The sequence below is a fragment of the Microplitis mediator genome, chromosome 8 (assembly GCF_029852145.1).
Source record: "Microplitis mediator isolate UGA2020A chromosome 8, iyMicMedi2.1, whole genome shotgun sequence".
Taxonomy (NCBI): Eukaryota; Metazoa; Arthropoda; class Insecta; order Hymenoptera; family Braconidae; genus Microplitis; species Microplitis mediator.
The window spans coordinates 23,579,191-23,719,711 of record NC_079976.1 but is presented as its reverse complement, the minus strand read 5'-3'; the positions used below and the strand labels follow the sequence as shown (position 1 = coordinate 23,719,711).

Genomic DNA, 140,521 nt, shown 5'->3' with positions numbered 1-140,521 from the left:
CGATAGAACAACTGAAGTCACCGGAAGGGGAGTCGCCTGCTTCATTCGTAAAGACATCTACTACAGTAAAATCAGGAACATGACAACACACAGCAACCTGGAACACATAATAATTAAAATTGAAACCAGGGAAGAGGAATACCATCTAGTCAACTGCTGTAGACCACGGGGAGCTGCATCATCGCTCAGCAGACACCAGTGGAAAAAGTTGATAGAGGATTTACAACAACTCCGAAATATTATCGTATGTCGGGATTTCAATGCACAAAGTCCAGACTGGGGAAGCTCAGTTGTAAATTATCAAGGTAAGCTACTGGAGGAGGCCCTGGAGGAATCTAACTTAATTATTTTAAACGATGGGAGTCCAACACGCATCACCAACACAATGAAAAGAATCAGTGTACCTGACTTAACGTGTATTGATGGACAATTAGTGGACAAGGTCAGCTGGCAGGTATTCCAGGACAATATCGGAAGTGACCATCTCCCGATACTGATTAAGGTCAGCAAGGTCAAGTTCCACAGAGAACAAAGAGTCTGCAGACTTAATTTGAATGGAATGGATGAGGTCATCTTTGGAAAGTACGTAGCGGAAAAAATATTGGATATTACGGAATTAAACGCAGCCAATTATGACAAATTTGTTGAAATAATTAAAGATGGAGTAAAAGTAGCAAAGGAAAAAACCAGAGGAGGTAGAGAGAACCCTGGAGATACACCAAACCAGACAAATAACAAGAATCAACAAACGACCAGCAGGAATGCACCACCTCCAGCTAGATGGTGGAACGACGAGTGCAGCAATAAGATTCTAAACAGAAGGAGTGCTGTACGCCGCTTTTTTCAGCACCCAAGGCAGGAAACATACAAGGAAGCAATAAATGCGTTAGCAATAAATGCGTAAATGTTCGTTAGACAGAGGTTGATTGCAAGTTACCATCAAAGATGATTATTTATATTATACGATTATTACGGTAAGTTTAAAATATTTCAACAAACAAAAGTCAATTTATAATTTATATATTAATAAAACTTATTTATTTTTCTCATTTGAATATGAGTAGAGGAGGGTGGGGCAGAGCGGCCCCCCTAAGCCAATTATTATTTTTTGTGGCTTTCAACCATAAGATCACTTTACTTTTGTCCTATTTCGAACAAATTTATCGACATTTTGCCAAAATTCTGAAAAAAAATTTTTTTTTTTTTTGGGGCAGAGCGGCCCTCCTTCAAAAAGTGATAAAAAAAATTTTTTTTTTCGTTTTTTTTTTTTTTTTTAATTGTTTTCATCATTAAGAATGTATTTCTTTCTCTTGACAACTATTGTTGGTTTTATATTACTCGAAAAAAATTTTTTAAAGCGTAAAAAATCGTTCACCCTCGATTACCTTAATTACTAATTGTTATTTAATAAAAAAAAAAATCAATTCTATAATTTTACTTTATTTCAAAAATTTATCAACTAAAAAAAAATATTTAATTTTTATAAATTTTTAGTGACCAAATTTGCCTCTTACATAAAGAAACGGCCGAAAAATATGAAAAAATAATTTTTTCGGAAGTTTCGGCTGGTCCATTTTGCCCCAGGTGTTATGCGTAGGGCTAGAAATGTGGAATTATAATAATTTTTTCTTAATTTGACGATAAAAATATGAAAAAATCACTTTTTCAAAATTTTGGGATTGTCCATTTTGCCCCAAATGTCATGCGTAGGGGTAAAAATGCGCAAACATATCGGATTTATAGTAATTAGTCGAAAAAAAAAAAATTTTTTTTTTGGTCAAAATTTCAGGGGGGCCGCTCTGCCCCACCCTCCCCTATAATAATTCTGAAATGTATTAGTGTATGTAGTTGATTTACATCTCAGGTAATGCATAATCTGAAATTGTCTTATTAAATATTTTATGTTTATAAATAAATAAATATTGTTATTATTTTCAGATAAATATTTAGAACTATTTTTCATCAAAAATTACTATAATTTAACAGACAATTACTTGATAATATTGAAGTGGAAGACTTATTAAATAAATTTGACTTTCAAAACCCATAGGATGGATTGAAGAATTCAAATTAACAAATCAATGTATCTACAGAATGCAGTGAATACGTAGAGCCTGAAAAAATACCATTTGATTACACAATGGAGAACGTATTTGATCGAAAAACTTGTACAAATATGGATTCTATTTTAGTCAGCGGCTTAAGATACACTTATCCAAAAAATTAAAGGAACAAAGTTTTATAAATTTTTTAGTGATTTTTGGAAGGCTGTATTTTCGTGAAAAATAATCGTATCGAAAAAACAAAAAAAGTAAACTGAAGCTTGAAGTCTCTAGTTTGAAGATCTTCCAGCAAAATATTTTTTCGAGCCACGGTTTTTGCGGAATCATCAGAAAAAGGTCGAGACAAAATTTTTCTAAATTTTTTGGTTTTGTTTTTAAGGTCTACGAGGCCGGGAAAAATTTTTTCAAAAAGACAAATTCATGGCTCGCTTAGGAAATTTATTCTGCTACAATTTGCTTTTTTTTGTTTCTCTGTACGTCAATTTTCTGCTGAGATATCAGCCTTTAAATGAAAAAGGATCCTTTTGTCTTTGATTATTGATATCTCAGTAAATAATGGCCGCACAGTAATTTAAAGGGCAGTTTAAGAAACTTGAATAAATTTCCTACAAGCTCCATTTTCGATTTTTTCAAAAAAAATTTTTTTCATCCGTAATATCCATTTGAAAAACCCTTAAAAAATGGCCATTTTCTGATTTTTTAGTCAACTCATCGCTACTATGCAAATATTGATAAAAATAATAATGTTGCCAGGTAATTTTACAGCTTAATGTACCCTCAAGAACTTTGGAAATTTTCAGATTGATCCATTGAACCGTTTGTCTGGTCCGATTGCTCAAAGTTTTGCAAAACAATTAAAGGAACAAGTTTTGTTCTTTAAATTGTCTAATCGTTCTCAAAATGAAAAAATCAATTTTTTTCGGATTTTCTTTCATTTTTGTGTTAGTTATTCAGTAAATGTAAAGTAAAGAGAAAAAAAAATTTTTTTTCCAAAAAACGAGATAAAACAAGAATTTTTTTACTTTTTTTTTACGTTTTATTCAGTTTTTTTTTTTTTTTTTTTTTTTTTTTTTTCGTTTTTCGGAAAATTTTTTTTTTTTATTCTTTTACTTTACATCGTTCGAGGAACAATATTTTTTTCTCCGTGTGCTTATGGGATAATAAATAAGATAATTAGGATGTTTTATTTTATTTTTATTTTTTTTTTTTTTTTTAAATTAATAGTTTAACAGATAATAAGTATTTATTTTAGTTCAATTAGCACGCATACAATTATTGTGACATTTTTTGAAACATCATTACAGATTTAAAAAAAAATCAGATATGGAATTCAGGTGATCAGATATTTTCGAAATTGAATATATATAAGTTAACTAAGTACACTGAAGGAGCAAAAATTTGAAATTTTTTCAAGTATTATCATTTGAGTAACCGAGAAAAAAAACACACTTATGCCACCGTCAAAAATATCGCCCTAACGGACCCAAATTACGGTAAATTACGGTAAACCCACCGTAAATTACGGTAATCCACCGTAAATTACGGTAATTCGGTAATCCACCCGAATTTTTTACGGTAGATTTATCGTATTCGACGGGAAATTTACGGTAATCCACCGTAAAGTACCGATTTACCGTAAATTACGGTGGATTTACCGTAATTTACGGTGGGTTTACCGTAATCTCCGGTAAATCTACTCGAATTTTACGGTATTCTACGGTAGATTTACGGTAAAATTACCGTAAATTTACGGTAAATCAGGTCTGCTAGGTCGTTAGTGAAAATTTAGGTTGTCAAGTTAATAATTTTGTTTATTATTTACAGTGGCCTTACTTTTAAAGTTTCCATGTCCTGTTGCAATAGCTGTGCCATTTTGAACCTGAATATTTTGGTCAGGACCGTTGTACACTGAATTATCTTGATTAGCTTTCGCTACGGCCAAGCGTTCTCGAGGATCGTTGTCTGTTCCTTCTGCCTCTGCAACGGCCCTCTGATAGAGAGGAGTATTAGGAGTGTTGATATAAGATTTATATTTGTTTCTTAATGAATTATCCTGGTTAGCAGTAGATAAGGCCGTATTGTCTCCGTTTGCTACCCTTGCGATGGATTCTTGATATGCAGGAGAATTTGGCACGTCCATACCAGAGGGATTTTCCGGCCGATTTTTGTTGACGATCGAGTTGTCTTGGTTGCCAGTTGCTGAGGCCAAATTGTCATGGTTGTTCTTGCCGCGTCCTGCATCGGCCTCGACACGCTGAGGTACAACGGAATCCCCATAGTATAATCCGGAAGGGCCTCTATTTCCTGGACCATCTTCATTAATAACTTTATTAATTTGGGTATCTTCTGCTATGGCCCTATTATGAGCGTTGTTATCTCCCTCCCCTGACAAAACACGAACATTTTGAATTGATGGAGAATTTGAAAAGTAGAGACCATAGTCCTGAGGTCTTTTGGAATGACCACTAGGATATCTAGCTGACACAGAGACAGCTGTAGCAGCCATCAGACAAACTATTGCGAAACGCATCTTGCTTTTTTTATTTAACAAGTTGAAAAAATAAATTAATTATAAGTTAAATCATATATTACATACCTAGGGAGGAAAGTAGCGCATTCCGATCCACGTATTTGATTGCAAACACGCGGATTGGGACGTTATATCTTCCTCCATGCTGTGAATGCGATTTTTCACCAGATCTCCCATATGAAAATAACATATATGGTCAAAATATATGTAAAAATATATGATAAATATCAAAAAATATATGTGGCGAATTTAACTATATTTTCTGATATATTTTTTTTATATTAGAAAATATAATACTCATCATATACGAGTCCGTATATGTTTAGCATGTATAAAAATATATATGTCAATCATATACAAAAAATATATTTTTATCATATATGAAAATATTTATTCTTTTCATATACGAAAACTATATTTTTGTCATACATAAAAATATATATGTCTATCATACACGAAAAATATATTTTGATCATATATAAAAACATATATTTATAATGTGTATGGAAAAAAAAAAAAAATTTCTTATTCGTATGACTAACTCCAATTAAATTAGATATAAATTTTAATATACTCTTTAAATTGCAGTTTAAATTTTCAAAATTAGTTAATTTGATGCGAATATATAATATCCCGATATACATATACATACACCGAATAAAATATATGCTCAAATATAACAAAGAAAATATATGGTGCCATATATAATATAAATTATATGCTACCATATATTTCATTTCATATAAAAATTTTATATTTTTTAAATATAAAAAAAAATATATCAATACAATATATTATAATGTAAATGTAAATTTATATATAGCTTAAAATATAAAAAGCATATAAGTTTCATATATGGAATACATATATTTACTACTGTATATAATTTTATATTAAATCGGCGAAAATCTCTATATGATTTTTTATAATATACAATATATCATGTATTGTTTTGTTGCAAACATATATGATTTTATATATTTTAACCATACACGGAAAGAAAATTATGGCAGCGGTTCCCATAATTTTGTGAAATTTTTTCTTATACCATCATAGGAATTACGACCATAAATTATGGGAGCGGTCCCTATAATTATAGGAATGTTTCCCATAATTATAGGAATAGTTCCTATCATTATGGGAATGATACCCATAACACTATAGGAATGGTTCCTATAATTATAGGAATGGTTCCTATAATTTATAGGAATACTTTCTATAATATTATAGGAACCATTTCCATAATATTATGGGAATGGTTCCTATAATAGTATGGGAACTATTCCCATAATATTATGGGAATGATTCCCATAATGCGATTGGAATGGTTCGTATACCATTATGGGAATCATTTCCATAATATTATGGGAATAGTTCCCATACTATTATAGGAACCATTCCCATACTATTATGGGAATGGTTCCCATAATGATATGGGAATGATTCTCATACCATTATGGGAATGGTTTCCATAATATTATAGGAATAGTTCCTATACCAATATGGGAACCATTCCCATAATAGTATGGGAACGATTCCCATACCATTATGGGAATGGTTCCCATAATGATATGGGAATAGTTTCCATAATATTATGGGAACCATTCCCATAATGGTATGAGAATCATTCCAATCGCATTATGGGAACCATTCCCATAATAGTATGGGAACTATTCCCATAATATTATGGGAATGATTCCCATAATGCGATTGGAATGGTTCGTATACCATTATGGGAATCATTTCCATAATATTATGGGAATAGTTCCCATACTATTATAGGAACCATTCCCATACTATTATGGGAATGGTTCCCATAATGATATGGGAATGATTCTCATACCATTATGGGAATGGTTCCCATAATGATATGGGAATAGTTTCCATAATATTATGGGAACCATTCCCATAATGGTATGAGAATCATTCCCATATCATTATGGGAACCATTCCCATAATAGTATGGGAACTATTCTCATACTATTATGGGGATAGTTACCATAATATATGGGAACCATTCCTATAGTAGTATAGGAACTATTCCCATACCATAATGGGAACCATTCCCATAATGCATAGGAAAACTTCCCATAATTTTCTTTCCGTGTATATTGTTTTTTCATACGGGCTGCAACTGAAAGTATTAATTTTTGCCTCTGTTTTTGAGAAGAATTGTGCGTGCGCTGATTTTTATAATTTGTTCTTTCAAAAAAAAAAAAAAATCAAAAGAGCGACTTTCTTCCCTGTAAACAGGACAGGAATTGAAACTTTCGGTGCAGGTATGGTGAAAAATAATTTGTTTCTTAAGAAAGCATTTACTTACAGTGACAGAAATAAGTATGAGAGAGATCTATCAATTATCAGAGTCTGGATTATCAAGACTCGGATCTATATATATTTATATATATATATCCAAAAATGTATATATTAACCGTTATCTCCTTAGATAAACTTACGGTGCTTACTTTTTTACGAAAGATAAATGATTACAATGTTTTTCAACAAACTATGGATTTGTACAGTTTCAATTGTGTCAATATTTTTTTTGCATTACTTGATTTAATGAATAAATTTCTTTTGTTAACTGCTTGCTTACTAAATTCTTGCTAATAAAATAATGGTCAAATAAATAATATACGCTTATCCAAAAAATTAAAGGAACAAAATTTTATAAATTTTTTAGTTATTTTTGGAAAGCTGTATTTTCGTGAAAAATGGTCGTATCGAAAAAATAAAAAAAGCAAATTGAAGCTTGAAATCTCTAGTTTGAAGATCTTCAGCATAATAATTTTTTGAGCCACCGTTTTTGCGGAATCATAAGAAATAGCTCGAGACAAAATTTTCCTAAATTTTTTAGTTTTATTTTTCGGGTCTACGGAGCCGTGAAATTTTTTTTGAAAAAACCAATTCATGGCTCGTTAAGGAAATTTATTCAGCTATAATTTTTTTTTTTTGTTTTTTTGTTCGACAATTTTCTGCTGAGACATCAGCCTTCAAATGGAAAAAAATAAAATTGCGAATGAACGTAAAAACGAAAAAATTAAAAAATTTCTTGTTTTTTTTTCATTTTTCAGAAATTTTATTTTTTTTCTCTCTACCTAACATTTACTGAGTAACTCTTCAAAAATGGAAGAAAACCCGAAAAAAATCTGACTCTGAGTTGACTCTGCGGGCCAGCCCCAAAACTTCCCGCTGTTTTCGAGCTCCTTGAGCTCGAAAACATTATTGTGAGCACGTTTTCGAGCTCGAAAATACTTTTGTATGCCATTGTTTTCGAAAAAAACCGTTTCTTAGCATTTTAGCATTTTCTAGCATTTATTTCTCCCACGATATCTCGCAAACGAATCAATCGATTCTGATGGTTGAGGCAGAATTTGACGCATTGTATTGTTTTCTAGAACTGATCAGATTTTGGAATTGTTTGGTTGAGTTGTTAACGCGTATATAAGGCAATATGTTAGGTTAGAAGGTACAACGCCACCACACTCATTAATACTATATACGAATCTCACATGACAATAGTTGATAAAAGTTTATTAAATATTAACAAGAAACTTCTGCTAAGTATTGATCAGTGACCTATTAAATATTAATATCGATTTATTAATGTTTAGTCGATGGAAAGATCGATATTTGATATAGAGGAGCCTGGGGTACGAAGGCCCCCCTCAAAAATTAGGTAAAAAATTATTTTTTTATTTTCTGTCAAGTTATGACCTCTATAATGTTTTTATTATATTTTTTAGGTCAATATGTGATATGTAAGGCAAAATTCACCTCTCGAAAAAAAAATTGTAACGAAAAATTTATTTTTTTTTTAATTTTCCGTCAAGTTAATTTTTTCGTTACAATTTTTTTTTTAGTGGTCCATTTTACTCTACATATCACATATTGGCCTAAAATATGATGAAAACATCATAGAGGTCATAACTTGGCGGAAAATAAAAACATAATTTTTTTAATAATTTTTTGGGGAGGGGGCCTTCGTGCCCCAGAAAATAAATTTTTTTTTTGATTTTTTGCAAAATTTCGACTGATTCTTTCGAAATAAACGGAATATAAGCGAATTTGATGGTCAAAAGCCACAAGAAGAAAAAACCGACTTAAGGGGGCCTTCGTGCCCTGGTCTCCCCTATATAATTTATCGAATGTTAGTAAATTTTTCTATCAGTGTATAGGTCTGGTGAAAAATCATATGCACACCACGGAGGAAGGTAGGACGTCCATATCCGCATTTTTACTAAAGCATTTTAACCCACGGGTTGGAATGTCCTACTTCTCTTTCTTGATGTGTAATATACTATTTTAATTCAAATATATCTCATCACAATGATAACATATTTTAACGTACTCTCGATACCCGATGAAAAAAGATTTTGTCTAATCATATATTATCATGCATAATTGTCTATATATGATCAGATCCAAAAATTGGCCACGTCTGATCATACATAACTTGATCTGTTTATATATGAACAGATATGATTATATATAATCATGCATGAACGAATATAGTCATTTTTAGAATCTCATTTAGAATATCTGTAAATTATCAGTTAAGTAAGTTAAGTAGGATTTATCGTCTTCATCAATATAAATGTCGGTTAAAATTAAATAATAAAAAAAAAAATTCTTATCCGTTGACTACTATTTTACTACGAGGTCACCCGTCCAATTAATGACCCACGCCGATGCTGCTCAACTTTGGTTATTAATGGATTGTAGTCTGATCCTCTAGTCTATTCTACACTTATAGTTAATAAAAGTTTATGGCATTACTTAACTCAAATAATCAAATTGATACTTTATACTTTTAAATTGCTGCCGAAACCTTTGAACATTTTTTTAGTATTGGGGATTTAAGTTTGATTGATAGTTGACAAAATAAAAATTTGATAACTTTGATATTAAAAAATTGACATATTATTTAATATATATATATATACATATATATATATATTTAAATATTTATAGGTGTCATATCAATGAAATCTTATCAGATTTAATCATACATACACATATAACTACATATAGGTTTATATCAGTCACGTCTGATCAGATCTAATTATATATAGGCCTATATCTAATTATATATGAGTTTGTATCAATCATGTCTGATCAGATCTAATCATGTATAGACTTATATGATCATATATGGGGTTATAACAGCTAGGTATGATTATATCTAATTATATATAGACTCATAGATGATCAGATCTGATCATATATAGACTCATATATGGTTATACATGGAGTAATAACAGCTAGGTATGATTATATCTAATTATATATAGACTCATATATAATCAGATCTGATCAGATCAAATTATATACAGACTTATATATAATCAGATCTGATTATATATAGACTTATATATGGGCTTATAACAGCCAGGTATGACCAGATCTAATGATGTATGGGGTCATATATAATTGTATATAATTATATATGATCCCATATATAATCATGCATGATTACATATAACTTCATATATGATTATATATAATCATATATGATCATATATATGAACATATATAATCATATATGATTAGACAAAATCTTTTTTCATCGGGTAATAACAATAAATTACTTGGTAATATTCATTGCCTAACATTAAAAATATTTGATTTTATAATTTGGGTATTTTTATTCTCTTTTAGGAATGAAGTAATTTTATGTAAACATTGATTAAATTATTTAAAAATTTTTTTTGAATGTCAAAAATATTTGTTTTATAAAACTATATTTAAATCTGATGATACAGTTGAAATGACAATAACGGATGATGTACCAAAATATATTTATAATTAGTTTTTTTTCATACAAAAGTAAACAACATATATTTTGACAATAAGATAACGACCAATATATATACCCGACAATTTTGAGAGCAAATCATAACGATCCTGTTCCAGAAAGCTGTAGTTCCATTAGCTGAATATAACCGTAAGTTCACAATAAAAAAAGATTTCTTGAAGCAAAAAATTTTTACTTGCCCCGAAAAATTTTTTTCATTATAAACTGGAAAGAAAAATTTTCTTGGTGCGAGAAAAAATTTCTCAGGGCTAAAAAAAATTTCATGCCCTCAGAAATTTTTACTAGCCTTAAAAAAATTTAGTCTAATTCATAATGTGAAATATTTATTCGGCAAAAAATTTTTTTTTTCTGTGTAATAATTATTATTTGGAAATAACTTGTTTTTTACTTATAATTAATTTGTTTTTTTAATTAACAATTAAAGGAAATAAAATCAAGATGCGTTCCGCAATTGTTTGCCTGGTGATTGCTACTGCTGTCTCTGTGTCAGCTTCATATCCTAATAGTGGACGTCCTGGTATCGACTTTCGTAATATTCCTGCAACTCAAAACAACAGAGCGTATGTAGGAGATGGCGCTTACAACGCAAGAAACAGACTTTCTTCGTACGCTAACCAAGATAACGATATCTTCAATTACGGACGCGGTGGCATCGATTTCGTAGGTAATCCGCTGACACAAGTGACTGACACCAGCTCAGGATCTGGACATGGAAACGTAGGCAATGATCTCGTGGGACATCAAGTGCACAGTAACAAAGTTATCAGCGAGGGACCCGGCAGCAATATCCGCTACTTTAATTCACCTGCATTACAAGATACCACCCACAGATCAGGAGTTGGAAGTTTTAACTCCGGAAATTCAAACAGACAATATAACGTCCAAGATAATACTGTCGTAAACAGAGATACCGGCTATTAATATTAAGATTTTTCATAGCAACGTGAGCATATATGTTTAATTGTTCAAATAATGATATTTTGAAACTTTTTGTATTTTAAGAGTTTCTGAAATTATAGTTTATTAGACTATACATTTTTAATCACTGCGAAAAATTAACTCATTACCTAAAATCCTATTTTTTTTGGAAAATCGGTAACTAAGATACAGAACATTTTAAAATATTTGTAGATGCTCAATAAAAAATATAAAATAAATAATTATATTCCACATAATTTTTTTTTAATGACTCAAATTGACATGAAATATCACCAATTACCTAAAAATACTTTATATTATTACAGTTTCCTCGATAATGAATAAATACTCCGTTACAAAAAGTAATAATGAGAATAGTAATAAAAAAAATTTGGGCATCGGCAAGCCCCAAAACCTCCCACTCAAGGAGCTCGAAAACATTAGTGTAATTATATTTTCGAGCTCGAGAATACTTTTGTATACGATTGTTTTTCATGAGCTTTTCAAGTTATAACAAGTTACGTTTTATGTTAGAGTTTGAAAATTTATGAATCAGAAATCCCATACAGGAGCTGCCAGAGTTGAACAACGGGCCCCTACTTGGCCCAGCACTGGGGAGCCTAGCTTTGGCACACCTATATTGGCTCAGGCTTGGGCCAGGACTGGGTAACTTAGCCTTGGCCATCCAATGGCAAGCCAGACTTGGGCCAAGACTGGGTAACCTAGCCTTGGCCGTTACAATGATTACCCGGGCTTGGGCCAAGACTGGGTAACTTAGCCTTGGCCGTCCAATGGCAAGCCAGACTTGGGCCAAGACTGGGTAACTAGCCTTGGCTATCCAATGGCAAGCCAGGTTTGGGCCAGGACTGAGTAACCTAGCCTTGGCCGTCTAATGGCAACCCAGACTTGGGCCAAGGTAGGATTACCTAAGTTTGGATATACCTATGGTTTATATAAGGAGATCATATAAATGTACCAGTTCAACGTTAGTAGGTTCGTCCAGTAGCTACTGTTCGGACCCAGTAATCAGAAGGACGGCAGTTCGCGCCCAGAGTCCAGCAGAATTTCCACCGAGTTTTTTTCACATCATTTACCTCCCTTGGATAATTAAAACGTTAATGATCATGAATTCTACGAGGTTAATACTAATTAATTTTTTTTAATTAAATTTATTCGTTTCCTGAAAGCCTGGGCCACGTCTGGCAACCAAACATGGGCCAGGTCTGGCAACCAGACTTGGCCCGAGATTATCATTCCAGGCTTCTACTAAGACTGGGCCAAGACTGGCTTACAAGCCTGGCCAAGGTTCTACAAAGTTGGGCCCGTGGTACTTTCTTATCTGGGTATCATCAAGAAAAACGCGTCATTTTAGTTTTTATTATTCCATTATATTCAATAAAATAAATAGATTCCGTCAGAAATCAATGTAAGTGACAAAATAGATTGAAATGAGTTTTGACTCAGATCAAATCGTTAATATGTAAAATATCTGAAAAAAATATTAAAAACGGTGTTTTGTCAATTTTTTTTGTGAGAACTAAAGAACAAGTTACATTACTGTAAGTAGTGATGAAAAGAGACCATAACCACAAAGTGTTAGCATGATTTAGAATACATTATATGATGATTTATCAGGGAAAAATAACATTTTATGCTATTTTTCAAAATTTTTGACGCCGATATCTTTTGAACTAATTAACCGATTGTGACGTTCAATGTGAAAACACGCAGAGAATTTTAGAGTAGAAATTACCCATAAATTTCGTACTGTAAAGACATCTCTGTAAAGACATCTAGCCAGTAGTTAAATTTTTACTATGTTGTTAGTAGAAATTGCACTTCATTTACATGCTATCGAGTAGTATATTTTACAATCTGCATGGGAGAAATTTAAATATTTACCACATGTCCTCACAGTATCAAATTTTTTGGGTAATTTTTACTAAAAATTCGAAAGAAAATAGATCTCATCATTTGCCCGTCAAAGGACTCGGCTAAAAAATTGCGGAGAAGGTGACAGATTTTTAGAAAAGTTTCTCAAAAAAATCGATCGCTACATGTTTATTATAAATCAAAATTTGAAAATTTCATAGAAATACGGTTTTGAAAATTTTTTATTCCAAAAGTATTGTGAAAAAGAAAAATTTTAAAGAAATAAAAAAACGTTCTAATCGGCTCGTTTTTTGCCAAGTTAAGTACAGGCATTTGAAAAGAAAAGAACGATTTTTTTCAAAAATCAATATCTCGAAAACGACTGGACAAAAAAAATTTTTTAAAAATCGGAGATGCAAAAGCAGAATGGTGTCCAGTTTGATGTCGAATACCTCATATGTAGTATACGGTTTCCATGCAGTTACAAATATAAGAAAATACACAGAAAAAAAGGATATCTTGAAACAAGAAATAAAATGTCTTCGAAATTTAGTTTTTTGAACGAAGCGAAATTTCTTACTTTATTGAAGTAAAAAAATTATTTGGATCAAAAAATTATTTCCTTCGCGGAAGACATAATTTCCTTAGTCTGAAACATAAATTCTTTAAACCAAGAAAAAACTTTCTTGGTCCCAAAAATTTTTTTTTTGGTTCGAGAAGATTTTTTTTCCAATTCAACAAATTTTTTTTTTGGCTGAAAATTATCACGTTTTTAAGTCAAAAAAAAATAACTTGAGCTGAAACGAAAAAGTTTTTGAATCATGAAAAACAATGTTTTAAACCAAGAACAAACTTTCTTGGCTCAAGAATTTTTTTATTTGCCACAAACAAAAAAAAAATTTCAGCCAAGAAATTAATTTCTTTAATTAAGCAAAAAAATCTATCGAGCTAAAAAATTTTATTTTTTTTTTGTTTCATTTTTTTAATGAACAATTTTTTTTTTTGCACGCATCGAAAGCGAAGCGGCGAGGTTGTGCTTTATAACGGACCTGTCAAGGTCACTTGACTTTTCCTCGTTAAACTGTATATACTATTTTTATTTCACACTCACACGTTATAAAAAGCACATTAACCTAAAGAAGAAACACTAATTAATAAGACTGATACTTTTATTAAGTTGTTCGACACGTATTATAATAAAAAAAAGTTCAATAAAAAATATGTATCGTGGACGTCAGTTAGTCTGTAGTCCAAAAAAAGTCTGTGGCACGGATATTTCGTGAACGGCTTGACAAAATGACTTTATTTTTTTTCACTGTCTTCAGAATTATGCAAAGAAGGTTCTTTTCGAAAATCACTACTGTAGACCCTCTCGTGTTTTTTAAATAAATCATTTCTGTTAAAACCGGCACTATTTCATGTAAACAAACACACACTGCAGCCAATTTTTTATTTTATCGGGAATTTTATTTTTTTATCATCGAACTTTGCTGATATCATAAGGTTCTACTTTACCATCAAATAATTTTTTTTTATTACCAACTGTCATAGAATCAACTAAATTAAAAAAAAAAAACGAGGAATTTCTTACTAGATATTTATTAAAAAATTTTGTAATTAAAAATAAAAATTAATAATTTATATATTTCATTGTAACATGAGCGTTCGAGGTGTGCACTTTTGGATTTTCCAAACTTTTTTTTTTTTTACCATCCTGATATTATTATCTCTATATTAAAACAAATTATAACACTAACTATATCTTTACATTTAAAAACTTTTGAATCATTCTAGATGATTGAAATTAAAAATTTAGGATAATAAACACAATTACTTAATTTTCTGAGTGCACCTAATAATATTTTTACAATTAGTTATACGTAATTAAGTATAAATTTACATACCGTATCAACGAGGGTCATTTATTGTAGGCTGCTTTTCGAAAATCCGTTCAAATAATATTAATAATAATTATAAATTAAATATCTTATTATCTACTTACTCATAATACTTAAAAAAAATATTGGAAAAATTGACCATGTTATTAATTACTTAGAGACCAAATTCTTCATGCAGTATCAGTTAGAAAAAATATTGCTTATAATTAATCTACATCTAAACTTATAATTTTTCGAAAAATTAATTAATCTTATTAAAAAAATAAAAAGTTGTTATTAAGATTGAAAAATTTTTTATTTAGAATAAACAATTAAAATAATTTATTTACAAATATTTACAATGAATATTAGTTATCATAATTTAATTATTGAGATAGTAATCTCAGGTCATCATTTGATAAGTAATCAAAAATATTTCTTAAAAATACATGTGGCAAATCGTAATGAAATAAATCATATAAAAAATCTTGAGATTTCACTAACAATTTTTTTCTCTCCTCTCCTTTTTCAAGTTTATAAAGTATTAATTTTTTATATAATGCAAATGATTTTAATTCATTCTTATTAATTGAATGAACATGAGTTAAACCTATCGCTAACTTATGGACACTTATAAATAATACACTGTGATAACTTAAATTACTCTCGCCAATCTTAGTGTCTTTCATATTCTTTACATCACTTAAACAATCGTCGTAATAACAGTCAAATTCTTCACTGCTGATCGCTTGTAGATTTTTTTTTATTAGATACATATTAGCCGCACACAATTCAACAATATGTTCCAAAATGGTTTCTATTATTTCTAAATTACGGCTATTGTCGCCGTGTTGGTTCTCAGAGAATTTTACAAGAGCCAAGTCAAGTGCTGTCTGATTATGTTTGTTAACGACGTTGATATCAGCACCGTTTTTCAACAGGAAACCCAAAATGTCTTGGCTACTTTCTCTGACAGCCAAATGAATCAGCGAATTATCATCTCCGTCAGTAGTCGTCACAAGATTTTCATTGTCATTGAGAAATAGCTTGAATATTTCCAAATTATCTGTTTCGAAAGTCAGCGAAAGGCATGATCCGAAAGATCCGCGATTCAAAAACTTGACTTTTGCCCCACGATCGAGAAAAAGTTTGACGATAGGAATTTTGTTGACTCGTATTGCCAAATAGACAGGGGAGTGGCAAAAATCGAGATTTCTGTAGAAGTTCACGTATTTCAGCAATAACTCAACGAAGTCAATCTTGTTCAAAAATATGGCCAAATCCAGTGGTGTCCATTTATAAAAACCGCCAATGTCAATTCGTGCAGCGAGATCAGCTTCCGACTTTATTAAAAATTCGGCGATTTGATATTGATTTGATTTCACTGCGGCATGCAATGCCGTAAACTTATCACCACTACATGACTTGATATTAATGTCCGCACCATGATTAACAAGTTTTTTCACTAATCCAAGATCACCTCGACTGACAGCTTGATGGACTGCAGTCCCGTACGATTCCGTGTTGAGATTAACATCCACTTGGTTCAGCAAAAGATCGTCAATGAATTCGTCGTCACCATAATCAATTGCCAGTTGCAAGACACTAATATCTCCGTTGTTTTTCCACAGTAATCGCGTGTTAATATCGACGACACCAGGTTTCACTAATTGACGAAGACTTTTCACTTCAAAATTGCTGATATCCATATTAATAAAATATCAATAAACGTTAATAAAATGAAAATTGAAACTCGTTTGACAAAGTTTTCACAAGTTAAGGTAATAGAAAATACGTCTTGATAGTAGAGTAACTATTTCAAGAATACCTTGAAATCTTCATAACGACCAAGACCCTCATTATTTCTCCCTCCACGATGGAAATGAAGATAGGGCCAACCCCCACTCACGATTTGTAAAGCATGTGATAGGATCATTTTTAAAAGTAATGTCTTCCTTTCCCTCTCCATAATCACGACAACCGTAGGACTCAAGTTGGGCCTTCCCCCCACTCTTTTACTGCTAAAACGTACGTTTAATAAAGCTTGTCTGGACTCTAACCCATTTATTGAGATACCAAAAAATAATTCATAAAGAAAATTACGTTTTACATACATTCATTCAATAAATTAAAGGAACAAAAAAATGTCATAAAATTTTTAGCGATTTTTGAGAGGCCGTTTTTTCGTGGAAGTCGTATCGAAAATACAAAATAAGCAATTTGAAGCGTAAATTCTCTGGTTCAAACAACTTTTAGCAAAAAAATCTTTTGAGCAACGGTTATTGCGTCATCATAAGAAATAGCTCGAGATAAATATTGTCTAAATTTTTTGGTTTTGTTATTTGAGTCTACGGGGCCGGAAAAATTTATTATGCCACAATTTGATTTTTAATCGTTTCTTTGTTTGACAATTTTCTGCTGAGATATCAGCAATCAAATGAAAAAAATTCTTTTTTTTTATTAATGATATCTCGACAACAAACAGTCGTACAGTAATTTTGAAGGCAGATCTAGATACTTGAATAAATTTCCAACAAGCTCCATTTTTTTTTCCCATTCTTAATATCGTTTTAAAAACCCTAAAAACCATTGACTTTTTATAGTTTTGCAGTCAATCAACCCTTACTTTACAAATATTGATGAAAAGGTTAATGCTGCCAAGTGATTTTACAGCTTAAAAAAGTAACCCCAAAAGCTCTGTAAATTTTTCATTTGATCCATCAAACAGTTTCTCGGGAAAGATTGGTCAAAGTTGTATAAAAGAATTAAATAAGGAACAAGTTTTTTTCCTTTAAGAGGGGGAAGGGGTAGGGTTTTAAAATAATTTTTTTAAAATTTTTTTTCTGAATGAACAATATGTCGAGAATATTGTGTACAAATTTAAAATTAATCCGAGTAATACTAACGGAGTTACAGCGTTTCAAATGACCGGCCGTTATACCTGATTTTTATACCTGCCCGACCTGCCCCTACATACCCCGAGTAGAAATCAGCTGCAATTTTCTTTGTTCTTCCGAATCCCTTTCTCCGGCTGTGTGTCTTTCAAAGGATGTAAACTGATTACTCAATATAAGTATAAAAATTCATATTCTTTTATTGATAGTTTATTTCAAATTTTCACGAATAAAAAACTTTAATGGATTTTCCCGAAATCGTTATTTTTAAAGTCCGTGAACATCATAACTCAAAATGTACTGAGACGATCCTTTTGAAAATTTGAACATTACTTCTTCACATAAATCAACAGGTAACTACGAAGAGTTTTTTTTTTTGTTTTTCATTTATTTCTATTTTTTAATAACAAATTAACCGCGATTTTTTGAGCTAAAATCGCGTTTTTCACTTCCAAGTGCTGCAAAAAATCGAAAAAAAAAAAAAAAAAAAAAAACTCTTCGTGGTTACCTCGAGAAATACATCAACTTTAAAATGCATATCAATTTTTTTTCTTTCCGATGATCCGGTAACGAGTTATGATGTTCACCGCAAAACGACTTTTTTTCGAGGCGCCTCCGGAGATTCAACGTCACCAGCTTATTAATCAATATGTTACGTTGAAAATTTCTTCTGATATTCTTTAAAAGTTGTACAATAATATGTGATTAAGTTTAATGAAATTATATTACTCCATCTCGCCGAGATGAAATCACAAAAATATGCTTTTTTTCGCCTTTAAAACTCTACCCCCCCCCCCCCCCAATCGTATAATCATCATCGAGATGAAAAAATTAATTTTTTTCCGAGTTTTCTTCCAGTTTGCGTGAGTTACTTAGACATATATATAGGGGCACGACATTTTGCCCCCCCCCCCCCTGTACTCATTTGAAAGTTAAATACCATGAAAAAGATTTCATAAAATTTCACAAATTTTTACATAATATTATGAATGTTACGTCGGTGACAATAATAAGATCATGGTAACAATAAAATTTTGTAAAAGTTTATACAATGTGAGTTCACTATAACAAACAATGTTTTTATAAAATTTCCTTGAATTTTATAAAATTTATAAAATTATTGTTTTTCTTTTACGGCATAAACTTTTGTAATAATGTTTAGCCGGTACAAAAGATTATCATTTTTTGACATTTTATAATATTTTTATTTCGTAAAGAGTTCCTTAAATATTTTTATCCGTACGAAATATATAAATACGGACAACAAGATATATGCTTTCCGCTGGCACGTCTAGCCCAGGCTTTTAAATTACAATACGCCTATTACAGCATTAAAGAAATTTCTGAGTTGTTATATACATTTATTCTAAAATCCTCTGTACAAAATGCAATCTTTCACAAAGACGACAATAACAATTGCAGTAAATACTAATGTTCGAAATCTTCTCGGATTAACTCATTGTTTCTGTTATGGACCCGAATTTCCAGGCGCCTGGCGCGTCATTATTGTCGTACCTCCCCAAAATTGTTATTCATTAAAGGGCACTCTGATTATTTTTTATCTTAATCCGAATACAATACGCGCCTAGACTAACATTAATTTTAAACAACAAATTTCAGTCCTTTATGACTAAGAATTTTTGAAAGTAAGTTAATCATGTTGTAAAGAAGGTTATCAGACTCAAATCATACAATATTCCTCTTTAAAAAGTATTAGGACTGTTTACTGATAGTCTCATAAGAAGTTGTATAAAAAATTCTTAAAGTCTCATATCAATTTTTGAAACTCATAGAATCTGATGTAGGGGAGGAAGGGGCAAAGTGGGCCTCTAGGGGCAAAGTAGGCCCCTTAAAACTTTCAAAACTTCAAAAAATATGGGGGCAAAGTGGGCCCCTCAAAATTTTCTATACGCTAATAAATTCGGACGGATAATAAGCTTACCGAAATTTCTTATATAATGAGGGCTAAAATAGAGCACCAAAACTGTTCATTAAATATAATTTATTAAGAAAGTTAAAGATACACTGATAGAAGGATTTGTTTAGGAGTAATAAATTGATTTATTAAATTTTTCTCAATTGACTTTTTTGGATTTAACAAATATTTAGTAATTATTAACAATATTTATTATAATGAAATAAGTAACTTCTTTGTTATTAAGAAATATTTTTTATGCTAACAAAGCCTTATTAACATAAAAGAAATATTTGTTAGCACCAAACAAGATTTGTTAATATTTAATAAATATTTCTGAGGAGAATTTGTCGGTAGAGGGCTACACACGAGCCTGTAGTGGTGTACACGTATTAACTTAACCATTAAAAACACATGTACTATCAAACGGATTTTATGTTATTTCTCAGCGTAGTTTAATATAAAAAATATTAATTTGTTTATTCTAGTTATAGTGTTAATTACTATGAAATTGTATTTTGAAATTGAAAGAATAGAAAATTTTATACGATGGTTGTTTTAGTTATTTTTGTTTATAAATATAAATATTAATGAATGTGTGTAGCTGCATGCAAAAACATATATACATATATATATATATTCTTGAACTGTGTGATTTTATGAATTAAATTTTAATAAATAAGTTAATAGATAATTTCTTAAATATAAAAAAAAATTTGTTCAAATAATAAAAAATATATTAAATATAAAATATTCATTTATTAATCATTAAAAAGTGATTCATTAAATGTTAAAAAGTGATTTATTAAATATTAATAAATCATTTTTTAAATGGAAAGAAATCGTTTATTAAATATTAACAAATCGTTTATTAGATGCTAAGAAATATTTATTAAATACAAAAAAATGATGTTTAAGAAATGATTTGTTAAATATATTAATAAATATTTCTTAAATAAGGCTCCGTTAAGAAATCATTTGTTAAATATTAACAAATCTTGTTTAATACTAAGAAATCCTTCTATCAGTGTAATAAAATTACGTTTTAAAGTTATATTGCAGCAGACTATTAAAATGATTTTTTATATTATTAAAATCGAATAAAAAAAACCGTCCATAAAGCACACCTGCGCTTTCGCGCTTGAGGTGTGCAATACAATTATTTTATAGTTATTTGCAAATATCACACGTGTAGCTTCGCACAACTTTGTTGTGAACACCGGCACATGAAACACGGGCCCAATTTTGACATTAGCCACATTGAATCCATGGCTCTAAAGATTCTGAGTATAATTTGCCACAAAAAATACAAGCCGTATCATCGACCTATTGATTTTATTTGCATTTTTCTTTACCCTTTCCTTCATAATTAATTGTTAAAATAAAATAAAGAATAAAAAATATCAAATCCGAAATTTTTCGGAGGGCCCACTTTGCCCCTAATTTTCGATTGTTCAATTTTAATGGACGCAGCATAATGAAGTGGAAATAAGTATCAAGGGTCTAAAAAGAAGTAAACGCGTAAAAAAATGAATGATATTATAATTATTTTCATTAAGGGGCCCACTCTGCCCCCCTATCCCCTCAATTTTTCAATATTTTATCAGAAGTTATGAGACCTTTTCCGCAGGGGTACGAGTAATTTTAAAAATACGTAAATATTTTAAAAATTGCTTATAGCAACTAAAAATACCTAGTTGAGCGTAATTTCTTTAATAAATTTCAACATTATGTTGGCTGTTGAGTAACTTTTTATTTTGACAGATGTAATCATCAGGTCTGTATAATTTTTTAGGTGCACGCGACGGTGCTTGAATATAGTCCGAAAGCTGGTGAAAAATTTTGCTGGCATGAAAATACCATATATGATAAATATACATATAAATATGTATATGGAAAAGTATATAATAAATATGGGACCAAATAAGTTGCCAAAAATGATAGCCGATGAAAAAAGATTTTATACAATTGTATAAAATTATATACAAAAAATGGCCCGATCCAATTGTATATAACTGTATAGAAATTGTATACGATTCTACACAAATTGTATACAAGTCTATATAATTATATACAATTTTATACAAATTATATACAATTCTATATAATCATATACATTTCTATATAATTGCAATATATAGAATTGTATAGAATTGTATATAATTGTATAGAATTGTATATAATTATATAGAATTGTATACAATCTGTATAGAATTGTATACAATTTTCTATACAAATTGTATACAATTGGATCGGGCGATTTTTTCTATCCAATTATACATAGTCTATATATAATTATATATAGTCCATATATAATTGATATATAATTCTATACAATTGTATAAAATCTTTTTTCATCGGGTATATACACAGAAAAAAAAAATCTTGACTCAAAAAAATTTTTCTTCAACCAAGAAATTTTTCAGCAAGTGGAATGAAAACGGGAAATTTCTTGAACGAAGTGAAATAATTTCTCGAATTTTAAATCTTCAATTAAGAAAAAAAATTTTTAAGCCAATACATATTTCATACTTGGGTCAACAATAGAATTACTTGTTTTAAAAACTTGCAGTTTTTAGTTTAATAATAATTTTTCTTAACCTGAGTATGTTTCTTACTTTGAATTATTGTTATACATAACATATAACATACATATACTAATAAACTACTGTATTAATGTCGTTTGTTTAACCACTAGGGGAGGGTGGGGCAGAGCAGCCCCCCTGAAATTTTGACCAAAAAAAAAATTTTTTTTTTTTCGACTAATTACTATAAATCCGATATGTTTGCGCATTTTTACCCCTACGCATGACATTTGGGGCAAAATGGACAAGCCCAAAATTTTAAAAAAAGTGATTTTTTCATATTTTTATCGTCAAATTAAAAAAAAATGATTATAATTCCACATTTCTAGCCCTACGCATAACACCTGGGGCAAAATGGACCAGCCGAAACTTCCGAAAAAATTATTTTTTCATATTTTTCGGCCGTTTCTCTGTAAGAGGCAAATTTGGTCACTAAAAATTTATAAAAATTAATTTTTTTTTTTTAGTTGATAAATTTTTGAAATAAAGTAAAATTATAGAATTGATTTTTTTTTTATTAGATAACAATTAGTAATTAAGGTAATCGAGAGTGAACGATTTTTTACGCTTTAAAAAATTTTTTTCGAGTAATATAAAACCAAAAATAGTTGTCAAGAGAAAGAAATACATTCTTAATGATGAAGACAATTTAAAAAAAAAAAAAACGAAAAAAAAAATTTCTTTTATCACTTTTTGAAGGGGGGCCGCTCTGCCCCACAAAAAAAAAAAAAATTTTCCAGAATTTTGGCAAAATGTCCATAAATTTGTTCGAAATAGGACAGAAGTAAAGTGATCTTATGGTTGAAAGCCACAAAAAATAATAATTGGCTTAGGGGGGCCGCTCTGCCCCACCCTCCCCTATATATACTATTATGTAAAATTATGCATTTTGGATGGCCACAAGAAGTTACGACTCTATGGCCGATTGAATAAATAAATAATAATAATAATTTATTGCAGCTAATCTCTCTAGTGAAACGCAGAGAAAATCTAAGTTTGGCACATTCACTCTAAAACCAAGTGTGTAGTCAAAATTAACACACTTAAAAAATAACATTGAAACGCCATAAGCAATCTATAGATTTTTAACACATCGTGAAACGTGTTTTAAGTGACTACAAAAAACTATAGTTTTGTTTATGGCCATTAAACATAGAACACATTTAATGTGTGTTATAATAATACACTTGTAAGACACTTAGTTTTAGAGTGTTATCAAATTCCAACATCTGACGAATATAATAATAATATGCGTGCAGAGAGGGTTAAAACATTTTCTGGTGATGATTTTGCTATATTTGAATTTAATTATCCCATACTTATCTTTCTCACCTCCAACGTTATATTGCAGGAGTCAAGTTAGTTTTTATTTCATTCTAAAATTTTAATAAACGAAATAATAAATTCTGTAATTATTTGCAAGGTCATACACGGAAAACAAACAATATAGCAGTGGCAACTCTCTGGATTAGTACTGAGTACTTTCTGTAAAAAAAAAAAATTTCAGACATATGCTATCTAGACTGTATCCACTATACTCTCTGGATAGTACTAAGTACTGAGTACTATCCCGAGCAATAATGGATACAGTCTAGATATAGTGGATACAGTCTTAAAGGACTGAAATTTGATGTTTAATGTTAGTCTAGGTGCGTATTGTATTCGGATTAAGATTAGAAATAATCACCCGGGTCAAAAAATTAGATCTGTTTTAAAATAAATGATAAATTCAGATACTTTCCTTTAATTTAAGTTTATAAATCGTCTTTATTTTATATGAGAATTTAATCTGTTTTTGCCCGTACTATTCCTTATCCAAACTAATATCAGGCTTATTTTCGTATGATATTTAGTCTGTTTTAAATCGCGTTTAGACTAAAAACAGACTTTTTTATTATAATTATTGGTCTGTGTTCAATTGTTTTTAAGGACAAATACAGGACTTTTTATAAATATAAATAATAATAATAATAATAATAATAATAATAATAATAATAATAATCTAGATTTATCAATTTATTTTAATTTTCTTGGTATTTAAAACATGCTAATGCACTTCCATAATAAGATGTCACACAGAGAAAATGTCGGCTCGAAACCTACCAATTTTTACAATGCTGTCGACTAAACTTGAAACAGGGAGTAAAGCATCCAAAAAATTATCGTTCTCTCACAAAAAAAGATTATACTGTATCACATTACTTATTACGCGCGAGAAACTTATCGATGAGCTTCAATATCAATTACTTCCATACATTATAATAATTTTGATGCAGCATAATAATTTTTTATAAGAGCATAGTAATTTTTTGGATACTTTACTTCCTGTTTCAAGTTTGGTCGACAGCATAATAAAAATTGGTAGATTTCGAGCCAACATTTTTCTCCGTAGCACAAGAATTTTGATGTTTTCTTATGCCAAAATATTTTCAATTTTATCCAGTAAATAAGAGAAAATTCTTGACATTTTAAGAGTTGCTTTATCACTTTTATTCAATGATATAAATATTCAATGAAGACAACTAAAAAATTAAGCTGTCAAATTTTCATTAACTGCCGACATTTTTAAACAAAAGATAGTAAATAAATAGTTAATAAAATATAATCAATTCTGCAACTTAATATTTTTTCATAAATATTGGCCATAAATAAAAATTTTTTTCGTGATGATTTAATCTAGTTTTGTCCTTGTAAATTTTCAGAACTAAAATTTTTTAAAGTTCACGAATTAATCTAATTTAGTCTGCTCGTAACGCGTTTGTTTTTTAAAGTAGCAGGTCAAAAACAGTTTAAAATTTTCATAAAAGATCAAAATCAGATCAAATAGTCCAATCAGACTAAAATCAGGTCAAATTTTTCAGTCCGGGTAGATCAAAAACAGATTAAAATTTTTATCGAAGTTCAATAACAGACCAAGTAGTCCAAATACAGTCCAGTTAGACTAAAATCAGATCAAATTTCTTGACCCGGGCAGAGTGCCCTTTAATGAATAACAATTTTGGGGAGGTACGACAATAATGACGCGCCAGGCGTCTGGAAATTCGGGTACATAACAGAAACAATGAGTTAATCCGAGAAGATTTCGAATATTAGTATTTACTGCAATTGTTATTGTCGTCTTTGTGAAAGATTTCATTTTGTACAGAGGATTAGAATAAATGTATATAACAACTCAGAAATTTCTTTAATGCTGTAATAGGCGTATTGTAATTTAAAAGCCTGGGCTAGACGTGCCAGCGGAAAACATATATCTTGTTGTCCGTATTTATATATTTCGTACGGATAAAAATATTTAAGGAACTCTTTACGAAATAAAAATATTATAAAATGTCAAAAAATGATAATCTTTTGTACCGGCTAAACATTAGTACGAAAGTTTATGCCGTAAAAGAAAAACAATAATTTTATAAATTTTATAAAATTCAAGGAAATTTTATAAAAACATTGTTTGTTATAGTGAACTCACATTGCATAAACTTTTACAAAATTTTATTGTTACCATGATCTTATTATTGTCACCGACGTAACATTCGTAATATTATGTAAAAATTTGTGAAATTTTATGAAATCTTTTTCATGGTATTTAACTTTCAAATGAGTACAGGGGGGGGGGGGGGGGCAAAATGTCGTGCCCCCAAGATTTTATAAAAAAAAGTTTCGTTTCAAATGTTTGTTAAACATATATGACTAAGTAACTCACGCAAACTGGAAGAAAACTCGGAAAAAAATTAATTTTTTCATCTCGATGATGATTATACGATTAGGGGGGGGGGGGGGGGTAGAGTTTTAAAGGCGAAAAAAAAGCATATTTTTGTGATTTTTTCCCGGCGAAATGGACTAATATAATTCCATTAAACTTAATCACATATTTTTGCACAACTTTTAAAGAATATCAGAAACAATTTTCAACGAAAAATATTGATTAATAAGCTGGTGACGTTGAATCTCCGGAGGCGCCTCGAAAAAAAGTCGTTTTGCGGTGAACATCATAACTCGTTACCGGATCATCGGAAAGAAAAAAATTGATATGCATTTTGAAGTTGATGTATTTCTCGAGGTAACCACGATGAGTTTTTTTTTTTTTATTTTTTGCAGCACTTGGAAGTGAAAAACGCGATTTTAGCTCAAAAAATCGCGGTTGATTTGTTATTAAAAAATAGAAAAAAATGAAAAACAAAAAAAAACTCTTCGTAGTTACCTGTTGATTTATGTGAAGAAGTAATGTTCAAATTTTCAAAAGGATCGGTTCAGTACATTTTGATTTATGATGTTCACGGACTTTAAAAATAACGTTTTCGGGAAAATCCATTTAAAGTTTTTTATTCGTGAAAATTTGAAATAAACTATCAATCAAAGAATATGAATTTTTATAGTTATATTGAGTCGTCAGTTTACATCCTTTGAAAGAAACACAGCCGGAGAAAGAGAAAAAAAAATGTAGTTTGTTGGAAATTTATTCAAGTATCTAGAGCTGCCTTCAAAATTACTGTACGGCCGTTTGTTGTCGAGATATCGTTAATAAAAAAAAAAAAAAGGATTTTTTTTCATTTTATTGCTGGTATCTCAGCAGCAAATTGTCGAACAAGAAAACGATTAAATATAAAATTGTTGCATAATAAATTTCCTAAACGAGCCATAAATTCGTTTTCTTGGAAAAAATTTTTCCGGCCCCGTAGACTCAAATAACAAAACCAAAAAATTTAGACAATATTTATCTCGAGCTATTTCTTATGATTACGCGATAACCGTGGCTCGAAAGATTTTTTTGCTAAATGATCTTTGAACTAGAGAATTTACGCTTCAAATTGCTTATTTTATATTTTCGATACGACTTCCACGAAAATACGACCTCCCAAAAATCACTAAAAAATTTATGAAATTTTTTTGTTCCTTTAATTTTTTGGATGAGTGTAGGCAAAACGTAATTTTTCTTTATGTATATTCCTTACAAAAAAATTTGTTTAATATCCAGATTGTTTTTTTTTCTTTACCTTTTTTAGGGAATACTGAAAATTTTTTTCTATTTACTTTGAATATCATAAAAAAAAAAGATTTAGCGTATTTGAGTCCTCAAAAACTCAGCAATCCCTTAACTATTCCATTTTGCTCTCTTACTCGTCTATAAATATAGTGTATTAGACAAAAAACTTAAATGATAGAGTCAATCATGCCATTACGAGTTAATTTTCTCTATGAATTATTTTTTGGTATCTCAATAAATGGGTTAGAGTCAAGATAAATTTTATTAGACGTAGGTTTTAGCAGTAAAAGAGTGGGGGGAAGGCCCAACTTGAGTCCTACGGCTGTCGTGATTATGGAGAGGGAAAGGAAGACATTACTTTTAAAAATGATCCTATCACATGCTTTAAAAATCGTGAGTGGGGGTGGGCCCTACTTCATTTCCATCGTGGAGGGAGAAATAATGAGGGTCTTGGTCGTTATGAAGATTTTAAGGTATTCTTGAAATAGTGACTCTACTATCAAGCCGTATTTTCTATTACCTTAACTTGTGAAAACTATTCGTCAAACGAGTTTCAATTTTCATTTTATTTACATTTATTGATATTTTATTAATATGGATATCAGCAATTTTGAAGTGAAAAGTCTTCGTCAATTAGTGAAACCTGGTGTCGTCGATATTAACACGCGATTACTGTGGAAAAACAACGGAGATATTAGTGTCTTGCAACTGGCAATTGATTATGGTGACGACGAATTCATTGACGATCTTTTGCTGAACCAAGTGGATGTTAATCTCAACACGGAATCGTACGGAACTGCAGTCCATCAAGCTGTCAGTCGAGGTGATCTTGGATTAGTGAAAAAACTTGTTAATCATGGTGCGGACATTAATATCAAGTCATGTAGTGGTGATAAGTTTACGGCATTGCATGCCGCAGTGAAATCAAATCAATATCAAATCGCCGAATTTTTAATAAAGTCGGAAGCTGATCTCGCTGCAAGAATTGACATCGGCGGTTTTTATAAATGGACACCACTGGATTTGGCCATATTTTTGAACAAGATTGACTTCGTTGAGTTATTGCTGAAATACGTGAACTTCTACAGAAATCTCGATTTTTGCCACTCCCCTGTCTATTTGGCAATACGAGTCAACAAGATTCCTATTGTCAAACTTTTTCTCGATCGTGGGGCAAAAGTTACGTTTTTGAATCGTGGAACTTTCGGATCATGCCTTTCGCTGACTTTCGAAACAGATAATTTGGAAATATTCAAGCTATTCCTCAATGACAATGAAAATCTTGTGACGACTACTGACGGAGATGATAATTCGCTGATTCATTTGGCTGTCAGAGAAAGTAGCCGTGACATTTTGGGTTTTCTGTTGAAGAACGGTGCTGATATCAACGTCGTCAACAAACATAATCAGACAGCACTTGACTTGGCTCTTGTAAAATTCTCTGAGAACCAACACGGCGACAATAGCCGTAATTTAGAAATAATAGAAACTATTTTGGAACATATTGTTGAATTGTGTGCGGCTAATATGTATCTAATAAAAAAAAATCTACAAGCGATCAGCAGTGAAGAATTTGACTGTTATTATGACGATTGTTCAAGTGATGTAAAGAATATGAAAGACACTAAGATTGGCGAGAGTAATTTAAGTTATCACAGTGTATTATTTATAAGTACCCATAAGTTAGCTATAGGTTTAACTCATGTTCATTCAATTAATAAGAATGAATTAAAATCATTTTCATTATATGAAAAATTAATACTTTATAAACTTGAAAAAGGAGAGGAGAGAAAAAAATTGTTAGTAAAATCTCAAGATTTTTTATATGATTTATTTCATTACGATTTGCCACATGTATTTTTAAGAAATATTTTTGATTACTTATCCAATGACGACCTGAGATTACTATCTCAATAATTAAATTATGATATCTAATATTCATTGTAAATATTTGTAAATAAATTATTTTAATTGTTTATTCTAAATAAAAAATTTTTCAATCTTAATAACAACTTTTTATTTTTTTAATAAGATTAATTAATTTTTCGAAAAATTATAAGTTAGATGTAGATTAATTATAAGCAATATTTTTTCTAACTGATACACGGAAAAAAAATTCGACGAAAAATTCCAATATTACTATCGTAATCCTGGACTATACTTTTATTATCTGTAACATTCAAATATATGATACGAAAATTTACAGTTTTTAAAAGATTTTTTACTATTCACTATCGTAATTTCATTAAGAGTTTATTGTAATCAATTCAATAAGAAATATTACAATGTTACTATCGTAAATAGTAAAAGAATAAAAAATAAGATTTAATTATACTATTTATTCTTTTATTCTTCCTCTTAATTTACAGTGCTGCCTCTATGTTTTTACAATACAAGCTACAAAAATTACGATAGTTGGATTGTAAATTTTCTGAAATGGTATAGTATATGCCATCTGAAGCGTTTACGTATGAAAGACAAGTGTTGTCACAAACCATGATGTGATGCTTGTATGAGTGTATATATATATATAAATACAAATGATGACATCTACTTTGTCTGTATTATTTGTGGTTCAACTATATATATTTATAAATCAGTTCATCTTTATCCACAGTGTAGTGCAGAAATAGAGGTTATTATTCATGACGTTTTTCGGACAATTGTAAATAAGAAATTTAAAATAAAAACTGTACTTTCGTCATTACAAACCTACATAGATTGTGGAATATAATAATTTGGTGGTGTAAGTATAATTATTATTATTCAATTTTTATTAAACTTAATATTCTGTGGGTATATCGTATGATCCTGAAGTTGGCAGATAATTAGTAATTTTCGGATTTTTTTTTTCACCAAAGAAATTACAAAAAAAAAAAAACTAAAAAAATACACATGTAGAAAATTTAAAAAACTATGGGTGCAATTTTTTTAAATATTTTTTTTTTAATTATTTATCGTCTAAAAAAAAATCCAAAAATTATTAGATATCTGCTAACTTCAGTATCATGTATATCGTTCGTTTTAAAATCATTTATCTGGACAAGAAGTTTATTTTTATAAACAATTTAGTAGTATTTTGTGGTCATAGGATAAATGATTCTAAATGAATGAAAATTTATTTTTTCTAATAAATTCAATTCTCCTAATTTTGTTACAGGATAATCTTCATTTGTCGACAATGAATAATTTTACCCGGCTTTGCGAGAGGTAAAACATTTCAATAACCTCAAATTATGGACATTCAACATTTCTTTATGATACTGAAGTTAGCAGACGCCTAATAATTTTTGGATTTTTTTAAAAATGATAAATTATAGAAAAAAAGTATTCGAAAAAATTGCACCTATGGTTTTTTTAATTTTCTACATGTGCGTATTTTGAATACAAATAAATGAGTTATTTATTCATAAATTTTATATATACCAAAAAAATATGTTTGAAAAAATATTAAATAAATGTTTTATTATTACTACTTCAACATGTTTTATTTTTATTTCGAGATTGTATTTTCCTTCTCAATTTAACTGTTAAAAAAAAAAAAAAAATTCCAAATGATAAATTTTTCTTTTTTATTAATTATAAGTTCTACTTTTTTAAGAAAATATATTTTACTCCATTGACTTCTAATTATTATTTTATATTTAAAGAAATTCTACATTACCGACTCATTCATTTTACGATAGTTGTATTAGAATTTATGTTAACACAACTTGTATAATTTACTCTATAGTATCTGATTTTTTCTTTCTGGTAGTAGTATAAATTATAAAATAAAAATTACGATAGTCTATTGTAAAAATTATTATTGAAAACTTATAGTCCAGCGTTACAATACTATATAATGAAAATTACGATAGTTAAATCGTAAAAAATCCGTGAATTTTTTTTCCGTGTACTGCATGAAGAATTTGGTCTCTAGGTAATTAATAACATGGTCAATTTTTCCAATATTTTTTTAAATTATTATGAGTAAGTAGATAATAAGATATTTAATTTATAATTATTATTAATATTATTTGAACGAATTTTCGAAAAGCAGCCTACAATAAATGACCCTCGTTGATACGGTATGTAAATTTATACTTAATTACGTATAACTAATTGTAAAAATATTATTAGGTGCACTCAGAAAATTAAGTAATTGTGTTTATTATCCTAAATTTTCAATTCCAATCATCTAGAATGATTCAAAAGTTTTTAAATGTAAAAATATAGTTAGTGTTATAATTTGTTTTAATAGAGATAAAATAATATCAGGATGGCAACGGTTATTATCAGGATGGTAAAAAAAAAAAGTTTGGAAAATCCGTAAGTGCACACCTCGAACGCTCATGTTACAATGAAATATATAAATTATTAATTTTTATTTTTAATTACAAATTTTTTTAATAAATATCTAGAAAGAAATTCGTCGTTTTTTTTTTTTTTTAATTTAGTTAATTCTATGACAGTTGGTAATAAAAAAAAAATATTTGATGGCAAAGTAGAATCTTATGATATCAGCAAAGTTCGATGATAAAAAAATAAAATTCCTGATAAAATAAAAAAATGGCTGCAGTGTGTGTTTGTTTACATGGAATAGTGCCGGTTTTGACAGAAATGATTTATTAAAAAAAAAACGAGAGGGTCTACAGTAGTGATTTTCGAAAAGAACCTTCTTTGCATAATTCTGAAGACAGTGAAAAAAAAATAAAGTCATTTTGTCAAGCCGTTCACGAAATATCCGTGCCACAGACTTTTTTTGGACTACAGACTAACTGACGTCTACGATACATATTTTTTATTGAACTTTTTTTTATTATAATACGTATCGAACAACTTAATAAAAGTATCAGTCTTATTAATTAGTGTTTCCTCTTTAGGTTAGTGTGCTTTTTATAACGTGTGAGTGTGACATAAAAATAATATATACAGTTTAATGAGGAAAAGTCAAGTGACCTTGACAGCCCTGGTTAAAAAAGAGAATTAAAAAGGATTAAAAAGAACTAATTTTTCAATATTTTTAATCCTTTTTAATACTGCCAATCCTCTCTTAAACGGCCACGTTACATAGCTCAATCCTTTTAAATTCTCTTTTTTAACCAGGGAGGTCCGTTATAAAGCACAACCTCGCCGCTCCGCTTTCGAGGCGTGCAATTGTAATTATTAATTTGATTTATTTATTTATATTAATTATATGAATATTGAATATATTAAAAATAAATTACTTTGTATTTTTAATTTTGTGTAATTGTCACAATTTATTTTAATATTTAATTATTTATAATTTTAATCACTATTATTTATTTATTTATTTAATTCGAATTTTCGCAACGGTTTTTTAAAATTTTTTTTTCGCTCTCTAAGTATTTTAAAATAAAATAAGTAAAGTAAAAGTAGAATCATTAAATAGAAAAAAAGAATAATTTAATTTTCATTTCAAACATTACTCTCAAATAAATATTCAAAACTTTCATTAGTAAAATTTTAAATAGAAATTGCAACGGATGTAGTATAAGTTAATAAATAATAATTAGCGATAGAAAGTAATCATAAGTTTAAAGTTTCATTTATAATAATGACTTATAAATTAAAGTCTCCATTGACCATTTTTTTTTTTAAATAACAATTATGAACGAGCTTGCTGATTACAAAGAAGATTCTAAAACAGGTAAGTGCGAAGTCATATTAACAATCAAGTATTCAGCTACATTCGCTTTCATTACCTGCATTGGAACTTGAAGGTTCAGTCGCGGGATTTTACCATCCCTTTGAATTTGATGTTCTTCATTTTAATATCAAGTTCATTATTGGCGGCACTCATTAGGGCTCAGGTAGAAATTTACTATTGAAATTGTTTTTAGAATACGTTCATGTTTTGAATATGGATTATCGTAATGACAGTTATATACAATTGTACCATAGTGCAATATTTATATTGAATGACCCGCATTTTCATAGTAGTCATTAGTAAATAATTTTGTTTATGCTTTTCTATAACAAAGAATCGTCAATTATGGGTCATAAGTTATTTAAATTTTAAGAGTAGACAGATCATTAGATAGCTATAGAAAGTTACTGAGAGATAGACTGGATAATTATAATAGTCGAGACTATGGCGATTATATAGTCTCCATAGTCGAGATAATAATACAATTGGGAATCCCGTATTGTTAAGTGGACAATTAATTTTAGTAGAGTGAAAACAATTTTAAGGGTAACTCAAGAACTTCTAATGTCTACTATAGGCTTACTTTTTAATAATTTTATCTTTATTATAGGATAATCTTTCCAAAATTACTTTTGTAATTGCAATTGCGCATTATTTTGAATTTTTTTCGTTAAATTTTTTAGAAAATCCAGAGTTTCAGTCGAAAAATGTTAATGACTTTGGTTTTATAACGAAAACCACTAAATACTTTTTTCTTTTAAATCTAATAATTATGTGATATATAATTTTTCTTTATGTACATTACTTTTAAAAAAATCGGTCTGTCAGTTGACCCTGCGGGCCAGCCCCAAAACTTCCCGCTGTTTTCGAACTCAAGAACCTCGAAAACATTATTGTGAATACATTTTCGACCCGGGTCAAAAAATTAGATCTGTTTTAAAATAAATGATAAATTCAAATATTTTTCCTTTAATTCAAGTTTATGAATCGTATTTATTTTATATAAGAATTTAATCTGTTTTTGCCCGTACTATTTCTTATCCAGGCTAATATCAGACTTATTTTCGTATGATATTTAGTCTGTTTTAAATCGCGTTTAGACTAAAAACAGACTTTTTTATTATAATTATTGGTCTGTGTTCAATTGTTTTTAAGGACAAATACAGGACTTTTTATAATTATAATAATAATAATGAGCTTCAATATCAATTATTTCCATACATTATAATTATTTTGATGCAGCATAATAATTTTTTATAAGAGTATAGTAATTTTTTGGATACTTTACTTTCTGTTTCAAGTTTGGTCGACAGCATAATAAAAATTGGTAGATTTCGGGCCAACATTTTTCTCCGTAGCACAAGAATTTTGATGTTTTCTTATGCCAAAATATTTTCAATTTCATCCAGTGAATAGGAGAAAATTCTTGACATTTTAAGAGTTGTTTTATCACTTTTATTCAATGATATAAATATTCAATGAAGACAACTAAAAAATTAAGCTGTCAAATTTTCATTAACTGCCGACATTTTTAAACAAAAGATAGTAAATAAAACATAACCAATTCTGCAACTTAATATTTTTTCATAAATATTGCCCATAAATAAAAATTTTATAAGTCTATGATTTTAATCTAGTTTTGTCCTTGTAAATTTTCAGAACTAAAATTTTTTAAAGTTCACGAATTAATCTAATTTAGTCTGCTCGTAACGCGTTTGTTTTTTAAAGTAGCAGGTGAAAAACAGCTTAAATTTTTCATAAAAGATCAAAATCAGATCAAATAGTCCAATCAGACTAAAATCAGGTCAAATTTTTCAGTCCGGGTAGATCAAAAACAGATTAAAATTTTTATCGAAGTTCAATAACAGACCAAGTAGTCCAAATACAGTCCAGTTAGACTAAAATCAGATCAAATTTTTCGACCCGGGCGAGCTCTTCGAGCTCGAAAATACGTTTGTATGCTGTTCTTTTCGAAAAAAAAACGTTTTTCACCATTTTTTCTCCAACGATATCTCTCAAACGAATAAACCGATTGAGACGGTTGAGGTGGCAATCGACGCGTTTTATCCAGTTCTAAAGCTGATCAAATTTTGAATTCGATTTATCGAGTCGTTTTTGAGATATTTCAGAAAACATAAAAAAAAAATTTTTTTTTAATTCTTTCGACAACGGTTTCTCTTGAACGAATGAACCGATTTTGATAGTTGAGGTGGCATTCGACGCGGCTTATAAAGCTCTAGAGCCCAGTCCATTTTGGAATCAATCCATCGAGCACATTAAAAGCTATCCAAAAAAAACATTTTTGAAAAAATTTTATTTTTGGAATATCTCTGAACGAGCCCTACCGATCGAGCTCAATTTTCTTACAGCTTCAAGATATTGACAAGCTGCGTCGAATGACACCTTAAAGTTCAAAATCGGTTCATCCGTTCAAAAGATACAGGTATTTACATACGTACGTACATACATACATACATACACTCGGACATCATTGTGAAACTAATCAGAATAGCTTCCTATATTAATATTTTCTTATCTTAAAGAATAAGATTCTAAATGTGTTATAAAAATTAAAAATCATGTGGAATCATGGAATTTTATAACTAAATCTTAGTTTAATAAAGAATTACTTTTAAAGTCGATAAATGTCAATTGATGATATAATTACACCGGCACACAAAAAAAAATAAGTTCTCTGTACTTTTGACGGGACCGATTTATTCCCATGTATTTTGACCCGCTGAATCCGAATCCGAGGTCCGTTTAACCCGTACACCCTCAAATTTTTGGAAAACTTTAAAAAACCTCAAAAATACACAAAAATCGACCGTTTTTTAAATTTATAAATTTTTTTAACCCTAACTAAGCATGATTTTTATGTATTTCGGTCCTCCACATACTAACCTGGAGTTTATTTAAAACATTAGCCATTTAAAGTCTGAGTAAATTCCAAAAAACCCCAAAAAATTGCAAAAAAGCAAAGAAATTCTTAGTGTTGTGATGAAAAAAATTTTTTGAAGCATGTTAAAATTTTTTTATGTTTTAGGCCAAAATATTTTTTATATATATATATCACAGATCGAACAATATGATTTCTTTTATTTATTTCGATTTAAAAAATGATTTTTGTTATACCAAATTTTATTTTTTTCGATTTTTTGGGAATTTTTGCCATTTATTTAAAATTTTAGAGATGTCTGAGCCATGGATGTTCGAGAATTATATGTGACAGATAAACATACATGAAAATAATTATTTATTTAGCCCTATAAAATTTTTTTCATCACAATACTAAGAATTTTTTTGCTTTTTTGCAATTTTTTGGGATTTTTTGGAATTTACTCAGACTTTAAATGGCTAATGTTTTAAATAAACTTCAGGTTAGTATGTGGAGGACCGAAATACATAAAAATCATGCTTAGTTAGGGTTAAAAAAATTTATAAATTTAAAAAACGGTCGATTTTTGTGTATTTTTGAGGTTTTTTAAAGTTTTCTAAAAATCTGAGGGTGTACGGGTTAAACGGACTTCGGATTCGGATTCAGCGGGTCAAAATACATGGGAATAAATCGGTCCCGTCAAAAGTACAGAGAACTTATTTTTTTTTGTGTGCCGGTGTTATTATCTACAGTATTAAAGTCTATTTTCGAGTACAAAATTATTTCATATGAGAAAAACAAAATTATAAAATTTTTAGTTATTGTTAAGTATCTAATATATATATATATATATATATTAGACTGGGCCAAAAAAATCGACTATTGTTTTTTTTTCGATACTGTGATTGATGTTAAGAGGTGTATCGTTACGATTATTAGTTTTTTGGAAGAAATTTCATTTTTTACCCAAAACTCGTAAATCATCTATCTGAAAAATTTGAGCAATATATTCTTAAAGGAATTAAATTCCCTCCAAAAAATTTCTCTTATAATATTTAGGTTTTATCTCTCTTATAATAATTAGGTTTCACTATATTTAAAACAATTTTTTTAAATATAGTGAAACTTAAACTTTCAATTAACCTTCTCAATAAGAATTTATAAATAAATTGAGAAAAATATAGGTAGCCCGAACTGGGAATCGAACGGCAATCAATAGCCTACGGTACCGTACCCCATTTTGCCCCCCCCCCCCCCCCTTTTCCCCTTATGTACGTACTCTCTTAATTTGAATCAGTGAGAAATCCACTGGTTCATTCAGTGAGTAAAAAGGTCACTGGTGAGTCAGTGAGATTCAAAGTTGCTCACTGATGGTAAAGGAGAACCAGTATGGGTTCACTGATTCTCGAGTGTCCGTTGTCAACAGCGACTTAACCTGTGCGAATTTAGCGCCTCATCTAATGATTTGCAATATCCAAATGACCTTAATCGATAGGTCTACGTTAGGTCTGTATAGGTCCACCAAAATTTTCGTTAGGTCCCCTATAGTTTTTTTATAAATAATTTTTTAAATTTTGCAATAAAAAAAATTTTATTTTAGCACCTCATTCAGAACGAAACCAATAAACTTGATCATTTTTGCATTTCTTATCGTTAGGTCCGGATTGGTCTCTAGTTTTTGCATTGATATTATTCATTATATTTGTTTTATTAACAATTATAAATAATTTATTATCCGCGCATGCGCTCAACACTATTCATAGCTTGGCGCGAAATTTCTAGTTTACCTGTCTTGTTTACATTGTATTAATAAAAAAACAATAAATATACATCAACTATTCTCATAAAGCTTAATTAATTATAATCTACAATTACTCCCAATGAGAATCTTACTTGTTGCTCACATGTATATGAGTAAACATATGTCAGTATATATAAGCCACACAAAAAACTATGAAGACCATTATTAAGTTGGCGCGGATATTTAATATTTTTCAATAATCGATATACTAAAATATTGCTCTTTAAATGCTCTTTCAGAATCCACAATGGCTCGAGTCATAAATTTAATATTTAATTAATCATCATCAATTAAAAATACAAAAATAATTTTTGTGAAGCTCAATAAATACATTTTATTTTTAATATTTATGGCTGTCTTTAAATTTCTCTCTTTTTTCTATTAAGAGCAACGATTTATTTAACGAAATATTTAGATTTAATGCTAATAAATTGAAATTATAATTACTATGCATCATTTAATATTTAATTAAACTGTGACGTCGCAGATTGGTAGTGGGTGCAGCGACAGGGGGTGGGAGAAGTCGTGTACATGAGCACGAATATGTCGCTGGAAATTTTGACATGTGCGTGGAATTTAAACAAGTAGTCTAGTAAAATACACATATAAATAAATATATACAAATATTTAAATAAATAAAGATATTTATGTGTTAATACATATAAATTTTTATGTATTATTAAATAAAATTAGTATCAATTAATAATTATTGATATCAATTACAATAATACTGATAAGGTTACATTAGTATTATAAAATGGATATTTGGAATATCGCTATTTTAAGAAGTTAGTTTTAATTGTTGATATTATTTTCTAATTGAACGTATTAAGAGTATTTACGGTTATTACAAAAAAAAATATATATATGCAAACGTAGGGGCATTCTCAGGCAGTGTCCTAACTTTTTAAAAATATTCAATGACTTTGAACTGTCAACAGTATTGAAATTTCATTAGTTTAACAAGATTGGAGTATTATTCTAAAAAAAGACAACGCAGTTACAATTTTGTGGGATGTGAATTGTTAAAAAAATTATTTACAGTTCATATCAATTAGGAGTTATATAAGCGAAATTTGGTAAATAAACTTTAGCCTAAAAAATTTGACATTCCAAATTATAATGTTGACATGAAGATTTCACTGACATTTATTTAACAAATTTCGTTCAACTTCTAACTGATATCAACTATGAATAATTTTTTTTTAAAACTATGTCTCGGCGAAATTGTTACTGCGTTGACCTTCTTTGAATTAATTTTTAGACTTTTTATTAATTAATTATCAAAATTTTAATACGGTCATTACAATTGAAGATGATAGAATGTTTTAAGAAGTGGGGGAGGGGGGCACTGTCTGAAAATGCCTATAATTAAAAATTAATTTGCAGGACGAATGCCATTCCGGAGGGAATACTAAAGGGCTTAATCTAACGACTGGCCAATTAAAACATTAAAAAGAATAAAATGTCACGTTAAAATAAGTTTTCGCTACCATTCAGGTAATATTTTACTTAATGTAATTAATGTTTCATTTTTTTTTTTACTATTGAGAATAATTGTTTTTTTTTAGATGCAATAATATTTTTCGCTAGTAATGAAGTTTAATTTAAGTATAGAAGAATATAATGCTTCGTTTCGGTAACTGTATGATCTATAAATTGAGATTTTTTTTAACGAGTAAGAAAACACTTTTTATTCAAGAAATAAAAAACAAGTTAAAAGTTATAATTTCAAGGAAGGTTTGAAAATTGGTGCTATAAATAAATTACAAAATATATTGTGATCAAGAATATTATCATTAAATAAACCTAAACTCAAGTATGAAAGTATAGTCTTTACTTCTTTTCAGTTTTGCTTGAATAGCAAACAAAAGTATCGATATACGGAGATAGCTAATGTATTAAGTTATTAAACCAAAAAGAACTCTAATTCATGATTGATCTTAAAAAGCTAATAGTCATGAGTTTTTACACTTATTTACTTATTGAAAAATAGATTTTGTGTTATTAATAACGTTTATCATGATAACTAACTAACAGGGATTAGAATTTGAGATTAATTTGAGGGTTCAAATGGGATAGGGTAAAGCTATTTCATAAAAATTTTACTTAAATCTATAAAATTTAGTAATCAAAAAATAAACAATTTGTTATGTTTATACATAAAAAATTGTCAGTTTGTCTACAAAATTTTTAAAAGTAAAAAATTTCATATGATAATTTATTTTTTTTTAAATTCATAATAACTATTACGTGTGAAGCTTGTGCTGCGTTTTCTATTCTGATGATCCGTTGATGTTTAATGAATAAATATTGATTATTAATTATATGTTTCAATTATTAATTAAAAACAGAAGTCATGCCTATTAAAGTCTACTAACATCTGTCTAAATTTTTGCAATAGTAAAGTTTTCTAACTTTAAATCCGACGGTTTTAACATATTTAAATACAAATAAACAAAAAAATGTTAATCAAAGTTTTAATATTTAATCATTGACAATAAATAAACAAGTAAATAAACAAAAAATATCATTTTGACTCTATACATTGGGAAAAAAAAAAAATTGTTCAAAAGCACATATTGGTAAAGAAAAATTTACACTTTGGATCTAAATTTTTTGTACACTTTTTGATTAACATTTGCCTATAAAAATTTAATCACCAATGTATGATTGATACTTTCAGATCCCTGTCTGCATATTGTCTACTACAAATAATGTAATATAAAAATGTAATTATAATAAATAAATAATCATAATGTAATATAAAAATGGAATAGTTAATTATTAAAATATTTAATTATTGATTGCAGATAGTAAGTGGAGTTTGAACGTTACAAGAAAATACATTATCTATTTCAACACTCAATTGTTCAAGAGGATTTAAGTTCATCATTTCTTCAACTTTCTTAGAATTGTTGGAATGCTGATTTTGGATGCTGATAAAGGATTAGTTGTTCATTATAAATTTATACATTACCACTAATCATTGATGATAATGATAAATCATTGTTTGCTGTTTCACATTGACAACAGTTTTTTCGAAATGAATTTTAAATTAATTAAAGTTGATTTAATTAATCGACTAAGCAAATATTTTCTTACTATAGGAGGGAAAATGATTTAAAAAAAATTAATAACAAAATAGAGTTACAAAAACTGCATTTTGATTTCAATACAGTTTTTTTTCCACTGTGCAATTAATTGAATTAGTTTAATAACAATTTTGTTTTTCTTTTTTAATCGATATATAACTGAACCAATTCTAATTATTTGTCTTTTTACAAATATATAATATAAGTAATTTACATTAAATTTTTCTCAATTAATAAACAAACAAAGAATTTTATACTATCCGTTTTTTCAAATCTTAAAAATGATCGACTTACAGTTCGAATTTTTTTCAAATTTTGATGTTGACAACTCGAAATATTTTTGAAACAAACTTTTTTGGATAGGATTCTATCTTTTAAACTAAAAATTGTTGTCTTGGTACTTCAAAACTTTTTAAAAATTTTTTCTTCACCTCTAATTATAATAAAATAAATTGTACTAGTCATATTTTGAACAATTAATAAAGATAAAGTTATGAAATGAGTAATTTATTAAAATTTTCATTAATTTGTGGATGTTTATCCAAGAAAATACTTATTGCCTATAATTAATTTACATTGGACTGAAAGTAAAAAATTAAGAAGAAAGATTATCTAGTAAATAAAAATCAACGCAATTTAAATAGTAACATTAAATCTGATTTAAAAATCCTGGCTATACGAAGTGACTAATGATGTAATTGCAAGTTGAACGATTTTGTATTTTTTTATTTATTGAACTAATTTTTCATGTAACAGCAAATAAATAAATATACTAATTTTGATAAAAGATTAATATATTTTGACATTCGTGGAAATTCAGTTAATTAGAAAGTATATCACTTTATTTGAAAATTACTCGTTATAAATATTCAATAGTTTACTTTAAAAGTTATGAATTTTATAATAATAATGTTTTGCAAATTTTTTGAAAAATTTCAAATTTTAATAAATTTAATTTTTCATTGTTTATTTCATAGAAATTTAATAAAATTTATGAACGATCTTTTGTTTATAATCATTTGACTTATTAATTCTTCATCAATAAAAAATATATTCCTCTTTAATTTGAGGAATTGATAATCTTTAATAAAAAATCAATAATTTTTTGGTTGTACTCAATTATTATTATCTCTTTTTTGTTTTTAATGAGTGATCAATCGTATCGATAGTAATCGACGTAAAATAAATTTATTTTTTAAGAATGTACTAAATATTTTCTGATCAAGCAGAAAAATAATAATTTCAACTTTTATGACGAGAAACAAATTTTTCATTTACTCGACATAGACTACATTTTTTACTAATCACCATATTCATTAGAATATTCACGAAATTCGTGTTAGTAATTGTTACTGGTTTTTATTTAATATTTTTTTTTTTTTTGAGAAAAAAAAATTCAACTATCCCGATAAAAAATGATTTTATCTGATTATATATGAGTATATATGATTATATATGAGATCATATATAATTATATATAATCATAAATGGAATTATATATGATTATACATGGTTATACATGGAATTATATATAATTATATATGAACCTATATATAATTAGATCTGATCAGACCTGGATGATGAAGGCTAGGTATAATCATATATAAGTCTATATATGATCAGGTCTAATTTGATATGAGTCTATATATAATTAGATCTGATCAGACACGACTGATATAAACTTATCTGTAGTTATATATATGTCTATGTTTGATTAGATCTGATCAGACTTCAATGATATGAAACCTATAAATATTTAATTATGTATATAGGTCCAATATATACATATACATATATATATATATATATATATATATATATATATATATATATATATATATATATATATATATATATATATATATATATATATATATATATATATATATATAACATAATGTTACAATTTTAATATTAATGTTATTAAATTTTTATTTTCTCAGCTATCAATCAAACTTAAATCCCCATTACTTAAAAAAAAACCGTTCATAAAGCACCCTCAGCGCTTTCGCGCTTGAGGTGTGCAATATTCAAAGGTTTCGGCAGCATTTTAAAAGTATAAATAGATATCGATTTATATATGGATATTTATAAGTTTATAGATAAAAAGATTTGATTATATTTATCTAATGAATTCTATTGTAATTTATGTACAAAACCAAATTCATCATTAGGTGCATTATTCACGTAGGATGTATCAATTTCATTATTTGGGTTAAGTAATGCCATGAATTCGCTTTAATTATAAGTGTTTAGCAGACTAGAGGACCAGACTACCATCAAGCGACTGCCAGAGTTAATCAGCATCGACGTGGGTCATTAATTGGACGGGTGACCCCTTATTATAATAATAGTTTACCGATAGTAATTTTTTTTTTTTTAATTTGAATTTAACCAAAATTTATATTAATGAAGACAATAAATCCTAATTAAATCACTTAATTAATAATTTACGGATATTTTCAATGACATTTTAAAAATGACTATATTCGTTCATGCATGATTATATCTGGACATAAATATAATTATACAAAATCATTTTTTATCGGGTATTGTAAATATAATTAATATTTACTTAATATACCCTCGCAGATTTGAATCACGGTGGGAACACGGTGGGTTTGTTCCATTTTACCACTGTGATTACGCGGTGTATCCACCGTGATTACACGGTGGCTTGACCACCGTGTATACACGGTGTTTCCACTGTGATTACGCGGTGGATACACCGTGGAAACACGGTGGTGAAATAGCACAAAGCCACCGTGGAATCACGGTGGATTCACCGCGTAATCACAGTGGGAACACCGTGTATACACAGTGGTCAAGCCACCGCGTAATTACGGTGGATACACCGCGTAATCACAGTGGATACACTGTGTATATCCGGTGGTGAAATGGAACAAACCCACCGTGTAACCACAGTGGATCCACGATGTTTACACTTTCACGGTGTTCCCACCGTGATTCAAATCTGCGAGGGTATGTATTTTCTTTTCGTGTAGATGTATCGTGTTCACAGTGGTGGAGTGTCTCCCATGTAAGATTTTTATTACAAGTTTTGCCACGAGATCAAGAACTTGCTCAAGTTTTCGATCAAGTTGGAGTCCATATATGGCCGATGGTCACAATTATAATCCTAACAGTATTTGTGAAGTTACTAAAAATGCGATAAAATGATGACAAAAACTTGTTAAATTGTGTTGAAGAACGACATAGACCTGTAACTGCCAGCATTAATTTCTATAAGACACCTTAACAAGTAAGATCTGTGCTGGACAGTTTGGACCATAAATATTGTCACGATGAAGATTGGTGTTTTGGTGGAGAAAAACGTAATCAAGTACTAATGTCTATTGGTAAACATCAACAACAAAAAGAAGTTTTTTTTTAAAGCTTGCACTCTAGTACGGCGAATCGCAGAAAAATTTTTAAAGTATACAAATAGAAACTTACAATTTTATAGCTATGAAATCATCAGTAGTGGATCTGAAAATAAGATTAAGAATATCTTTGAAGAATTATTAATTAAAGAAAACAAAGCATTAGAACATTGGACGCAACGTAGAAAACGGCTTAATCATTATCACCAATACGTTATCTTTGAGCGTAGTGCTAAACGGTGCGAATCATATGAAATATTTTAAGCCAAAAAAATTACTCAAAATAAGGAAGTATTTAGTATAATTGAGAGTTGGCTTCTTCGTAAGAAAATGTTAAATATTTTTTTGTCGTTGTCAGGGTTTATATCTCATAGCCATGTACTTTATAAAGAATTGGGTGCAGTCGATGATAATTTTAAAATATCGTCATCGATGTTTTTGCAGGTCCTTTAATAAGGCTAGAGATAATAATACAATTCCAGGTAATGCTTCAGGCCTTTCAATACTTGTTGTGAACATATTATTTGTAGCAATAATATACTAGACTACTTAACTATATAAGTTTTACAGCGATTATTTTTTGCAGGTGGCTTACCAAATGGCTTCCTTAATTCGGTCATCATCTTAATAATATCGAAATTATGAAAACTTATGAGGTTTTTAGATGCCAATGGTATTATTGTTACATTTTGACCAAGTATATGATTAATTGATTTTCTCGACAGCTTGTGTAAAGTTCATAATAATAACAACAACTGTCTAATAATAACATTCATTTGATGTAAATTTATGGTTTAAAATAGAAATAAATTAATTACAAGACAAAACATTTTATTTTAAAACATAGATATAATAAAATAATAGACTTTAACAATTCTAAAGTATAGTCAAAAATCGATAACAATGTTTGATAAAACTTTTATTGTTACAACGATGTTTTATGTAATAAAAAATTTGTTGTTATATTAAATTTTATCTTATATGGGTTAATAAAATTGCACTTAAATACTTATAACATTAGTTACTACTCAATGACGTACAAAAATAATTAATTATTTAATCAACCCTAGTGTAAATAGCAGCGTTTGGTACTATCTCTTTCCAATGTGGAACAGGTTGTATTTTTGAAGCAGTATCATTGTGTAATTTCCAATTATCGTTATAGCTTCTACAGTATGCTACAAAATGCCCATTATTAATTTCAATAATCCCTCGCAATCTATAAATAAAAAACAAGTTATAGCTTTTATATACAATCATGTAAACTGCAACGTTGACATAAATGAATAGTTGATACTTACGCATAATTTTTATTATTTAATTGCATAACTGATGGAAAAGTTATTAATTTGCATTGTAGAGGTTTACTTTGGTACATTCTGACATCTAATTCAATACATATGCATTTATTAAATAAAACAGAACGATCAATCATATTTAATTTACACTTTGTGCATCGTATTGTACAGTCAAATGAGCAAATTGATTCTTTTAGTTGGCTGAATCCGTTTTCCCAAATTATTTTGTAGTTCACTTGAATTATTGGAATAGATGTTCGATATTCCCCACATAATTTACAAGTGCACCTGAAACACGCACTTGAAGGAAAACATTTTTGCCAAATTTCAGTGATGCTAGACCACATGTTCAATTGTCTGTCATATAAAGGTGATGTTTTACTTTTGTCTTCAATTTTGTCATCAAACAGTGTAGCTAATAAAGTGGTTCTTTTTTTATATATTGCATCAATCGCTCCAACTTTAGAAAACTGACTAATAAATTTCATTGTTGGATTTGCACTCTTATCCATAAACAATAATAATTTTGGATCATCAATTACAGCCGTTGTAAGTATTTGTATTAGTGAGTCGAAAGCGCAAGTATTACTCAGTAAAATAGGAATTTTATTTACTGCAAAAGACTTATAGCCATTTTTAAGGAGTTGGTTTTTTTTTGTCTGAGTTTTAGTTGACATAGTCGGGCTTGCATTCTGATATTTTATATCTGGTTTAGGTTGAAAGTGGAATCCTTTTTTGTAAGTTTTTAAAGCATCATCTTTCGTATTTTTAATACTTATTTGATTTTGATTTTCTATTCCATTGACAGTTTGTAATGGCGGGACAAACGAAGGATTTTTCATTTGATTTTCATATGAATTAAATTCTTTTGATTGGGATGGTTTCAAATTTTTTGGTAAAACTTGCTCTTTTTTTTTTAATAAAGGCGTAAATGGTAGCTCAACATTCTCTTGATCATTTAAAGACGTATTATAATCATGGTCAGAAATTCTACCTTTATTTCTCCAATTATCGTATGAAAAAGTATCAGAATCGTTAAACAAATTATGTGTGTTTTTAGTAACTTTAACACGATCTGATTCTTTAATCAAATTTTCTTCTTTATTGTCTTTATACGTCATATGAGGGGAAAGCTGTTTATGGGCTTTATCTTCGCTAACAAAAGTGTCTGAAAGTATCCCTTCACTGAAATCTTCCTCCACGTCATCTTTTTCATTACCAGTAGCAGAATTACACTCATCATTAAAATTATTATTATCATCAACGCTAAAGTCATCATCTGAACCTTGAATTAATGTTTCTTTAATTTCGGCTTCTTTATAACTAGCTGCAGTATTATATATTTCATTAGATTTATAGTTGTCATCAAAGTTACATTCATCATTTAAATTTTGATCAGACACGTTATTTACATTGTCATTTTCATCTTTAGCAGCAGACTTATTTTTTTTTGAATCGTTGTCAAATTTTAAAATATTATCCAAATCATTTTGTTCTTTGGCTTTAATCAAATTTGAATGTAACTCCGCCGAACTACCATTGTACTCCTGATATTCTGCTTTTAAAAAAACATCAGCGCGCAAAAGGTTATTCCAGTCTTTTAAGCTTCTTTCTTTCTTGTCGCCAAAAAACTGCTCAATGTAACTGGTCGTGGCATGATCAGCTTCATGAGGTATACAGGATGCTGTCCAAATAGGAAACTCATACGCTCTAGCTAAAAACTCGTCAATAAATTCTTTAAAATAGTAAGCGCCAGCAATCGATCCTAATATTTTGAAGGAAAGTGCTGACTTATATATCTCGTTAATAAATATTTTTACTGGACTAAGTTGAGTTACGTCATCACTGTGATCACCATTTTCTTCTGGATCATTTTTTTCAGGTATTGTATCATCAGCTTTTTCTGATCCTAAATCTTTGACAAGTTCAGTAAGATCTCGTGATGCGATGATTGACTGTAATTCAAGTCTGGCATGTTTAACACTTTCACCAGTAACCGTAATAATCGAGTCCTCGCGCTCATTCAATGCAACTATACAAATCAGACGAAATATCATCTCAAATTGTTTGACAGTTTGACAATCAATCATGAGAGCGATACAATGCATGTAAAATGACCTTACGAGAGAATTTTTTTGATTTTTGAAACATTTCCACCTACTTATCATATGGATGAAATGGGCAACGTCCAGACGGATATAAGTAGAAATCGCTGGTCTTGTGGAGTGAGAAGAGTCACCGATCGCTTGTAAGAACATGGTATCTATATAAACCTTAATAGATTGATCATTTAAGGTAAATGAAAGAGCATTAATTAAAGCTCTAGAGCTGTCACAGTTGGCCTCTTTTGGTTTTGGTGCCCCCATCGAAAACCACTGTTTTAGCCACCATATTAACATTTGCGTATTTTGACTTTCCGTGAGTAATTGATGGACTGAGTGTGATTTCTTGTTGTAATTTATGACAATAGCATACAAAAATATATGACCAGATTTACGTCCGTTTGAATGAATTATTGGCTTTATAATACTGCCAGTACCATCAATTGCTATTTTAGAAGACGCGTTAGTAAGCTTACAGTAACGTTTGTATGCAACTAATTGATTAGGAGTGCTGTAGATTACATAAAATTTATCTTTTTTCACATCCTGAATGAATCCTGGATAAAGAGGATTATATCTCATGTTTTCTATAGTGCTAACAACATCACTTCCGTCTCCTAGTTTCACTCCTAATTTTTCATGGAGATATTCATTTTTACATTGCCGTATAATGTTTTGTTTTGGCAATATTGGAGGAAGACGTTTATTATTCTGACTGTACATTTGCGCTTGACGTTTGGTGTAATTTCCAACTCCTTCACTCAACGCTTTCGCACCAATTGTCATTCGTAGAAACTTTCGTGCAGGTCTGTGTACATTCTCGTGAGGTTGTCCAAAAGTATCCTTTGTCCTTATTCGTAGATGACATGGAAAATCACAAGGTTTTTCGTCCAAAAATACAAAAATTATATTTCCACATAACTTACTTGAACATCGTCCTCGTATAGATAGGTAATGAATACTACCTTCATCAGTATAAATTTTAGCATTCTTAAAAACGAATGCACAAGGTAAGTAAGTAAGGGCATATAATCTTTCTGCTAGCATGCTAGTCCATTTAAAACGTTCTAAAATTTTATGTTTCCTTTTGTTATAAATGATTGGTTCTTTCTCATGTAATGCCTCGAAGAGTTCTTTTTCAATGGCAAGAAACATCGTTTCAGTTCCTGAAGCTTCCCATTCACTGCCACTTGACTTTGAATCATTTTCACTGTCTGTTTCAGATGTAGACGTATCTTCCTGGGTCATATTTAACGAACTTGTACCAGCAACACCAACTTCTTCCCGAGCTTTTGACAGTATTTTTCTTCTATCTTCTCTTACTTCTCTATATACATCTCTTGCCGCCCATTTACCGTTTAACCGCTGACTCATTTTTATCCATACCTCGGAACTTTTTATTGGAAAATTATGGTCTTTAAATTCACCCGATAATATAAACTCTTTCAATAATTCTACTGCTTGATTCACAGACACTTTTGGTTTTCTTGGCATTTTGTGTAGTCTAAAAAAAAAACAAAAATATTTTTATTAACAATAATTCTACAATAGTTTGTTTTGATTAAATAGATTACCGTAAAAATTTTAATTATTAGGATGAAACCTTAATATAATAGTGCCGGAGAACTTTCGGTAAATTACTTATAAATTATTTATATAGTTACTGTAAACAATTAAGTGTGCTTAATTTATATATTATATCAAATTTTGTATTTTTTATTTAAAACTTTAAAACAATCACTTAAAAGAATTTGAAACACAACAAATAACGAGGTTTTTTTAACTAACATGTATATACATTTATTCATATACTGCGTAACACGATCTCTATAGACAAAGTACCTCGGAGCCGATCGTCGTTTGTTATTAAATCTCAGTAACGTCTCATTTTAAAAATATTCAAAAATATTTTTATTTTAAGGGCATTCACAGTCAGCGCCCCCTTTCCACCCACTTTTTAAAAATATTCAATAACTTTTAATTGTAACAACCGAATTAAAATTTTATTAATTAATTTCAAAAAAATTAAAGCATTAATTGAAAAAAGGACAACGCAGTTACAATTTCGCCAAGATGTAGATTTAAAAAAAAATTACTTACAGTTGCTATTAATTAGGAGTTAAACGGAATTTGTTAAATAAATTGTAGCCTAATAATGTTGACATAAAGATTTTACTGAAATTTATTTACCGAATTTCGTTCAACTCCTAATTCATAACAACTGTAAATAATTTTTTTAAAAATCTATTTTTCAGCGAAATTGTAACTGCGTTGCCCTTTTTTAAATTAATGCTTTAACTATTTTTGAATTAATTATCAAAATTTAAATTCGGTCATTACAATTAAAAATGATTGAATATTATTAAAAAGTGAGGGGGAGAGCACTGTCTGAGAGCAGCCTTAAATAAAAATCAGAAATTTGTTTTAAATATTAGTAAAATATTAATAATAATAATAATTTTTTTAAAAATTAAATAGACTAAACTACCATTAGTTTTTCTCGATTTCTTTCTGTTACACCATTTAATTCACTCACAAAGGTAATAAAAATAATAATAAATTAATTAATGTTGTTAATTTTTGCTATTTTTTAAATATTAAATATTCAATTTAATTTTTTTAATTTTAATATTTTTCAAGTATGAATTCATAATTAATCGAATGATCAATAATGAAGATCACAGATTACTTGTACAACTTATATTTAAAATAACAAAATCTAGATTTCCGTTATACTTTACATTCTATTGATAGATTTTTTTATTTGGTTCGAAATTTTAAAAATAAAAAAAAATTTCGATTAAGTTGTTTTATTTATTGTAAGGAGAACTTTATTTATTTTAGAATAAATTAAAAATGATAAAAATTGAAATGCTATTTCATTTATAATATAATTGATTTATGATCATTCTTATGATATCCTTCTAAATATTTCTTAAAATCTACTTATTATATTTTCATATACTAAGTATATTACAAATATTGTTATTTTTTATTATAAACGCGTTCAAGTATTGATTTTAATAATATTACTATTGATAGATTATTGATTGGTGTTTTTTTCTATTTCTATTTAAGATAGAAATTAAAAGATGGTAATCAATATTTTTGAAACAATTTACAAAAAATTTAATCTTTTTAAATACGACTATCCACTGTATATTGTTAATTTTAATACATATATGAATTTTTTATATATAAAATTTTAGTTAATACTTTAATTTGTGGCAAAAAATATACAAAATTTTTGATTTCAAAAATTTCAAAATTGCTTAAAAAAATAATTTTTATAAAGCGTTTGAATTAAAAAATTTTTGTTTGAATCAATCTATGCATAAATATAAACCTGTGTTAATATAGTGGAGTAGAATTATGCCCTTTTTTAAATTATAACGAATTCATGTATCTTTAAGTATATTTTTGAATATAATTAAAAGAAACTTATCAAATTAATTCTCTTTAGAGAAAAATTCAACTATTACCTGCAATATATAGAACCATTAACATTGTTCTCTAAGGGACTAGAGGAAACACTTAGCAAATCTTTAAGCAGTAATCTATACTTAGTAATTCGCTGTACAGGTTTAATAAGATATACAGCTATTAGATGTTTAACACGATGTTTTCTTTGTAAATCTTTAAACCCAATTTCTTCATGAGCCACTAACAATTGATTGCGTTCTGGTTTAATATTACAATAAGCAACGTACGTACCAACTTTAGCTGCCCAAGTGACAAAGAAATGACCAACATCTTCTGGCATTGTTTCATATTTTTCCTGTTTGTGTACATATATATATTGCTATGAAAGTGATGATTTTCTTCCATATTACAAAATATAATTGATTCACAATAATTCTGATGGGGCATTGCGACATTCATTTCACGTTTCTTTTAAGAAACACCGAATATGCGTCTCTAAACTTTTGACATAAGTTTATTCACTTTGTAATAATTCAGCCATAATGAATCTAAAATAGAATAATATCCACAATATTAGTATTCAAGTGAATAATATTTTTTCACTATTTCATACAAATAAATTATAAAAACATACCAGTTTTTTTTTTTTTTCTAGTGATGGGTCTGAATTGCGATCTATTGATAAATCTCTTAGACCATCATCAAATTTAATTCTTAGGTCATCTTTATCTTGTGTTTTGAAACAACCCATGCGCATACTGAAATGTTTATAACACTGATAAATCAGCAACAGATTGTTTTATGGCTGTTGCGTGAGCGTGTCCTTTTTTTTATTAAATTGTCGGCCAGTTGTACCAATAATTTTACTCTTCCTCTTCTTTCCTATAAACACGTAAATATGAATATTAAATATTATTCTACATTCATGTATCAAGTATCAATAATATAAACATAAAATACTGATAAATACTTCAATGGATTTTTATTATTATTATTTTCTTAATAGTTACTGAATAAACTATACTTAAATAGTTATATTATTAATGATAGTAAAAAAAAAAACTACAAAATCTAAAATAAAAACATTTACCTTTACTCTACCTTTGAATTGGTTATGTTGTTGAAGAAGCTTTTCATTTTCAAGATGAATTTTTCCAACATTAGTATAAATAGCAAAGTGCAATTCACCAGTTCCACGTATCCATTCTAAAGCTTGTTTAGCACTATGTTTAGAGATAACGTATTGGTGATAATCATTAAACCGTTTTTTACGGTGCGTCCAATGTTCTAATGCTTTATTTTCTTTACATAATAATTCTTCAAAAATATTTTTAATCTTATTTTCAGATCCACTACTGATGGTTTCATAGCTATAAACTTGTAAGCTTCTATTTGTATACTTTAAAAATTTTTCTGTGATTCGCCGTACCAGAGTCCAAGCTTTAAAAAAAAACTTCATTTTGTAGTTGATGTTTATCAATAGACATTGGTACTTGATTACGTTTTTCTCCAGCAAAACACCATTCTTCATCATGACAATACTCATGCTCCAAACTGTCCAGCACAGATCTTACTTGTTAAAGTGTCTTATACAAATAAATGCTGGCAGATACAGGTTTATGTCGTTCTTCAGCACAGTGAACAAGTTGTTGTCATCATTTTATCACAGTTTTAGCAACTTCACGAATACTGTTAGGATTATGATGTTGACCATCGGCCACATATGAACTCCGGCTGGGTCTAAAACTTGAGCAAGTTTTTAATCCTGTGGCAAAACTTGAAATAATCTTGCATGTGAGACACTCCACCATTGTGAGCACAATACATCTACATAAGTCAGGTATATTTTCAATAATTATAGGTTATGTATTACCTATTTTAGAAATATTCCTGTACTTACTTGATATTAGACAATATTTAAACAAAGAGTTGAGTAAATTAATAAAAAATAGCGTACACACAAACTTTCTTACACCATAAACGCATATAGGTTATATTATAGAGTCAAGGAATGTACAGATGTTTATACACTCCAAAGTCTATGCACTTCATTGTTGTGTGGCTTATATATACTGACATATGTTTACTCATATACATGTGAGCAACAAGTAAGATTCTCATTGGGAGTAATTGTAGATTATAATTAATTAAGCTTTATGAGAATAGTTGATGTATATTTATTGTTTTTTTATTAATACAATGTAAACAAGACAGGTAAACTAGAAATTTCGCGCCAAGCTATGAATAGTGTTGAGCGCATGCGCGGATAATAAATTATTTATAATTGTTAATAAAACAAATATAATGAATAATATCAATGCAAAAACTAGAGACCAATCCGGACCTAACGATAAGAAATGCAAAAATGATCAAGTTTATTGGTTTCGTTCTGAATGAGGTGCTAAAATAAAATTTTTTTTATTGCAAAATTTAAAAAATTATTTATAAAAAAACTATAGGGGACCTAACGAAAATTTTGGTGGACCTATACAGACCTAACGTAGACCTATCGATTAAGGTCATTTGGATATTGCAAATCATTAGATGAGGCGCTAAATTCGCACAGGTAGCGACTTATGATTATTTCTATCGGTTATATACCAAGTTATACTCTCTAAACATAAATTAGTGAAGATAAGTGAATATTCACTGATTCAAAGTGCAAATCGAACTACTAATTCCAAAAAGTAGTTCGATTAGCAGTCAGAATTAGTGAATATTTCACGTGAAATATAAGTACTTATCTTCACTAATTCATGTTTAGAGAGTGATGAAAATTATATCGGCTCACTGTTAAATCAGTGACTTTGTTCGACATTAAAATTCACTGATTTATCAGTGACGTTCACTGAGTAACCAGTGGAATTAAATGACCACCAGGACCACTGGTTGAATCAGTGAGTTTTAGTAGTAAACCAGTGAGGTATCACTGGCTAACCAGTGGAATTCCACTGACTCAAATAAAGAGAGATAAAAAAAAATCTAATCTTCAAAAAAAGACGGGTTATATATTTTTACCTTAACTAGTTAACAAGTAATTCATTTTCATAATTTTTTTCAAGATCAAGAAATTCCTCTTTTAGAGCTGATTTTAAATTCGACGCTCCAATTTTCGCTATAATCGAAAACTGATTTTCAAAGAAGTCTTGAAATTGGCAAAAGCCTAACCCCTTTAATAAAGATAGGGGAGGGTGGGGCAAAGCGGCCCCCCTGAAATTTTGACCAAAAAAAAATTTTTTTTTTTTTCGACTAATTACTATAAATCCGATATGTTTGCGCATTTTTACCCCTACGCATGACATTTGGGGCAAAATGGACAAGCCCAAAATTTTGAAAAAGTGATTTTTTCATATTTTTATCGTCAAATTAAAAAAAAATTATCATAATTCCACATTTCTAGCCCTACGCATAACACCTGGGGCAAAATGGACCAGCCGAAACTTCCGAAAAAATTATTTTTTCATATTTTTCGGCCGTTTCTCTATGTAAGAGGCAAATTTGGTCACTAAAAATTTATAAAAATTAAATTTTTTTTTTTAGTTGATAAATTTTTGAAATAAAGTAAAATTATAGAATTGATTTTTTTTTTATTAAATAACAATTAGTAATTAAGATAATCGAGAGTGAACGATTTTTTACGCTTTAAAAAATTTTTTTCGAGTAATATAAAACCAAAAATAGTTGTCAAGAGAAAGAAATACATTCTTAATGATGAAAACAATTAGAAAAAAAAAAAAAAACGAAAAAAAAAAATTTTTTTTGTCACTTTTTGAAGGGGAGCCGCTCTGCCCCACAAAAAAAAAAAATTTTCCAGAATTTTGGCAAAATGTCCATAAATTTGTTCGAAATAGGACAAAAGTAAAGTGATCTTATGGTTGAAAGCCACAAAAAATAATAATTGGCTTAGAGGGGCCGCTCTGCCCCACCCTCCCCTATATACAAGCGTCAATCTTGACTAGAATATCAAAGTTATTAATTTTTTAAGTGTGGAAATTATAAGACTGTGAAAATGTAATAAATTTTATTTTATTGTTAAGTAATTAATAATTACAATGTATTATTTTATGAGATATCGCTGCAATATTTATAGACCTTTTTATAGAAACATTGACATGCTGTCTGTCGTAATATCAAATTTTCTGAAATTGGGTCTCGTTTTTCATTGCCAAGGGAAATACATCGGATCTAACATAAATGACATGCAAGTTCCCACATTCTCTGAACTTCCTGGCTTGTACATACACAGATGAGCATAACAACACCGATTATTTCCTGAATCATCGCACTAAAATTAATGAAATGTTATAATTTTATTGCATTTTGAATCTTTACATTTATCGAAATGTTCTTATAGTTTTCCGCGCGAAATCCGGCAAAAAAAAATCTATACATTTCTGAACATCGAATTTTTCACAGGAAAAATTCCTTATTACACGGAGAAAAAAATATAGTAAATTTTACTAAAAAATATGAGAATAATTACTAAATTTGGATAGTAATCTTGAAACGCTTATGATTTATATGAAAAATTCATAAACAGATTAGCATATTTTACAAGTCATTTAGTAAATTTTACTATCCCATTTAGTAAATTTTTCTATATTAGAATAGAAAAAAATTAAATTAAATTTTTAATAGTTTTTCAACTTTTTATTATTATTGATTATTATTATTATTATTATTATTATTTCTGTCATCTGTATCGGTGTTGGTGTGGATTTTTGTTTTTTTAAAAATCACTTGACTCAACCGAGATTCGAACCCTGATCTCCCGCGCGCGAGTCCTTTCCAATGTCTGACGGCCTGATGTGACCTTTGAACAAAAGTTTCAGAACTTGTAATACATCTTTGTATATGCTCTCCCCACAAACTTTTAATTTTATCTATACATAGTAGAATTTACTATACAGATAGTAAAAAAATATAATCGTGTTAGCAAAAAATACATTGCCTATAGTAATTTTTAATATTTTGTATAGTAACAAATCCTACACTGATAGAAAAACTATCTTGATTCAAGAAAAATTTTTTCTTCAAAATGTGGTTCTTGTTTCAAAATTTTTAATTGTTTTAATTCAAGAAATAAGTCCTTGAACCAAAAAATTGAAATTCTCGGATAGAGAAAAAAAATTCTTTGTTTGAGAATTTGATTTTTCGATGAAGCCTTTTTTGTTTTGAATCAAAATTCTGACATATTTCGCTCAAGAATTTCTTGCACTTGGATTAAGATAGGCAAAATCTAGGTTTAAGACATTACCGACTCGTTTCGAGAATGACGCGATTTTTAAATCAAGATATCAATTTACTCAGCTTGAAAAAAAACTTTTTTTTTTATTTTAAAAATAAAAAGTTTTAAAGTGATTCTTTAGGACTACATTCATTTACTTCAGATATGTTAAAGTAGAAATTTATTTTTAAGAAAATTTTTTTTTTCATTACTTTAAAAACATCTTCTATCAAGGAATTATTAATTGAACCAAAAATTTAAAGTTCTTAAAATAATAATACGACATTTTTAGTTGGACAAGTGGTCTTGGTTGAAGAATTCGATAGTATCGATTGAAGATAATATAGTTTCGGGTCAAGACACGAGAGTTATCCATCGAAGATACAAAATCTATAGAGCCAAGAAAATCTAAATCAAGACAAGAATTTCTTGAAGCAAGACAATTGGTTTTCTTCAGAAATAAATTCTTGGCTCAAGAAAATATTTCTTGAGTCAATATAAATTTTCTATCAGTGTGTAATTATTACTAACTAGTAAATTTTACTAAACGTTTAGTAATAATTACAATACAGAATGTATTTTTTCATATCTGTTAGTAAGTTTTACTGTAGTATTGTAATTTTGACTAAACTTTTTTCTCCGTGTACTGAAGACGTAAATCTAAAACTTGAAAAGTTTCGCATCGGTTAAAATTTAAAATCAAAGAAAAAATTAAATTTAAGTTTCGCAGTTTCATCTACTCGGGAAAAAATTTTTTCATGAAATTTAAAAAAATTTTAGAAGAATTAATTAAATTTTATATAATTCTAGAACCGCTAATATTTCTATTATAGAATTTCATATTGTATGAAATTTTCGTAAAATTTTATCAGACCATGTTCTGTATAAAATTTCATGAAAAATTTTTTCCCGAGTATTGAACTGTTGCTTTTTAAATATTTTACTATAGCTTCCACGGCTATTTAACATAGAAAAGTCGTAACATATATTAAAGTGGTGACAGTCGATTAAAATTAAAAAAGCTCAATTTGTAGGGAATCGGATTTTCTAAAAAAAAAACAGCTTTCAAACTTGTAGGAAAACCATTTCTTTACTTTATTATGTACAGAATTCTACTTACTAATCGGCCTTGACATGCTGTAGCTACATCGGCATGAAAGCCAATGATCACTACAATTAAAAATAATAAAACAATTTTCGACATTCTTCAGTTTTTCTTTTCTTTATTTGACCCGCGAAACTTGAAAAAATTTTCTTGGATTTAAAACTTTCGCTAAACTATCAAATGCACAGAAGAAATTATTCAGAGCTCCGCTAAGCTTCCGGACCGTTCACTAAAATGAATGTACAAAAATAAAAATTGTGCTTCAAGATTGAAAGATACTCAGTGTGATGACGTTAGTTCTTTTTGACGATGAAAACAATTAAAATTAAATCAAATCAATTAAGTCTCAAATTTCACACACTGGTGGCGTTACATGTCAGCGATACTGTGGAATCTCCCTAATTTCAAACCCCGCCCCTCTCCATACTTTTTATAGAAAAGTGGGAGTAGATGGACTACTGCCGTGTATTCTGTATCTAAGACTCCAACAATTTTAACGCAGTTGACCCTCGATTTTTTGTTACTTATATGAGTCTTTGCAACAAATTAACAATAGCAATAAATATTTATAGTTTTAAAAAAAATTTATAATGATGAAAAAATTTTTGCTCATAATATCCCTGATTCAGAAATCTAATTTGGAATAATTCAATCCATGCTAAAGTGTATATCTATATTAGGGTGATTCAAAAAACAAACGAAGTTTTTTTTTTCTTCCAAACAGGTTCAAAAGTTTCGTATCGATAAAAAAAGACGCCTGTGAAAATTAGAGCTCTTAATATTAACATTAAGAGGTTCCTCATCGCACTTTTCTATTTCCCATAAGAATAACATGGGAAAAATTTTTTTTATGTCTTCTGATTTTTATAAGGAGCTAACGATGCGTCATAGGAATAATTGGCAGGCATATTTTTGTAGGGAATTGAATGCTCTACAAAAAAAGATTCTTATCATTTTTTGCGGAATCTATTTGTTCAAAAGTTATTTGAGGTTGAAGTCGAATTCATATTAAATTTTGAGTTTTTCTTACTTTTCCGGCGAAACTATCAGACCTATTACAAAATATTATGGGACCTTTTTTGTAGACAATTTTATTCCCTAGAAGTTATACTAAATAAAGTTTTTTCGAATTCCGCATTGTTTTCTAGTTATTTTCATTTTAATGTCATGCTCATAAAAAAAATAGTCTTCTGATCGATTTTAAGAGCTTGACATTAAAATAAAAATAACTAGAAAACAATGCGGAATTCGAAAAAACTTTATTGGAAATAACTTCTTGGGAATAAAATTGTCTACAAAAAAGGTCTCATGATATTTTGTAATAGGTCTGATAGTTTCGCCGGAAAAGTAAAAAGATTTCAAAATTTAATATGAATTCGACTTCAACCTTGAATAATTTTTGAACAAATAGATTTATCAAAAAATGATAAGAAACTTTTTTTGTAGAGCATTCAATTACTTACAAAAATATGCCTGCCAATTATTCCTATGACGCATCGTTAGCTACTTATAAAAATCAGAAGACGTAAAAAAAATTTTTCCCATGTTATTCTTATGGAAAATAGAAAAGTGCGATGAGGAACCACTTAATGTTAATATTGAGAGCTTTAATTTTCACAGGCGTCTTTTTTTATCTAAATGAAACTTTTGAACCTGTTTCCGAGAAAAAAAATCTGTCTATCGGTTGACCCTGCGGGCCAGCCCCAAAACTTCCCGCTGTTTTCTAGCTCCTTGAGCTCGAAAACATTGTTGTGAATACATTTTCAAGCTCTTCGAGCTCGAAAATACTTTTGTATCCCATTGTTTTCGAAAAAAACCGATTTTAGCATTTCTTTCTCCTACGATATCTCAGAAACAAATTAACCGATTTTGATGGTTGAGCCGGCAATCGACGCGTTTTATTGAGTTCTAGAGCTGATTAGATTTTGAAGTCGATCGTTCAAGTCCTATCTGAGAAATCAATTTTTTTCCGTAATTCGCCAATATTTTCGAGTCTACTTGATCAAATGATCTGAAATTGTCAGAAAAGTTGATGGCCAACAGGCTCTTTCGATTGCCGCCTTAACCACCCAAATCGATTGATTAGTTAAAAAGTTATAGACCGGTCACATACACACACACACACACACACACATACATACAGACTCTCGGCCATCATTCTGAAAATAGTCAGAATAGTTTCCTAGGACCTCAAAACGTCGACATCTGATGAAATTTCGATTTTCGCAAATCGGGGTGAAAACAATAACTTCCCAATTTTTCGAAAATCGTCGATTTTCTTAGCGGGAAGTTAAAAAAAGAAATTTGTTATTTTTTGGATCACCCTAGTACTTATATACTGCGTTGGTGTCCATTTCATGGCCTTTCTGTCGTAAGAAGTAAGATAGGAACTTGCAGAATCTGCGTTGGATTTTTTCAAGCCTAGTAACCAGTGTTTCGATATGGGGTGCCTAGATAACCTATATAAGTTATACTCCATAATTGGTCTCACCAATAAGGAGTAAAGACTAAGCAATGTAGTAATATTGCACACCTCAATCGCGAAAGCGTTAGGTGTGCTTTACTGTCACTCTCTCACTCTCGGCCCTTTCACGGACTTTAAATCCTCTCTACTTTCTTTATAGTACACCAAAGTTGTTAATGATATATACCATTTTAAAGGAAATTTATTAAGGAACATTTTTCAATGCAATCCTTATTTGATTAATGATGTGATTAATTTAAAAAAAATGATTTAGTCCGAAGCCCTCAGTGCGTCAATTGTGGTGTTCGGACTCGTCTAAACACGATAACTTTCGAAAAACAAGACTTATCGACTTAGTTTTTTTTTTATTATCTGTGTATTTCTGATCACAAGAACCCTTTCAAAAATTACTATCTGAATCCTTTTTGTTTTGGTGTAATTAATAAAAAAACGTGAAAACTGATTCTTCGTGAAAAATTTAGCTGCTATTTTTACTGTTGTTATTATTTTTTTCATTGTTTCTCTCTATCAACTACTGGTGGCAGCGCTAGCGTATCAATATGTTTGAAAAAAAAAGCGACATTTAAGACAAAACAAGGCGGGATATTTAGAAAAAAATGTTAGTAAAAAAATATTAAACTGAAAATAAGAAATAAAAATAAAAAAATTAAATTGATAATTTGTAAGTTGAATAAAAGTTCATAATAAAAAAAAATATATTAATATTATATAATAATAAAAGTAATGATTAAAAATAAATTGAGCGATTGAGGTGTGCACTTTTGGATTTTCCAACATTTTTTTAACTCTTTGCCTTCCCTAACGATTAATCCGAGGGTACAATAGGCCTTTTGAGTGATGTCTATATGGTGTCTAAATGATAACTTGCTGTCGATGATAATTCCACGGTCCGCTACAACTGCGGTCTTGTCAATTGCCCACTCACCGCACTAGTTGCACAATTTACTATTTTATAAACGTTTATCGTAATTTGTAGATAATTTGATGTTATTCAAAACTGTCCCATATAATTTTACTGTCACTCAAACTGTTGGGCTTTTCTTTGTTGCGAGTCAATTTTTCTATGAAATTTACCTTTTTTACTTGCGGGGCCTAAACTAATAAATGTACACTAAAAATGTCGGAAAGAATTTTGTCAGAAATTTTGTTCTCTTAAAAAAAAGTCCTATGCGTCAAAACGCTAAAGTCCATAGTTTTGAAGTGACAGTAATTTTATTAACATTAACAATAAAATACTTTGCTTGAAAAAAAATCTAAATAAATATGAAAACTCCATTTTAAATTTTATTTCACAAAAATTTTTTATTTTTAATTTATTATCTCTGCTCTTAAAAATTTATATATCTATACAATAAATTGATTAATAAAATTAATTAAACTAAATAAAATTATAAAAATTTGATTTAAATTTTTGAGTAAATCACATAAACGATTGATCTTCCGGACTGAGTGATCGCTCGGTACTTGTTTGCGTTATCAAAACATTTTGTGGTTTTGAATTAAGTGACGTCACTTGAGAAACAGTTGGAGTGTTCGCATGACTCGTGTTAGCCATACACACAACAACTAGTTTAGATGGATTAGGTTGTATTTGTGATTTTTGCTGAACATTGACATTACTAGGCATGGCTTTTACTGGCTGCGGAGGTTGTTGTTGGGTTGGTTGCTGCTGCTGTTGTTGGATTGTTGTATTCGTTGGCGTTTGAGATCTTGATTGCAAAATAACATACTTTCCACCAGCAGCTGAACTTACCGTCGGATTTCTACCAGTACCAACTACTATCGTTCGTTGTTGATTCGGACTTGGATTCGTCACTGGGATATGTTCTGTTCAAGAAATATATATTTGTAAAAATACTTAAAACATTAGATTGTACGCGCAGACAATTATTTTATGAAAATTACGTCGTAATTTTGAGTAATCCTGAGTAATTTCTGGACCTTATTTTACTCTACTCTCACATGTTAGCACACAAACGTGTGCTATTCTAATGCGATTGGATGAATTTAGATTTTTTATAGAAATTTCTACTTACACTGTAAAGAATCCGGATTAAAATTAAATCCGAATTCACTCCGGTCCGGGGTTTTAACATTTAAATTAATTTATATTAAATTGTTAAAGAGCGTGTGTGTGCGAGTGCGAGTGTCTGTGTGTGCGAGTGTCTGTGGATGTGTGCGTGCGTGAGTGCCAGTGTGCAAATGTGTGCGTGTGTGTGTTCGGGTGTGTGCGTATCAGTTGATCAGTACTGTAATACGCGAATGTTTATTTCGATTTTACTTAGTGGAATTATATTTTATTAATAATTTTTTTAAAACTCCCCTCTGGAGTGAATTTCACTCCGGAGAGATTAAATTAATAAAAAATTATTCCCTCCGCATTCACTCCGGATTTAATCCGCATTCACTCCGCGAATTTTTTACAGTGTATTAATTGTAAATTTTATCATAATTTTACATAAATTTTATCTCAATTTTATAAAATGAATCGTCAACTTTTTATCATAACTCACGAGTAAAAATTGAATTAACGAGTGTTTATTTAAACAGGCGCTAGGGTCAATTTTTTACTCGTAATTGTAAGTAAAATTTCATGTGATCGATTTTTACTTACGAAAAGAGTAAAAATTTGTAAGGTAAAAGACCCAGTTATTGACCCTGGCCCAGTTTCTGACCTTTTCAACTTTTTTCTTACTGACTTAAAAAACTATAAGTTTAAAAAGAAAATAAATTTTTTCTTAATTTATTGTAATTTATTCTGAACTTAATTGATGGCAATTTAAAAAACATAGAAAATATTAACTGAATAAAAACAAATATTTTAGCCATACGCGGCTGAGGAAACCATTTTTTAAGTAGAGTCTAAACAGTTTACTTTAGGAGGTACGACGATTGAATCTGTGCACTAATTATCATGTAAGTAAAAAAATTTAACTAAAAATAGATGGATAGATCGATATTTAATTGAAATTTATTTTAATACATTTATAAAACATATTAAAATGAGTTTTGTTGTTGAAATTTGAGGGTCAATAACTAGGCTCAATTTTAAAGGTGTGGAGTTGTGGACCCTAAAATTATAGCTTACTGCGAGCGAGGTTGTCTGTTTGATTACATGTCTATAAAATGCAAAATTAGCAATATTTATAATTTTTTAAAATTATTTTCTACTATTATTCACAATACAGTGATAGATTAAAATTTAATATTCATTTTTAAAAATAAAAAATCATAATTAGATCTTGAAAGTACATATTCTTGGAGTGATAAAATTATTGTAAAAATAATGTCAATTTCGATAGTATTTAAATTTTTATGACTCTTTTAGTTGAATAAAATTTTTATTGTGACAAAATTAATTTTTTTATTGAAGAGTTTAAAAAAAAAAGACAACGAGCTACGATGAAAAATAATGAGCAGACGCTAGCTAAAGTGACTAATTATTTATATTTTAAATATTTAAAAATCTGTCGCGTGCCAAATGCCAAAAGGGCGTATAAAAATTATACGCCCTTTTGGCTTTAAAGAACCAAAAGGGCGTACAATTTTTTTTTGTGCCAATCGTTTTGTAGACATGTTCTAAGTCTAAAAATGAAAAAAAAATTTCCAAAGCCAAAAGAGCGTATGTCTCAAATACTAGCTCTCCACCATACGCTCCGCACGGCGTTGAATATAAGAACGAATATTGAACTTTATTATCTCTAGGTTATTATCATTAATTATTTGGGAATTTCCTAGTTGATTAAAAATTAAAGTTGATAATTATTTTAATTACATTGGACTGTCCAAGATGATGAAAAATTAAAGTTACTACCATCGAAAATGTTGACTTTTTCAAAAATTTTTTTCATAAAAACCTTCTCCGGACAATTTTGAAAACTGTTTTCCGAAATGTTTAAAAATCCTGATTTTTTTTTTATACGCCCTTTTGGCGTTAGTAAGTCAAAATTTTTTTTTTCTACAGATCTTTACGTTTCGAGCGATTCTAAAAAGAATGGCAAAAAAAAATTTTTTTATACGCCCTTTTGGCATTTGGCACGGGATGTTTTTGTTATCATAAATATTTAATTTATTTATCTAAATAATAGTTTTAGTTTATTGAAACTTGCTAAGTATTTCTCAACCTAATCATGGTTTGTATAACTTGAGGGTCAGAAACTAGGCCACTGCGAGGGTCGGAAACTACGACCTGAAAAATTCTGAGGATCAGAAACTAAGTCTCTGAAAATTAATTTTTAAAACGTCAATTTAAATTATTAATTAAATTGAAATAATTATTTTACGCGCATGAATTTATTTGACGAATCATAAACTAGTCGATAGAATTATTATTCTTCTCATTAAATTAAATCTTACATTAATTATTACAGTATATATACCCGTGTAAAAAAAAATTTTGTTCCTAATGAATTTAGATCTGAATTTCATAACGAAACTCAGATCGTGACACAAATATGATTTTCATCATGAATTTACTCCAACTTTTCGTCTAGTAAATCAGTACCAATTATAAAATTAATTTATTACATCTTTGAATTGGACTTGGGATGACTTCGATAGAAACTTGACTGAATTTTTACTGAATTAAACCTTTTGTCAAATTTATCGACTCAAAAATTACCAATAAATTTCTTCTATCAAGTACTCGATTATCGTAAATCAGTTTCGACTGTGAAATTAATTTAGTGAATGAACTTCGGATCACTTGGGTAAAAATTTGACTGAGTCATAAATTTGTCGTGATTAAAATTGTTGATACAAATTCATGATGAAAGTTATATTTGTGTCACGATCTGAATTTCGTGATGAAATTTAGATCTAAATTCATTATGAATAAAAATTTTTTTACACGGGATAACCCCAACCGGGACTCTAATAAGGTCAGAAACTGGGCCCCTTACCTCAAGTCAAAAGTAAAAAGTCTTCATGGCCCGAGATTACTCGATTTACAGTAATTTTTAAAATAAATGACACTAAAATTATCTCAAAGCAGGCAATAAATCAAAAAATTTTACCATTTTGAACTAAGCTCTTGTTGCTGATAGTAGGATTTTGTTGCTGATTACCCGTCAAACCCACAGCTGTTGGAGTAACTGTTGTTGTAATCGGTTGAGTACGGGCTTTAGCTACTGCTGAACACAATGCTGGACCCACGTAACCATAGTCGAGTTTATAGTCTTCCACAAAGTCCGGGGGTGAGCGGATTGTTTTCAAAATTGGGGCTACAGTTTTCTTTAATAAAACAATAAATATTATTAATTAGATTGAGTTGAAAGTACGATTTACATTAGCGATGCAAAGCAGAGAAATTGTCTGACAATTGACCAGTGATTTTTTAAATTTCATGGCAATTCCCGCTGATTTTATTTTGTCCAGAAAATTATTTTATAAAAAACTGACTGGAATTTTTTGATGGCAATTGTCAGTGAATTTCTCGCGGTTTAACTGATCAAAAAAATGACCGCCATTTCGCATCACTAATTTGCATACGTAATAGGGTGATTCACTTCCGCAAAAGTTTTTTTTTTTAAGTGCTCAAGCAAAATCTCAATCTACATCGAAAAAAAAAAAAATTCTCACCAAATATGAGCTCTTAATTCCAATGCTATCCCGGGTCAAAAAATTAGATCTGTTTTAAAATAAATGATAAATTCAAATATTTTTCCTTTAATTCAAGTTTATAAATCGAATTTATTTGATATAGGAATTTAATCTGTTTTTGCCCGTACTATTCCTCATCCAGGCTAATATCAGACTTATTTTCGTATGATATTCAGTCTGTTTTAAATCGCGTTTAGACTAAAAACAGACTTTTTTATTATAATTATTGCTCTGTGTTCAATTGTTTTTAAGGACAAATACAGGACTTTTTATAAATATAAATAATAATAATCTAGATTTATTAATTTATTCTCATTTTCTTGGTATTTAAAACATGCTAATGCGCTTCCATAATAAGATGTCACACAGAGAAAATGTTGGCTCGAAACCTACCAATTTTTACAACGCTGTCGACTAGACTTGAAACAGGGAGTAAAGCATCCAAAAAATTATCGTGCTCTTACAAAAAATGATTATACTGTATCACATTACTTATTACGCGCGAGACACTTATCGATGAGCTCCAATATCAATTACTTCCATACATTATAATAATTTTGATGCAGCATAATAATTTTTTATAAGAGTATAGTAATTTTTTGGATACTTTACTTTCTGTTTCAAGTTTGGTCGACAGCATAATAAAAATTGGTAGATTTCGAGCCAACATTTTTCTCCGTAGCACAAGAATTTTGATGTTTTCTTATGCCAAAATATTTTCAATTTTATCCAGTAAATAAGAGAAAATTCTTGACATTTTAAGAGTTGTTTTATCACTTTTATTCAATGATATAAATATTCAATGAAGACAACTAAAAAATTAAGCTGTCAAATTATCATTAACTGCCGACATTTTTAAACAAAAGATAGTAAATAAATAGTAAATAAAACATAATCAATTCTGCAACTTAATATTTTTTCATAAATATTGCCCATAAATAAAAATTTTATAAGTCCATGATTTAATCTAGTTTTGTTCTTGTAAATTTTCAGAACTAAAATTTTTTAAAGTTCACGAATTAATCTAATTTAGTCTGCTCGTAACGCGTTTGTTTTTTAAAGTAGCAGGTCGAAAACAGCTTAAAATTTTCATAAAAGATCAAAATCAGATCAAATTTTTCGACCCGGGTAAATACTTGCCATTTAATTTCAAAGATTTCCCATTTAAAATACACGTAAGTTAAATTACTTTTTTTTTAACTTTCTAATACTCAGCTGCGTTTGATGATATCAAGGCGGTTTTGGTCGCAAATTGTAGGGCATTTGGTGTTCTTCAAAAGTGCCCATAGTTACTTAGCTGTAATTCCAGCTGTTTCACTTGTGTCCGTTGCGGAACTCATTTTTCCTATGAAATTTACATTTATTGGCTTGCAGAACGTAAACCAATGAAAGTACATAAAAAATGTCAAGAGAAATTTTATAGGAAATTTTATTCCCTTCAAAAAAAGTCCTATGAGTCAAGTCGCTAAAGTCCATAGCTTCCGAGTTATAGTCATTTTAATAATTTGAAAAAATATAATATCAAAAAAAATTATAATTTATATTTTATTTTTCAAATTATTAAAATGACTATAACTCGGAAACTATGGACTTTAGCGACTGGACTCATAGGACTTTTTTTGAAGGGAATAAAATTTCCTATAAAATTTCTATTGACATTTTTTATGTACTTTCATTGGTTTACGTTCTGCAAACCAATAAAGGTCAATTTCATAAGAAAAATGAGTTCCGCAACGAACACAAGTGAGACAGCTGGAATTACAGCTAAGTAACAACGTGCACTTTTGAAGAACACTAAATGCCCTACAATTTGCGACCAAACCCGCCTTGATATCATCAAACGCAGCTGAGTATTAGAAAGTTAAAAAAAAAGTAATTTAATTTACGTGTATTTTAAATGGGAAATCTTTGAAATCAAATGGCAAGTACTCAGCATTGGAATTAAGAGCTCATATTTCGTGAGAATTTTTTTTTTTATGTAGATTGAGATTTTGCGTGAGCACTTAAAAAAAAAAACTTTTGCGGAAATGAATCACCCTAATACATAACAATTAAAATAAAAAAAATATTTACCACTAGAACAGTCTTAATGTGTCCAGCTGCATTCTTATCAATATTTGATGTCAATCCTTCGCCAGAAGTTTCAATACGATCAGATATCGATTTTATTTTTGGTATCACCAGAGCTTTTATTACTTCCGGTCCCAATTCACATAGACCACTTATTGCACCGTAAAGTGAAGCCAAAGGAGTCTGAAAATTTTCCAATTAGTAAATTAACAAAAAAATTATACGACTATCAGCAAAAATAATCCAAAATGACTGATAATTACTTGATTATTTTTAGTTAACGCATGACTGAACATTCTCGTAACACGAGTCTGAACATTATTAGTTGAAGTGTTGAAATTACGACAAATTTGACCCATCAATCGGGACGCAAAGTCACGCAATGCCCAGTGATTGTCCATTTCAGGTCTCATACACAATTGTTTTGAGACAATACACGTAGCAACGGACGGAATAAGTTCGTGAAGATATTTTTCCAAGTACAAGCTCGGATTGTCGATCAATGCCTTGACCATTCTCATCAGATAAATCAATAATGCCAGATTATTTTGTACAACATTAACGCGAACACCTTCGGCAATAAATGTACACATCCGCGCTAGCATTTCATGCAACCCTGGGTCTGCTGAAAGCGACTGAAGTGCCTCGGCTCTACGTGCTTCGTCGGAACCCACGCAAGCCTCTGTGATTTCTTTGTAGTACAATTGTTGCTCGACACTCAACTCGTGAGTCGCTAATTGTTTTACGTGGACGGTTTCGACATTACGAAGTTTGTGACCTTTGCCTCCACCGCCGGGTTTGCCGACGCCGACATTTGTGGTTTTGGCCACTAGTTTGGCGGTTGGATCGACACTTTCAATCTTTTGAACGTCTGAAATTTAAAAAAATATTATTAGACATAAATAAGAAACGAGTAAGAATTTTTTTAGAGTAAATTGCAGTTGGAAAAAATTCCCGGGTCGAAAAATTTGATCTGATTTTAGTCTAACTGGACTGTTTTTGGACTACTTGGTCTGTTATTGAACTTCGATAAAAATTTTAGTCTGTTTTTGATCTACTCGGACTGAAAAATTTGACCTGATTTTAGTCTGATTGGACTATTTGATCTGATTTTGATCTTTTATGAAAATTTTAAGCTGTTTTCGACCTGCTACTTTAAAAAACAAACGCGTTACGAGCAGACTAAATTAGATTAATTCGTGAACTTTAAAAAATTTTAGTTCTGAAAATTTACAAGGACAAAACTAGATTAAATCATAGACTTATAAAATTTTTATTTATGGGCAATATTTATGAAAAAATATTAAGTTGCAGAATTGATTATGTTTTATTTACTATTTATTTACTATCTTTTGTTTAAAAATGTCGGCAGTTAATGAAAATTTGACAGCTTAATTTTTTAGTTGTCTTCATTGAATATTTATATCATTGAATAAAAGTGATAAAACAACTCTTAAAATGTCGAGAATTTTCTCTTATTTACTGGATAAAATTGAAAATATTTTGGCATAAGAAAACATCAAAATTCTTGTGCTACGGAGAAAAATGTTGGCTCGAAATCTACCAATTTTTATTATGCTGTCGACCAAACTTGAAACAGAAAGTAAAGTATCCAAAAAATTACTATACTCTTATAAAAAACTATTATGCTGCATCAAAATTATTATAATGTATGGAAGTAATTGATATTGAAGCTCATCGATAAGTTTCTCGCGCGTAATAAGTAATGTGATACAGTATAATCATTTTTTGTAAGAGCACGATAATTTTTTGGATGCGTTACTCCCTGTTTCAAGTTTAGTCGACAGCATTGTAAAAATTGGTAGGTTTCGAGCCAACATTTTCTCTGTGTGACATCTTATTATGGAAGCGCATTAGCATGTTTTAAATACCAAGAAAATTAAAATAAATTAATAAATCTAGATTATTATTATTATTATTTATATTTATAAAAAATCCTGTATTTGTCCTTAAAAACAATTGAACACAGACCAATAATTATAATAAAAAAAGTCTGTTTTTAGTCTAAACGCGATTTAAAACAGACTAAATATCATACGAAAATAAGTCTGATATTAGCCTGGATAAGGAATAGTACGGGCAAAAACAGATTAAATTCTTATATAAAATAAATACGATTTATAAACTTGAATTAAAGGAAAAATATTTGAATTTATCATTTATTTTAAAACAGATCTAATTTTTTGACCCGGGAAAGACCGAAAATTGAAACTAAAATTTAGATTTAAAATTATATATTTGTTACTTGTACACTCTGTATATTATGTTGTGTTATGGCCATAAGAGGACATAAGTTCTATGGCCAAATAAAATAAATAAATAAACTTAAATTGAAGAAAAATCATTTATTTTAAAACTGACCTAATTTTTTGACCCGAGTTTTTAAATCATACACAGTTGGAAATTTTTTGTTAATCAACAGTTTTTACAGAGAAAAAAAAATTGTCGAATTTTTCCAGTCAAAAACAAAAAAAGTAAAAATGTTTCCAACTTTGTGACGAAATTCCCTGACATTTCCAGGCTTTCCATAAATGTGACCAACTGTGTACTTAAAAAAAGTATAAACCCATTTACTAAAATCTTTACCTTTAGAAACCGGGGGTGGATTTTCAGGAATCGTCGGCTGGACTCCATCAATACAAAGCCAATGCGCTCTTAGTGTCACATCTAGAGGTAATTTTGGCCACGATGGACCCCCAGCTACAGATATCATGTCTTGTAAATCTAGTTCTTTGTCCTCAACAAAATGCAGCTCACGACCACCACCTGATGCAAATCGAAACGGAATATGATCTTTTGCAAAGAATCCATAAGTCGGTTCGATGTTTTTTATTTTTAGTGCATGATCTATGTCATGGGTCGTTAACTTTTGACGTTTTCCATGGCGCATAAATTTCGCTGCATCCTAAAAACAAAATAATTAATTAACTCTCGAAAAAAATTTAAACTCCCATTTAAAATTAATGAACCGAAAGTTAGCTGACGTCTAATAATTTGTGGATTTTTTTAAAATAGATGAATTATAAAAAAAAAATATCTGAAAAAATTATGATACTGAAGTTAGCCGACGTCTAATAATTTTTGGACTTTTTTTTAAACAATAAATTGTAAAAAAAAAATTTTTTTGAAAAAATTGCACCTGTAGTTTTTTAAATTTTCTACATGTGCATATTTTTATTTTATTTTTTCGCGATTTATTTGTTGAAATACGAAAATTCAAAAATTTTTAAATGTCTGCTAACTTCAGGATCATAAAAAATTGCACTTATAGTTTTTTAAATTTTCTACATGTGCATATTTTTAGTTTCTTATTTTTTGTAATTTATTTGTTTGAAAAAAAAAAACCGAAAATTGTTTATTGTCTGCTAACTTTAGCATCATTTAAAATTTAAAAATTTTTTTGCTTCTAACCTCAAAAAAATGTAAACGTAAATTTGGGGAAAATTTTAAAAATTTAATAGATAAATTCACAATAAATAAAATATTAAAATAATACCTGAATTATTTCTTTAAGTCGATAACTGACATCCTCAGCAAGATCTTTAGCGGCTTCGTCAGGAAGGTTTCCAACGCCGATACTCTCGGCGATTACTTTCATTGACTCCTGGGACAAAGTTGTACCGTAAACTGAATCATTTTCACTCGCCATTATTATTATTTTATTTTATTCAAACTTTTATTAATTCACTTGCTTATGAATAAACTTAAAAGTTATTATTTACTTTAGGTTAATTTTTATAACCTAGACTACTACTCTGCTTGGATTCAAAACAGAAACTAATTCTCGGGTTGAAGCTCAAGGTATTTATATATGTTCATGCTGGGAAGAGGGGGGGGGGGGGGGGGGGTAGGATTCAGTCGCTGTCATTTGTTATGTTGCCGCCAGATTGACTATAGCGTGAATGTGTTCTTTTAATTCGGCCTTCGGAACTTGGAGGCGTTCAGCTCGCGGAGAAATATGTAGGATTTAAAAGCGCGCGGTTACTATTTAAATTTGAATTAGGTTTTAATATTTTAATCGTAGTTAAAATTTTATATACATAAAATTAACTCATTGAATTTAAGTAAAACTGTATTATTTATTCATATACTTTACAAAAAATAAAAGACGAACTTTATAAAATATCGTAAGGTTCTAAATTACCAACGTTCGGGTTGATTACCACGCTCCGAATAATTACACCGGCACACAAAAAAAAAATAAGTTCTCTGTGCTTTTGACGGGACCGATTTATTTCCATGTATTTTGACCCGCTGAATCCGAATCCGAGGTCCGTTTAACCCGTACACCCTCAGATTTTTAGAAAACTTTAAAAAAACTCAAAAATACACAAAAATCGACCGTTTTTTAAATTTATAAATTTTTTTTAACCCTAACTAAGCATGATTTTTATGTATTTCGGTCCTCCACATACTAACCTGAAGTTTATGTAAAACATTAGCCATTTAAAGTCTGAGTGAATTCCAAAAAACCCCAAAAAATGGCAAAAAAGCAAAAAAATTCTTAGTATTGTGATGAAAAAAATTTTATAGGGCTAAATAAATAATTATTTTCATGTATGTTTATCTGTAACATATAATTCTCGAACATCCATGGCTCAGACATCTCTAAAATTTTAAATAAATGGCAAAAATTCCCAAAAAATCGAAAAAAATAAAATTTGGTATAACAAAAATCATTTTTTAAATCGAAATAAATAAAAGAAATCATATTGTTCGATCTGTGATATATATATATAAAAAATATTTTGGCCTAAAACATAGAAAAATTTTAATATGCTTCAAAAAATTTTTTTCATCACAACACTAAGAATTTTTTTGCTTTTTTGCAATTTTTTGGGGTTTTTTGGAATTCACTCAGACTTTAAATGGCTAATGTTTTAAATAAACTTCAGGTTAGTATGTGGAGGACCGAAATACATAAAAATCATGCTTAGTTAGGGTTAAAAAAATTTATAAATTTAAAAAACGGTCGATTTTTGTGTATTTTTGAGGTTTTTTAAAGTTTTCTAAAAATCTGAGGGTGTACGGGTTAAACGGACCTCGGATTCGGAATCAGCGGGTCAAAATACATGGGAATAAATCGGTCCCGTCAAAAGTACAGAGAACTTATTTTTTTTTTGTGTGCCGGTGTTATCAGTAGTCCAGTCGAGTTAGGCCTAAAAAGTAACTCTTGCTCGCGAAAATTTCTGGCAGGCTAATTTTTTCACAGAATGATTCAGAATATGCTAAAATTACGACAACCGAAAAAATCAAACAAAAAAGTGCTTAGCAAATATGTTTTTTTATAAAAAAAATGGTCAAAATTCCAGTTTTACGCAAATATTTAACAAACTATAGCATATGGACAAAAATGTGGATCATTTTCGAGAATATATAACTTTGTCTTAAGAATTTGTAGAATTGATGGAAATAATTTTTTTTTAATTTAAGCACAGCTATTCTTTTGTTTACCCACAATATTATATCAGATTCATAAAATAAATAAATAAATTTGATGCTCTTTTCTGAAGAAATTGATAATTGATAATAATAAAATAAATATTTGAAACGGATTTTTCGAACCAAGAAATTCTTGTTTGGACAATATTATTTCATTTTCTCAGTGTTAAATCGATTGTTTTATTATTATAATATCCTAAAATTATAAAAAAAGTAAGCTCATAATTAAATATATATATATATAAATATATCGTGCTTTACTGCAAAATTTTTAATATTTCCATAAAATTAGTTATTCCAACAAAAGTATTAATTTAATACAATTTGGTGTGAAAGGACGTTTGTGCGTAAGCTGAAAATAATTTGTTTTAAATGACTCAAATTTCAATTGTTAGAACATAGACAAATTAAGAAGCTATTACATTTAGTAATGACAGAAGTATCGAAAATTCTGAGAAGCCGATTTTAATAAAAAATAAAATAAATTACGAAAAAAAAAATATTTTTAATTTTTAATATTCTTAGAAAAAATTTAAGCTATGAATTGATCCATTTTATTATTTTTTTTAGGAGTGAAAATTTAATTACTATTGAATTTTTTCGTTAAACAAAATATAAATATCTTTTAGCTAAAAAATTAAAAGTAATTTTTCAAATTTCAAATTCCCGAACGAGCGCGCGCGCAGCTTCGTCATGCATCGTCACGCATCGTCACGCTTCGGCGTCGGAACAGCTGATGTATTAAAAATAACATCAAGTTGACGAGAAAATTAATTAACATTTAAATAATTTACAAACTACAGCTCGTAGGAACTTAAATAAGGACTCATTTTATTCATTATTTTTTTTTCTTTCAATTATATAAGGGTTTTTTTTGTCCATATGCTATAGTTTGTTAAATATTTGCGTAAAACTGGAATTTCGACCGTTTTTTTTATAAAAAAACATATTTGCTAAGCACTTTTTTGTTGGATTTTTTCGGTTGTCGTAGTTTTAGCATATTCTGAATCATTTTGTGAAAAAATTAGCCTGCCAGGAATTTTTGCGAACAAGAATCCTTATCTCGACTGGACTACCCGGACTGTCGCTGCCATGGAGTCTCGCCATATTGTCTGCAGCTTAGTCCCAACAAAGTAATCCCTTAATTGTTTTAAATATTTTGGGAAAGTTTAACCAACAAGAGGATTACACACTGTTAGAAGTATTTTTTTAAGCTAAATAAGATTTATTAATAGTTAATAAATGATTTATTAAATGAGATTTATTTAAGCCAAATAAGCCATTTCTTAATAGTTAATAAATAGCTTATTTGAATAGAAAGAAATGACACATGAAGTTAAGGTTATAACTTTGAATGGAATGAGTGTGATTGTTAGTAAAAATTTATTATAATATTTCATTTTTTTTTATATCTTTTGTATAATAATTTTTATCTTCAATTAACATTAATCGTGTGTATTATTTTTTAAAAAAAAATAAAATTAAACAGTCCGATAAATTATTTGTCGCCCAGCAAACGGGATCGGATTGAGTCGGATTCAACATCCTATCCGCTTTAACACGATTCAATGCAGTTTTTGAAATCTCTGTTTTTCAATCCGTTTTAATACGATCAGACCCGACACGTTAGTATTGGATAACTACAGAAAATTTTGTTACTATCTTGTTACCAAGTCCTTATATTGAAAATTATAAAGGTAAAATTTCAAAAAATCGACAAAAATTCGTATATACCATTCGATTCAGAATTTCGCGAGATGAATTTCTGTCGTATCAAAAAAAATATTTTTTTTTTTTAATTGTTAATAAATTTCAAAAATTTTCAAAATGGGTTTTTTTATGAAAAAAACATTTTTTTTAACTGTCATTACCCGTAATTGTTTGGGTAATGGTTCAAACAAAATTATCCATTTCCTGTTAAAAAATATTGATTGAAAAGAATTAAAAGTGATGAAATTCGAATTTTTTCCAATAATTTCAATTGATTTCAATTTTTTTGTTTGTATATATAGATATACAGTTTGCATGGAGCGACCGCTTCTCAATTATTTTCAATCAATATTTTTAATCAGGGTTAGGTCATTCTATTTATTTTTCATTTTTTCTATTTTTTATTTAACAAAAAGTGATTTTTACTTTTTTTAAATTTAAAATTCGAAAAAATTTTTTTGGAAGTTACCAAATTTTTTTGTGGTTGATATATGATTTACTAAGAGAATAAAAAAAAATTGTAAAAATATCGATTTGCTGCCGAGTTACACTCTTTTGTTTATCCGCGCGCGGACGAAATGACGCGCCTTTTCGTTTTTCGCGCTTTAATAATTTTTATCTCAGCAACTATTCGTCGTAGAGACTTCGTCCAAAATTCATTTTGTTCGTTATTAAATCCCAAAAACAATGATACTAGTTTGTCTCGACAACTTCTCAATACTTTCAGAGATATTTCATTTTACATCTAATTTTTTTATAAAAAAAATATGATCCACCTCCAAATTTATGGTAACTTTTTTCCTTATATTTTTTCTAGTATTTAAAAAAAAAAATTTTTCAAAATCGATCTTTACCCACCGAAAAAATGATCTTTGACCATTTTTTCGTGCGCATCGACTGGACTACCGACTTGGTCGGTAAGTTGAACTCTGCCTCGAATTTATTCTATCCGATTTAATGCGTTTTAACACGAAACACTGTTTTCAAAAATCGCATTGAATCGGGTTGGTTCGTATTGGACTTCAATCCGACTTCGTTTGCTGGGCATAACCTTACTTGATTAACTTCATGTGTCATTTCTTTCTAATCAAATAAGCCATTTATTAACTATTAAGATATGGCTTATTTGGCCCAAATAAATCTCATTTAATAAATCATTTATTAACTATTAATAAATATTTATTTGGCTCAAATAAATACTTCTAACAGTGCAGTCATAAAAATATGGAATTAAACATCTGGCAAAGGATCCTCGTGGGTTTTCCCAAAATATTCATTTATTTTATATTCTAAGTGACCATTACAATACTTGTATTCTTATTTTAGTTTTTTATTTTATATCTTATATATGTATATATAAGGTTTTCGAAAATTCCCGCCTATAAATATAATTGTTTTATTTCATTTTCTATAAGATGGTCATAGGGAGCGCTGTGTAACCCGTTGGCTACACAACAGTTACATGGAAATAAATTACTGAAGTGGTATTTTTACGGTTAATTGTCATGTATTTTTACACACCCCAATAGCCACTTTAGTTTGAAATTGACAGTAATTTGATGTTGAAATTATCCGAATTTGCCGACAATTTGACAGCAAAAGTTGAAAATAAAAATCTGCGGTTAATTTTTAAAAAAAATGTCCACAATTTGAGAGTAAAAAAATACTTAACAATTTTATGACAATAAAGTTAGCAGACATTTATCAACATTTTGATTCTTTTTAACAAAAAAATAAATATTTTGAAAAATTGCACATATAGTTTATTGAATTTTTTACATGTGCATTTTTTTAAAAATATATTTTTTTAATTATTTATCTATTTAAAAATATTTATCTAAATTTCCAATGTTTGCTAACTTTACTGTCATAAAAATTTTTCAAATCAAATTGACATTAAATTTGCCTAAAAATTGACAACTTTTTTCCAGTCAACTTTTGAAGTAAATTTGCATTCTAATTCGGGCAGTAAATTAACGTCAAATTGTAGAGCAAATTGTAGACAAATTGTCATAAGAAACGGAAAAGTCCGAAGTTGACGGAAATTTGACGAGAAAAATTCAAAGAAACTTTTGCTAAAGCAAACTGTGCTTAGGGCAAATGGAAATGAAATATGGAAGGTCATGAACTCTTGGAATGTTTTTATTTACAATTTTAAATAACCTCAGTATTTATATTTCAAAATTTTAAAAAAGTATTTGAATTCTTCGTCAAGTTTTAGAATTTTCAATGATGAAAAATTTATATTTTATTCAGTAAACAGGTAATTAAAAAAAAAAAATATGAGTAACTGACAAATGGAAATTTTTTAATTTTTGAATAAATAAATAAAATGTAAGTAGAATAAAAATTTAAAAATCCATATTTAGATAAATGAAAAATCACATTATTTTAATTTATTGATTCAAAATTACAAATTGTTTCATGTCTGCTACATTGACGCTCATTAAAAAATAACAATTTTGATAATTTTTTCTTATAATTACATTTATTTATTAACGTTTTAGATAATCGCACAGTAAAAAATATTGTATTAAAATCAACATAATATTTTTTAACACAGACTAAGGTAAAAGGCGGAGTTATTGACCCCGGCCCAGTTTCTGACCTTTTAAACTTTTTTCTTACTTAAAAAAACTATAACTTTAAAAAGAAAATAAATTTTTTCTTAATTTATTGTAATTTATTCTGAGCCTAATTAATGGCAATTTAAAAAACATAGAAAATATTAACTGAATAAAAACAAATATTTTAGCCATAAGTGGCTTAGCCATTTTTTAAGTAGAGTCTAAACAGTTTTTACGTTAGGAGGTACGACGATTGAATCTGTGCACTAAGGTAAAAGACCCTGTTGTTGACCGTGACCCAGTTTCTGACCTTTTCAACTTTTTTCTAACTTACTTAAAAAACTATAATTTTAATACGTAAATCGATTTTTTCTTCATTTGTAGTAATCTTTTCTGAGCCTAATTAATGGCAATTTAAAAAACATAGAAATTATTAACTGATTAAAAAAAAATATCTTAGTCATAGGTGGCTGCGGAAGCCATTTTTTAAGTGTAGTCTAAGCAGTTGATGTTAGAAAGTGCGACAATCGAATCTGTGCACTAATTATCATTTAAGTAAAAAAAAATAATTAAAAATGTATGTGTAGATCAATATTTAATTACAATTTATTTAATTAACAATTATTTAATTATTTAATTAATTATTTATTTATTTAAATTATTTAAATAATTAATTAATTATTTAATTAACAATTAAATACACGTATAAAACATATTAAAATGAGTTTTGTTGCTAAAATTTGATGGTCAATAACTAGGCTCCATTTTAAAGGTGTGATCAAGTTGTTGACCCTCAAATTCTAACCTACTCCGAACGAGGTTATCTTTTTGATTACATGTCTATAAAATGTAAAAATAACAATATTTATAGTTTATTTTGTATTGAATTTATTGAAATTATGAATATTTATAGTTTTATTAAATTATTTTTCATTATTCTTTATAATACAGGTTTAAATTGACATTTAATATTTATTTTTATAAATAAAAGATTATGTTTAGATCTTGAAAGTATATTTTTGGAGTGACAAAATTATTGTAAAAATAATGTCAATTCTGATAGTATTTAAATTGTTATGACTCTTTAAAGTGTTAAAAAAAAAACTATGTATTTGTTATAATAATTATTTAATTTATTTATTCAAATAATAATTTTAGTTTATTTGAACTTAGTAAGTACTTCATAATTATGGTTTACTGTGAGGGTCAGAAACTGCGCCACTGTGACGGTCAGAAACTGCGATCTGAAGAATTCTGACGGTCAGAAACTGGGCCTCTGATAGTCACTTTTTAAAACGTCAATTTTAATTATTAATTCAATTCAAATAATTATTTTACGCACATGACTTTATTTGACAAATCCTAAACTAGTCGATAAATTTTTTTTTTCTAATTAAGTTAAATCTTACATTAACTCTTATAGTATAACCTCAACCGGCACTCTTAAAAGGTCAGAAACTGGGTCCCTTACCTTAATTATCATGTAAGTAAAAAAATTTAACTAAAAATAGATGGATAGATCGATGTTTAATTAAAATTTATTTTAATACATTTATAAAACATTAAAATGAGTTTTGTAGTTGAAATTTGAGGGTCAATAACTAGGCTCAATTTTAAAGGTGTAGAGTTGTTGACCCTAAAATTATATCTTACTGCAAGCGAGGTTGTCTGTTTAATTACATGACTATAAAATGCAAAAGTAGCAATAGTTAAAATTTTCTTGAATTATTTTCTACTATTATTCACAATACAGTGATAAATTAAAATTTAATATTCATTTTTAAAAATAAAAGATCATAATTAGATCTTGAAAGTACATATTCTTGGAGTGATAAAATTATTGTAAAAATAATGTCAATTTCGATAGTAATTAAATTGTTATGACTCTTTTAGTTAAATAATATTTTTATTATGACAAAATTAATTTTTTTATTGTTTTTTTATTCAAGAGTTTAAAAAAAAAGACAACGAGCTACGATGAAAAATAATGAGAACAGGCGCTAGCTAAAGTGACTAATTATTTATATTTTAAATATTTAAAAATTATGTTTTTGTTGTAATACATATTTAATTTATTTATCTAAATAATACTTTTAATTTATTGAAACTTGATGAGTACTTCATAACCATGGTTTGGTAACTTGAGGGTCAGAAACTAGGCCACTGTGAGGGTCAGAAACTGCGACCTGAAAAATTCAAAGGATCAGAAACTAAGTCTCTAAAAATAAATTTTCAAAACATCAATTTAAATTACACCGGCACACAAAAAAAAATAAGTTCTCTGTACTTTTGACGGGACCGATTTATTCCCATGTATTTTGACCCGCTGATTCCGAATCCGAGGTCCGTTTAACCCGTACACCCTCAGATTTTTAGAAAACTTTAAAAAACCTCAAAAATACACAAAAATCGACCGTTTTTTAAATTTATAAATTTTTTTAACCCTAACTAAGCATGATTTTTATGTATTTCGGTCCTCCACATACTAACCTGAAGTTTATTTAAAACATTAGCCATTTAAAGTCTGAGTGAATTCCAAAAAACCCCAAAAAATTTCAAAAAAGCAAAAAAATTCTTAGTGTTGTGATGAAAAAAATTTTTTGAAGCATGTTAAAATTTTTTTATGTTTTAGGCCAAAATATTTTTTATATATATATATCACAGATCGAACAATATGATTTCTTTTATTTATTTCGATTTAAAAAATGATTTTTGTTATACCAAATTTTATTTTTTTCGATTTTTTAGGAATTTTTGCCATTTATTTAAAATTTTAGAGATGTCTGAGCCATGGATGTTCGAGAATTATATGTGACAGATAAACATACATGAAAATAATTATTTATTTAGCCCTATAAAATTTTTTTCATCACAATACTAAGAATTTTTTTGCTTTTTTGCCATTTTTTGGGGTTTTTTGGAATTCGCTCAGACTTTAAATGGCTAATGTTTTAAATAAACTTCAGGTTAGTATGTGGAGGACCGAAATACATAAAAATCATGCTTAGTTAGGGTTAAAAAAAATTTATAAATTAAAAAAACGGTCGATTTTTGTGTATTACTGAGGTTTTTTAAAGTTTTCTAAAAATCTGAGGGTGTACGGGTTAAACGGACCTCGGATTCGGATTCAGCGGGTCAAAATACATGGGAATAAATCGGTCCCGTCAAAAGTACAGAGAACTTATTTTTTTTTGTGTGCCGGTGTTATTAATTCAATTCAAATAATTATTTTACGGGCATGACTTTATTTGATGAATGATAAACTAGCATTTTTTTGTAGTTTGAGCAGTTATTAGTCTCTAATAATTGACCCTGATTGAGAAATCTAATTTGAAATGATTTGAAAAATCTCAATTATTTCATATTGTATCATACCATTAAATTATAGTTTGAAATAATTCAAATTCATTACAAATTCTCAACTTTGAATTATTTTAAATTATACCAGAAATTGCGATATTATTTTCTCATTCAAATTAATTAAAAATAATTCGAAAGTTCAAGTCATTTCAAATGATTTTAAATACTTTCAAATAAAAAAATAATATTTTGTTACTTTTTAATTCAATATGACAAAATAATCCGTTTCAAAATTTATGCTCGAAAGCAAAATAGTTTGAGAATTTTGAATTATTCAAAATGATTAAGAGTTACGTAATCTCAAATCATTGAAAATTAAATTTCTTAATCAGGGTAATTAATAAATTAATTATAAAATACTTTGTTTTCAGTTGTATATAAGAAGAAACAGTAAAACTATGAGTTACCATTACAATTTTCGATTAACGACAAAACCATGGCGAAAAAATTTATATGAAAATCATGGATTGCCAGATAATTATACAGACAGTTCATTTTTACATGATCTTCGTAAAAATATAAAACCAAACAACGTGACTATAAATGAAGCATTAACATTAGGGGCCAGTATATCGATACAATTAAGCATCGTCGTTTTATTTGTAATGGTATTTATTTGGCTCAAAAGTGAATGGGCGACTCCAAATAACATATTTATTTATAGTACATTATTAACGTTAATTGGTTACTTAATTTATATAAAAAAATTTCCAAATAATACTGCAAGAGTACCCAAAGATTCACGCACAGCTTTGATATTTTTAGTGTTCGGTTATGTATTGTCGCCTGTATTAAAAACATTGACGGAAACAGTAAGCACTGATACCATTTATGCAATGACAATATTTATGTTTTTCATTCATTTGGTCTTTAGTAAATACGGCTCACCGCCGGTATCATTATCAGATTCATTATCAATCACATCATCTATTTTTGGATCATTAATGTTGGCATCGCGTTTGATATCGCCGTTACATGCATTTTCTTTACTTACTGTTGCCGTACAATGTTTTGTTTTGTTACCATTTTTATTGTCTATCAAACAGAATAATAATATTATTATATCATTAGTGTTAACTTTAGTAGCATTGTATTATTTGACTACTGTATCAACGATATTATCTTTGGTATTTATTATCGCAACTGTTTTTATTTCTGTCATTTGTCCATTGTGGTATGTAAGGTGGCAAAAATATAAAGAGAATATTTACGGGCCGTGGGATGAAGCTGTTATTACTAAACAATAAACTGTTATTTAAAAAAAAAAAATCTGTTGTTAATACCCATGATTTAAAACTCCGATTTGATCTGATTGAAAAATTTAAATCGAATTTTATCAGAAAGTTCCGAATGAATCCGATCAAAAGTTAATCAGAAATCCGAAGTCAATCGAAAAGAAATCAGGAGACACGGTAGTGTCTCGCGCCAAGTACACGTTCAAACATTATTATTTTCTGATTGAATCTGATTCAAAAATTTAAATCAGATTTTTTTAAAAATATTTATTTGGATAGATAGATAGTAGGGTGTCCGTTATTTCCCAAATCGATTTTTATTTACCGATCGCCCTCTGAATCTTTAGTTTATGACCTGAAAAAAAATATCCAACACAATTAGGCTCTTAATTTTCACATTAAACCGTGCCGGAATCATTTTATATTCCCCATTTAAATAACATGGGATTTTTATACTTTTGACTCTTAATTTTTTTTCTCAGAAACAAATGAGAGTAAAAATTTGATCGAAGCATATACTGATAGGAAATTGAACGTTCTACAAAAAAGTTCACTTATGAATTTTCGATAAAATAACTCCTTCAAAAGTTATTTAACGTTAAACTTGTGTTTGTTATCAATCCTATAATATTTTTAATTCTATTTTCATTTTTACCGTTTTTGGCTGTAAAATCGTTGAAATAAAAGATAGTTGTTATTATCACTAGAGTACCGATGATCATTTATGTAGATTTCATGGCCTAAACAGAAAATCAAGGGAAAGAAAACATTGTTTTATGAGAAATAATAGAAATAACATACCTTTCCTCATACAAACGAACTTTAAAATGAATTAATGGAAAGTGGTGAAATAAAAATGTAAAAACTCCTTTGTCTATAATGTTATAAGCAGATTTATTATAATTTTTGCTTTCTTTATAATTTTTTGTTAAGAAAGCTATGGTCGCATTAGGATATTTTGTTTTGTACTCATTTACAACTTGAATCAAATATTGTTTTTGGTCTTCTCGTGTTGTTAAAATGTTGATATACTCTTAAGTTAATTTAATTGCTCTTTCGGTGACATCATTAATTACTTGTAAATTGTTAACAATTCGTAAGTAAATTCGGATTCCTTACAATTTTTTGAAAGATTTAACATTGATAGAAATTTTTTGAAATTAGATGTGAAACGTGGGCGGGCAATAACGACTATTTAGAAGGCTTTCGAAAGAAAACAAAAATGATAATAAATCTGCTTATAATATTATAGAAAAAGAAGTTATTACATTTTTATTTCATCACTTTCCATTAATTCATTTTAAAGTTCGTTTGTATGAGGAAAGGTATGTTATTTCTATTATTTCTCATAAAACAACGTTTTTTTTCCCTTGATTTTCTGTTTAGGCCATGAAATCTACATAAATGATCATCGGTACTCTAGTGATAATAACAACTATCTTTTATTTCAACGATTTTACAGCCAAAAACGGTAAAAATGAAAATAGAATTAAAAATATTATAGGATTGATAACAAACACAAGTTTAACGTTAAATAACTTTTGAAGAAGTTATTTTATCGAAAATTCATAAGAGAACTTTTTTGTAGAACGTTCAATTTCCTATCAGTATATGCTTCGATCAAATTTTTACTCTCATTTGTTTCTGAGAAAAAAAATTAAGAGTCAAAAGTATAAAAATCCCATGTTATTTAAATGGGAAATATAAAATGACTCCGGCACGGTTTAATGTGAAAATTAAGAGCCTAATTGTGTTGGATATTTTTTTTTAGATCATAAACTAAAGATTCAGGGGGCGATCGGTAAATAAAAATCGATTTGGGAAATAACGGACACCCTATTAGATAGATAGAAATTTTGTTTATTTGGCCATGGAGTCAAAGCTCCTTGCGGCCATCCTTTATACATTCAATTACAATTTTTGTATAGTATAACAATCGAGTTTCATACATCATTGCGATTATTAAGTAATTTACATTTATAAATAAATAATTATAATCTCAATTTAGATCAATTTTAATATAACTGTTATTAATTATTATTATTATTATTTTGTATACTGATAAAGTGTTTATAGCAAGCATTCTAAATTCGCAAAAAGACAGTAAATTATCCGTATAGCGGATATTATAAATGATTTTTCATATTTAATTAGACGGCTTGGAGGCAACTTTAGATAATCCTGTTTTATATGACCTCTTCGTAGCCTTGGCTCCAAAAAAACTATATTATTACCAAATAATTGTACATGGCCAAGATAGATTGCCTTGTATATTATACACGCCATAAAAAACCCGGCGAATACTTAACGTTAGCCAGCCAAGCCTACGATAATAAAGTGTAATATGCTCAAATCTACTGACTTTATAAATAAAACGGACACATGAGTTAATTTTTCTCTGAAGTTTTAACTGTAATCTGCTTGTAATATCTGTATACATCACCGCACAATAATCAAATAATGGAAAAATTAGGGTAGTAATAAGTTTTGTTTTAATTACAATGTTGAAAATGTTATCTATAATATAAAACAGAACGAAGAGAATAACAACATAAATGGCTGCGGTATTGGAATCAGGGTAATGAAAAAGGTTGTTATACAGAATTTTGTAGATTGAAGTTGATGAATATCTCCTTGATTGCGTCCAGGTATTTTACGTTGTTGAGGATTTCTAGTAGATTGAGTGGTAGTTTTAAGTTTTCCTTTATAGTTCTCAGTTTTGGGCACTTGGTGTCACGCTTAAATAACCGCAGACAAAATAACCACGACAAAATAACCAAATGACAAAATAACCGAATGACAAAATAACCAAATGACAAAATAACCGACGACAAAACACACAAAAACCGTGATAAAAGGGCGGTTATTTTGTCGCGGTTATTTTGTCTTTGGTTGAACTGTTACGCAACCGGGCACTTGATAAGTACATGTTCAACGGTTAGGATCTCGTTACAGTCTGGACATTGTTGGGGATCAGATTTACTGATGATATGTCCGTGGGAGAATGCTGTATGACCTATTCGCAGTTTTGAAAACAGACATTGGTCAGTTCTCAATTTGAATTATGGGGCAATTTCCCAAATATCTTTCTGGATTTTGCTGAGTTTCGTGTCTACTGCTGTCCAAATCAAGTTCCATTTTGTTAGTATGTGTTTTTTTACAGCTCTGTTAAAATCTATCAGATTTAATCTGAGTTTTTAATCAAAGATTAGCCTTGTTATTGAATGTTACGTCAACTTTCTGTTTATGTGTCTTTTATTATTACTACCAAAATATTATGATTATTATTGTAAGTATCTACACAGAAAAAAATCATTTCTTGGCGCAATAATTTTTTTTTAGTCCTAAGAAAAATATTAGTCTTCAATTCATAATGCAAAATATTTCTTGCGCCAAGAAATCCTCATTTTCTGTGTCCTTATTATTCTCAATTTTAAAAAAAATATTTTTTCATCAAAAATCACTTATAAAAAATAAAGCATTTATAGATAACGTATTATTGGTGTAGTAAAAGTCGTTTATATTTATAGATAAACCAAAGAAAACAAAAGTTATAGCATTTTGGTTCGTTATTCGCCGGAATAAAGTAATTAAAAGAAAAAAAAACGGTTATTTATATCGATGCTTTCATATAAGAACTACAAAAAGTATTGAAGCCTATATCATTAATATTTCTGACTAGATACAGTCACACGGATAAAATTGGCTACCATTTTTTCGTGTCTCTTTTAATACAAGTAAATTATTCAATATGATTTTCAAGTGGTTATTTATTTTTTTAACATCATTTTGTCTGATACTATCTGACTATACGGTAGAAATGTGTCCCGCTAAACCGTATTGTAAAAAATTTTGGTACAAAACGTATTTAGAACGCGTTAAATATTTGGTGAGATTGCCGAATCATAAGAAAATAAATGATCTTGCACTTATTGGCACTCATTCGTCATTATCGTACGACGTCAATGACGAAAGATCAAAAACTCAAGATATGAATATCCAGCAGCAATTGAAATATGGAGTTCGTGTTTTCGACATCGGCATACGCTCAGAATCTAATTTATTCGAAATCTATTCGAACGATGTTCCTACAAATATTAAATTTTGGGATGCACTATTTGATTTTAATCATTTTCTCGACAATAATCCTGGCGAATTTATAATTTTATTTATACGACAAGTTTATCTCTTACAATATGAAATCACCCAACAGAATTGTGACATTCTTAATTTTTACAAAGAGAATTTTGTGGGTGGAAAGCGTCTAGTCAAAAATTGGCAGCTAAGTGACACCATCGGGCAGCATCGCGGAAAAATTCTACTAGCGAGTTTGGATTACTCATTTTACGATTGTACTTTGATCCTTCGTGGTGAGTGTCTTCTTCAAGATGATCATGTCATTTACGAACGTACAAAAGTGCGCCGTAATTTAACAGCTAAATGGAACTCAGTGTACAAAACAATACAAGCTAGTTATTTTGAGAGCTATAAATGTTATATCAATGACATTAGTTATTGGGACGGCATTAATAGTCGACGTGTTATTGCGAGAGACGGCAATTATGAAGATGATAATCGTGGATGTCCAATGCCACTCAATTACATGATGGCTCAACATTTTGAAAATCCACATTCCGGATTAATTATCGTTATGGCTGATTATCCTCCTCAAGAATTAATTGATAAAGTAAACGACAGCAATTTTCCAAATTCGTCTTGGCGATCTGGGTGGGAATAATACGGCTGTAAATTTTTATGCTTGCACAGAAAAAAAGGATATTTTGCACTATGAATTGAAAAAAAAAAAAATTTATTGGGGAATTTTTTGTAGTTCGACACTGAGAGAAAAAAAAATTAAGGGGAGGGGTAGGGTTTTTAAATTATTTTTTTTTTTAATTTTTTTTCTGAATGAACAATATTGCACGCCTCGGAAGCGAAGCGGAGAGGTTGTGCTTTATAACCGACCTGTCAAGGTCACACGATTTCCACTCATTAAAGTGCATATATTTTTTTTCTATTACTCTTACACTTTATGAAAAACACATCAATATAAAGCTGAAACACTAATAAATAATCCTGATACGTTTTTTAATTTGTCTAATATGTATTAATATAAAAAAAAGTTCATTAAAAAAAATTTATCGTGGACGTCCATTAGTCTGTGGTTCAAAAAAACGGCGTGGTACGGATATCTCGCGAACGACTTGACGAAACTACTTAATTTTTTTTTCAAAATTTTCAGAAATAAGCAAAGAAGGTTCCTTTCGAAAATCACTACTGTAGGCCTTCTCGTTTTTTTAAAAATAAATCATTACGATTAAAACCGGCAATCTTACATGTAAACAAACACACACTGCCGCCATTTTTCATTAGGAATGTTCTCCTTATTTATTTTTTTTTTACTTTTATTACCGTATATTTACCATGGAAATTTCTATGGGAAAAGAGCGGGATGTTCAATTTTATTCGAAATTTAACTTTTAAAAAAAAACATAACATGAGCGTTCGAGGCGTGCACTTTTGGATTTTCCAAATTTTTTTTTCGAGAATATTGTGTACAAATTTTAAATCAATCCGAGTAAAACTAACGGAGTTACAGCGTTTCAAATGACCGGCCGGTATAACTGATTTTTATACCTGCCCGACCTGCCCCTACATACCCCTGGTAGAAATCAGCTGCAATTTTCTTTGTTCTTCCGAATCCCTTTCTCCGGATGTGTGTCTTTCAAAGGATGTAAACTGATAACTCAATATAAGTATAAAAATTAATATTTTTTTATTGATAGTTTATTTCAAATTTTCACGAATAAAAAACTTTAAATGGATTTTCCCGAAATCGTTATTTTTAAAGTCCGTGAACATCATAACTCAAAATGTACTGAACCGATCCTTTTGAAAATTTGAACATTACTTCTTCACATGAATCAACAGGTAACCACGAAGAGTTTTTTTTTGTTTTTCATTTTTTTCTATTTTTTAATAACAAATTACCCGCGATTTTTTGAGCTAAAATCGCGTTTTTCACTTCCAAGTGCTGCAAAAAATCGAAAAAAAAAAAAAAAAAAAAAAACTCTTCGTGGTTACCTCGAGAAATACAACAACTTTAAAATGCATATCAATTTTTTTTTTTTCGATGATCCGGTAACGAGTTATGATGTTCACCGCAAAACGACTTTTTTTCGAGGCGCCTCCGGAGATTCAACGTCACCGGCTTATTAATCAATATTTTTTGTTGAAAATTTTTTCTGATATTCTTTAAAAGTTGTACAATAATATGTGATTAAGTTTAATGAAATTATATTACTCATCTCGCCGGGAAAAAATCACAAAAATATGCTTTTTTTTCGCCTTTAAAACCCTACCCCCCCCCCCTTAACATAATACTAAAAACAACGAAAAATTTACTACATCGAAGTATACTTATTATATAATATTTCTTATCTTTATAACTATTGTTTACATCTACTCATAAATTTCTACAGACAATGAATTTTTACTAAAATTAAGAAAATATTTACTTGGCACTATTTAAGTAAAATAATACTTGAATCAAGAAATTTTACTTGGAAATATACACTTTTTTCTCTCAGTGTAAGAACTATGTTTTTTTTCTGTGTATTCACTGATAGAAAAACTATCTTGATTCAAGAAAAATTTTTTCTTCAAAATGTGGTTCTTGTTTCAAAATTTTTAATTGTTTTAATTCAAGAAATAAGTCCTTGAACCAAAAAATTGAAATTCTCGGATAGAGAAAAAAAATTCTTTGTTTGAGAATTTGATTTTTCGATGAAGCCTTTTTTGTTTTGAAACAAAATTCTGACATATTTCGTTCAAGAATTTCTTGCTCTTGGATTAAGATAGGAAAAATCTAGGTTTGAGACATTACCGACTCGTTTCGAGAATGGCGCGATTTTTAAATCAAGATATCAATTTACTCAGCTTGAAAAAAAACTTTTTTTTTTATTTTAAAAATAAAAAGTTTTAAAGTGATTTTTTAGGACTACATTCATTTACTTCAGATATGTTAAAGTAGAAATTTATTTTAAAAAAAAATTTTTTTTTCATTACTTTAAAAACATCTTCCATCAAGGAATTATTACTTGAACCAAAAATTTAAAGTTCTTAAAATAATAATACGACATTTTTAGTTGAAGACAAGTGGTCTTGCTTGAAGAATTCAATAGTATCGATTGAAGATAATATAGTTTTGGGTCAAGACACGAGAGTTATTCAGGGTTAGGCTTTTTTCTCAAGACAAGAATTTCTTGAAGCAAGACAATTGGTTTTCTTTAGAAATAAATTCTTGGCTCAAGAAAATATTTCTTGAGTCAATATAAATTTTCTATCAGTGTTGTAAAAATTATTCATTTGTAATTCAGTATAAATAAATAAAATAAACAAACTGAAAATATTACATTAATTATATATAATTATTAGGGTGGTCGTTAATAAATAAATTTTCTCAGACGCCCCATAAAAAGCTTCTTTTGAGTGAAAAAATAAGTAGGGAATTTGGTTTTTTCTTTTTAAGTAAAAAGAACACGTGCCTCAGGACGATCAAAGTTCATTTTTCGATACAATCGCGGTTTTTTTTAAATATCTCATGAAATATGCCGATTAAAGAAAAAAGTCATTAAAACAATTTTGTAGGAAATTAAATTCTTGACAAAAAAGGTTACATTCATATTTTTTATAAATGTGTATTTATGAAGATATTTAAAAAAAACTTATTTTAGATCTTATGAATTGAGCGTTTTAAGGATTACAAATTTTGAAAATAACATTTTTCTAAGTATGTAGAAACTATAACAAGCGTTAACGATTGATATGTTACGAGTTACGAAAATGTCTATATTTAAGAAAAAACGTTATTTTTAACATTCGAAATCCTTAAAATGCTCAATTGATAAGATCTAAAAAAGTTTTTTTAAAATATCTTCGTAAATACTCATTTTATAAAAAAAACGAATAGAATCTTTTTTGTCAAGAATTTAATTTCCTACAAAATCGTTTCTATGATTTTTTTCTTCAATCTGCATATTTCATGAAATATTTGAAAAAAACCGCGATTGTATCGAAAAATGAACTTTGATCGTCCTGAGGCACGTGTTATTTTTACTGAAAAAGAAGGAACCAAATTTCCCACGTATTTTTTCACTAAAAAGAAGCTTTTTATGAGGCGTTTGAGAAAATGTATTTTTTAACGACCACCCTAATAATTATAATATAATACTTCATCATTTTGATCTGGTTCCAAAACTCGCAACTTTTTTTCTTGTATAAATCCATACTGCTATGGGTTCCCATGCAATCCCACATGAATTTTTTTGATGGAGTTCAAGTTACACTACTAAGACTTTATCTAAAAATGTTTCGTTCATTAATTATGACGTTCAAAAGCAACTATATGATTAATTATGAATATTGAGCCACGTGGTCGCGATAACGCCAAGTTCAAACGAATCTGAATGAGACTTGGCACACATATTTTTTGGTTTAATCAGTATGGAAAAAAAATATTAGATTGGTTCAAAAAAATCGACTATTTTTTTTTATCAAGGGCACACACTCAGAAGTTTCAGTAGGGTAAAAAAAGGCGCCAGTTAAAATTTGAGCCCTTAACGTTAATATTAAGTACTCACTGATTGCGATTTTCTATTTCCCATTTGAATAACATAGAAAAAAAATTTTAAGTTTGGAATTTTATATCTCCGTAATGACGTATTGTACAAATAAGCCCAGGATACATTTTTATAGAAAATTTAACGCTCTACAAAAAAGGACCCTTATGATTTTTCGAAAAATCCATCTGTTCAAAAGTTATTTGAGCTTGAAGTCAAATTTATAGTAAATTTCGAGATCTTTTTACTTTCCCAGCGAAACTATCAGACTTATCACAAAATGTCATAAGATCTTTTTTGTAGACAATTTTATTTCCTACAAATTATCTCTGATCAAGTTTTTCAAAATTCCGCATTGTTCTCTAGTTATTACCATTTTAATGTAAAGCTCTTAAAAAAAATAGTGTTCGAATCGATTTTAAGATCTTGATATTAAAATGAAAATAACTCGAAAACAATGCGGAATTTTGAAAAACTTGATCAGAGATAATTTGTAGGAAATAAAATTGTCTACAAAAAAGATCTTATGACATTTTGTGATAAGTCTGATAGTTTCGCTGGAAAAGTAAAAAGATCTCGAAATTTACTATAAATTTGACTTCAAGCTCAAATAACTTTTGAACAGATGGATTTTTCGAAAAATCACAAGGGTCCTTTTTTGTAGAGCGTTAAATTTTCTATAAAAATGTATCCTGGGCTCATTTGTACAATACGTCATCAGGGAGATATAAAATTCCAAACTTAAAATTTTTTTTCCCATGTTATTAAATTGGGAAATAAAAAATCGCAATCAGTGAGTACTTACTATTAACGTTAAGGGCTCAAATTTTAACTGGCGTCTTTTTTTACCCTACTGAAACTTCTGAGTGTGTGTCCTTGATAAAAAAAAAAATAGTCGATTTTTTTGAATCAGTCTAATAAATGTGTAAAAGATATTTTTGTAAATTGTCAGGCAGCAAATTAATTAATAAATAAATAATAAGAAATCTACTTCCATTTCGGCTGCTGAATGGCCTTATTACACTAATGCAAAAAATTAAAGGAACAGAAAAATTTTATAAATTTTTGGAAGGCTGTAACTTGGTGAAAAATGATCGTATCGAGAATATAGAACACAAAAAAAAAGTTTCAATTTTTTTTTCTTCGATTTTTTTTGACATTTTTTGGAAATTTTTTAATTTTTTTGTCATTTCCTTGCATTTGCTGAGTCACCAACGCAAAAATTTGAGAAAAGTCGAAAAAAAAAATTTTTTTCATTTTGATTATGATTACACAGTTGAAGGAACAAAACTTGCTCCTTTAATTGTTTAGCTAAACTTTGATCGATGACTCCCAAAAAACGGTTCGATAGATCAATTTAAAAATTCACAGGGGTCTTGGGGGTACATTAAGCTAAAAAAGTCCCTGGCAATATTATTTTTTTTATCGATATTTGCAGAGTAGCGGTTGATTTACTAAAAAACCAAAAAAAGTCATTTTTTTGTACTTACTTCTAATGGATGTTAAAAATACAAAAAATTTTTTTTTTCAAAAAATGATGACAGGGTCTTGTAGGGAATTTATTCAAGTTTTCAACGCCGCCCTTCAACTTTCTGTGCGATCATTTGTACCTGAAATATCGATGATCAAAGCCAAAAGGATCATTTTCTGTTTGAGGGCTGATATCTCTGCGACAAATCGTCCTACGAGGTTAAAAAAAAAACCAAATTGAAGCTGAATAAATTTACTAAACGAACTATGCATTCGTTTAGCTGAAAGAATTTTTCGCGGTCCGTGGGCTCTTCGAAAAAAAAAAATTTAGAAATTTTTTGTCTCGCGGTATTTCTCGTTTGCGCAATAACTGGAGCTTTTAAAAAATTTTGAAAAAAATGCACCAAAACTAGAGATTTTAAGCTGTGAAATGCTTTTTTTAAAATCTCGATACGATCATTTTTCACCAAGTTACAGCCTTCCAAAAATCACTAAAAAATTTATAAAATTTTTCTGCTCCTTTAATTTTTTGCATTAGTGTATTTATTTATTTTATTGAAAATGACTATAAATTGAGTGCCCGGGTCGAAAAATTTGATCTGATTTTAGTCTAACTGGACTGTATTTGGACTACTTGGTCTGTTATTGAACTTTGATAAAAATTTTAATCTGTTTTTGATCTACCCGGACTGAAAAATTTGACCTGATTTTAGTCTGATTGGACTATTTGATCGGTTTTTGATCTTTTATAAAAATTTTAAGCTGTTTCCGACCTGCTACTTTAAAAAACAAACGCGTTACGAGCAGACTAAATTAGATTAATTCGTGAACTTTAAAAAATTTTACTTCTGAAAATTTACAAGGACAAAACTAGATTAAATCATGGACTTATAAAATTATTATTTATGGGCAATATTTATGAAAAAATATTAAGTTGCAGAATTGATTATGTTTTATTTACTATTTATTTACTATCTTTTGTTTAAAAATGTCGGCAGTTAATGAAAATTTGACAGCTTAATTTTTTAGTTGTCTTCATTGAATGTTTATATCATTGAATAAAAGTGATAAAACAACTCTTAAAATATCAAGAATTTTCTCTTACTTACTGGATAAAATTGAAAATATTTTGGCATAAGAAAACATCAAAATTCTTGTGCTACGGAGAAAAATGTTGGCTCGAAATCTACCAATTTTTATTATGCTGTCGATTAAACTTGAAACAGAAAGTAAAGTATCCCAAAAATTACTATGCTCTTATAAAAAACTATTATGCTGCATCAAAATTATTATAATGTATGGAAGTAATTGATATTGAAGCTCATCGATAAGTTTCTTGCGCGTAATAAGTAATGTGATACAGTATTATCATTTTTTGTAAGAACACGATAATTTTTTGGATGCTTTACTCCCTGTTTCAAGTTTAGTCGACAGCATTGTAAAAATTGGTAGGTTTCGAGCCGACATTTTCTCTGTGTGACATCTTATTATGGAAGCGCATTAGCATGTTTTAAATACCAAGAAATTTAAAATAAATTAATAAATCTAGATTATTATTATTATTTATATTTATAAAAAGTCCTGTATTTGTCCTTAAAAACAATTGAACACAGACCAATAATTATAATAAAAAAGTCTGTTTTTAGTCTAAACGCGATTTAAATCAGACTAAATATCATACGAAAATAAGTCTGATATTAGTCTGGATAAGGAATAGTACGGGCAAAAACAGATTAAATTCTTATATAAAATAAATATGATTTATAAACTGGAATTAAAGGGAAAATATTTGAATTTATCATTTATTTTAAAACAGATCTAATTTTTTGACCCGGGTAGTTAAAAAAAAAAAACAATCATTTTAATTTATTGAATTATTTTAAAAATTAACAGTTTATTCGATTAATGAAATAAAGAATACAAATTGGCAGTACTTAAAAAATAATATCATTTCAAAATAATAAATTGTAATAAACGTTTTATCCTTCTAATTAATGCTTCAACGAACGTCTGTTCCACCATTGAATATTCATGCTGCGACAAGTCAACAATTTGCGTAACAAAACTATCATTGAGTACACTGACAATGCCCTGTTTCAAATCAGACAACATATCCCCAGAAATAACAAAACTGCTGTCATCTATTCCAACAAATTGACTCTTATTGTATTTAGATGTCGAACTAGTCGTGTAAAAATCTAAGTGACTCCAAAGAATGTACAGACAATGCTCGACGATGATCGAACAGTACTTGATATTTTTACGTTTTTCATCAGCAGCTTTTTCCAAACGTTTGCTAACAACAATCTTCTGCTTCGTCATATCCAATTCCATTTCCTCTGGAATCAAATATTTTTTCAAGTCCGTCGAACTCATATTTTTTACGACATTTATCGTCATCAATAGACTCCTCAAATGAGGCAATTCCGAGTGTAGTAACGTCGTTGCAGTCACAAGCTGGTCAACAATTGAACCCAATCCAACACCACAGCCGTCGCCAGCGCGTTTGCTGCTGTCTCTACTCGTTTTACTCAAGTAGGGTTCGAATAATAGGTTACGTATTTTCTGATCCATGTGCGTGTGCTGCATTTGATTACGCGCGTAAAGTAGCACATTAGCGACTATTTTAACAGACGAGTATTGATGCTGGACAATCACTTCATGGTCATTAGAATAATCCGATGATTGAATATTGAATTTAGGCAACAGTGACACCATTAATTTTTGCAGTCTAAACAAATGCGCGCGCAATTCTCTCATGCCATTGTTACTTTCAAGGTTATTACGATCTACGTCTGCATTGTCAATATTAATGAGTTCTCTCTCTACCAGTTGGTACATATCGATATTTGCCGAACGCGCAATAACGCCAGTGAGACAGGCGACTTGATTCAAAAATGAATTATTTGAATTTGGCGCCGCTGTGCGCAAAATCATCTCGACGGTATCGCGATGGCTTTGAATAAAACCGCAGACTTGAATTGCGCATGACTGATTTTCAGTGCCTAGGGTCGTCAGAAGTGCGTCGCATAAATAGAGGGCCGGTAGTAAAATTTGTTGGTAACGTTGTCCGATAGAGGGTAAAAATGAATCGGTTGTTTCGAAACTTATTTGAATGTCTGGATGTTGATCAAAGACACTGATGCTAGACAGGCATGACAGTATTTTATTTTCTAATAAACTTTCAGCGCCGAGTCTTGATGAGGCCATGCGACAGAAAGTCGCCATTTTTGCTTCGTAAAGATACAATGGACGTAAGGTCACTGGGTCCGGTTGCAGCATACTCCGTAATAAATTATCTGATTCTAGAAGGCTGTCGATCATGTGCTTCATATATCCGCGACTTGCCAAATAAACGATCCAAGAATTGTCGCAGTCTAACTCGAGAATTTTATCGAGGCAAGAAAGTGCCAGCATTTTGCAAACGTCATGGCCGCCGGAACAATTATGGCAGACAATGTCCATGAGTTTGTCGCCGAATCCGTTGATCACCTGAATTGTAGCGTAGCGATGGGAACGTTCGTTGATCGTCAGCGAACGGTAGAGTGAATTGTCAAGTTGACTGACGTAAGTCGTGTCCGAAGTGACGTTTGAAAATTCGGATTTTTCGAGACCGACAACGCAGAGGAAGTTCAGCAACGCGCCGTACAAATGAGTACGGACTTTTTGTGACGATGCACCGGAGTTTAGTATCCATTGGAGAATATGGCTGAGAATTATCTTCATTGTTGTGGCGTAAGATGGCGATGACGACAACAATATTTCCGAGTTTTCTTCATTATCGACCGCAAAAGTATTTTTCAAATTAACTAGAAGCATCAATACTGTCCCAGATACTAGGGTTTTTATTTCATTCAATGCCTCGCATGATGTCATTTTCTGTAACAAATCGTGGGTTAAATTCAGCAGCATATTCTGTCTTTGACTTGTCGGCAATTGCTGGGATGTAGCGATCGAGAATAATATTTCTGTGGCTTGGCACCAGCCTTCGACGAATTTAACAGTCGCGTAAGACAACGTCTTTGTTTGATTACGTTTAAGTGCGTATGCTAGAATCGATTGTAACTCTTGTTGCATTAATTTACGTTGAGTTGCAGTTGCGCTGTTCTGAGTCACGGAAAGTTCTTCTTTTATTAATAAATGCAGGCGTCTTATGTCTATCAACTGGGGACCAATATTTTGCGTAAGTGGGACACAACATTTGCCCAAGACCATTTCAACTTGTGACGGATCGAAAAATTCCCAGGATTTAGTCGGCTCGAGTTGTAACTCAAAGTCGATGTAGTGAAGTAAATCCATGAGTAATTTTTGTGATGGCGGCAAAACTTGGTCGCGGTCTTGCGTTGGATTACCGACTAGTCTTTGGACGAGACTATTTTGTAAGCTGCCACCAGTGACATGCAATTCGATGGCTGCTAATTTTAACAGCCATGACATACAAGTCAATTCAGTGGCGCGATTTTTACCTTGGAACGGTAACTTGGACAAATGTCTCTGGACAAAATCTTGGTTCGTTGATGTCCGCAAAAATCTCAGTACTGGAACAGAAGTTTTGTTGTTGGACGACAAGATATGAAGGAACCAGTAACAGGCTTCAGTTATTTTGTCTCTTCCTCGTTCTAGAGACTGCTCAAGTATTCCGAGAATGGAATGCAAACATGTCCGGGGGAATCCCAAGATTCCGGGCTGCTGGATGACAGTTTTTTTTATGTCTTTTGTGGTATCGAATCCCAGTAAGTAGTGGGCCAGATTTGGCGCAGGTCTTCCAATGCTCTGCATCAGCAGCAGTAAAATTCTGTCCTTGCAATTACCGATTGGTGATGGATTCTCTTTGTCTTCTTCCTGTTCTTCCTGAGCACTGACGTCAGCTGGATCCATGTCCAGGCATTCGACAAACCCGTGTCTGATAATCAACGTCAGGTGAGACGTTGATGTGAATGTTGAGAGCAATTCAGTATCAGCTCCTGGTTCATTGGCAACACCTTGAATTATTCCGATAGCAACGTAAGCGTGATTTTGTAACCAGGAATTGAAAGTCACGTAGATCGCAATATTAGTCATGTGATCTGGTTTGCCAGTTCTTGGATTGACGCCCAGTAAGAGCTTCGATAGTCCAGTCAGGATTTTATCTGACGTCGTAACGGCCAATTGTGTCATGTATTGATGCTGGATTCGCAGACCGCGTTCGATAATTCGTAAGCAATTCAATGTACTGTTTTCCAGGCTTTCTTTGCCAGGAAAATAGTCGTAGGTTTCTAAATTATGACGGCCTTCGTCAAGGATGTAAAGGATCACATGCAAGAATTCAGAATTCGAGTGCAATTGAGTCATGATGTGATAGCCTGGTTCTGGATTAACTAGAGTAGTTTCTCCGCCTTGCAATTCGACACGACATCCAACAAAGTCATCAACATTCGGCTCGTACTGTGCTATCAGTTTGTTAAAAATCTTCAAACAGGCATCAGCGACCTGCCATTTTTCTTTCGGATTTTTGTACGACCGTGTGTTGAATCGCAGAAAAACTGTGTTGATAATAAAATACAAATAGGGATCGAACCCTGGATTTCTTTGACCAACGCCAAGCAGGCGAGGAATTGGATAATCCAGCAGCGCATCCAATAACTCGAGCATCGCTCGGGTCAGCGGATATTCTTCATTGCGCGATTCTATTTCTTCTAGCTCTGTCTGCACACCACGTGGCTGATAGCTGCTGGTCGTTGGGATCGTGCACAAAATTTGCGCGACTTCCAGACTCTGCCAAATGGTACTGGAGCTTTCTGGTGACTTGGCTAGAGCAGCTAACGTGCGAACCAAAACACCTTTGAGGGGAATAGGCATCGCGCAGCCCACGAGACCTATCAGCGCTGGTATAACTTTCCAGCCTGGGTGATCGCAAATCGCAATGCGCGACATCTCGTCATATTTAGCGACGATTTGTACGACTGTCAGTACGGCTTCCAGACCTTTCACTTCGTGCGGAGTTATTCCTTTGGGATGACAGCGTTGACGATAAATCGTGTCCTGACTTGGTGGTAATTCTTGACGTAAGTTGTAGTAATATCTGTTGAGTGAATTGAAGAAATGATCCCACGAAATTGGCGATCCACTAGAGCCGTTGGGTTTTAAAAAATTGAATGCATGTCTGGCAGCTTGGGGTGATGATGCCAATGACGCGATCATTTTTAAATACGGAACAAATAAACCAGCTGGCAATATTTCACCGGCCAGGCGCACAAATTTGAACAACGCGACCTGACGAGCTGGTAATCTCGCGACGTGGACATTCGAGGTTCCATGACTGACGTTGTCATTTTGACACCAGTATTCTAGAACAAGATTCAATTTAAGCGGATCTTTTTTATACAATTCTGATACCGTCAGCATCAAGTACTCAAAGTGATCATCAGGATTTACTGGTGGCTCAACTCCTTCTTGCTGATACGCTGTGATAAATCTCATGAATTCATCAGCTTTGCTGCGTAATTCTTTGACTTTCATTGGCATTAATGTTATAAAGTCGGATATCAATGTATGAAAGTAACGTAAATAAAATTCTTCATGATAGATATCATCGTTTTTAAATATAACGTTAGTTATAAAATGAAACGCTTTGTTTGACAAGGCAGCTTCGACAAGAATTTCATCTTCTTGATTAATATTCTGGCCGATTGATAGATTTGTCGCTGATTTAATTGTCGTGACAGCAACAGCGAATGCTAATTGGACTAATCCACACAGTCCTGAATTTTCCCACGACACATTTGGGTTCATTAGCTCTTGAAATAATTCCTCTAGCACACCGCGTTCAGCTACCAAAGGAACTGATTTGACGATAACTTCACCGTCTTCACGATTATTCAGCGAGCTCAAGTTAATGGCATTTAGTAAGGCCATAATTAAAGCGAGCGTTACTTTGTCTGGTCCGCCATTTCTGACATCAGTTTCTGGCTGACGTCTTCTTAAAAACGACAGCAACTTGAAAGTTATTTGAGTCGGCAATGAGGACTGAGCTGACCAGAGATAAAGAATGTCTGCTAAGTCCTGTCGCGTGTCGTTGTACAGCCGCATCACCATTTGATGATGCTTCGGACCACCGAGTGCGCGATTCTGCTGCAAGAGATCTTGCTCTTTTATTGGGTCCATTTGTTCCAACAGCGACAGTACGCGATCCAATAGTCCGTCTTCCTGCATTTTATTTGTGTACTCGGTTATTTTTTTTGTTAATGCCACGGGTGTGTCTAGAACCCAACTGTGGCCAATGCGCGCCTGTACTAGAGTTCTCAGAGCTGACGTGAGTGCTTTTCTACCGTCGTAATACAGCAAGATGGCGGTCAGGCCACGAGTCAAACCTGGATGGTGTGACATTTGTAGTTGGGCTGTACACAAAAGATCCAGAGCTACGAATTCGTTCAAGTCATACATGTCTGATATTATTAGCGTTTCGTCGACTAATTCTTTTGATAAGACATGATTTCCTAAGCCAGGTAGTGTGACACTTTCAGTTATTCCTCTTTGAATTTCTTCACGACTTTTTGCATCTTTTGGCTGGAAAAAAAAATTTATTGTTATTATGTAATAAGAAGTAGGGAAAAATTTATAAGTAGACGTAGGTAAGTAATGACGTGTCAATTAATATACACAGTTGGAAATTTTGGGTTGAATTTAACACAATTTACATGTCCTAGGCAGTTCACTCAAATTTTCGTGTTAAATTTAACAAAATACAGTAGGAAATTTTGTGTTAAAATTAACAAAACGAAGTTGGAAATTTTGTGTTAAATTTAACAAAATAAAATTGGAAATTTGGTGTTAAAATTAACAAAATGAAGTTGGAAATTTGGTGTTAAAATGAACGAAATAAAGTTGGAAATTTTGTGTTAAATTTAACACAACTCACATATCCTAGGCGGTTCACTCAAATTTTTGTGTTAAATTTAACAAAATACAGTAGGAAATTTTGTATTAAAATTAACAAAATGAAGTTGGAAATTTTGTATTAAAATTAACAAAATGAAGTCGGAAATTTTGTGTTAAATTTAACACAATTCCCATGTCCTAGGCAGTTTACTCAAATTTTCGTGTTAAATTTAACAAAATACAGTGGGAAATTTTGTGTTAAAATTAACAAAATGAAGTTGGAAATTTTGTGTTAGATTTAACACAATTCACATATCCTATGCAGTTCACTCAAATTTTTGTGTTAAATTTTACAAAACACAGTAGGAAATTTTGTGTTAAAATTAACAAAATGAAGTTGGAAATTTTGTGTTAGATTTAACACAATTCACATATCCTAGACGGTTCGATCAAATTTTTGTGTTAAATTTAACAAAACACAGTAGGACAGTTTGTGTTAAAATTAACAAAATGAAGTTGGAAATTTTTGTGTTAAATTTAACAAAATGAAGTTGGAAATTTTGTGTCAAAGTCAACACAATTCCCATGTCCTTGGCAGTTCACTCAAATTTTCGTGTTAAATTTAACAAAACACAGTAGGAAATTTTGTGTTAAAATTAACAAAATGAAGTTGGAAATTTTGTGTTAAATTTAACACAATAAAGTTGGAAATTTTGTGTTAAAATTAACAAAATGAAGTTGGAAATTTGGTGTTAAAATGAACGAAATAAAGTTGGAAATTTTGTGTTAAATTTAACACAACTCACATATCCTAGGCGGTTCACTCAAATTTTTGTGTTAAATTTAACAAAATACAGTAGGAAATTTTGTATTAAAATTAACAAAATGAAGTTGGAAATTTTGTATTAAAATTAACAAAATGAAGTCGGAAATTTTGTGTTAAATTTAACACAATTCCCATGTCCTAGGCAGTTTACTCAAATTTTCGTGTTAAATTTAACAAAATACAGTGGGAAATTTTGTGTTAAAATTAACAAAATGAAGTTGGAAATTTTGTGTTAGATTTAACACAATTCACATATCCTATGCAGTTCACTCAAATTTTTGTGTTAAATTTTACAAAACACAGTAGGAAATTTTGTGTTAAAATTAACAAAATGAAGTTGGAAATTTTGTGTTAGATTTAACACAATTCACATATCCTAGACGGTTCGATCAAATTTTTGTGTTAAATTTAACAAAACACAGTAGGACAGTTTGTGTTAAAATTAACAAAATGAAGTTGGAAATTTTTGTGTTAAATTTAACAAAATGAAGTTGGAAATTTTGTGTCAAAGTCAACACAATTCCCATGTCCTTGGCAGTTCACTCAAATTTTCGTGTTAAATTTAACAAAACACAGTAGGAAATTTTGTGTTAAAATTAACAAAATGAAGTTGGAAATTTTGTGTTAAATTTAACACAATAAAGTTGGAAATTTTGTGTTAAATTCAACACAATTCCCATGTCCTAGGCAGTTCACTCAAATTTTGTGTTAAAATAATTAAGGCCATTCTCAGACAGTGCCCCCCACTTTTTAAAAATTTTGAATGACTTTCAACTGTTACAAGCGTATCAAATTTTTATCAATTAATTAAAAAAAAATTGAAGCATTAATTGAAAAAAGGACAATGTAGTCGTAATTTCGCCGATATATAGATTTTAAAAAAAAATTATTTACACTTGATATCAATTAGGAGTTAAACAAAATTCGTTAAATAAATTTCCGTAAAATCGTTCTGTCAATTTTATAATTCGAATTTTTAAATTTTGTTGGCTAAAATTTATTCAACAAATTTCGTTCAACTCCCAATTGATATCAATTATCAGTAATTTTTTCTAAATTCTATATCGCAACGAAATTACGACTTCGTTGTCCTTTTTTCAATCAAAATTTTAATTTTTTTTTTAATTGATTAATAAAATTTTAACACGGTTATGATAGTTGAAAGTCATTGCATATTTTTAAAAAGTGGGGAGCACTGTCTGATAATGCCCTTAAAATACACTAGGAAATTTTTTGGTAAAATTAACAAAATACAGCAGGAAATTTTGTGTTAAATTTAACACAATTCACATTTCCCAAATGGTCTACTCAAATTTTAGTATTAATTTAACAGAGTGTGTTTGTGTCGAACACAAGTTCTATGTTAAATAATTTAACACAAACGGTTAGTAATTTGGACACTTTTTTTGAGTAAACTTAACACACTTGGAGTGTTAAATTTAAAAAAAAATATGTTAAATTTACAATTATTTGTGGGTTTTAATTTGTTAGAACATGTTGGAGAATAACACAAATATTGTGCAAAAAAGTCAACACGAGTAACTTTGATATAAATTGTGTGTTAATTTAACACATGTATAGTAGGGTGGGTCAAAAAAATCAATTATTTTTTTTTTACAAGTGACACGGAAAAATGGGTTGCTATACACCGTAAAAAAATTCTCACCAAATATTAGCTCTTAATTTTAATAGGAAGATCTTTCGCATCGCAGTTTTTTATTTTTCTCTCAGTCCCATAGAAAAAAATTTATACCTCCTTATTAATTGATTGTACAGAAAAATTTTGTAATTCATAAATTAAATTGAAATTTTTCGATTATCTAATCAAAAACTCTTAAAATCAGTACACTTGAAAGTTTGATGATGAATATCTTTTGAACGCTTAATTTAATCGCCAAAACATAAGACACCATTTTTATAGAGCAGTTAATTTCCTACAAAAATTTATATCGCGAATTTTATAATAGTCATTTATTGTCGAGTTATAAAATTCATAAACAAAAATGAAATTTGTCTCAAAATAATCAAACTTAAATCTTCAATATCATTCGAATGATGAGGTTTACGGAAAAAATATAAGATACCTTTTTTGTAGAGCATTAAATTTCCTACAAAATTCTTTGAAAACATTTTTCTGTACAATCAATTAATGATGAGGTATGAATTTTTTTCTATGGGACTGAGAGAAAACAGAAGACTGCGATGCAGAGGATTTCCCTATTGAAATTAAGAGCTCATATTTGGTGAGATTTTTTTTAAGGCGAGAAGCACGAACATCTTTATTCAAACAACAAAAATTTTGTGTTGATCGTACAGCTTACAAAAATGTTAATAAATTTAAATAGCGCAGTTTTTGTGTAAAAAATACACAAATTTAAAGTTGCGAATAATTTGCCCCGCATGAAAATAACATATATTTTGATTATATATAAAAAAATATACCGTAAATATATAATTTTATAAAACGGCAAAAATGTATGTATAATAAAATATAATATTTATATAAATTCAAAGTTATACTTTGATTTATAATTTAAATTATAAAAAAATATATACATATTTTCCTAATATGTAATATAATTATAAAATATAATTTTTAACTTATAAAATTCATTATAAGTTTACATATATTGGAATGATATATAATAGAATATATTTTTTTATATATTAAATATTATATTGTTAAATATATTTTTTTATATAATTGACGTTGGAGAATCTCAAGATATTGAATTGTATATTGTATTATATAATACATTATATATCTAAAAATATAAAATAAAATATGAAAAATAAAGACTTTCAGTTTGACGATGATTGTAAGTATCGATGAGAATATATTTTATTCGAGTAAATTAAGTATGTAGATCGAACTTGAAAGGAAGTTTGTAGAGAGAGTCGTTATGACTATAAATTTTCATTTATATGATTAATTTTTAATATAAAAAAATAATTACTCAAAATAAAATAAGTTTTAGAGGATACCGAAAGAGCATTCATGGAACTGAAAATTTTTCGAAGCACAAAAGTGTCATGTATATCTTTTAATATATACAAGCTTATATACGAGCATTATATATTATATTATACTGTTAATAATATAATTTGAATTATAAAATCATAATATATATAAACCTATAAATTGATACTATATAATGACATATATTTTTTTTATATAATCTAATATTATATGGAGTTTTTATAATGATAATATATGCCAAAATATAAAATTATATATTATATTGATATACATTTAAAATATAAAATTTTATATTGAAAACGGCAAAAAAGTAGTTATTTTTAAATATATAATTATTTATATTCTAAATTATACTATAATATAATAAATATTATATTATCTGATATAGTTTCAGAGTATAAGTTTTTTTCATGCGGGGCGTGTTAAATTAACACAGATTCCATATAATAAATATGCAATTCGTTGAATATATTCTTGGAAAATAGTTAACTGGTATTTTGTGTTAAATTTCAAATGACATTAAACATGTTTTGTTTTTACAACATTTTTATCTTTTAACACAAAATATTCATTGAGATCAGATATCACAATAAACTCTGGTTGAATCTAAACTGTACTGTGTTAAGTAATTAACACAAAAAATTTAACTACTTTTTATACACAAACACATAAAATTTCCAACTGTATATGACTTAAAAAATTTTTTTCAACGCTAGTTTACTCTAAAAAAACATCAATCACTGAACTGAGAAATTCTACTGTATGTTCTATTGGGAGAAACTGAAATGTTTAATTAATAAAATAAAATTTTAGAATAGATATAGAAGACTATTTATGATGAAGTCAACAGACAATTAACAATTTTTAGATTTTTTTCTTCAATGAATCAATTAAAAAAAAAAAAAAACTGAAAAAATGTACATGTAGAAAATTAAAAAAACCGTAAGTGCAATTCTTTACAATATTGTTTTTTTATAATTTATTGTTTTGCAAAAAATTCCAATTATTAGACGTCGGGTAATTCCAGTATCATAAGTTAGCGACCAATTAACAAATTTTAGAAATTTTTATTAACAATTCAAAGAAAATAAAAAAAACTCCCAGTGCAATATTAAAAAATTTTTTTTCTGATTTATCGTTTTAAAAAAAATTTTAAATGATTAGACGTCGGCTAATTTCAGTATCATGATTATTTAAGATCCTAAAATTAGCAGACAATCAAAAATTTTTTGATTTTTTTTAGGAAAATTAAATTTGAAGAAAAAAAAATCAAAAATTTGCACATGTAGAAAAATTAAAAGACTACAAGTGCAATTTTTTGAAATATTTTTTTTTTACGAGAGTGAATGTAGCAGACATCAGACAAATTTAAAATTATTAATAGAGTAAATAATTAAAAAATTAATATTTATAAAAAATGATGGTACTAAAGTTAGCCGACGTCTAATGAGTTTTGAATTTTTTTTCAAAATAATAAATTACAAAAAAAAATAAACTAAAAAAATGCACATGTAGAAAATGAAAAAAACCACAGGTGTAATTTAAAAAATTTTTTTTTTTTTAATAATTTATCGTTTTATAAAAATCCAAAACTTATTAGACGTCGGCGAACTTGACTATCATTAAAAAATGCACTAATTAATTTCAAAATTTTTTAAATACGCATTTTTTTCAAAATTTTATTTTATTAATTACTTACTCTATTTATTAATCATTTTAAATTTGTCTGATGTCTGCTACATTCACTCTTATAAATGATTAGACGTCAGCTAACTCCAGTATCATGATTATTTATGATCCTGAAGTTCGCAGACAATTAATAATTTTTGGATCTCTTTTCTAACAAATAAATTAAAAAAAAAAAGAATAACTAAAAATATGCACATGTAGAAAATTTAAAAAACTTTAAGTGCAATTTTTTAAAATAATTTTTTTTTTTAATTTACCGTTTCTATAAAAATCCAAAAATTATCAGAAGTCAGCTAACTCCAGTATCATGATTATTTTACTCCAGAAAAATGATACTGACGTTAGCAGATGTCTAATAATTTTTGGATTTTTTTTTAGGCGATAAAACATTAAAAAAAAAATATTTGAAAAAATTGCACCTGTAGTTTTTTAAATTTTCTACACGTGCATATTTTTATATTATTTTTTTGCAATTGATTTATTGAAAAACAAAAATTCAAAAATTTTTAAATGTCTGCTAACTTCAGGATCATCCAGAAAATCGTTTTCTGAACATCAAAATATTTAAAAAATCCTTACAACTCAAAATAATTTCAAATTTCAAAAATATTCATGTAAATTTTCTCAACATCTCACTTTACATCCATAAATAAATTTTCCCGCTTTTTTTCTCCATCTCCCAACTGAATTAATTAACTGACTTTTTTTCTCACAAAAAATTCTGCTGGGTTCAACTTTTCCAAAAAAATATAAATAACAAAAATAATTATCAAGGTAAGTAATAAAAATAAAATTTACCTGATTTTTCAACAGGGACAGAAAATTCTGTCGATGATTTCGCAATGTTTCCATAAATTCATGATACTGAGGATCGTGTGTAGTCGATGCAGATACAACATAACGTTCAATAAAATTTTGAAGTTCTTTAAAAGGTGTCCAGGCATCATCAATCCCATTTTTTTCTGTCGCAAACAAAACATTAAAAAAATTTAATTAAAATTAAAAAATTTAACCTCTGACATAAAATTTTCCAATTGATAAAATTTTCTGAGAGAAAGTTCCAAATTATCGCTGCAAATATTTAGAAGAAATTGTAAAGAGTTAATAATTTACCTTCCATTGTTTTTTAAATTTACGAACAATAAAAAAATTAAACAATCACCGGCTTTGCTATCGAACGCTTACATGTGGCTTTTTATTTTACTGTACATACTATACCTATTTGTCATACATTGATATATATAAATATATGTCATGTGTATTGCACTTTAATAATGGCGGGACAGCTGAATTTTTTGCGCATGCGCTTGAGACTGTCAGCTTGAGTGCTACAAAAATACGTTACATTCTGGTAGCCACACTTTAGATATAAACCCGCCACTTTAGCTTGAAATTGACAGTAATTTATCCCAGATAACCAGAGTTTCAGCGCAATTTTTGAGCTGAAATTTTTGTTGTCTCAGTGACGTACAGTACACATAAAAAATTTCAGTTCAACTTTTGAGCACTCTTTGACGTCAATTTTCACATAAATGTGACGTTAACTTAAAGTTGCTATTTGACGTCTGTGAGACATCAAAATTTGAGACGTAACAAATGACGTCAAAAAATGACATCAACAAGACTTCAAGTGTAGAGATATTTTTTACCTTTTGATTTTTGAATTTACTTTGTTGAATAGTCGCTAGATGTCGCGAGTTGACTTCTCTTTAATATAAATCTTTCCCTTTTGTGATAACTAAATTACGCAGAACGTTAATTTTTCAAATCAAATGTTACACAATAAAATTAAATTTTCTTGTTATTAATTATCATTTGGAATATCTTTTATTAAGATAAAAATTACAACTAGAAACACTCTTGTAGTTGTACAAAGATTTATTCTGACCAATCGATTTGCTAGAGAAACTATGAAAATATATTTTCATAAAATTCACCATCGAAAATGGCTTGATAAAATTTATTTTAATTTTACAGACAATAATTATTAAACAAAAATATTAAGTGGCGGAAAAAATAATTAAAAATTCTGATTCAGTCCTATATGATCTATTAGTTTGACTCGAACATTGAGCTATAAAATTTTAAACTCACAAGGAATTTTATACACTTTTATAAGATTTAATGCGATATTACATAATTTTTTAAGAATTCATGATTTTTATAGTGTAGTTTTTATAGTAGAAGATGAAATCCATCAATTTAAAATATATAGATTCTTCTACTTTCGTCATTTAGTGATGGAATTTATAAAACTTTAAGTCAACTTGAGCTGCTACTGTAGTCAAATTTTGATGTATACGTCAAAGCGGCTTTAATTTGACGTCAACTTTACGCTCAATTTGAGTGTTGGTTGAGCTCAACTGGCTATCAGGGTAAATTGAATAAAAATTAACCGCAAATTTTCATTTTCAACTTTTGCTGCCAAATTGTCGGCAAATTCGGGTAATTTCAACATCAATTACCCTGATAGCCAGTTGAGCTCAACCAACACTCAAATTGAGCGTAAAGTTGACGTCAAATTAAAGCCGCTATTTGACGTATACGAGACATCAAAATTTGACTGCAGTAGCAGCTCAAGTTGACTTAAAGTTTTGTAAATTCCATCACTAGATGACTAAAGTAGAAGAATCTATGTGTTTTAAATTGATGAATTTCATCTTTTACTATAAAAACTACACTATAAAAATCATGAATTCTTAAAAAATTATATAATATCGCATTAAATCTTATAAAAGTGTATAAAATTCCTTATGAGTTTAAAATTTTATAGCTCAATGTTCGAGTCAAACTAATAGATCATATAGGACTGAATCAGAATTTTTAATTATTTTTTCCGCCACTTAATATTTTTGTTTAATAATTATTGTCTGTAAAATTAAAATAAATTTTATCAAGCCATTTTCGATGGTGAATTTTATGAAAATATATTTTCATAGTTTCTCTAGCAAATCGATTGGTCAGAATAAATCTTTATGCAACTACATGAGTGTTTCTAGTAGTACTTTTTATCTTAATAAAAGATATTCCAAATGATAATTAATAACAAGAAAATTTAATTTTATTGTGTAACATTTGATTTGAAAAATTAACGTTCTGCGTAATTTAGTTATCACAAAAGGGAAAGATTTATATTAAAGAGAAGTCAACTCGCGACATCTAGCGACTATTCAACAAAGTAAATTCAAAAATCAAAAGGTAAAAAATATTTCTACACTTGAGGTCTTGTTGATGTCATTTCTTGACGTCATTTGTTGCGTCTCTTTGATGTCTCACAGACGTTAAATAGCAGCTTTAAGTTAACGTCACATTTATGTGAAAATTGACGTCAAAGAGTGCTGAAAAGTTGAACTGAAATTTTTTACGTGTACCGTACGTCACTGAGACGACAAAAGTTTCAGCTCAAAAATTGCGCTGAAACTCTAGTGATCTGGGTAAATATACCCTAATAGCACAGTTTGCTTTAGCAAAAGTTTTTACAAAAGTTTCCTTGAATTTTTCGTCAAATTTCCGTCAACGCAGATTTTTCCGTTTTTTACGATAATTTGTATGCAACTTGCTATACAATTTGACGTAAATTTACAACCCGAACTGGAATGCAAATTCACTCTAAAAATTGACTAGAAAAAGTTGTTGTCAATTTTCAGGCAAATTTTATGTCAAGTTATTGTTAATTTGACTTAAAAAATTATAAAGTATTTTTTTTACGTCAAAATGTAAACAATTTTATGTATAAATTTGCTTACCTTCTGAAATGGTAAGAATGAACACTACTGACTTTTTTTTATCGTAAAAAGTTACCTCTAAATTCAAAAAAAATTAATCGCACAACTTTTGCTGTGAAATTGTCGGCAAATTCGGGCAGCAGATTTCAGGTAATTTCAACATCAAATTACTGTCAATTTCAAGCTAAAGTGGCTATTGGGGTCTGGTAAACCTCGGCTGGATAATACTTGCGTGCAAGTTGATGCAAATCAACTGCCGTCATCTGAATGTAATTTGACAGAAAAACTTGCCGTCAATTTGAAGTAAAACTTTCAATTAACTTAACGTCATTCTCTGACAGTAACACTTGCAGTCAAATTAAATTCAAGTTACAGGACAATTTACTGTCAACTTCAAGGTAACTGTTTGCTTTCCAACACTTTTCTTTCAATTGGCTTCAGAATACGGAATTCAGATATCTATAGTTTCCCATATGGATTTCCTATATGGAAATGCAGATACCTTATGTACATCCATATACTTTCCTATATAGATTTCTATGAATTCCTATATAGAATCATGTGGGGCAATTTCAGTCTGAAATGAATAGGTTTGCGCACACTTACCCACAGCACACACTTGCCCCCATGACTTTAATCCTCCACGGATTTTTTTGATGAGGTAAGTAGGGGAGGGTGGGGCAGAGCGGCCCCCCTGAAATTTTCACCAAAAAAAAAATTTTTTTTTTTTCGACTAATTACTATAAATCCGATATGTTTGCGCATTTTTACCCCTACGCATGACATTTGAGGCAAAATGGACAAGCCCAAAATTTTGAAAAAGTGATTTTTTCATATTTTTATCGTCAAATTAAAAAAAAATTATCATAATTCCACATTTCTAGCCCTACGCATAACACCTGGGGCAAAATGGACCAGTTGAAACTTCCGAAAAAATTATTTTTTCATATTTTTCGGCCGTTTCTTTATGAAAGAGGCAAATTTGGTCACTAAAAATTTATAAAAATTAAATTTTTTTTTTTAGTTGATAAATTTTTGAAATAAAGTAAAATTATAGAATTGATTTTTTTTTTTATTAAATAACAATTAGTAATTAAGGTAATCGAGAGTGAACGATTTTTTACGCTTTAAAAAATTTTTTCGAGTAATATAAAACCAAAAACAGTTGTCAAGAGAAAGAAATACATTCTTAATGATGAAAACAATTTAAAAAAAAAAAAAAACGAAAATAAAATTTCTTTTATCACTTTTTGAAGGGGGGCCGCTCTGCCCCACAAAAAAAAAAAAAAATTTTCAGAATTTTGGCAAAATGTCCATAAATTTGTTCGAAATAGGACAAAAGTAAAGTGATCTTATGGTTGAAAGCCACAAAAAATAATAATTGGCTTAGGGGGGCCGCTCTGCCCCACCCACCCCTATATTTTACGCTACCGATCTTCAAAGACTTTGTTCATTCAAATAAACACAATATAATTCGAAAAATATAAATTATTTATTGCTTATATTAGAAGAAAGAATTCTGATAATCATAAATAAATTATCGTTAAAAACAATAGCTTCATTCAAAAGATGAATTTTATCAATCTACCTTATCAGATACCTCAAAAACGTGAATTTCAAAGAAAAGACATAAAAAAAATGTTATTACAACGTTTGTCTCCGAGAATTAGTGGATCTAATCGATTGAGGTCTTATTATTATATCACTAAAGTACCACATACTGAAGACGCAGTTAAATTCGGGTTTCCTCAGTTTCGAAAATGGTTTTTGCAAATAACTTATTCTGGATTTTTGAAAGAATATTATACACAATCCGATTTTACTTCTGTTCTGCACGTTCTTATATTCAACTTTTGTGGATTGGTGATAAAAAATTTGAATGAGTTAGTAAAAGAATCAGAAGAAAGAAAGTTATATTATTTACAGAAATTATCAAAAACTGTAGAAAATAAAAGTCAAACTGACAATATAAATGAATTAGTACTGGATGGTGATAAGTACAATGAAAAAAAAGGTGATAAATCATTGCCTGAAATAAAGAATGACAAAGATACTCATCGTTTATTGCCTACGGTTATCGTAAATAATGAAACCAATTGGAATCATGTTATATCCAAGGATATTTCTTTGTATGAGTTTTGTAAATATATCGAGTATGTACTGGGTGAAAATGTTGTAAAGTTATTGAGAATTCCAATTCAACAAGCTTTTGATAGAGCACGAATTCATTTGTACAGTTATAAGTACATCCAAAAAGATTTGGATCATTTATTGCTTAGTCTGTGTCCAAGCTTACATGATATACTTACATACTTATCGTTTTGTGATTATCTAACTAAAACATTTGATGACAACGAAAAAAAGGTACCTTGATGCGAATTAAAGTCGAGTTACAAAAATTTTGTCTGATGAAAGAATAGTTTTTTATTTTTTATTCAGTCAGATTCCATTAACTCGGAACTTCCCCTCAATCTTGACCTTCACTACGAGCTACGCTGTCTCTCATCCGATGCTATACATTCCCGGGTCGAAAAATTTGATCTGATTTTAGTCTAACTGGACTGTATTTGGACTACTTGGTCTGTTATTGAACTTCGATAAAAATTTTAATCGGTTTTTGATCTACCCGGACTGAAAAATTTGACCTGATTTTAGTCTGATTGGACTATTTGATCTGATTTTGATCTTTTATAAAAATTTTAAGCTGTTTTTGACCTGCTACTTTAAAAAACAAACGCGTTACGAGCAGACTAAATTAGATTAATTCGTAAACTTTAAAAAATTTTAGTTCTGAAAATTTACAAGGACAAAACTAGATTAAATCATGGACTTACAAATTTTTATTTATGGGCAATATTTATGAAAAAATATTAAGTTGCAGAATTGATTATGTTTTATTTACTATTTATTTACTATCTTTTGTTTAAAAATGTCGGCAGTTAATGAAAATTTGACAGCTTAATTTTTTAGTTGTCTTCATTGAATATTTATATCATTGAATAAAAGTGATAAAACAACTCTTAAAATGTCAAGAATTTTCTCTTATTTACTGGATAAAATTGAAAATATTTTGGCATAAGAAAACATCAAAATTCTTGTGCTACGGGGAAAAATGTTGGCTCGAAATCTACCAATTTTTATTATGCTGTCGACCAAACTTGAAACAGGAAGTAAAGTATCTAAAAAATTACTATACTCTTATAAAAAATTATTATGCTGCATCAAAATTATTATAATGTATGGAAGTAATTGATATTGAAGCTCATCGATAAGTTTCTCGCGCGTAATAAGTAATGTGATACAGTATAATCATTTTTTGTAAGAGCACGATAATTTTTGGATGCTTTACTCCCTGTTTCAAGTTTAGTCGACAGCATTGTAAAAATTGGTAGGTTTCGAGCCAACATTTTCTCTGTGTGACATCTTATTATCGAAGCGCATTAGCATGTTTTAAATACCAAGAAAATTAAAATAAATTAATAAATCTAGATTATTATTATTATTATTTATATTTATAAAAAGTTCTGTATTTGTCCTTAAAAACAATTGAACACAGACTAAATATTATAGAAAATAAAGTCTGTTTTTGTCCTTAAAAACAATTGATCACAGACCAATAATTATAATAAAAAAGTCTGTTTTTAGTCTAAACGCGATTTAAAACAGACTAAATATCATACGAAAATAAGTCTGATATTGGCCTGGATAAGGAATAGTACGGGAAAAAACAGATTAAATTCTTATATAAAATAAATACGATTTATAAACTTGAATTAAAGGAAAAATATTTGAATTTATCATTTATTAAAACAGATCTAATTTTTTTACCCGGGTTTGTATGCGCCTGTGTGTGTATTTATTAGACTGGGCCAAAAAAAAACAACAATTTTTTTTTTTTTTTGTGACAGACACTTGAAATCTACGACATTTAGCGCCTATAGCCGGCAGCTAAAAATATTAGATAAGATACAGCTGGTAAAAAAGATACCTAATCGTTCTAATAGTGACGTCATCATCGGATCAAAACATATTTTTTGGTTACATGTGCGATAGCAAACGACCAAAAAATATCGAAGTAACTTAACGAGCCATCTTGTGACAAAATTTATCATAATTTTAATTCGTACACTTACCGACTTCTCTCTAATTTTCAACAAATACTCAAAACAATGTTACCAAATAAATAAATGCGGATTTATAACCTGCCATTTATAGGCACTAAATGTAGTAAATTTCAAATATCTGTCACAAAAACTAATGTATTTATCTAGTACAATCGAGTCTAAGACGCTCGTGTGTTGGTACCCTCGCCTTCGGCTCGGGCACCAATCTTCACACTCGCGTCTTAAACACGATCGCACTCGATAGATAAACTACTATTAACGATACTGTGAAAATATTAATCATGATGACCAAAAAAAAATATCGTGCAAGTTTGAGCCCTTAATATTAATATTAAGAGGTGTATCATCGCAATTTTTGATTTTCTTTTAATGATCAGCTTTTGACTCATAACTCTCAAACAATCGAGATTAACGAAATTGACGTAAATACATTTCTTAAAGGAAATTGAAGGCTCTACAACAAAGGATTGATTGAAATTTTTCGTCAGATGCTCCATTTCCTTATAATCATGCCTTGAACATTGGTATGATTTTACAATTTGATTGTTACCCGCATGAAAAAACTTTATATGTGAAAACATATATGATAGAATATATGAATATTATAATGTGATATATTCTACAATATATAAAATAATATTTATATTTTTGCCGTATTAATATATGATAATATATTGAAAAAAAATATATTGCTAGAATATATTATCAATATATTTATCAATATATGACTTTTTATGTATGTTTTACATTTTTTTTTTTTTTATTATTGTTAACAGTGTATAGCATATTTATGCCTTTTACACTTCTTGCCTTTAATCGCAATCGCTACCTTTTTCTATTCCCTCCTCTTTTTCATGCGGCTGTGGACCGACTTGTGCTTCTGTACTGCATCATTACGTGATGCCCTATACCCCACCTTTTTGCCGTGGGAGTATAGCGGCAAAGGGAAACCACAGAGAAAACCTTTTGCCAGTACAGCTGTCATTTTTCGGAGCAGGTGAAGTTCCAGTGATCGATAAAATTCCCATTTTACCGATCACTGGCTCTTCAGTCCGCGCCTAGCGCACAGAGACGTCCGATCAAGCTCAATGCATGGCTAAGCGGTCACCCAGCCAAACAGTAACCACGCTCGGTGCTGCTTAACTTTGATGATCGCCCGAGCCACACATGAACCGATCGGCTGCCTCTGCCCCCTTATGTATGTTTTACATATATATTTTAATATATCTTTTTTATATCGATATATTATATTGAAAGTAGAATATTAATTAATATATAGTATTTTTTATATATGTTTTCCAATATATTGCAAAATATATGGTTTCTAATATATTGTAAAATATATGGGACTTTTTTTACTTTTCTTAGGTTATTGCCAGTAAATATAAGGTCAATGAAAAGAAGGAGAAAAAATAATAAATTTGACTTTTTTTTTGTGGGATTGTGTAGAAATTGAAAAAGTATATTGAAAAATAAAATTTTCAATATATTGCGAAAAGTATAAGTTTTGATATACTGGAAAAATATAATTTCAATATACCGCGAACCATATATTTAATCATATAAATTCTTTCATATATAATCAATTATATAGAGACCATATACCACTAATTATATGAGTCAAAATATATGGCTATATATATCAAGTTTATTATATTATCCTTATAAATTATATATATACTATCCATATATGATAAGAATATATTGAGCATTATATGAGATAATATATATAGAAAAATACAAAACATTATATACAAGTAAATATATTATGATAAATATATAATTCAATATATGTAAAAAAACATGTATTTTTCAATATAGATATTTTTGCCGCTATATATTTATCACATATTCACCATATATTTTGTTATATACTCTTAACAATATATAGCTTTTCCATGCGGGTAAACTTTGAAATTTTGTAATTAATGTAAAAATCAGTTTCCGAAAAAAAGCCGATGGATATTCTCAAAGGAAATTAAATACTCTGCAAGAAAGTCTCTTAACAATTTTTGCTAAATTCACTCCTTTAAAAATTATTCAAAATCATTGAAATTGTTTGGACTTAACTTCAACCTTGAATAACATTAATTTAAAATTTTCCAAACATGGCTTTCTAAGACTTCAAAACGTCCACATCCGATGAAAATTCGATTTTTGAAAATCGGACAGAAATCTATAAGTTCCCGGTTTTTGAAAATTTTCAATTTCTATAATGGGAACTAAAAAAGTGACATCTCTCCCTAAATTGAATACCGTTTTTATCCGAATTTTATGGTAAGTATGAAAATTCATGAGCAACCGCTCTGCTTTAAACCAGAGATAATATTCAATAAAAAACTTTGTTTTATCATCACTTCAGTCTATACGAGGCACTTTATCCGTAAACAGATAAATAGTTGGAGTAGAATGTTATTCATAATATAAGAAAATTTGGATAGAATGAATGGTAAAACCAAACTCGAGTGTTGTTTTTGTTGTTGGATTAAGAATTACGATAAGATAAGAATCCGGACTATCAATTCTTTCATTCTCTTTATTTATTTTTTAAAAAATAAGAAAGAGGGGACGACGATTGAGAAGAACGTAATACTGCATATATAAGAGAGTATATTTGACTTAGGAGGGTTACTCGTAGAAAGATTTTAAACGAAGAATAATATTTTAAAATTATATGTAAAATACTGAGATTTTGGTTGAGATGATCGGGCATTGCAAGTATGACTAATTATTTATTTACATCATAACTTTATCTATCAGTTTCAATATTTAAATGTACAATTAAATGAGACAAAATTCAATTTTTTAAAAATTGAAATCGTAAATAATATTTGAATACTCGAATAAAAGTAGACAGTCAAATCTGATTTAAATAAATATACATATATATATATATATATATATATATATATATATATATATATATATACTACATAAGCTTAATATACTTACATCTAACTAAAATAACTTATTGGGCTTGATTATAACTTAAACGTACTTAAATAAAAATACTGACTTAATGATAACTTACCTGGAATAAAATTAACCGAAGGTGAACTTGAATGTACTCCCAAGTCGAAATTTGAATCGTAAGTTGGAAGTATTGGACGTTGAAATCGTCATCTAGATATTCAATGTTAAATAAGGTGAACAAAATCAATTCCCTTCGGCCTTTCCGTGGGAGATTTTAGTTGGTAGAACAATAAAAATACTCCCGTTTTTGCATTATCCGGCTTACAGACTTGAACTTTGGCACAAATATTCCCAACAATCTCACAAATCACCCACCATCGAAGTTTTCGAAAAAAATACCAATCACTTTGGGTTAATTTCATTCCAGGTAAGTTATAACTAAGTCAGTATTTTTATTTAAGTCGATTCAAGTTATAATCAAGCCCAAGAAGTTATTTAAGTTAGATGTAAGTTCATTAAGTTTATGTAAGTTCAATGTAAGTTCTATAAGTTAACGTAAGTTAAATGTGAGTTCAATATTTCGACTCGGGATATTTTAATATACACAGAAAAAAAGAATTTTTGACGCAAAAAGTTTTTACTCCTACCAAGATTTTTTTTGCATTATAAATTGGAAACAAAAAACTTTTTGAGGCGAAACAAAATTTCGTGCACCAAGAAATTTTTTCCAGTCCTTAGAAAATTTTTGTCTTCAATTCATAGTCAAAAATGTTCTTTCCGCAAAAAAATTCTTTCATTCTATATATGATTTGTTTTAGAACTTCAAGACAATTATTTGTCATTGTAAGTGTTGGAATTATTTGCTCTGTTGTTATAAAAAGCACTTTGACTGCTGTAATTGATAATGTACAAAATAATGGTAAGTTATTGAATGATAAATATATGATTGTTTAAAAAATTAAAATTTTATTCATTTTGTTCTGAATAAATTATTAATTGGGAACAAAAATAAAAGAATTATACTTTGTGATGGTGGAGTGACCCAGTGAACCCAGAACAGAGGACACCTGTGATTATTATTTATAAACTATTATTATTACTATTTTCTTATACCTATGACTTAATACTACTTATTCACTAATTATTATTTTCATATCTACTGGACTATCGGTTACACTTAAAACTAGTAGGCTTAAAAACTAGGACTAAAATTCTAAATATTATGTTCCTTTGTTTAAACAAATTAATTACTACTGTACTTATACTACTCTATTATCTATTTACTTAAAAACTATTACTTATGTTTCTATTTAATATGACTTATACTTTTGTATATAATACTTTCTTTTTTTTCTTTTCTTTCATTAATATAAACATTATTATTTTTCCTTAACAATGAGTTATTATTATTATTTACACTTATAAGGCTGTGCTTTTAAAATCTAAGTCGAATGAATATACCGAGATATAAAATTATATGGATGTACGGTATAAGTATGTGAATGCGCGACCGAGCGAAAATTATTCTAAGTCCTGAGCACCAAAATCAAAGGAAATAAAATAAAAACGCTTATATAGGTTTCGAATAAAACGTTTAAAAGTTTTAAGAGATTGAAAGAATTATAAAATGAACAGAAATACGAGAAATATTGGTGAAATTAAAATAAACTCTAGTATTTCAATCGTTCATTCTTTCATTTTCTATCCGTCCGCCCGGATTATCGTCGCTCACACGGCTAAGTTCTCGGGACTTAGTATTTACTTAACATCTTAAACGAATTCTTTTCTTTTAAATTCAATTTTACATACGATAAAATTAATTTCTCTCGATTTCCTTTGACTTTTTAACTCGGGACTTAGAAAATATTTTACAACAGTAGACTCTCGATGTCAACAACAGAGGGCGAGGGAATTTATTCCCGTTCACCTCTACAACGGGTAGATATAGAGATAAAACCGCGCATTTAAGCCCGTAGAGGCAACTTAGTCTCCCGAGAGGTTGTCAAGGAAGGCCATTCCAGTCAACCAAGAAGGAAGTCACTTACCAGGAGTCCGACCGGGCCAGGTAAGCGAAATCTATTTCTCTCGAGGAGGTTTTAAGGGACCCCACTCCAAGGCCTTCTGCCAAGGGGTGGTAGGTGAAACTATCCGCGTAGGTGGGGGTTTGTTGGAGGCCATCCACTTACCCTCTGGGACGGGACTTCGTGTAGGGCCGACGGGGTAGTCGACCAGACTCCCCTGAAGCACCCGGGGAGGGGTAGTACCGCGTGGTAGACCGCGAATCTTTTGAGTATGTGTGTGACCGTGTAACCGTGTAAACCGTGTATAGATTGTTTAATTAGCAATAAACCGTGTAAATTGTTGAATAAACAACAAGCCGTAATTTTATAATATTGAAACCGCGTTTAATTATTAATATTAATTATTGTAAGAGGTAGTAGAAAAGGGCTGGAAGCCATTGTAAGTATTAAATAATAAATCCTAGTTTCTTATTTCTTTTCTAAATCTGTGTTTTCTTTCTTTTAAAAAAAAAAAGAGTTTCTTTTGTTTAGTTAAAGTAAAGTTTTGTTGACTTGATTAATTAGCACTGGCTATAAATTAAAAACCCCTTTTGAACCCTGGACTCCGGCGAGCTAAACCAAGCAAAAAGGGGTAGTTGGATAATTTATACAGTCTGATTTAAGAGATTAACCATTACTTCTTTTGATTGATTAAATCGTTCATACTTTTTACTCACTAATTTTCTTTCAATATATATTTTCTGTTTCGTCTAACTTCTGACTTTCTGGTGACATACAAAACTGATTTGACGTCTTTCTGTGATACTAATTAATTAATTACTCTTCGACTATTTTATAATTAAAACCCAATTATACCCGTTACAAATTTTGGCGCTCGAACAGGGACCTGACCGCGAATAAATCCAGAGTTAACGGGTACCGCGAAAGTTTTATTAACATTTTTTTTTCTTTCCCTTTTCATTTGTGTCATTTATTTCCGCTATAATTATGAAAAAGCAACCGGTAACCGGATCCCAAACGTGGGTATGGTCGCTTCGTAAGGACGCCCTTTTAAAAGAACTCGAGAAATACCCAGTGAACATCGAACCGCAGGCAACGTTATCAGAATTAAGATTTCTTTTGCGAACGGAATTAAATAAAGCGAAAGCCGCGAACGCAGGTCGTGCGGGTCGGTACGATAAATTATTAGTCGATCTCGATCGTTCCGAAGCCGAATTGGACAACCTCGACAACTCAGACGACGGCGCGACGATTGAAGACCCTGAGAACGACGACGAACACCCGTCAGACGAAGACCGGGGCAGTGTGGACCAATCACCTGAGACAAGAAATGCCCGACACCGACAAACCCGAGAAGAACAAATTCGGGTTGAGATTGAACGGGAAGAACGTGAGAGGTTTGAAAGAGAAGAACGAGAAAGAATCGAGGCAGAAGAAAGGGAACGAATGGAGAACGAGAGAAGGCAACAAGAGGAACGAGATCGTCGAGCACGGGAAGCAAGGGAGCAAGCAGAGAGAGAACAGGCTGAAAGAGAACGAGCCGAGAGAGCAGCGCGGGAAGCAGCAGAGCGAGACGACCAAGAAATACGTGAGCGTTTGCGACAAGAAATCCGGGCACAACTCTTACGTGAACGCGAAGAACAACGGGCGCGTGACGCGGGTCGGGAAGAGAGAGAAGCGAGAGTGAGACGTGAGAATGAACAGCGAGAGAGAGAAGAACAGGAATTACGTGCTCGGTTGCGGGAAGAAATTCGTGAGCAAATATTACGCGAAGAAAATGAGCGACGCGAACGCGAAAACCGAAACCGGCGGACAGGTCACGAGTCCATGGAAGTAGCTGAACCCAGAGCTGGTTCCTCAAGACAAGGAACCCCGTTACCAAGTCGCGCTCGACAGTCACTATTGGTAGATGACTCCGTCGAGCTTCGAAAGAGGGACTTGGTACGGAAATGGGGCGTCGTATTCAATGGGGAACGCGACGTCCAGGAATTCCTGGAACGGCTGGAAGAATTGGCAGAAAGCTATGGGTATGAGATGGACCACTTAGTGCCATGCATCCCGATTTTGCTCCGGGAAAAAGCTCTCCTCTGGTACAGAAATAACAAGAGGGATTGGGTTTCTTGGGAAGACTTCGTATCGGATCTAAAAGCTTTTTACCTGCCTCCAGGACTCGAACTAGAGCTGGAAGAACAAATCCGGAACCGCGTACAAAGATCGACCGAAACCGCGGCAGAATATGCAACCAAATTGCAAACACTAATGAGAAGACACGGTCAAATGTCAACCACAGCCCGTCTTACTCGTTTGTATCATAATTTGAGACCTGAGTATCGCCGATACATTAAACGTACGGAATTTACCACTGTTCCGGAACTTTTACGACTCGCGGGTGAATATGAACAACTCGTCGCGCAGGAAAGAGCCCCTCCGGCCAAAGAAACCAAGCAACCACCCCGGAAACCGGTAAAGACCGCGACACAAGCACCACTCGAAATTTTCGAGTATAACTGGCGAGAGTGTTGTTGGAGATGTCGACAACGGGGACATACTAAGCCTGAATGTACGAATCAGTGGGTGAAATTTTGCATGCGGTGTGGTAAAATGGGAACGTTTTCCCGAGATTGTCCCTGCCCAAGACAGGGAAACGCCGAGAGGACCGGTACACGCTCCCAAACCCGGTCCGTGATTCCCCCGGGAGCACAAAATCAAACGAGCAACGCGCCGAGAAGCCCCGAGCCGAAGGCAGGCAATTCCAGCCAACAGCCGTAAAAACCAGCGATAAACGTCCTTTTGCCGAGATCAGACTCGGAAACGCGAAAATCCATGCATTAATGGATACCGGAGCGACCGCGTCAATTATTTCTGAACACACGTGGCATTTCATCCATGCAAACAAACTATACACGCGCTATGACTCAACGCCAGTACAAGGATCAACCATGGGCAACCATATTGTACGATCAACTGGTACCGCGTGGGTTACCATAAGACATGAGAACCGAGAATATACTTTGCCGTTTCATGTCATCACTGCGTACACGAGTGACATGCTTCTGGGTATTGACAATTTGTCAGCAATGGGCTATCAATTGATACGCCAACCTGGGACATTTGACTGTCATACCCTCGATATAAAGCATGATATAGAAACAGCCCGTAAAGAAATCAAGACTTGGCTCAAATTGGATGAATCAATAACTGGCCCAACCCGGTGTGCGACCCATAAAATTAAAATTAAACCTGGAACCGAACCGGTAAAAACGCGCTACTTTCCGAAGAACCCCAAAATGCAACAGATCATGAATGAAGAAGTTGACAAGATGCTGAAAGATGGAATCATCGAACCATCAAACAGTCCGTGGAATTCCCCGGTCGTATTAGTGCGTAAAAAGGACCGGAAATACCGTTTTTGCGTTGACTTCCGCAAAGTAAACGACGTATCCGAAAAAGACGCATTCCCAATACCCCACGTGAATGCATCTCTTGATAAATTAAGAAAGGCAAAATTTATCAGTACCATCGACTTGAAAAGCGGATATTGGCAGATACCACTGGAAAACGAAAGCAAACCAATTACTGCTTTCACGATACCCGGACGTGGTCTGTTTCAATTCCGTGTAATGCCTTTTGGACTACATTCTGCTCCTGCAACGTTCCAGCGAGTAATGTACGAAGTCCTGGGCGCTGATCTCGAAGCTCACGTGGTAGTATATTTGGACGATATAATAATCGTCAGTGAAACCCTTGCCGAGCACATGGAAATCCTGAAAAAGGTTATGACACGACTTCGCACCGCGAACTTGAAATTAAACCCCGAGAAATCCCACTTTCTAAAACAAAGTACCGTGTATCTGGGCCATGTCATCGACGAACAAGGAATCCGAACGGATCCGGAAAAAGTTAAAGCAATTACCGAGATTGCTCCCCCGCGTACAACTAAAGAACTGCGCCAGTTCTTGGGAATGATATCCTGGTATCGACGGTTTATTCCCAACTGCGCAGACCTGACCAAACCATTGACTTGTCTTCTGCAGAAAAGAAAACGATGGAAATGGGAAACTGCTGAACAAACGGCGTTTGAAACCCTGAAAAACCATCTAAAATCGGACCCCTTATTGGTTCCCCCGGATTTTTCTAAACGTTTCGTACTACAAACGGATGCGAGCGACGTTGGAATAGGCGCTGTCCTGACACAGGAACACGACGGCGCAGAAAAAGTCGTCGCATACGCGAGTCGATCGTTAAACAAAGCCGAGCGGAATTACAGTGTAACCGAGAAAGAATGTCTTGCAGTGGTCTGGGCGATTCAGAAAATGAGACCATACCTCGAAGGGTATGAGTTCACGGTCATTACAGATCACCAGTCACTGAAATGGCTCCGATCAATCGAGAGTCCGAGTGGTCGGGTAGCCAGATGGAATCTTTACCTTCAACAGTACGAGTTTGACGTCGTTTATCGGAAAGGGAAATGGAACAAAGTAGCAGACGCGTTATCGCGAAGCACTATTACCAATTCCGACGAAAATGACCCTCACGAACCGGAAACCGATTTAATTCTCGAAGCAGTTGACCTTGGCGATTCTTGGTATGAACGAACGGTCAAAGGGGTCAAGAATGACCCTCAAAGATACCCCGAGTATTGTCTGAAACAAGACTTATTATATCGGCATCGATATCATAGCCTAGACTATGCAGACCGAGGCAATGTCTGGAAACTGTGTATTCCAGCAGCGGGAGTGAGACAGATCATCCGCGAGAACCATGATGTGCCTTCGGCTGGTCACTGCGGAATCGCTAAAACGATTGCTCGGGTGTCCAGTCAATATTACTGGCCGCGTATGAGAGCCGAAATTACTGAGTATGTGCGGCAATGTGTGAAATGTCAAGCATATAAAGCCTCACAGCAACCACCATCGGCCCCAATGGGGACAATTCCGGCCCTGAGGCCATGGTCAGTGGTGGCTGCTGACGTAATTGGACCAAAACCGCGATCCTCACGGGGAATGTGTTATTTGGTAGTCTTTCAAGACAAATTCACAAAATGGATAGAAGTCCAACCGTTACGGCAACAGACAGCCTCCGCGATCACCAACGCGTTTAAGGAACGGGTTCTGCTACGTTTTGGAAGGGTAGAGACAGTTATTACCGACAATGGTACCCCTTTTGTCAGCAAAGAGTTCACTTCTTTGCTCCAGCAATTCGGGATAAGACACGTCCGAACACCCCCATATTCGCCGCAGTGTAATCCCGTTGAACGTACGAACCGGGTAATTGGTACAATGATCGCGCAGTTTGCCGGAACAAACCAGAGAAACTGGGATAAGCAAGTTCCGGAATTTGCCTTCGCGTATAATACTGCGAAACACGATGCCACGGAATTTTCCCCGGCATACCTGAACTACGGTCGCGAAATACAGCCTCCGTCATCGGTACGATCTCGCGCCGAACAAGGGGAAAGCGAGGTGTACGACCCTCATCGGGCAGCGAAGACTCTGGAGGACACAATGGAGTTAGTCAAAGTAAACTTGGCACAGGCTTATGAGAGACAAGCCAAGTATTATAATCGAAAGCGAGGTTCTTGGCAACCAGTTCCTGGGGATCTGGTCAGCAAGAGAGAACATCACTTGTCATCCGCGATTGATAATTTTTCGGCTAAACTCGCAGAGAAGTTCGCTACGGGCTTTACCGTGACGAAAGTCGTAGGACCTTCGGTATACGAAGTGACCAAGGAAGGTAAAACCTTCACCGCGCACCTTAAAGACCTAAAACCCTTTCACGAGGGAAATCCCCTGAAACCTGACCGCGACCTACTTGACCACGAACAACTTGACCACGACCACGAACAAACGGAACCAGAATTAGACGAAACTTTGCAACCGCGTCGTATAACTCGGGCTATGGCGAGAAAGGCTAATTCTCCCCCTATCACCGGAGACCCGGGTTGAAGTGGGCCACCCCGTAAAAAGGGGGTAAAATTAGGATCAGTTATTCTGTCTTTGAGGAGTTTATTTTTTTTTTATGATAAACACATGTAAAGATAAATTATATATATATCATTTTTATATATATAAATCATATGTTATTCACTTTAAATGTTTTTTTTTCTCTTTTATTCTACTACCTCGTATAAAAAAAAAGAGAACCGTGTAAACTCTCAGTTACGTTTTAGGAATGAATGAATGAATGAAACAGTATGATTATCACTATTGTAAACCCTTTTGAAAACTATTGTATATAGATGCAAGCTTCAACTATCCAAGAGTTCACGATGGAAGAGGAGATGGAGCTGTTAGAGCGAATGGTCCAACAACAGCCGTGCCTGATTTTGGAGCCAATCGCCGAGCCAACCACCGAGACAAGCACCGAGATCACCACACTCCCAACTACCTCAGCAACTACCTCGTCAAGTACAGCCACCAATACCCGGAAAAGGCCCGACATACAGCTAAGGGAGGTCCAAAAAGTGAAGTACCACCTGGTCAAAAAGGTCGAGCCATACGACCCGACCAAGCCCGGTTTCAAAAGGCCAACCAAAAGGCCCGTAATTCGGCCAGCCAGCGCCGAAATAATAAAACTTGCCAAACCAGTAAAGGCGACCACCAACCCGGGCCCACTGGTAATCAGCGGTCCCCAGTCAACGGCCGAACTGGTTGGGGAGAGCCCCCGTGGGAAACACAACGATCCCACGAGCACCAACCTCGATACTGGCCACGTCAGCAGTAAGGAGCAGCTCGACAACGACGATGCCTTTCCCGCTCGAGCCACAGCGAGTTTCCCTAAGAAGAAACGGAGGATAGGGGGACAGAGAAGGGAATCGACTGCGACCAACCCGGGCCCACTCGTAACGAGCAGTCCCCAGTTGGGCAAATTGATCAAAAAGGTAAATCCAGTGATCAGGAACGAGGCGACAACCACGACGAGACCTATTAAAGTAATTGTCACCAACCCGGGCCCATTCCGAAGGAACGGTCCCCAGCTAGCAACAATCGAACCTGGGAAAACAAAGAAAGGACTTGCTACCAACCCGGGCCCATCCTCAAGGGACAGTCCCCAGCTGGCAACAACCATCAACGCTGGCTGGATTGACTACGATGACGCACCTCTATTAGCCGACTATCCGGAGTACGTTGAGTCCAGCCCGGAGGATCTGTTTCCGCCACCGAAAAAGGTCCAGACACCGTTGCAGCGGCTACTGGCAGCATTGACCCCTCTAGCCGAAGTAAGGCCAAAGACTGTGGCCAAGAAGGCAAGTTTTACCGCCTACGATGAAACATTGAGGGTATACAAGGTGACTCGGTATGTAAAAGGTCCAACGCCGAAGATAGAGCCGACGGGGAAGACTGTCTGGGACATGCTGGCCAGACTCAGGGAACGAGAGGAATAAAAAGACAGGAAGAAAAGAGGATAGCAGGCTATCCCCTTTTCTTTGTTGAGGTAGGAGGGGTGTGATGGTGGAGTGACCCAGTGAACCCAGAACAGAGGACACCTGTGATTATTATTTATAAACTATTATTATTACTATTTTCTTATACCTATGACTTAATACTACTTATTCACTAATTATTATTTTCATATCTACTGGACTATCGGTTACACTTAAAACTAGTAGGCTTAAAAACTAGGACTAAAATTCTAAATATTATGTTCCTTTGTTTAAACAAATTAATTACTACTGTACTTATACTACTCTATTATCTATTTACTTAAAAACTATTACTTATGTTTCTATTTAATATGACTTATACTTTTGTATATAATACTTTCTTTTTTTTCTTTTCTTTCATTAATATAAACATTATTATTTTTCCTTAACAATGAGTTATTATTATTATTTACACTTATAAGGCTGTGCTTTTAAAATCTAAGTCGAATGAATATACCGAGATATAAAATTATATGGATGTACGGTATAAGTATGTGAATGCGCGACCGAGCGAAAATTATTCTAAGTCCTGAGCACCAAAATCAAAGGAAATAAAATAAAAACGCTTATATAGGTTTCGAATAAAACGTTTAAAAGTTTTAAGAGATTGAAAGAATTATAAAATGAACAGAAATACGAGAAATATTGGTGAAATTAAAATAAACTCTAGTATTTCAATCGTTCATTCTTTCATTTTCTATCCGTCCGCCCGGATTATCGTCGCTCACACGGCTAAGTTCTCGGGACTTAGTATTTACTTAACATCTTAAACGAATTCTTTTCTTTTAAATTCAATTTTACATACGATAAAATTAATTTCTCTCGATTTCCTTTGACTTTTTAACTCGGGACTTAGAAAATATTTTACAACAGTAGACTCTCGATGTCAACAACAGAGGGCGAGGGAATTTATTCCCGTTCACCTCTACAACGGGTAGATATAGAGATAAAACCGCGCATTTAAGCCCGTAGAGGCAACTTAGTCTCCCGAGAGGTTGTCAAGGAAGGCCATTCCAGTCAACCAAGAAGGAAGTCACTTACCAGGAGTCCGACCGGGCCAGGTAAGCGAAATCTATTTCTCTCGAGGAGGTTTTAAGGGACCCCACTCCAAGGCCTTCTGCCAAGGGGTGGTAGGTGAAACTATCCGCGTAGGTGGGGGTTTGTTGGAGGCCATCCACTTACCCTCTGGGACGGGACTTCGTGTAGGGCCGACGGGGTAGTCGACCAGACTCCCCTGAAGCACCCGGGGAGGGGTAGTACCGCGTGGTAGACCGCGAATCTTTTGAGTATGTGTGTGACCGTGTAACCGTGTAAACCGTGTATAGATTGTTTAATTAGCAATAAACCGTGTAAATTGTTGAATAAACAACAAGCCGTAATTTTATAATATTGAAACCGCGTTTAATTATTAATATTAATTATTGTAAGAGGTAGTAGAAAAGGGCTGGAAGCCATTGTAAGTATTAAATAATAAATCCTAGTTTCTTATTTCTTTTCTAAATCTGTGTTTTCTTTCTTTTAAAAAAAAAAAGAGTTTCTTTTGTTTAGTTAAAGTAAAGTTTTGTTGACTTGATTAATTAGCACTGGCTATAAATTAAAAACCCCTTTTGAACCCTGGACTCCGGCGAGCTAAACCAAGCAAAAAGGGGTAGTTGGATAATTTATACAGTCTGATTTAAGAGATTAACCATTACTTCTTTTGATTGATTAAATCGTTCATACTTTTTACTCACTAATTTTCTTTCAATATATATTTTCTGTTTCGTCTAACTTCTGACTTTCTGGTGACATACAAAACTGATTTGACGTCTTTCTGTGATACTAATTAATTAATTACTCTTCGACTATTTTATAATTAAAACCCAATTATACCCGTTACAACTTTTTAAATATATACATTTCTAGTAACGAAGAAAGATGGAAGTAAAGTTTGCAATAAAGATTTTCTAGAAGCTGGTAAGTAGAGTGTTGATTTGGTGGTGGAAATGTAATTGTGGTAAAATTATGGAAGTATTGTTTGCTATTTCAGCTGAACAAATTGAAAGACACCGTGACACAAGTGTCAATCCTTGTGACAACTTTAAACAGTATGTTTGCGGTAATGCTAAAGTTTTATCTTTCCACGAAAGAATGAAATTGGCAGAATGTCCAGTCAACAAACGTGCACGAGATTTAATTGAAAGGGGGACTGGTTCTGTTGATTTTAAACCATTTAAACTTATCGATGATCTTTACAAAACATGCATGAGTGACGGTAAGTAAAATTAAATGAAAAATGTCTAGTTACATAACCCATTATTTACCAGTGTTCGATCTTGCGAATAGAAATTTTGAAGTTTTTTGATAGTTGTTATGAATATTTTATAAAATAGTGTATTATTCACCAAAGGCGTAAAATTGGACATATCAGTCCACGTGTGTGATTGCGCACCAGAATCGTAGGTGAGGGTGGCAAGCACGCCGAGTGGAACGTCCTACCTTCCTCCGTGGTGTGTTTACTATTTTTCATCAGATCTGCACCTGAAAGTTTGAATTGTTGCCTTTGTTTTCGTGAAAAATTGCGTATTTGCTGATTTTCATTATTTATTTCCTTTATAAGAGAAAAGTACGACTTTCTTCTCGCTAAACACGGCAGAAATTTAAACTTTTCTTTCGAGGCACACGGAAAAAAAAGAGCTGTTGCTGCAACAAGACATGGCTCTGTTGCAGCTACAGGGCCAGTCCTGTTGCAGACATAGGAATAGTTTTGAAATCGTGACAAATATATAATGGATGTGTGCTCACATGTGCGTGTGCGTGTATATAGATGTGTGTCTGTGCTCACATGTGTGCGTGCGCGTGTGTGTGTGCACATGTATATGTGTGTGTGTGTGTGTGTTTGTGTGTGCAGAAAAAATATATATTACCGTCGTTGATTCTCAACTCCACTAATACACATTATTACCCTTATTATGAATCTGAGATTATATCTATGACTGCAACAGGACTGATCTTGTAGCTGTAACAGGAATATCCTGTTGCAGCCACAAGATCATGTTACAGGAATGTTCCTGTTGCAGCAACATTTCTTTTTTTTCCGTGCATCCAATTAGAGAATTGAATTTTCTCAATTCTTTTTAATCAAAAAAAAAAAAAAGAATTGAAAAATCAGATTGACTCGGATTGAAGTTTCAATTCGTTTTCGTTTGTTGAGTAACACAGGATGAAATATGAATGCAAACACGGGTGATGTCACCCTTCTTTTCGGCTCAGGTAGACAACTTTACTACAGCTTGCATTAATATTGTTTGATCCCTTGTCACTTAAAATTGTTTTTCAATTCGCGTTTTTTTAAACTTCCACGGAGGAAAAGGGTCTCAAAAATATTATAATAACAATTAACTAAAAATATCGCGTGCCAAAAAGTAAAAGGGCGCATCTTAATTTATGTGCTCTTTTAGTTTTGCAATGCTAAAAGGGCGCATAAATTTTCATTTATCGCCAATTGACTAGTAAATATTTTTTACGCATGAAAGTTAAACATAGATTTTCCAAAGCCAAAAGGGCGTATGTCTTTAATTATGGGTCCTATTAACTTTAGGAATTCGAAAATTTTGTGACCTCAAGCTGAAAGGGCGTATAAATTTTTTTCTAAGGAATTTATCAAAAAGCTATAGCCTAAGCCTAAAAATAAAAAAAAGCTACGGTCAAACAGGTGCATTCTAATTACCCCTTATAGGAAGAAACAATAGGCCCAAGCTTGGCCGACGCTTGGCGCAAGACTTATTAACTCTGGGGAAAGCTTGAAATCCAAGCTTGGCCCAAGTCTGTCTAAGCATTGAAATGATAACACCCAGCCAAGCTTGAGTGACAGTGTTGTGCCAAGACTGCATCTTAGTATTGGCCCAATAACCAATGCCAGTATTGTGCCAAGATTGCATCTAAGTATTGGCCCAATATCGAGAGCCAGTATTGTGCCGACTGTTGCTAAATAAGCACCTATGCTTATTAAAAATAAATTAAAAAAAAAAATATTAGTAGACATGTGCGGGATGGTAACATATGGAAATAAATTTGTACACAGAGAAATCAGGTGGATCGATGAAACTAATTTTTTTTTGCATTTGCTGGGTCTCGAACCTGGTCCTTCATGACTGCTAGGCAAGCGTTCTATCCACTAGGCTGTTACGCTATTCACAGAAGCCAGGGGTTTTTAGGTACCATTTGTTATTTAGACTGGTAAACTAAGGCTTGTCACTTGTATAATGGCTGAACCTTGTCCCAAGACTGGCAAACCAAGGCTTGTCACTTGAACGTTGGTCGGATCTCGGACCAACCTTGGGAGGCCGAGCCTCGGTAGCCCAGTATTGTGCCAAGACTGGCCCCGTTGTCAATATTTTTTTTCCTACAAGGGAATATGTTCTTATAATATTCAAATTAAAAATATGCCTGTAAAAATCACAAAATACACGTGATTGTATAGAGAACTTATAAGTATAGCGCTATACTTTTTACAATATATAAACAAAACAGCGATAATATTTTAATCTCGCGAGATTAAGCCGCCGTTACAGAAAAAAAACCCGGATTGAAAAACTGGCCCTCAATATAATATTTAACAAATCAATATTTGATAATTATTAAAAAAACACTACCAAAATTAGTGTATGATAAATTCATCACAAGGTAAATAATTAGTTAAACCATGAATTATTTTTTTTTGTAATTTAACTGTGTAGAAGCTACTGGACAACAAGCTTTCGATCTTCTGACTCAAATTCTTTACGATCTGGGCAATTGGCCTCTTTTGCAAGGAGGCAAATGGATGACATATAATTTTGATTGGGCGGACTTCATTATCAAAAGCAAAAGAATCGGATTAAGTATTAACACTTTTTTGGATTTTGAACCATCACTTTATCCGATACACGATAAATTGTTAATGAAATATCGAATAAAAGTAATAATAAACAAACACTTTCAACTTATCTAACAAATTTCTTGGATAGTGAGAAGTTTTTTTTTTTCACAGATTCCACCTCAAGAATTTGAGAAAAATATTTCAAGTTTTTCAGATCCTTTAATTATCGCTTACAAAAATTATATCACAAAAGTATATGCATTGCTGGGATTTAAAAAAGAATTTGCAAAAGAGATCGATGAAATCGTTGAATTTGAATGGCAAATTTCAGAAGTAATAATGTTATTTTCTAACTCTAACGCATTTTAAGTTCTGTAATGATTCTTTTTGTTTGTTTTTTTTAGATTAATATGCGTCGCTATAAAAACATTTTTTCAGACGATATAACATTCGAAGAATTAATTCATAAATTTCCATCAATAAAATGGCAATATTTAATTGACAATGTTATCCTGCGTAATCGAAAAACTCCAGTTAAAATTTCCGACATTCCTTTCTTGGAGCCACCTACACTCCCGGATTTCATAATACTCTTAGAAAAAACTCCGAAACATGTTCAAGCAAATTACGCCGTGTGGAAAATAATTCAAAATACAATTCCCTACTTGACGGAAGAATATCGGAACCTACGACATGAATATTGTTTGACGCGAAATTGCAAGAACACGGCGCGCACGCACTCTTGCATAGGAGTCATAAAAAAATATTTATCACCCGCTCTTAATTTATTGTACGCTAAAAATTACTACAACAGTGACATCGATATGGCTATTAAAGATATGATTGTAAATATAAAAAACCAAACAATAGAATTGATCAATTCATCGACTTGGATGGTCCAAGACACAAAGAAAAAGGGTATCGAGATGATAAAAAATATTCCAATTTTTATTGGCTATGCGGAAAAATACAAAAGTGACGATGAATTTGTTAAATACTATGAAAATCTCGAGATTGATACCAATAATTATTTTCATACATTATTGAATTTAGAATTATTTGATAGTGAAAATAAATATGATAACATTACGAGTTTGGGCGCCAAAAATTTATTCAGTCAAGTTGAAGATGGTGGTCCTACAAATTATTATAATAGAATTGGTACTTACTCAATTCACTACCCGTGACAAAATTTTTATATAAAATTTGATAAACTTTATAAATTTTGTGCAGTAAAATTTTATGAAATTATATATCCTTAACGGACCCAAATTACGGTAAACCCACCGTAAATTACGGTAATCCACTATAAAATGCCGATTTACCGTAAATTACGGTGGATTTACCGTAAAATACGGAAATACGGTAATCTACCGTAAATTACGGTAATTCGGTAATCCACCCGAATTTTTTACGATAGATTTATCGTATTCGACGGTAAATTTACGGTATATCCGCCGTAATTTACGGTAATCCACCGTAAAGTAGGGGAGAGTGGGGTCAATTGAACCAAAAATACTTTAACATTTTTTTTTAGATGAATAAAAGCAAAATGATAACTTTTTTTTTTTACAAAATTATACTTTATTATATAGACTATCATTTCTCATAAGCACATAACTTAAAAAGTGATGAAAATTTTTAATAAATACGAAATTGTACAACTGCATCAAATGGTTCAATCGTCCCCTTTGCGGGGGCAATTGAACCACTAGTCGGGAACAATTGAACCAAGAGTATTAGAACCACAAACGAATGACTTTAATGAATAATTTACTATTCATTACAGCTTAAAACTGAAATTACAATACTTCTAATAATATTGATCATTTTATATAACATTATATGTTATAACAATCACTTTTACAACTTCTGTCAATATAATTATTTTTTTTCTTGGTTAGTTTAGCTTTTTTTCACATTCAGTCAAGATGCGCGCGCATGTCTAATGCTCACAGTGTGATTTGTGTGGTTCAACCGTTGCCGAGAGTACTGGTTCAATTGACCCCATATGATTTTATTGAAATAATTAGTTTAAAAAAAAATATTCAAGAACTATTTTACTAGATGTAAAGTTAGAAATTTATGACTAATATATGAAAGAAGGTATTACAAAAAAAATTTTAGGATTACATTTGAAAATTAAAAACTTATTAAACAATTTGTCAAGAGCTGAAAAAAAAGTTCAGATGCCTAAAAACACAAAAACTTGAATTTTTTGAAGGTAAATTATCATATTGGTTCCAAATTTTGGTCAGACTAAGGTTTAGTGTATTAAAATATAATTCCAAGAGGACGACTCATTTTTTTATTTTTTAAGCTTACTGGTTCAATTGCCCCTTGGTTCAATTGACCCCACTCTCCCCTACCGATTTACCGTAAATTACGGTGGATTTACCGTAATTTACGGTGGGTTTACCGTAATTTACGGTGGGTTTACCGTAATTTACGGTAAATCTACTCGAATTTTACGGTATTCTACGGTAGATTTACGGTAAAATTACCGTAAATTTACGGTAAATCAGGTCTGCTAGGGATGACAAATAACAGAACTTTGTACGACTTCACAAACCATCAAAAACTGTAAAAGAAAACACTATTGTTAGCACTAAATCTAAATTTTATGGAATTTTATAAAATCTTAAAAAATCAACATCATGGGACTGGATTTAAATTTTACGAAATTTTATAAGGAAAAATAGAATTTCACAGAACTTTATAAAGTTTCATACACAGAAAAAAAGGATTTCTAAGTGCAAGAAATTTTTATTTGTCCCAAAAAAAATTTTACTTGCCTCAAGAAATTTTTTGAATTATAAATTTAAAACTTAAAATTTCTTGGAGCGAGAATAAATTTTTTTAGAGCAAGAAAAAATTTTTTCGAACCGAGAAATTTTTTCTTGTCTCAAGAAAATTTTTGTTTCCAATTTATAATACAAAAAATTTCTTGCGCCAAGAAATTGTTTTTTTCTGTGTAGAATTCTATAAATTTTAAGTTGTAAAATTATATAACATTATATACAATACACTACTCACAAAAATTGAAGGTTATTAAAAACATTCATCACAGAATGTTATACAATTTCCTTAAATAATGAAATTTTATAAAAAAATTTTCTCTCGGATAATATTGTTACGTTATCACTACTGTCTAAATATTTATTAATAATAATCTATTTAAAAGATATACCTTTGGCAGCGCTTGAGAAACCAAGATTTGATATTAATTATCCAATGTACATTAATTACGGTCGCATTGGCTATTACATCGCTAATGAATTAGTGGTCTATATCAGATATTTAGGTGCGAATCAAAATGCGTATGATGAAAAATTTTCATGCTTCCAACATCAATTCAGAAACTTTTCTTTTGAAGGATTCAAAGAACGGGTAATTATCCGTTAATTAATTGTCAACAATTTAATCCAACCATTTTAAAAAATTTTACAATTTTCAGTCTATATGGCGGACTATATCATATGAAAGTTCACAAATTAGCGAACAATTGGCTTATAAAGTTTCATATCAAGCTTATCAACACTGGCTTACTAAAAATGGAATTGAACCCTCTCTACCTGGATTACCCTACACGAATAATCAACTATTTTGGATTAACACATTACAGCATTTCTGTGTTTTGCTTCCAAAAGAATCAAAAGTGTTTGATAATAAATACGGTCTCTTTGAATATTTCTTTATGAATGCCATTTCAACTGTTCCAGAATTTTTTAAAGATTTCAATTGTATGAGTGATGAGTCTTTTGTAAAATTTAACGGGCAACCATGCATTTTTTTGTAACTTGATTTATATGGAAGTCCCTCGCGGTTTTGGAAATACCGAAATAATACCGGAATTATACGGTATAAATACTGCATAAATATGGTATTATTCAAGTTATTTTGGCCAGTTTTTTTGCCGCATTACTACCAAAAATTTACGAAAAAAATTCAGAATATTTACGGTAATAAAACAGAAAAAATACGGTATTTTAACAGCATTAAAACCGTAATTATACTGCATATTTTCGGCATTTTTGCAGCATTAAACCGTTCTACCCGGAACAAAAATTATATACACTAATGCAAAAAATTAAAGGAGCAGAAAAATTTTATAAATTTTTTAGTGATTTTTGGAAGGCTGTAACTTGGTGAAAAAAAATCGTATCGAAAATTGAAAAAAAGCATTTTATAGCTTGAAATCTCTAGTTAAGGTGTATTTTTTTCAAAATTTTTTAAAAGCTCCGATTATTGCGCAAACATGAGAAATACCGCGAGCCAAAAAATTTCTAAATTTTTTTTTTTTTTCCGAAGAGCCCACGGACCGCGGAAAAATTCTTTCAACTAAACGAATGCATACATCGTTTAGCATATTCATTCAGCTTCAATTTGGTTTTTTTTTTAACCTCGTAGGACGATTTGTCGCAGAGATATCAGTCTTCAAACAGAAAATGATCCTTTTGGCTTTGATCTTCGATATTTCAGGTACCAATGATCGCACAGAAAGTTGAAGGGCAGCGTTGAAAACTTGAATAAATTTCCTACAAGACCCTGTCATCATTTTTTGAAAAAAAAAATTTTTTTTATTTTTTACATCCATTAGATGAAAGTACAAAAAAATGACTTTTTTTGGTTTTTTAGTAAATCAACCGCTACTCTGCAAATATCGATGAAAAAAATTATGTTGCCAGGGACTTTTTTAGCTTAATGTACCCCCAAGACCCCTGTAAATTTTTAAATTGATCTATCGAACCGTTTTTTGGGAATCATCGATCAAAGTTTAGCTAAATAATTAAAGGAGCAAGTTTTGTTCCTTTAATTGTGTAATCATAATCAAAATGAAAAATTTTTTTTTTTTCGACTTTTCTCAAATTTTTGCGTTGGTAACTCAGCAAATGCAAGGAAATGACAAAAAAAATGAAAAATTTCCAAAAAATGTCAAAAAAAATCAAAGAAAAAAAAAATTGAAACTTGTTTTTTGTGTTCTAAATTTTTTTTTTGACATTTTTTGGAAATTTTTCATTTTTTTTGTCATTTCCTTGCATTTGCTGAGTTACCAACGCAAAAATTTGAGAAAAGTCGAAAAAAAAAAAATTTTTCATTTTGATTATGATTACACAATTAAAGGAACAAAACTTGCTCCTTTAATTATTTAGCTAAACTTTGATCGATGATTCCCAAAAAACGGTTCGATAGATCAATTTAAAAATTTACAGGGGTCTTGGGGGTACATTAAGCTAAAAAAGTCCCTGGCAACATAATTTTTTTCATCGATATTTGCAGAGTAGCGGTTGATTTACTAAAAAACCAAAAAAAGTCATTTTTTTGTACTTTCTTCTAATGGATGTAAAAAATAAAAAAAATTTTTTTTTTCAAAAAATGATGACAGGGTCTTGTAGGGAATTTATTCAAGTTTTCAACGCTGCCCTTCAACTTTCTGTGCGATCATTGGTACCTGAAATATCGAAGATCAAAGCCAAAAGGATCATTTTCTGTTTGAAGACTGATATCTCCGCGACAAATCGTCCTACGAGGTTAAAAAAAAAACCAAATTGAAGCTGAATGAATATGCTAAACGATGTATGCATTCGTTTAGTTGAAAGAATTTTTCCGCGGTCCGTGGGCTCTTCGGAAAAAAAAAAAAAATTTAGAAATTTTTTGTCTCGCGATATTTCTTATGTTTGCGCAATAATCGGAGCTTTTAAAAAATTTTGAAAAAAATACACCTTAACTAGAGATTTCAAGCTATAAAATGCTTTTTTTAAATTTTCGATACGATTTTTTTTCACCAAGTTACAGCCTTCCAAAAATCACTAAAAAATTTATAAAATTTTTCTGCTCCTTTAATTTTTTGCATTAGTGTATAATTATATAAAATTTTATTTAATTATATATAATTATATATAACATTATAAAGTTATATGTACAATAACTGTCATGAAAAAAAAAAAAAAAAAAAAACCCGCCGACTCGTGGGCTCGATCCCGAGTCCTAATGATTCAAAGCCTGATCTGTTAACCATTATGCCAAATCGCTCATTCGAAAGTTGATACTAATTGTATTCATATCTATACAAACAAACTTAAGAAAATTGAAGACCTCAATTTTCCCGGATTATTATTTTCACTTACATTCTTTTGTTTCAATAAGAAATGTGTGAACTAATAGAATAAAATATAAAATTTTACACTTTGCACATTTTCGATGATTTTAACCGCAGAAGCAAATATAAAATAAAACCAAATTTTTTACAATTTTTCATTATATTAGGATAAATCTGGCAAAATCGCAGGATATCTACGGTATAATTACCAAAAAATAGCATTTTTTCGGTAAAAATTCGGCATTTTTATAGTTTTTTTACGGCATTTTTTTGGTAAAAGTTCGGCATTTTTATAGTAATTTTACTATAGTAATCTGGTAACTCTACAGTATAAGTACAGCAAAAAAACTGACCAATATAACCATATTATTACCAAATTATTACGGTAAATTTACGGCATGTGTATAAATGCCGAAAATTTACGGCATTTTTACGGCATTCGCAAAACCGCGAGGGCGTACATGAAAAAAAAAACTTTGCATATTAATAAGGTAAGTGACCGCTCTATCAGCCAGGCCCCCTTTATCGTAAAAATTATTGTAAAAATTCATTTTATAATTAAAAAAAAAAACAAATAGTAGTGCGTCAGATATGATTTCTGGTGATTTCTTATCAGGTAGATTAAGGTTTCTTGTTTTTGCAATAACCTATATTACTAATTAAAAATAACAATAGAAATCCAATTTTTTTTTTCGTAATCTTATTAGCTCGCTCCATAAATATTTTAGGAGTTAACAATTTAATGATTTTTGCTTAATTTATATTAAAAATAGGGTGATCGAATGTAGATATAAGAACATTACCTTTGTATGCATTATCGGCCGCCTTAGTTTTATTTTTTTTTGAGGTTATCAGCATTTTTATGAAAAATATTCAATTTAATTTGTCAATATCAAAATAAATAAACAAATTGATTGAGTTATATTTCAAAATAAATATAAATATTTAGAATAGATGTAAATAAATTATATATATTCGAGCAACTAAAATTTTATTTATAAGGCGGCTGATAAAGGGGGTCTAGGCAGGCCGATAGAGGTGACACCAGAAATTGATAGTTATTTTCATTTATTATATAATTTCTATTAAATATTTTTACATATAGGGGAGGGTGGGGCAGAGCGGCCCCCCTAAGCCAATTATTATTTTTTGTGGCTTTCAACCATATGATCACTTTACTTTTGTCCTATTTCGAACAAATTTATGGACATTTTGCCAAAATTCTGAAAATTTTTTTTTTTTTTTTGTGGGGCAGAGCGGCCCCCCTTCAAAAAGTGATAAAAAAAATTTTTTTTTTCGTTTTTTTTTTTTAAATTGTTTTCATCATTAAGAATGTATTTCTTTCTCTTGACAACTATTTTTGGTTTTATATTACTCGAAAAAAATTTTTTAAAGCGTAAAAAATCGTTCACTCTCGATTACCTTAATTACTAATTGTTATTTAATAAAAAAATAAATAAATTCTATAATTTTACTTTATTTCAAAAATTTATCAACTAAAAAAAAAAATTTAATTTTTATAAATTTTTAGTGACCAAATTTGCCTCTTACATAAAGAAACGGCCGAAAAATATGAAAAAATAATTTTTTCGGAAGTTTCGGCTGGTCCATTTTGCCCCAGGTGTTATGCGTAGGGCTAGAAATGTGGAATTATAATCATTTTTTTTTAATTTGACGATAAAAATACGAAAAAATCACTTTTTCAAAATTTTGGGCTTGTCCATTTTGCCCCAAATATCATGCGTAGGGGTAAAAATGCGCAAACATATCGGATTTACAGTAATTAGTCGAAAAAAAAAAAAATTTTTTTTTGGTCAAAATTTCAGGGGGGCCGCTCTGCCCCACCCTCCCCTACTTTTTTTAAATTTAAAGTTAAATGTATAAGCTTCAAGGTTCTATCACTGATTTATACATGTATTGGTTTCTTATATTTTAATTCTGAATTCGAAAAAAAATACGCTTAACTGGCCGATAGAGGGGTCACTTATCTTTCTAATGGCAAAATTTTTAATTTCATCGTGAAAGTTTTCTTCCATACAAAAAAAAAAAAGGATTTCTTGGCGCAAGAAATTTTCAGCATTATGAATTGAAGACAAAAATTTTCTTAGGACTAGAAAAAATTTCTCGATAAAAGAAATTTTTTTTACACCTTTAAAATTTTTCCTAGTTTCAAAGAAAATTTTTGTTTTCAATTTTTTTCACGGGCTTGTATAGAGCGTCTATAAAGCACCTTGATGATATAAATTGATACTGTTGGGTTTGATTTCAAATTAAATTTAATTATTTACAAGCTACATCCATATAGAGCGACACCTGTCGCTTGATCTTTATAATTGTTCCCTCTTCCTTTTTTTATTATGATTATTATTATTGTAACTATTGGATACCGCACTATAATTATCTTTATTATAACATATGCCCATAAACAAACTGTGTACTTTATTATTAACAATAAATAACAATAGTTGTATCAAATTAAGTGATCATTCGTCAACCCGTTGTCCTCTCCAATATTTCTAACAAATACTATAAAAATATGGTAGCGCGTTATAAAGAATAAAGTTTTATTGCTTTGAATTCTATTTTTTCGGTGCAAGGAACAAACAAATATCAAAGTCGTATTTACAAATTAAATAGTATATTTTATTGCGTGACAAGGAATGAAACAGGACGATTTCAGACTAGGATGAGATAGGCTGCCCGAGCCGCAGGTGAAGTCTGAAATCGTATTTTATCCTGAGTCACACACCATATTTTTCATGATTACCTGTATCGGAACTTCAAGAATCAGTGTCAGCAGCCAGCCCTAGTAGCAATGGAATTGGGCAAGATTCTTTGGCAAGATACTTGGAGAAGCACTTTGTAAAGAATTGTACAATTCTCGACCAAGACACTTGATCAAGAATCTTTATCCAGACTGGCTGCAGACTTGGGCCAGTCTGTGACCAGAATTTGACCAGATTCTTGACCCAGAGTTTTGACATAGACTTGCGCGAGAAACGCAAAAGACGACGAGCGCGCACCTATTTCCCTCCTTTCCACTTGAATGTAAAAAGTATAGTATTGCAGTGGTTCTCATTTATAGTTGAGTCAACAAGTTTAAAAATGTTATTTTTTTAAATTACGCATTGAGTTTGTAGTAATGCCTAGAAAAATTGATTTTCAGAATTTTCTAGCACTTAAAAAATTTCGGAAGTTTTTGAATAGATTAAGATGAATAATTAAAATTATAAAAAATGGGAATAGAATTCCGAAAGTTGTGACAAATAGAAAATTGCTTCTTCTTTAATAATCGTTTTTTAATTTTACGCTTCCTCTATTAATTTTTGAGTTATTGCTAATAATCAGATTCTCGTTTTTTCTATTCGATTTTGACTTATAAAAATTGCTATTTTTATTTGTAAAAAAAAATGTCTTGTCAAATTTAATGACGAATTCAATAAGCTGTCGCTCGCATTTTTAAAAAAAACTAGATTCATTTTCTACAGAGAACTCATTTCTCGACTACAGTATTATAAATGAAACTAATGTAGAATGAGAACCTCTATATAGGATAGTCCCAAAGTTTAGCAATAGACAGCTCCAGATTTCTGGTCAAATTCTTGACAAATTCTGACTACGGTCTGGCTCAAGTCTTGACCAATAATCTTGGTCAAGAATCTGGACCAATTCTTGTACAATTCTTGATCGAAAATCTTTTTGAAGTATCTTGATCCAGGCTGGTACAAGGCTTTGACAAAATTGCTACTAGGGAGTAAGAAACAAGTTAATATCAAGCCTGTAGAGACACTGAAACTTCACTTAATATAATAATTAAGAAGTGAAAAATTTTAATTTTTTATTTATGTCGGAAGTTGAATTTTCTGTTAAACGGGTACTTACATTGATATATTTCATTTTAGAAATGTAAATATATCGGTGTGGGTACTAATTTAACTCTAAATTGTCTCCTGAGTATTATAATTTATATCCCAACATTTAATACTTATTTTCAAAAAATAGAATTTATATGACGATTTTTTC

At 30.3% G+C, this 140,521-nt stretch overlaps 10 protein-coding genes and 3 long non-coding RNA genes across 22 annotated transcripts; 8 read left to right on the top strand and 5 right to left on the bottom strand.

Annotated features, from left to right (window-relative positions):
- Positions 1-3,284: 3,284 nt before the first annotated feature.
- LOC130673119 (uncharacterized) lies at positions 3,285-7,026 on the bottom strand. Of its 2 annotated transcripts, none has more exons than XM_057478051.1 (2): positions 6,917-6,971; positions 3,285-4,593 (listed from the first exon to the last, which is right to left on the bottom strand). In XM_057478051.1, exon 2 carries the CDS (start codon positions 4,591-4,593, stop codon positions 3,862-3,864), a length of 732 nt encoding a protein of 243 aa, XP_057334034.1. In that variant the 5' UTR covers positions 6,917-6,971; the 3' UTR covers positions 3,285-3,861. The 2 variants fall into 2 exon arrangements, with proteins under 2 accessions (XP_057334034.1, XP_057334033.1); XM_057478050.1 differs by having other exon boundaries at positions 3,287-4,597; positions 6,917-7,026.
- Positions 7,027-10,412: 3,386 nt separating this feature from the next.
- LOC130673143 (uncharacterized) lies at positions 10,413-11,586 on the top strand. Its single transcript, XM_057478074.1, has 2 exons — positions 10,413-10,540; positions 10,836-11,586. Exon 2 carries the CDS (start codon positions 10,850-10,852, stop codon positions 11,330-11,332), a length of 483 nt encoding a protein of 160 aa, XP_057334057.1. The 5' UTR covers positions 10,413-10,540; positions 10,836-10,849; the 3' UTR covers positions 11,333-11,586.
- A 3,719-nt stretch (positions 11,587-15,305) lies between these two features.
- LOC130673952 (putative ankyrin repeat protein RF_0580) lies at positions 15,306-16,787 on the bottom strand. Its single transcript, XM_057479164.1, has 2 exons — positions 15,743-16,787; positions 15,306-15,316 (listed from the first exon to the last, which is right to left on the bottom strand). The coding sequence occupies exons 1-2, from the start codon at positions 16,785-16,787 to the stop codon at positions 15,306-15,308; spliced, it is 1,056 nt and encodes a 351-aa protein (XP_057335147.1).
- Positions 16,788-28,047: 11,260 nt separating this feature from the next.
- On the top strand, positions 28,048-29,180 carry LOC130673950 (putative ankyrin repeat protein RF_0580). Its single transcript, XM_057479163.1, has 2 exons — positions 28,048-29,092; positions 29,176-29,180. The coding sequence occupies exons 1-2, from the start codon at positions 28,048-28,050 to the stop codon at positions 29,178-29,180; spliced, it is 1,050 nt and encodes a 349-aa protein (XP_057335146.1).
- Positions 29,181-29,819: 639 nt separating this feature from the next.
- On the top strand, positions 29,820-30,934 carry LOC130672978 (uncharacterized). The gene is made up of 2 exons (XR_008990808.1): positions 29,820-30,199; positions 30,614-30,934. It is a non-coding gene; the product is annotated as an uncharacterized LOC130672978 (long non-coding RNA).
- A 7,345-nt stretch (positions 30,935-38,279) lies between these two features.
- LOC130672798 (uncharacterized) lies at positions 38,280-41,154 on the top strand. 2 transcript variants are annotated; one of them, XR_008990770.1, is made up of 5 exons: positions 38,280-38,573; positions 39,175-39,285; positions 39,357-40,370; positions 40,472-40,517; positions 40,599-41,154. It is a non-coding gene; the product is annotated as an uncharacterized LOC130672798 (long non-coding RNA). The 2 variants fall into 2 exon arrangements; XR_008990771.1 differs by having other exon boundaries at positions 38,286-38,573; positions 39,357-39,604; positions 40,599-41,149.
- A 13,944-nt stretch (positions 41,155-55,098) lies between these two features.
- On the bottom strand, positions 55,099-57,701 carry LOC130673473 (uncharacterized). Its single transcript, XR_008990890.1, has 2 exons — positions 57,434-57,701; positions 55,099-55,371 (listed from the first exon to the last, which is right to left on the bottom strand). It is a non-coding gene; the product is annotated as an uncharacterized LOC130673473 (long non-coding RNA).
- A 3,491-nt stretch (positions 57,702-61,192) lies between these two features.
- Positions 61,193-71,381, bottom strand: LOC130673105 (transcription initiation factor TFIID subunit 6-like). Its single transcript, XM_057478026.1, has 6 exons — positions 71,092-71,381; positions 70,182-70,500; positions 67,838-68,445; positions 67,578-67,757; positions 64,919-65,135; positions 61,193-61,730 (listed from the first exon to the last, which is right to left on the bottom strand). The coding sequence occupies exons 1-6, from the start codon at positions 71,242-71,244 to the stop codon at positions 61,324-61,326; spliced, it is 1,884 nt and encodes a 627-aa protein (XP_057334009.1). The 5' UTR covers positions 71,245-71,381; the 3' UTR covers positions 61,193-61,323.
- A 2,647-nt stretch (positions 71,382-74,028) lies between these two features.
- Positions 74,029-81,937, top strand: LOC130673106 (phosphatidylinositol N-acetylglucosaminyltransferase subunit C). 6 transcript variants are annotated; one of them, XM_057478028.1, is made up of 3 exons: positions 76,837-77,081; positions 78,738-78,797; positions 81,046-81,937. In XM_057478028.1, exon 3 carries the CDS (start codon positions 81,073-81,075, stop codon positions 81,919-81,921), a length of 849 nt encoding a protein of 282 aa, XP_057334011.1. In that variant the 5' UTR covers positions 76,837-77,081; positions 78,738-78,797; positions 81,046-81,072; the 3' UTR covers positions 81,922-81,937. The 6 variants fall into 6 exon arrangements, with proteins under 6 accessions (XP_057334015.1, XP_057334011.1, XP_057334010.1 ...); XM_057478027.1 differs by having other exon boundaries at positions 76,837-77,010; positions 81,046-81,936; XM_057478031.1 differs by lacking the exon at positions 76,837-77,081 and adding an exon at positions 77,398-77,891.
- A 3,792-nt stretch (positions 81,938-85,729) lies between these two features.
- Positions 85,730-86,647, top strand: LOC130673949 (uncharacterized). The gene has a single exon (XM_057479162.1). It carries the CDS (start codon positions 85,730-85,732, stop codon positions 86,645-86,647), a length of 918 nt encoding a protein of 305 aa, XP_057335145.1.
- A 7,230-nt stretch (positions 86,648-93,877) lies between these two features.
- LOC130672803 (nuclear pore complex protein Nup205) lies at positions 93,878-106,579 on the bottom strand. The gene is made up of 3 exons (XM_057477545.1): positions 106,466-106,579; positions 106,151-106,314; positions 93,878-99,545 (listed from the first exon to the last, which is right to left on the bottom strand). Exons 1-3 carry the CDS (start codon positions 106,470-106,472, stop codon positions 93,948-93,950), a joined length of 5,769 nt encoding a protein of 1,922 aa, XP_057333528.1. The 5' UTR covers positions 106,473-106,579; the 3' UTR covers positions 93,878-93,947.
- Positions 106,580-115,637: 9,058 nt separating this feature from the next.
- Positions 115,638-135,228, top strand: LOC130673284 (neprilysin-2-like). 2 transcript variants are annotated; one of them, XM_057478255.1, is made up of 9 exons: positions 115,638-115,919; positions 116,933-117,033; positions 127,500-127,514; positions 127,588-127,812; positions 130,277-130,497; positions 130,570-130,731; positions 130,803-131,559; positions 133,583-133,788; positions 133,856-135,228. In XM_057478255.1, the coding sequence occupies exons 1-9, from the start codon at positions 115,903-115,905 to the stop codon at positions 134,195-134,197; spliced, it is 2,046 nt and encodes a 681-aa protein (XP_057334238.1). In that variant the 5' UTR covers positions 115,638-115,902; the 3' UTR covers positions 134,198-135,228. The 2 variants fall into 2 exon arrangements, with proteins under 2 accessions (XP_057334238.1, XP_057334237.1); XM_057478254.1 differs by having other exon boundaries at positions 127,464-127,514; positions 133,856-135,227.
- LOC130673285 (uncharacterized) lies at positions 117,147-127,059 on the top strand. 2 transcript variants are annotated; one of them, XM_057478257.1, is made up of 2 exons: positions 117,147-118,179; positions 124,374-127,059. In XM_057478257.1, exon 2 carries the CDS (start codon positions 124,374-124,376, stop codon positions 125,517-125,519), a length of 1,146 nt encoding a protein of 381 aa, XP_057334240.1. In that variant the 5' UTR covers positions 117,147-118,179; the 3' UTR covers positions 125,520-127,059. The 2 variants fall into 2 exon arrangements, with proteins under 2 accessions (XP_057334240.1, XP_057334239.1); XM_057478256.1 differs by having other exon boundaries at positions 117,147-118,574.
- Positions 135,229-140,521: the final 5,293 nt, after the last annotated feature.

What these genes read in the sequence shown, in the direction of transcription:
- LOC130673143 (XM_057478074.1), top strand. Translation starts at nt 10,850, where the DNA reads ATGCGTTCCGCAATTGTTTGCCTGGTGATTGCTACTGCTGTCTCTGTG.
- LOC130673952 (XM_057479164.1), bottom strand. Translation starts at nt 16,787, where the DNA reads ATGGATATCAGCAATTTTGAAGTGAAAAGTCTTCGTCAATTAGTGAAA.
- LOC130673949 (XM_057479162.1), top strand. Translation starts at nt 85,730, where the DNA reads ATGTGTCCCGCTAAACCGTATTGTAAAAAATTTTGGTACAAAACGTAT.
- LOC130673119 (XM_057478050.1), bottom strand. Translation starts at nt 4,593, where the DNA reads ATGCGTTTCGCAATAGTTTGTCTGATGGCTGCTACAGCTGTCTCTGTG.
- LOC130673285 (XM_057478257.1), top strand. Translation starts at nt 124,374, where the DNA reads ATGCAAGCTTCAACTATCCAAGAGTTCACGATGGAAGAGGAGATGGAG.
- LOC130673105 (XM_057478026.1), bottom strand. Translation starts at nt 71,244, where the DNA reads ATGGCGAGTGAAAATGATTCAGTTTACGGTACAACTTTGTCCCAGGAG. An exon ending in TCCACCCCCGGTTTCTAAAG is followed by an intron (nt 68,446 to 70,181) that starts GTAAAGATTTTA and finishes TTTAAATTTCAG; the next exon opens with ACGTTCAAAAGATTGAAAGT. An exon ending in CAAGAGCTTAGTTCAAAATG is followed by an intron (nt 61,731 to 64,918) that starts GTAAAATTTTTT and finishes TTTCTTGAACAG; the next exon opens with AACATATCCCAGTGACGAAT.
- LOC130673950 (XM_057479163.1), top strand. Translation starts at nt 28,048, where the DNA reads ATGGATATCAGCAATTTTGAAGTGAAAAGTCTTCGTCAATTAGTGAAA.
- LOC130673284 (XM_057478254.1), top strand. An exon ending in TAATGAAATATCGAATAAAA is followed by an intron (nt 130,498 to 130,569) that starts GTAATAATAAAC and finishes TTTTTTTCACAG; the next exon opens with ATTCCACCTCAAGAATTTGA. An exon ending in AAATTATTATAATAGAATTG is followed by an intron (nt 131,560 to 133,582) that starts GTACTTACTCAA and finishes TCTATTTAAAAG; the next exon opens with ATATACCTTTGGCAGCGCTT.
- LOC130673106 (XM_057478032.1), top strand. Translation starts at nt 81,073, where the DNA reads ATGAGTTACCATTACAATTTTCGATTAACGACAAAACCATGGCGAAAA.
- LOC130672803 (XM_057477545.1), bottom strand. An exon ending in TGTCCCTGTTGAAAAATCAG is followed by an intron (nt 99,546 to 106,150) that starts GTAAATTTTATT and finishes TTTTTTTTCCAG; the next exon opens with CCAAAAGATGCAAAAAGTCG.